The sequence below is a fragment of the Mirounga leonina genome, unplaced genomic scaffold (assembly GCF_011800145.1).
Source record: "Mirounga leonina isolate KUSES-001 unplaced genomic scaffold, KU_Mleo_1.0 Mir_128, whole genome shotgun sequence".
Classification (NCBI taxonomy): Eukaryota; Metazoa; Chordata; class Mammalia; order Carnivora; family Phocidae; genus Mirounga; species Mirounga leonina.
The window spans coordinates 26,614,385-26,758,563 of record NW_023270320.1 but is presented as its reverse complement, the minus strand read 5'-3'; the positions used below and the strand labels follow the sequence as shown (position 1 = coordinate 26,758,563).

Below are 144,179 nucleotides of genomic sequence, written 5' to 3'. Positions count from 1 at the left end.
CTAGACTCAGCTCTGAGGCTGACAGGGGAGATGTGCTGGGAGTCTCAGGCTGCAGAGAGACGCAGGGTCTGAATTGGGCTCTTCCAGAAGCAATGACTCATGATCTATAAAGGACACTTTGGGGTTCATTTGCAAACATAACCTCAACCAATTTTTGCAGGGTCGCGTAGCTTACCTGCCAGTAATCATTTTCACAAATGATGTTATTTCATCGCCTGAAGATTAGTACTTAGACTACTGGCTGTCGTAGCAATGGGAACAACGGAATAGCCACCATTCTGATCCCCAGGTGGATGGCATCAGCTGCTGCATGAAAGCAATGTGGTGAGAGACTGCCTGGACCAATTTGAAGGACTTATGAATAAAATATAATAGCCTAGGAGACAGAGGCAAGGCTGGGGGCAGCACCGCGCCCCTCAGACCCAGGCAACGGATGCCCTGGAAACTCAAGCGTTCTCTTTCTATGCTTGTCCTGCTAATGACATGGTGACACAAAGCTGTCATGTCTGTTTACTCCCCTGTAAATGCAGATGGTGTGATGATCGTCAGCACGGCGGACTGAAGTAATGTATGTAAGAGTGCCTGAAATCTGGCAGGCGTTCTATAAACCATTAATGGGATCGGAGAAGAGCTCCGCGAGTCCAATTCGGTTCATGCCGAACGCCAGTAAGGCGTTCTCTATTTTACAAAATCATTTCTAAGTCCTAATTATGGCAAGAGCTTTCAACGGAACAGTTTCTGTACAACCCATCCTTGAGAGAGACCCGTGAACGTCACTAGATGATGGTATGTATAGGACGGTGGGTTCAAATCAATGTGGTACTAGGGATACAGAGTAAACAATGCAGACACAATTCCTGTTCTCTAGAAGCTTCTAGTCTCATGGGAGGTCAGTGTTACCCCTACTATGTATGAGTTCTGGGCAAATATTTTTTTGCAAGTCCCTTGTCTATATAAACAATTTGATTGAAAGAATGTCTTTAAAAATTGAGGGAGCCACCTGAGGTACAGTGATTTGTTAATAAAAAATTAGAATAATGGTTAGGGAGGAGATATGGAAGCCTGTGTTCATTGTCCAATCAGTGCATGTAAGGATTCATCTTGGTGTTCATGCACCATCTCTTTTTGTTCATGCCCATGAATCATCTCTTTGTGTTATCGTCGATGCCCCGTTCCTGACTACACTGACTTCTCCCATCATGAGAAGAGGTAGCAGCACTGTTTACATGTGCAAAGCCATGGTTCGTCAGACCTTGTATGTGTATTGAAACAATGTAGATCTTGTCTCTGCAATTCCCCACGTCATTTATTTAATGCTGGTTGCATGGTTATTCACGACGCTGTATCATTCCCTGGGCTGCCCACAAACACTGGCTTCCAGGAACTCAAAGGTTGGTACCATGCTTCCTTGACCATGACCACAAATGCAAGTCTTACGCAAACTATGCAGGAAACTGTGAACAATAATTTCTTTTCTGGTCAGGTAAGCTTTTCTATTTGGAATGTTATGACTTAAACACAGAACAACCCATCATCCAACTATGTCTTCTCTTCATTCTTTAGACTGCAATCCCTGCACCGTTAGAATGTGATCTCTTTGAATGTTGTCACACCCTTATCTTCCAGAAGCTGCCACCCCAGCAGGGAGGATAGAGGGGTATGAGTAGGAAGAGAAGAGCGGTCCAATTCGTGTAAGGAATGCCACTCCTTTATCTGGCAAAACAGGCTGCATATTGATTGGAAGCGTGAGAGGGCATCGATCAGAAGGGTTCATGGAGGGCGCCTGGGTGGCTCAGTTGGTTAAGCGACTGCCTTCAGCTCAGGTCATGATCCTGGAGTCCCGGGATCGAGTCCCGCATCGGGCTCCCTGCTCGGCAGGGAGTCTGCTTCTCCCTCTGACCCTCCCCCCTCTCATGCTCTCTCTCTCTATCTCATTCTCTCTCTCAAATAAATAAATAAAATCTTAAAAAAAAAAAAAAAAGAAGGGTTCATGGATTGGAAGGGCTCCTTGGCATTGCAGAGTAATAGTTCTGAAAGCCTGTGGAAGAGAGAGGCACAGCCATTTCTGGGGGGGAAGACCGCCTGACGTGTGTCAGGCAGGAACCTATGGAGAAGGAGGGGTGACGGTCCTAAGCAACAACCAGGGTGAGAGGGGGAGCCGAGGTACACTGGGCCAAGGATGCCTGCACCATCCCCAGTGGCCCTTGGGTGCTGTTGATGGGACGTGGCGCTCCACTGGGACACGGGCAAGGGCAAGTGAAAGCCAGGGCTGGCTTCCCGAGCTTGTGACTTGGTTTCATAGGAATGAAATCACATGACAAGTGGTCTTTCGTGACTGGTTTCTTTCATGTAGCATGGGTGGTTTCACGCTCTGCTGTCCCCATCTTGAAATTCTTCATCATTTTATTTGTGAATTTGGGTCTTGTAAGTGAAGTCCTACGGGACAATGGAGTATGCATGTGAGCAGCAGAAATATGCCAGGGCCCAGATGCCGAGTTTTTATGTGATGGCCAGGTACACACACGCGTATGCCTTGGGGACAGTCGGGGCGCTGTGGGGGTCTCCAGGGGGCCAGGCCCTGGGCCTTGATCGGTAGTGATAATACTAGGAGCAGCTGCAGTCATGGGAGAAGAGTGTCTCCGTGTGGGGGTCGTGCCAGGCCCTCTGTCTCCAGAGCCCATCCCTGCAGTGTGTGCACAAATATTAACTCTCCAGCCTGAGCACCAGGACAGGAACTGCGGGTGCTTGGGCAGTAATGTCGGTAAATTACTACCAAAGAAAAGCATAAACATGGGAATTGCAATAAAGCCTATCAGGAAGTTACTAGAATTCTCAAAGAGTTTCGGATCTCCCATTTATAAAACTGTTGGAACACTGCAAAGCAGAGCAAATATCCCGCAGGCTTGGAGATTAAATTTAAAGGTCATTGCTTTCAACCAAAAAGAACACTACTTTCATAAGAAGCTTCAAATGAACGAGTTCTTAATGAGGGAGAAAATGTTTAAATTAAATTTTCCTTGTAATTGAAGATACAATTATTGAGTGCATAAACAAGTGTTTTAAGTTGTATAAAAATCATGAAGCCAATTTCAAACACCTCCACAAGTTAGAGGAAATGCCAGAGAAAACCTTTAAATGCCAGTGTGTAAATTTAATATTTAAGACTGAATCCAGATTTATACAAAATAGATTTGTATGAAGAATTAAGTCTTTTTTAGAAAAAATATTCCATGAGAATCATCTCTAGATGTGCTAAACTTTATATGTCAAAATAATTTGTCGGAAAGTTATCCCAACACTGTTTACAGACTGTAAACGCTCTTAAGAGCTCTCAAAATTAAAAATTACCAAAAACTGTGTGATCTTGCATTTGCCAAGAGCACCTGATGCTGCCTTTTCGATTATATCGATTGAAAGTGAAATTGCTACAAGTATAATTTCTGATGATTCCATCAGAGGATATACAGAAAAGCACGCGAGAAAAATCTTACGTTATGTCAAGATTTGGCGTATTACATAAAATTACGTCAGACAACGCAATGTTACTCAGCAGTGAAAATAAATGAGCCATTAAGCCATGAAAAGACATTGAGGAAACTTAAATGCATATTTACTAAGTGAAAGAGGCCGATCTGAGAGGCTGCATACATCCTGTGAACCTGAAACTGCCTAAAAAATAAAGTCTCTTTAAAAGAGGGGAAAATGGGCAGGGGTGCCTGGGTGGCTCAGTGGGTTAAGCATCTGCCTTCGGCTCAGGTCATGATCCCAGGGTCCTGGGATCGAGCCCCGCATCGGGCTCCCTGATCTGCGGGGAGCCTGCTTCTCCCTCTCCCTCTCCCCACTCCCCACCCCCGCTCGTTCTCTCTCTCTCTCTCTCTAATAAATAAATAAACAATCTTTAAAATATATAAAAGAGGGGAAAATGGGCAAAAGATCTGAACACTTCACGGAAGACCTACAGATAGTGAATAAGCCTATGGAAAGATAACCCTCATCAGGGCACCTGCCTCATCAGGGAGATGCAAAATAAAACAGTGCTGAGATCCCAGCGCCGGCCCATCAGAACGGTGACAGCCCAGAAGCCAGCAGGGACGTGGGGCACCAGGACCTCTCAGTCACTGCTGGTGCTGGGGCAAAATGGTACAGCCACTCTGGAGACACTTTGGCAGTTTCTCACAAAGCAGGCCACCCTCTTACCCCGGGATCCAGCAGTCACGTTCCTTGGGATATATATACTCCAAGGACCTGAAGACGTCCGTCCACCCACAGATCTGCACTCGGATGTGCATGCAGCTTTATTCGTAATTATTCAGAGTCACCCATGGCCCTCTAGGTTTTTCTCATAGGATCTTCTAGAAGTTTATAGTTGTACATTTTACATGTAGGTCTTGCTCCATTTTGAATTTTTTGCGAAGGGTGTAAGGTCTGTGTCTAGACTCGTTTTTTGGCATGTGGGTGTCTCCTTGTTCCCTCACTGTTTGTTGAAAGATACTCTGACAACTTTCACTGGTTGTCTCATTGCTTTTATAAAAGAAATCATTTTCAGAGGTCTCGCTTTGTTGTCTTTCTGAGGTCAACGCCCCGTAAAGAAGCACTGTTTTAGACATCATCATATTCGCCCCTCGTTCATGTTCGTGTCAGTGGTTTTAACATTTTGCAGTAAGACCGTTCTGCTTTCCGGAAGCTTCCGTGGAGACCTCGAGCCCTGTGCCTCTAGTAACGCAGTTCAGCACACTCGCCACACTCATCTGTGAGCAAGCTCTTCGGGTTTCTTTTGGAATCGTAGTTCTCAGTGCCGTAAAGCATCTCGGGGACAGCAGTCTGTCTTTAAGGGACCAAAACAAATCAATAAAAAAGCAAAATGATCTCTCAGCAGCTTTAATTTTGTTTCATTAGTTCTGCACTGTTCATGCTCCTTCCTTTCACGTAATTATTTGCAAATTATAGTCACAACAGCTTCTTAATTTGTAGTAATTTTATCACTCAGAGGATAATTATTAATTATTTTCCCTATGATTATCAAGGAAGAAAAGCAAGACTTCTAAAAACTGTGAAATTAAATTGGATGAGACTTTCAAACAGGCACATTCCCCTTTGCTCTGACATCCCAGATGGTGTCTGCGGTTTGTATTCATAGTTATGCAAAATGACAGATGTCAGGAGCAAATATTTTCAGCATATTAATAAGTGCAATGCAATGGCCCCTTCTGTATTTTTTTTTTTTTAAGATTTTATTTATTTGACAGAGAGAGACACAGCGAGAGAGGGAACACAAGCAGGGGGAGTGGGGGAGGGAGAAGCAGGCTTCCCGCCGAGCAGGGAGCCCGATGCGGGACTCGATCCCGGGACTCCAGGATCATGACCTGAGCCGAAGGCAGACGCTTAACGACTGAGCCACCCAGGCGCCCCGGCCCCTTCTGTATTAGTAGGTACGGCACTGATAAAGAATGCAGAGGGGGACCTGGGAGACTCAATTGGTTAGGCATCTGACTCTTGATCTCAACTCAGGTCTTGATCTCAAGGTCGTGAGTTTAGGCCCCGCATTGGGCTTCACGCTGGGCTTGGAGCCTACTTAAAGGGAAAAAAAAAAGGTTGTGGAGAACTCTCAGATACAGCAGGGAAAAAAAGGCTCATGCACCGTCTTTAACTTAGTGCCTGGATCAGTAAATGGACAATCAAAAAATTGAGGCAATGACCTCTACCCCCCAAATATTTCCTGTGTGACTCTGGCTATGTTCCTTTTGGAATGAGAGAGGGTTTTGAATTAATAAGTGGACCAGTAAGTCTAATAATAAGCAGATAGTAACAACTTGTTGTTACATTCAGCATTATAATCAGGGAATGAGATAGTGCACGTACTTTCCCAAATAACTGAAGTTTATTTCTTTAAGTTCTGAAACGTTGATTGTATCAATTTTTAAGGAAATTCCAGGAAAGCTTATGGTGCAGGTGAGGTCTGAAGGCAGTTTGCTGGATAATTCTCTCACTCGGGAGAAGGTTGATCTTTTTGCTCTATCCAGACTTCAAGTGATTGGACAAGGCCCACCCACATTGTGGGGGCAATCTGCTTTGTTCTATCAATTAATATGTTATTCTCATCCAGAAACACCCTTGCAGAAACACCCAGAATAATGTTTGCCCCAATATCTGGGTACCCCATGGCCCAGCCAATTGACATAAAATTAACCATCACAAAAATATATGAAACAGATGGGACAAATAGAAAGGTAGATTTAACCCCCGATATATCAGGAATTACATTACCCATAAATGGACTCTATGTTGTAGTGAAAGGAGATCCAGGTGGCCTGGAACTCCCTTCCTCACCTGACCACTTCCGAGGAGGCCTGCAAATGTTGGAGGTGGTAAACATGCACAGAGTCCTCCGGCCCCCTTATCTCCCCCAGGATGAGATTCAGTAGGAAGAGTCGGAGTGCTGTTCCCGCAAGTCCCTTCCAGAATGTGCTGTGCATGAGTTAGGCTCTCTCAACACACAAAAGCGATGCTTCAGCTCCAGCACCTTGTTTTAACTACTGTGACTCCCCTGCTCCTGTTTCTGGTAGAATGGAAAACACATGATTGGTTTTCACGTATTTTGTGCCTCGGAAGCATTGGACAATAGCATCAGTCTCAGTTTGTTCAGTTTAGCTCCCTCTGCTGTTTCAGCAACATAGATCATTAAAAAAAGAAAATAACACACACACACACACACACCACATACACACACACAAAACCTAAGAACTCTTACGGAGAGGAAAGGAACAGAAATGGATTTGGGGACTGCTTTGGTCTGAATGTGCCCTCCCCTCACATCCATATGTTTGAATCCGAACCCCCAAGGTGATGATACTCGGAGGTGGGCCTTTGCGAGTGGTCAGGTCATGCGGGCAGGTGACCTCTGTTCTCATGATGGGATTAGCGCCTTTATAAAAGAGGCCCAAGAGAGACCCCTCACCCCTTCCACCAGGTGAAGACATAGCAGATCCTCACCAGATACCCAGATTGGCTGGAACCATGATCTTGGACTTCCAGCCTCCAGAACTATGAGAAAGTAAATTTCTGTCGTCTATAAGCCCCTCAGCCTGTGGGGTGTTTTTTTTTTTTATAGCCATCTGGACAGACGAAGACAGGGATGGTAAGGAATATCCCTTAGATTTAAATTTTATTTTATTTTTTATTTTTATTTTTTTAAAGATTTTATTTATTTATTTGACAGAGAGAGACACAGCGAGAAAGGGAACACAAGCAGGGGGAGTGGGAGAGGGAGAAGCAGGCTCCCAGATGAGCAGGGAGCCCGGTGCGGGGCTCGATCCCAGGACCCCGGGATCATGACCTGAGCCAAAAGCAGACGCTTAACCACTGAGCCACCCAGGTGGCCCTCTTAGATTTAGATTTTAAAAAGAAGCAATCTTCGGGCGCCTGGGTGGCTCAGCTGGTTAAGCGACTGCCTTCAGCTCAGGTCATGATCCTGGAGTCCCGGGATCGAGTCCCGCATCGGGCTTCCTGCTCGGCAGGGAGTCTGCTTCTCCCTCTGACCCTCCCCCCTCTCATGTGCTCTCTCTCATTCTCTCTCTCTCAAATAAATAAATAAAATCTTTAAAAAAAAAAAAGAAGCAATCTTCATGTGAAAAAGTAAACAAAAAGTTACAGAATGTACTTTTTTCCCCCTTTCCTAATAATTTTTATTTGTCCGTATTTTCCTCAAAAGAAAATAAAGGCAAGTGGGTTGTAAAAATAGATAGTTGGCTCTGTTAAGGTAGAAACTATTGTTTTTTTAATTTAATTTAATTTAATTTTATTATGTTATGTTAGTCACCATACATTACATCATTAGTTTTTGATGTAGTGTTCCATGATTCAATGTTTGCGTAATGTACTTTTTAAAAATAGCTACTTTTTTCTCCCACTACTTCTTCCTTTTCATCATAACTAAAAATTTTGTTAGGAGCAATCAATATTGCCAATTTGGCCATCTTAATTTGTGGCTTGGAGTTATTTATTCTTCAATAAATATCACTGAATTCCCATTAGGCACGTGGTGCTGGCTGCCGAGGAAACAGCGGTGAGGAAGAGAGTTGTTTGTATCATGCTCTTTTATCTTCTAAATCTTCAAGGCTTTGTTCCTAATACCTCTCATTGTCATACCCATTCCCTGGATAATATAGGAAATCATTAATGAATATTAATGCCATTTACTGGATTTAGTTTTAAAACTAAGGCCCTCTAAAAGTCTTGTCTCCATCTGATCTTCAAACCCATCCTTATGGGCAGTAGTGAGCAGCTTAAGAGCCCAGTTTTGGGCAAGGGACTTAAACTTTCTGTGCCTCAGTTTCCCCACAGTGTAATTGAGGTGATGATAAGCGTAACACTACTTCAAATAGGATTGTTGGAAATAGTAAATGAGTTCATATAAATAAAGCCCTTAGCACAGTGCCTGGTGTATAGAAAACACAAAATAAATGTGAGCTATTATTTTCATCTGTGTGCAAGTTACCTGAGCACCTACCATGCATGTCTTTGTTTCCCTATGAGCAAACATACAAACAAAGGCTTTATACTTTGCTGATAACTTATTGTTTCCATCCTGTAGGAGTGCTGACTCCATCTTTGGCCTGCCATCTTGATCCTGTCTGCGAGGTGACCCCCCCTCAGGGCTACTATATGTTGCGCGCCCCTTGGGGGTTAATGCATGCCCTGACAGGAATGCGGGAAGGCCTGTTCTGATCTTTCCTAAAGTTGTTTACATAACGAATAGAGATAACATCTTTTCTACCCCCACCACTGCGGGGCACACATGGCGCCATGAGGTCTGTTAAATATTAGACCCTTTGTCCTCACCACAGTGACCTCTGCTCATCCCCTCGCTCTGTAAAATCTGTGGACTAAGGTCCTGCTCTGTTTTTTGGTCTCAAAGTGCTTCTCAGTTTGGAGGGTACTTTACTGCTGTCCCTCTTCTACCTTTTAACACTATACCCCTTTCTCATTCTTTTCCACAGCAAACCATCTGAAAGACAAGTCTTCCCAGCATTGCCGTCTCTATTCCCTCACTGGTGGTCACACCCGAATCCCCCGCACTGTGGATCTTGACTCTGGTTCTCTTCAGATTTGTACTTCTGAAAGTCACTAATATCCCTGAAGTCCAGTAAAAGATTTCCATGGAGCTTCTCCTTCTTGAAGTCTTGGAGGCATCTGGCCCCTGCTGTGTGTTGTTCCTGTGATTTCTCTGACCCTGTGGTGCAGAGTTCTCCAATCTCTTTGACCTTTTCTCTGTCTCCTTCGCCCTTTGTTTAGTCCCAAGTATGAAGATTCTTCAAAGTTCTGTACTTAACTAACTTCTCTTCTTCTTTATCTCTTCCTTGGGAGATGTCAGCCATTTTCCCAGGGTCAACCATGACCGCTGGGAGAGGGGTAAGAGAAGCTGAGAGCACCAACAACCCATTCTCTAGACACCAACCGGGGGTCCAACAATTCAATTCAAGCTGGACACTAACTACCTGGAGTTAGTACCAGATTCACAGATTTAAGGATTCAGTCCTACAAGACTGCTCTCACCTTAGTTGCCAGTCATAGCTCCCGGCTACCCATACTTCTGACCAACCACTATAAACCAGGGGTTCCTGTGACTCCCTTTTTGGGTTCAACAATTTGTTATAATAGTTCACAGAACTCAGAAAAACGCTTCACTTAGGTCTACTGCTTTATTATAAAGGATATAACTCAGAACAGCAGACGAAAGACATGCAGAAGGCAAGGTGTGGGGGTTGGGGGCCCAGAGTTTCTGGGCCACCTCTGGGCCACCACCCTCCCAGCATCAACCAGGAAGCATAACAAACCTTGTTATTTAAGAGTTTTTATAGACCTTAGTCTCTAGCCACCCTTCCCTTCCTAGAGAGGTGGGTGGATGGGACCCAAAGTTCCAACTTTCTATTAACTTGTTCTTTCTGGTGATCGGCCCCACCTGAGGCTCTGTAGGGGCTCTACCCTAAGTCGCCTCATTAGCATAAACTCAGATGTGGTCAAAAGAGGTTCATGATGAGTAACAAAAGACATCCCTATCACTCCGGAAATTCCAAGGGTTTTAGGAGCTCTGCGCCAGGAACCAGGGACAAAGGCCAAATATATTTCTTATGACACCACATCTTTAGAGCCAGACTGCCTGGGTTGAACCCAGGCACCATGATTTATGAGCTATGTGACTTGGATGCATTAAGTAATCTCCACTTTGTTCATTTGTTTTGTGGGGATCATCATAATAGAACCTAGCTCGTGGATTCATTGTGAGGTTTAAATGAATTAACAAAAGCACTTAGAACAGTAGCTGATGCCCAGGAAGCAATCTGAAAGTGTCCAACCGCTATTCACTCCCAGGCTCACCCTGTGGTAAGATCAAATTTTAAGTCCTCTGTTACCTACAGGTTAGATTCCAAAGGGCATTCAAGGCTACCTATTTTGTAAAAGCATCAACGCTGTATTATCCACAGCACATAGTTTTAGTAAGCGGTGAGTTTGGTTAGCAGTGTCCTTTATTCTAAATGGGGACCTTGGGGAGTGTTGCCTTGCTTGTGTGTGTGTGTGTGTGTGTGTGTTTATGCAAGTGCACGAGTGACATTTAGAGAACTCCACCCTCTGGAATGCAAATATTTAGAAAAAGTACATCCAAGATTTCAGTTTCACCTATCAGATAAGTTTCAAACCACTGCTCTTGATAAGAATGAAGCCAAAATATCTTTCCAAAGCAGAAGGTGAGGAGTGATTTTTGACTAAGATATTTTTAAAAATTATGGAAGAATGTCAGTTATTTCTGTTATAAAATGTTGATTCAAATCCAGGTACTACAGGGTGGCGCTCACTGTGTTGCATTAAAACCTTTGAATTCAAGGGTGCACGTGCCCTGATTCCTCCCAGGGATATTACACAATTTTCATTAAAACATGGATGAAAGGGGCTGATTCACTAAACCAATCATGAAATGACAGCATACAATAAATTCAATGACAAATCCATATGGCAAAGTCAGGTTGCAAAGCCAACTTACTCACCCATTTATCTTTCCTTTGCAGCTATTTCTGGGTGCACACTGCAGTTTAATCTATGAGGACTCATAGAATCTTTAAAAATCTGCTTGGAATTCACTCTTTTGTGCCAACAAAATTGTATGCCTCCTCCAAGACCAGTTCAAGTCACACCTATGACAAACCTTCTCCAACAACTTTATTTAGCACAGCCCCACTATTCCTACTGGTTCATCACCATAATCACCTAATGACTTTTTTGGGGAAAAAAAAGCCCCAGGCCATACTTGTTGAGATTCCCATTGGGTAAATTTGGGGTGGGGCCCAGCAATCTACAATTTTATAAGTTTCCTAGGGGATTATGATGATCAGACAGAATTAGAAGCCACGGGTCTATCTCAATGACCTGCTACTTGACCGAAGTGCAGTAGATGAGGTTTGGAATATCCAGGCTCCTTGAAACCTCCCCTTTGTGAGAACTTTCCCCTTTCCACAAGGGGTGAGTCCGGACAGTGCCTGGCTTTCTCCTAAGCCATAGTGATCTGACCGAGGGAAGGCATCTGGCATCAACCGGCCAGATTGTTTTTCTCTCGCTTTATTTCAACTGAGAGACACTGAGAATGCCAGAGATGAAGCTGCAGGGCACAGAGGAGCACGATATTGAAGGTCCACACACTTGCAGCCAAGTCCCTGGGGCTTCCCCAGTTCCCACCTTTCCTGAGGCCCACAGTGTTCGTTGAACTTCTTGAATTCTGCAGAACACTCTGTATTCGTTTCCTAGGACTGCCATCATAAACTACCACCAACTGGGGGGCTTCGAAGGAGAGAAGTCTATTCTCTCACAGTTCTGAAGGCCAGAAGTCGAAAATCAGGTGTCAGCAGGGTTGGTGTCTTCTGGAGGCTCTGAGGGAGAAACCATCCCCGGCGTCTCCTTGCTTCTGGTGGCTGCTGGCGATCCTTGGTGCTCCCTGGCACGTAGATGTGTTGTTCCGGTGTCTGCCTCCATCTCGACACTGCCTTCTCCGTTTCTCTGTGTCTTCTCCTCTTCCTATTAGGACACTGACCACTGGATTTAGGGCCCACCCCAAATCCAGGGGGATTTCATCTCAAGAGTTTTAACCAGTTGTACCTGCAAAGACCCTACTTCCAATTAAGGTTGCATTCTGAGGTTCCGGGTGGACATGAATTTGGGGGTAGAAGGGACACTATTCAACTCGTGGCACAACTCATTTGCCAAGAAGCCAACGACAATATGCTCACAGTCCCGAAGAAGAGAGAGGACCTGTCTTCCTCAGCATTTATATCAGCGCCATAGAAGTGCTCAGGAGTCAGCTTAGGTCACATGACCTCTCCTGGACGAGTCACTGGGTCAAGGAAGGTGGGCATTCTGATTGGCCAGCCTGGGCCACACACCTGCCTGCACTGGAGAAAGAGGGTCCACGTGATTGACAGCCTCACACTCGGGTGGAGTCCACACACTCGGAATGGAAGGAAAGGTCCCAACAAAGAGAGACGCCGGATAGATTATATATCTGCCATGTAACTCCAGCCACTCAACATCACTACTGTCCTTTGTGAGGGCGCCTGGGTGGCTCAGTTGGTTAAGCGACTGCCTTCGGCTCAGGTCATGATCCTGGAGTCCCGGGATCGAGCCCCGCATCGGGCTCCCTGCTCGGCAGGGAGTCTGCTTCTCCCTCTCCCACTCCCCGTTTGTGTTCCCTCTCTCGCTGTGTCTTTCTCTGTCAAATAAATAAATAAAATCTTAAAAAAAAACAAAAACAAAAAAAACCTACTGTCCTTTGTGGTTCCAAATTTGAAAGAAAAATAAAAATTTAAATCAACGTTTCCATAGTTCATAAAATTTAGAGCCGAGTGGCTCCGAAAGCTCTCTCTTTCCAGAGACTTAGCAAGTTTTACTTAGAGGTTCCACTGCCTATTAATTAAAGATAAAAAATGATCAGGTAGGTGATATAAACCTTAGTTTCCCAATTGCAATGTTATTTTATTCATAAAACAACTGTCTCTATCCAAAGAACGGTAGTTATTTGCATTTACATGGCACTTTGCACATTGATATATATTATCAAAATTAATAAGCACAATCATTCTGGGATGTAGGCATGTATTATTAACCCCATCTCAAGGATTTGGAAAACTGAGGGGAAGAACACTGGAGCAATTTGCTGGAGGTCACATGATCAGTTAGTGGCAGAACCAGAATTAGAATCCAGATGTACCTGATTCCTGATCCAGCGGTTTCTTTACTTATTATAATGGTCCAATTCTGGTGTCCCCTTGAAAGCTAGGACAGTGCTCTGGCAAACATTACACCTTCCCTTCAACCAGCCTCTCCATGATATATAATTACTTTTCTGCTGGGACGCTCTCTATTACACACTTTTAAGCTCACAAATGCATTTTTTTTCTTCCCCAGAGGCATGTATTTTCATTCAGAAGAAATGTAAAGCTCAGAGGTTGGTGGAGAGATCAATCTTTGTTCTCTCCTCTGGAAAAGGAAAAATAGAAAGCTTTGATATTTTCTTTTCTTTCTTTCTTTCTTTCTTTTTTTTTTTTATTTATTTGACAGAGAGAGAGAGAGCGAGAGCAGGAACACAAGCAGGGGGAGTGGGAGAGGGAGAAGCAGGCTTCCCGCCGAGCAGGGAGCCCGATGTGGGACTCGATCCCAGGACCCTAGGATCATGACCTGAGCCGAAGGCAGATGCTTAATGACTGAAGCCACCCAAGCGCCCTCTTTTCTTCTTTTTAAAAAAAGATTTATTTATTTGAGAGAGAGAGAGAGAGTGCAGGGGGAGGGGCAGAAGGAGAAGGTAAGAGAGAATCTCAAGCAGACTCCATGCTGAGCGTGGAGCCCGATGTGGGGCTGGATCTCACGACCCTGAGAACATGACCTGAACTGAAATCAAGAGTCAGATGCTTAACCGACTGAGCCACCCAGGCGCCCCTCTTTTCTTCTTGTAATAAGAACCACCACAACAAAATAAAAATGGCCCCTTTCTCCTTTGGAAGTGTGAGAACTGAGGCTTGAGGGTGACAGAGGGATTTGTCAGGAATCTGAACAGCATCTGAGTGTAGACTGCCCTACTGGGCATATGGAATGAAGTAATAATGTTAATTTTTTCACAACATGATGGGTTCCTAATGCTTAGGCTAATGCCGGTTTTCCTCATACCCAGGCAATGATGACCGAAACCAAATGGGATTTCTTCACTGCCCGGAACCACAGGAAATCCAGCCCTCCTCATCATCCCAGACCTCCTGACCAGCTGAGGAAGAACTCAGGAGAAAGCTGGATATGATGGTTGGTTTTACGTGTCAACTTCGCTAGGTCACGGTATTCAGATATTCAAAAACTGGTCTAGATGTCACTGTGAAGGTATTTTTTAGATGACATTAACATTTAACTCAGTAGGGGCTCCTGAGTGGTTCAGTTGGTTAAGTGTCTGACTCTTGATCTCAGCTCGGGTCTTGATTCTAGGGTCTTGGGAGCTCACATCAGGCTCCACGCTGGGTATGGAACCTACTTAAAAACAAAACAAAACAAAAAATATTTAACTCAGTAGATTTTGAGTAAAGCACATTAACTCTCCACAATGTGGTGGGCCTTGTCCAATCAGTTGAAGGCTTTAGGAGTAAACAGACTGAGATCCCCTAAAGAAGAAAGAATTCTGCCAGCAGTCTACCTACCTCTGGACTGGAGCTGCAACATCAACTCTACTCTGGGTCTCCAGACTGCTGGGCTATCCTTGATTCTCCACAATAGGGTGAATCAAGTCCTTGAAGTAAATCTGTTTGTATCTATCTCTCTGCACATGCTGTTGGTTCTGTTTCCCTGGAGAGCCTGACGAATGCAGTGAGGGTGGGGTGGCCTCAGTTTCCTACTGCAGGCACTTGCACACAGTCTTCTGGTAGCTCCCCCACCCTGTTCCTCACAACTGCTTCTGCTTTTGTTTCTCCTACCCCTCCCTGTACCCCTGAGATGCATGGGGCCCACAGTGCTTCTCCATCCCTGTGTGGGCTGGGCCTGCGAGACATACAGGTCACTCTTGCATGTCTCTCTGTCCTCTGCTCTGATATGTTCTGCCCCTGGACCTGCGTCCCTTGTCCTGACCACCACCCAGCCGTGCTGACTTACCCTAGTCTTTTAGGGACTTTGGCATCATAGCCCCATCGGGGTTCCTGTCTCCTCTTCCAGGGCTTTGGAACACATTTCTAGGCGAAGCCGTTGTTTCTAACTACTTTCAGAGGTATCAGAAAGATCTCCTTTTTGAAAAAAAAAATGGTGCATTTATATATTCAAATAAATTCCCTAAGATGCAGATATGAAGACTCCATGGTGTAAATTCTCCTCAAGTCATTTCCTGAACACCTGGCTTTCAGTCATGTACCTTAGTTTTAATTTTTGATATTCTAATCCTGATGTCAAATTCAACATCATTTGTAAATTTAAGCAGTGAATCCTCTATCAGCAGCCCAGGGATGTTCACATTTAATTAAAAACGACTGCAGAAGACATTTCTTTAATAACTTATTAGTCTATTATTAGCCACTTAAACATATAGGAGTGCTAGCCTTCAGGAATAAATGACTTTTATCTTCCCTCTTTTCTGAAAAATCCACAAATTTTCATTAGCTCTTCTTGGTATTTGAACTACTTTCCTTTGGTGGCGGGTGGAGGACATTCTATTCTTTTACTCCTCGACTTGAAAGCTTACCCTTGACAATGACCCCAGAGACCGGTGGGAAATGCAGAACGAGCTTCCTCTGCAGAGAACACAGTTACTACTTGTCTTTATCTTCCCTCCCTCTCTCCTAAAATCCAATTGAAATGATACATAATATATTTCTTAAAAGAATAAATCTATAACCGAGCTGGAAAAGAATCAGAATGTTTAGCGGTGGGGGGGGTGCGGGTTCTGGAATATTGAAAGCAAAGGGCATCAGATTTAGGAAGAAGGCAGAGATACACCACTCAACACAGGTGCATGAGAGGACTGTTGGCAAGGAAGCTGTTCTCCCAAGGGAGCCCCACAGAAACGCTAAGCTTAGGATCCACAGTAACAAATGCAGACATCAGCTTAAAGACTGCAGGGCAAAAAGACTGTAGATTGTCCTATCTCTCTGCCATTTAACACATAAAACCCTCCTGCATAGGGGTGCCTGGGTGGCTCAGTTGATTAAGCATCTGCCTTCCGCTCTGGTCAGGATCCTGGGGGGAGGGGGGATCCTGGGATCGAGCCCCGCATCTGGCTCCCTGCTCAGCGAGGAGCCTGCTTCTCCCTCTGCCTCTCTCCCCTGCTCATGCTCTCTCTCAAATAAATAAATAAAATCTTAAAAAAATAAAAACCACCTCCTGCATATCAACAGGAAGAGGATACAAATCAAGTAAAAATATGTGCAAAAGGATATAATACTCAAAAGAAATACAAATGGCCTTGAACTACATGAAGAGGTGCTCAAATTCACTAGGAGTCTGGTAAATGCAGACTCATTTAAAATTACTCATTTAAAAGCTGACACTTCTGCTTATGTAAGTGCGTGGGTGAATGGGTTCTGAACTCTGTTGGAAGGACTTTGAAGGTACAGTCTTGGGATAGCAATTTGTCGTCATCTAACAAAATGCCCCCCCCCACACACACACAGTACAGAAATTCCTCTTCTAGGGCTCTCTTACAGAAATATTGACACATGGGGGAAGATATACTATGAGATTATACCAGGCAATATCACTTGCAAGGGCTAATAATTAGAAACGATCAATAGGGGAGTGGATCAGTTGTGGTTTCTTCATACCCTGAAATACTCTGTTTACCAGAACTGACATGGAAAGATCCTTAAGACATATTATTAAATAAAAAATTTTAAAAAGCAATATGCAGAACAATATGCATACTATGATCCATTTATCTTTTTAAAACCCACATGTGGGGCGCCTGGGTGGCTCAGATGGTTAAGTGTCTGCCTTCGGCTCAGGTCATGATCTCAGGGTCTTGGGATCGAGTCCCGCATTGGGCTCCCTGCTCCTTGGGAGCCTGCTTCTCCCTCTGCCTCTCTCTCTCTCTCTATCTCTCATGAATAAATAAATAAAATTTAAAAAAATAAAATAAAATAAAATAAAAATAAAACCCACATGTGTATAAATACATATATAAATGCATAGGAATGCCTCAGCTGCAAATAACTAGAAACTTGGCCACAGAGGCTGCAACCGAAAGGGGCTTATAGTTCTCACATGGCAGGCGCACAGAGGCGGGTGGTCCAGAGCTGGTGGGGCCGTTCAGTGTGGCCATCGGGAGGGACCCCATAGTTGTCCTCTGTCGCCCTGGAGTGTTGGCTTTCATCCTCATTGCCTCATCCTCACAAGAGGAAGGCTACTCTACCAACCTCATTTCCACCACTCAGGCTGGAAGAAAAGTAAGGGTAACAGTTGGAGGTGTCACTTGTCAAGAAAGCAAAAGCTTTCCCACAAACTGTCAGCTTCCATCTGATTGCCCAGAACCCAGTACCCTGCCGCAGAGGAGCCTGGGCTAGGTAAACCCAGCCAGGGTTCTGTTGGGAAGAAAGAGCAGGGAAACAAACACGGCTGGGGGGTGAGCGGGTGGGGGAGCGTGTTATCTCCGGGGCAGGGAGTCCATTGCCCTCTTATTTGACATACTTCTTCTGTTGTTGATTTTGAAATAATTTCAAACATATGGAAACGTTTCAAGAATAGAAGATACTGTCCTGAACCATTTGAGAGTAAGTTGCTGCCCTGAGCTCTTCAGTTTGTAATTCCTACAAACGAGGACCTCCTGCCTAAGCAAAACGAGCACCATCAACATCAGGAAGTTAACAATGAAATCTTCTTAGCATGTAATCCACAGTGATCTCAAAAGTGATTTTCTTTATGATAATACATTGAGTTCTCATGGATGATTTTCCGTGGTGTCAGCTATTTGGGAGAAAATATAGATTGTTTTTATTAAAACTGTGACCTTCGAAGGGCTTGAGCAAACAACGGTGAGAGTCAGGGCAGAACAGCACGGAAAAGCAGAGGCTGAACAGGCGCACCGAGTCCGATCTCCGCACCGTGTGGGTGGACCCGCGGGGCGAGGCCGCGGGGATTAATGCGGATCCGGACTCCGAAAGGACTCAGTCCCCCTCCCCCACTCAGTTGCTTTCCCTTTTTAAAGAGTAAGCATGACAGTGGCCCTGCCAACTGGGACACGATGTCTGCTGGGGCATCAGGCACTCTGAGGTTGGGTGGAAGCTGACCAGGGCGTCAGCTGTCGCGAGCACCTGTTGGCCTTGCAAGAAGTTGCCTTTGGGCACAGCCCCTCCTGCAGGGAGAGGAGGCTCTGGGCTCATCAGATTGTTGCCAGGCAACCGAAGTCTTCAGGGTCAGGCAACCCTGTTTGTCTTTCCACAAAGTATATATACAATTCATAAATAAAGCATACCTAAGGAAAATTTAGACTGTTGAGGAAACAGAAAAGAAGACTTCTTTTTTTTTTTTTACCTCCCTCCTTCCATCAGTACCCCCCACCCCCCCTCCCCCAGATACTACTGATTTGAAGGAACTTTTTGATGATGTGGATGCACGGTCTCTATACGAAAGAACACGGGCACAAATATCCCATAGGCAGATGCTTTGATGATTTGTCACAAATTAGGAGTTGCCTCAGTAGAGCATCGTGATTTTACAATCTACAATTTAAATAATGCATAAATACAACTGTTCTCAAGTTCTGAGTTCAATACCTCCAGAAAATTCTTTAATTGTTTAATCATTTAGTGCTGTGTTTTATCATTCTCCTCTAGTATATATATGTGTGTATATTTATGTGTGTGTGTGTATATATATATAGTTTAAAGATTTTATTTATTTATTTGAGAGAGAGACACAGAGAGAGCGCAAGCATGAGCGAAGGGTGGGGGAGGAGAGGAGCAGAGGGAGAGGGCGAAGCAGACTCCCTGTTGAGCAGGGAGCACAACACGGGGCTTGATCCCAGGACTCCAGGATCCTGATCTGAGCGGAAGGCAGAAGCTTAACCGACTGAGCCACCCAGGCGCCCCTTTCCTCTAGTATATTTAAATCCATCCTCTATCAATGCCATAGGAAACCTTCCCTCTAGACTTGTGTCCAATATGGTAGCCACTAGCCACATGTGGTTATATAAATTAAAATTACAATGAACTGATTTTTTTTTATTTTAAAAGATTTTTTTAACTTTACTTTTTATTTATTTTATTTTTTATGTTATATGTATTTTATTTTATTTTTTATTTAAATTCAATTAATTAACATAGAGTGTATTATTAGTTTCAGAGGTTGAGGTCAGTGATTCCTCAGTCTTAAATAATACTCAGTGCTCATTCCATCACATGCCCTCCTTAATGTCCATCACCCAGCTACCCCATCCCACCCACCCCCCTCCCCTCCAGCAACCCTGTTTTTTACTATGCTTAAGAGACTCTTATGGTTTGTCTCCCTTTCTGATTTCATCTTGTTTTATTTTTTCCTCTCTTCCCCTACGATCCTGTTTTGTTTCTTAAATTCCACATATGAGTGGAGATCATATGATAATTGTCTTCTCTCTGACTGACTTATTTCGCTTAGCATAATACCCTCTAGTTCCATTCACGTCGTTGCAAATGGCAAGATTTCATGTTTTTGATGGTTGAGTTGTATTCCATTGTATATATATACCACATCTTCTTTATCCATTCATCTGTCGATGGACATCTGGGCTCTTCCCATAGTTTGGTTATTGTGGACATACACAATGAACAGATTTAAATGAAGAATTTAGTTTCTCGGTCACACTAGCCACATTTCAAGGCTCAGTAGCCATACATGGCTAGTGGCTACCTTCTTGGATAATGCAGATATGGGACATTTCCATCACTGCAGAAAGTTATATTGGACAGTGCTGCTGACCTTTGCCAGAAAACAAAATCTTGGATTGTCTGATGTCCAAGTCTTACCAAAAGCCAGTTTAGAAGAAGCAGTATTTATAGGAGATGGGTGGTGGAGTGCCCATTCCTCTGGTTTCTTTGAGTTTTAGCCTGGAATCAAGCAAGACCATCAATAACGTTTTTGGATCACAGCAGCTTGGCTCTGTACAGAACTGCTTTCATTGAGCCACATTTTGGGATTTTGTCCAAGAACTCATTAAGAAATAACCTCATGAATATCGCTATGCCAGAAAATGAAGAATTGCTGGAGGATAATGGGGACCTGTCAAAAGGAGAGAGGTGCCAGTTTGGTGGGGTGTTCCCTGGGCAAATCTGAGAGTAATTGAGTAGTACAATAAATAACGATAAAATGGATTACAGAATAAATCCAGTATGGAAATGAGTCGGTGCTGATGTAAGTTAATGTGTGCAGGAGAATGCTGGGCCGTTAGAATGCCAACACAGAAATGCAGAAGGCGTGATACAATTTGAACATCACCACTGGGACTTCTCCACAGTCAGTTATTTCGAGCAAGAATCAGCAATAGGATCTCTGGGTAAAACCTGGATATGGGACAAACCACTTGCACAATATCAAAGTATCTCCTTACAAAATTTTTGTGAATTATAAAGGTAAAAAAAGTCATAACTTCACAGTGGAGAAACCTGGCAGACACTACCTTCGCCCAGTGTTCAAAGTTGACGTCACCAGGCACGAGGAGAGTAGCCGGCATGTGCCTCCTGATGGGACACACTGAGAACACAATATTATTCCTGAGACATTCTTGCCAAAACACGTGACCGGAGGCTAATCATGAGGAAACTCTGGACAACCCCAGATTGAGGGACATCGTACAAATCTCTGGCCCACACTGTTACAAAAAATGTCAAGGTCTTGCAAGGCAAAAAAAAAAAAAAAAAAAAAGACTACGGAAGCGTTCCAGATTAAAGAGCAAAGAGACATGACAACAAAGTGCAAGTGTAATTCTAGACTGGATCCTGGAAGAGAAAAAAAGGTTTTTGTTTTGGTTTGTTTTTTTGTTTTGGCATTGGTTTGGTTTTGCTTTAAAGGACATTTGAGAAAAATGATAAAATCTGAAAGGAGATTAATTAGCATGTAGAAGTATATAATAAGAAAGAGAGAATTTTAGCAAATTTTAGCAAAACAAAGGGTAGTTTCCCTGAAATTTTTATAGAAATAGTTCAAACTGGAATGCCTGGGTGGCTCAGTTGGTTAAACGTCTGCCTTTTGGGTCAGGTCATGATCCTGGTGTCCTGGGACCGAGTTCTGCATCAGGATCCTTGCTCAGCAGGGAGTCTGCTTCTCCCTCTGCCTGCCGCTCCCCCTGCTTGGGGTCTCTCTCTCTCTGTCTCTCTGTCTCTGACAAATAAATAAAATCTTTTTTAAAAAAAGAAATATTTCAGACCAATTAGATTCATTTTTTTTAAAAAAAGATTTTATTTACTTGAGAGAGAGAGAGAGCACAGAGAGGGAGGAAGAAGCAGACCCCCGCTGAGCAGGGAGTCTGAGGCAGGGCTTGATCCCAGGACCCTGGGATCCTGACCTGAGCCACACAGGGGCCCCACCAATTACATTCATTGATGATACTTTCCTGTATGAGGTTAGAGAAGAACTAGAAGGCTAGAAAAAAATTGCTAGAGAGTCACCAGTATGTCAACATATGTCACCGTGGGAGAAGGGGTGGTCTGAAATTTTTAGCCCTTATTGTTGTTTGGAAGGAAAAAAGACTGATGACTATCTATCTGTAAGGCGAGAGGCTAAGGAGAGAAATGTGGTCTTTGGGCCAACCATTAGTACCTGCCAATGATAATTGAAAACGCAGATGTATTTACTAGCCCCAGGCTATCCTACAGAGGAAGCTGCCTTCCCAGAACAAGGGTTGGTTGGGTGATCCAAGGACTGCCTAATGTACCTGGTTCTCTCTTCCAGGAATGCGGTTTCCCCACTGCCTGTCACCAAACTAGAGCGGGTCCCCCAAGGTCAACCTATCTCATAAAACCCTGTTTTTTTTCCCTTCATAAGAGTTACTGTAAAAGTACTTCCATGTAACTTTCAACGTAAAAGTTGCACAGATGTAAATCAAGCTATGCTCAGAACCCCAGAAAATAACACCACGAGCAGAGACTAGGTACCGTCACATAGAAGGCCACCAACGTGTGACTCTTCGGTTCTATCGCTGAAGGTCCCGCGCCGGGAAGCCCTGCGGCAGCTTTACCATGATGCTGTTCATCTCTGCTGCACGTTCCCTGTTGGGACAAAGGGGTACTTCATGCAAATTAGGAAAGGGCACTCTTCCTTTAGGCAGACCAAGCAGGAAAGGCTTTGCCTTCTTCCCACTGAGGCGGTCTCCCGCCTGGGCATGCAGCTTGGTGAGTCATGTGTGACACGGATTTTAGTCTACACTCGAGGCCCCTGTGCAAGGCACAAACACACATGATGGCCATACTTCTCTGGGGGCACAAACTCATGACCCAGGGGCCTAGTCCACGGCTAGGTTTATTTGGCCTATTGGTTTTTTTTTTTAAGATTTTATTTATTTATTAGATTGAGAGAGAGAGAGAGAGAGCACAAGCAGGGGCAGAGGGAGAGGGAGAAGCATGCTCCCCGCTGAGTGGAACCCCAACGTGGGGCTCGATCCCAGGGTCCTGGGATCATGACCTGAGCCGAAGGCAGACGCCTAACCGACTGAGCCACCCAGGCGTCCCTGAAGAGAGGCATTTAATCAGAGGCATGAACATGAGTTTTCATGGGGGCAGGGGACATGGAAGTTGGATATGGTCGAGAGGGCCACTGGGGAAGAGGATGGGGCCAGGAAGTGGCCACTTTGGGGTTTCATGACAGCGTGTGGACTCCGTGTCTGTGGAACAGAAGAGGGGAGAACGGGAGAGAGGAACACCAAGCAGAGAGGTGGGAAATGCAGTTCTCGCTCTGGTGGTCTCACTGAGGCTGTCTATGGCAGTGCTCCACGGTTTCAGCAAATGAAGGTTCACCAGGATCTTTTCCCTAAGTGCCAACAAATTGCCTCTTCCTGATAGAAATTAGAAATCCTTGCAGGTACCAAATTCTGTCGAGTTAATTAATGAAGATCCAAAAAGTGTAGTACTCCAAAGAGACACCCAGATGGCCAACGGGTCCATGAAAAGTGCTCAAATCACTCATTATCAGGGAAATGCAAGTTAAAACAACACGGAGCTATCACCTCGCCCCGGTGAGCCTGGCTTTCATCCAGGAGACAAGAGATAAGAGTCATCAAGGGTGTGGGAAAGGGAAGTCTGTGCACTCTGAGTGAGGATGTCCATTGGTGGAGCCACTGTAGGAAACAGTACAAAAGTTCCTCAGAAATTAAAAAATTAAACCACCATAAGACCCAGCAATCCCGCTTCTGGGATCTATCCAAAGGAAATTAAAATAGGGTATCAAGAATAGGATACCTGTCCTCCCATGTCTATTGTAGCATTATTCACAATAGCCAGGATATGGAAACAACATAAATGTCTGTCAATGGGTGAGTGGATAAAGAAGATGGTGTGTGGGGGTACATATATATATATATATATATGAATATTTTTCAGCCATGAGAAAGATCCGATCTTGCCGTTGTGACAACATGAATGGATATTGAGGACATTATGCTTAGTGAGATAAGCCAGACAGAGAAAAACAAATAGAGTATGATATTACTTACATATGGAGTCTAAAAAAAGCCAGGGGCACCTGGGTGGCTCAGTCGTTAAGCATCTGCCTTCTGCTCAGGTCATGATCCCGGGGTCCTGGGATCAAGCCCTGTATCCGGCTCCTGGCTCAGTGGGGAGTCTGCTCTTTCTCCCACTCCCCCTGCTTGTGTTCCCTCTCTCGCTATGTCTCTGTCAAATAAATAAATAAAAATAAAAATAAAAAAATTTTGAAAAAAGCCAAACTGGTAGAGACAGAGTAGAACGGTGGTTACCAGGGGCTGGGGGAAATGGGGAGATGCTGTTAAAGAGTACAAACTTGCAACCAGAAAATGAATACGTTTTGGAAATCTAACACACGGCAGGGTGATTATAGTCAACCATACTGCATTCCATACTTCAAAACTGCTAATAAGAGACTAGACCTTGGGGCGCCTGGGTGGCTCAGTTGGTTAAGCGTCTGCCTTCTGTTCAGGTCATGATCCCGGGGTCCCGGGATCGAGTCCCGCTTTGGGCTTCCTGCTCAGCGGGGAGCCTGCTTCTCCCTCTGCCCCTCCCCCTGCTTGTGCTCTCTGGCTCTCTCTCAAGTAAATAAAATCTTAACGAGAGAGAGGGAAATGATAATTGTATGGCAATGATGGAGGTGTTAGCTGACACGACGGTGGTGTCATATATATTCCTGTATATAAATTTGTCAAATCAGCACTTTAAAACCTGTGCAATGTTATATGTCAATTATATCTCAATAAACATTTTTTTAAAGCTCTAATAATTTTTTAAAAAGAAAAAAAGTTGAGTACTCACCAGGGAGAGCGGTAAGGAAATTGCTAGGGAAGGGGCCTTGGCCCAATGGCCTCAGCAAGGGGCGGGCGGGAGTCTGTGGGGCCAGGTGCGGACACAGGTTCAAGTGCTTTGCAGCCAGACCCGGGCCCACCGTCTACGTGGAGATGCCCGACAGGTCTTTCCTACTAAGACACTGTCACTCAGCATTTCTTTCAATAATAAATAAAGCCACTGAATATAGAAAAGGGAACTTAGGTAAGGATGAAGTGGAGAAAGATGGAGAAAGAACTTTTAAGCTAATTATCAATCACTTCAGAAGGATATTCTCCTCGTGCTGAAAGAATCACAACGTAGGTGTCAAAATTGGAGTATTTTTCCGTTTTAAATCACTGACTCAGCACAGTAGTAAAGTAGAAATCTTGCCATAAAGCATGATCTGTTAGCATGACTCACAGGTATAGCTCAGGTGGGAAATAAACTAGTTCTGCAGCTTATAAAAAAAATGGGAGGTTTAAGGAAAATGCATGATTCTGCTCTAAATTAGTAGAAAACTAAAATTTTTTTTTTAAAGATTTTATTTGACAGAGAGAGACACAGCGAGAGAGGGAACACAAGCAGGGGGAGTGGGAGAGGGAGAAGCAGGCTTCCCGCGGAGCAGGGAGCTCGATGCGGGGCTCGATCCCAGGACCCCGGAATCATGACCTGAGCCGAAGGCAGACGCTCAACGACTGAGCCACCCAGGCGCCCTGAAAACTAAAATTTTTAAAGCAAGAATCCATTTGCTGACAATAAATGTGTAGATTTTGTTTCTTGCAGTCTCTCCAAGTGAACTCCAGAGTGCTCAACATGTTAGATGGGCTGGTGTCAGGGATAATCCGTTCTGGACGCTCTCTGGTTGGCTGGCTTTTAGAATTCACTCCTACTGACTTCCTGGCATCTTTGGTCCCATCAAAGGGCTTGTTCTGGTTACATACAAGATCAATTTGATCTGATTCCACGGAAACCCTCACAAATGTTCAAGCCAAGCAGTAGTTTAGAATTTAGAAAAGGAGTTTTCAATTTTCTAAAAAAAAAAAATAGAACACAGTCCCTTTGATACCTCACCTGCGTATGTAAACACACTGGTTCTAACAAACAAGCTGAAAACACTTCACAGGATGGTATCTACTCTGGAACTTATATTGTATTCTGATCTCTTATTCTACTCTGTTCATTTTTTCAAAAATGCCGCTAAAAACCCACTAAATTGAATTTATATTCACTAATAGGTTACAAACCAGTTTGAAAAACACAGGTTTAGAAAATGTATCTTTCTCTAGTTATTTATAGTGGAATGATAGATAGTCAGGATTATAAACTAAAAAGCAGTTGCTGTTTGATATTCAGGGACATCTGATTTGAGGAACAAAGGTGACAAAGAAATTTATTTAAAAAATAGTCACTACCGGGGGCCTGGGTGGCTCAGTTGGTTGAGCAACTGCCTTCAGCTCAGGTCATGATCCTGGAGTCCTGGGATCGAGTCCCACATCGGGCTCCCTGCTCAGTGGGGAGTCTGCTTCTCCCTCTGACCCTCCCCCCTCTCATGCTCTCTCTCTCTCATTCTCTCTCTCAGATAAATAAATAAAATCTTTAAAAAAAAAAGTCACTACCAGTTACTTCTTGCTCTGTACCCATTATAGCATTAAGCGCTTCACAAACATATTCTCTCATTTTCCTAACAACCTGGTGATTCAAGGTACTATTATTCTTTTTTTAAAAAAATATTTTTTTTATTTAGAGAGTGAGCGTGTGCAGTGTGGGGAGGGGCAGAGGGAGAGGGAGAGGGAGAGAGAATCTTGAGCAGACTCCGCACTGAGCACTGAGCCCTACACGGGGCTCGATCTCATGACCCTGAGATCATGACCTGAGCTGAAATCAACAGTCAGATGCTTCGCTGACTGAGCCACCCAGGCGCCCCTCAAGGTACTGTCATTCTTGCCAAGGGAAGAGCCCCAACCTCACAGAGGATGGCGAGAAGTAACAACACCCTGGAAGAGATGACCATGCAAGTGAGTTAATCAACCTGCCATGTTCTGTTGTTGCAGGAAGTAACCAAGACTGAATGGAATGGGCCAGAGTGACACCATTTGTTCCTCTCAGAGCCTCAAATGGAAGCAGCTCAACTTTCCCTGAGCCCACGTCCCATGGGCTGGGCTGGATGGCCCCTGGGTCCATGCTGGGTTGTGTGGTAGCTGAGGAACCCGGGCCAAGGGCTCAGTGCCCTTCATAGCAGGATCCTTCTGCTGGGGGCACAGCAGTCCTTAAGTGTTGAATTTCCTTAAATTTGCACAAACAATGCCGAAGGGTATACATTCGAACACATCTGCCCTATTCCGATACAGAGGCTCTTTTCACTCTCCCACACAGCCTCTGACTGAGTCCAGACCCACCCTGCTGCCTTGCACTCAGGGAACATCTAAAGATATTGATACTGGCTGGGGGTGAGTAATAATACAGGACATTATCCCTGCACACGGGTCCTTTTGCACACGGACAAGTCTAGGAGTGGGAACAAGTTCTAGAAGCGGAATTTCTGCGCCAAAGGCTTTTGTGATTTTGACAGATGTTGCTGAATTGTCTTCCTTAAAGGTTGTATCAATGTACTCAAAAGAAGGTTGGAAGAGAGAACCTGTTTCCTCACACCTTCAGAAACGGTGTTACCAAACGTTTTGGTCTTTGCCAACCTCATGCAAGAATAGAATCTCACTGCAGTTTTAATGTCTCTTATTCTAGACTTCATATCTTTTTCACAGTCACTGATAGGTCCTTTTCTCAAACTGTCATATTCTTTGCTCGTTTTTCTGTTATTTTTCTTTTGATAACTTCTAACAGCTTTTGATACATATGTATGTATATTGAAAGTAATCTCTTTTGAAAATTAAACTTTCTTTCAAAAGAAAGATGAAGTTGTCTTTTTTTTTTTTTTTAAAGGCTTATATATTTGTCAGAGAGAGAGACTGACCACAAGCAGGGGGAGCTGCAGAGGCAGAGGGAGAAGCAGGCTCCCCACTGAGCAGGGAGCCCGATGAGGGGCTCGATCCCAGGACCCTGAGATCATGACCTGAGCTGAAGGCAGACGCTTAACCGACTGAGCCACCCAGGTGCCCCAAAGTTAGTTATCTTCTTTATGGGAATTTTTCCATGCAGAACATTTTCACTTTTATGTCATCACACTTAGCATTTTCTTATGACTTCGGAGTTTTGTGTCCTACTTAAGGAACGTCATCTCATCCTGAAATGATGCATTCAAGAATCTCCAACATTTTCTTTTCTCTTGATGTATCTGGAAGTTACTAAGATGTAAAATGTGAGATAGGAATGCTTTTCCTTTTCTTCCCTATTGTTGGTTGTCTAGTTGTCCTCATGCCATCTATTGAAGAAATTACATTTTCTACAGACCTGTCATATATTGAATTCTTCTACATGTGTAGGTCTATTTCTGGAGTCTGTTTTATGTCACTGACAGAAGCAGGTGGTGCCAGTTCCTTACCACTTTAATTCCTGTTGTTTGAAAGATATTTTACTAACTGGTAGAACTAATCTCACTTTATTACCCTTCTTTTTCAGTATTTCTTCTGACTACCCTAGTATGTTAGTTTTCTGTAAGGACTTCACAATAAGCTTGTTTCTTTCTTTTAAAAATCCAGTTGCAATATCACTGAGATTACCTTAAATTTACAGAATTTAAGGAGAATTAACATCCGTATCAATGGATTTTTTTGCAACTGCTCAGGCCAAAAACTTAGAGGACTCATGTTTGGTGCACGTCTATCTCTCCAGCAAATCCTGGTAGCAGTTCCTTCAATATATATCCAGAAACTGACCACTTCTCACCCACACACCCCCTAGTTCATGCGACCACCATTTTCCACCCACATTTCTGTGATAGTTTCCAAACTGGTCTCTCCGCCTTCCCTCTTGCTTCAGTCTATTCTCAACCCAGAAGCCAGAACAAACCATTCAAACCTAAGGCAGATCACCCCAATCCTCTGCTCCAAACCCTCGACACAATGGAATACTATTCACCATGAAAAAGGAAATCCTGCTGTTTGGGACAACAGGAATTGACCCGGAGGGCATTATGCTAAGTGAGATAAGTCAGACAAAGAAAAGCAAATACTGTGTGATCTCACTTGTATATAGACTCTGAGAGAGCTGACCTCACAGAAAGAAGCAGATTGGTGGTTGCCAGGGGCTTCGGGTGGGGGTGGGGGGATGCAGAGCTGCTGGTCAAAGGACACAAACTTCCAGCTATACGATGAGTGGGTTCTGGGGACCCGACGTACAGCCTCGTGACTATGGTTAACAATACTGTATTATATACTTGAACGTTGCTAAGTGAGTAGATCCTAAATATTCCCACCACACACACACACAAATAATGACGTGAGTTGGTGGAGGTGTTAACTGATCATATTGCGGTAATCATTTTGCAGTAGATAAGTGTCTCAAATCGTCATGTTGTGCACTTAAAACTTCCACAATGTTATATGTCAATTATATCTCAGTAAGGCTAGGGCTGGTGGTGGGGGGACCCTCTAGAGGCTTTCTACTTCACTCAAAGCAAAACAAACAAACAACAACAAAAAAACAGACTTGGACCACAGATTTGAAGGTGAATGAGTTAACCACGTAACTATTTGAGGGAGAGAGTCCCAGGCAGAGGCAAGGGCCAGAGCAGGGGTTCCAAGGCAGGAATATGGCGGACAGTCTTGGAGCTGAGGTTACAGAGAGCAGGAGACCACCGACTGGGGTCCTGTGGGCCAGTTTAAGCTAAAAATTATTGAAAGCAGTTACTTACAGGGGGTGGGAATTGGGATAGCTGGGGTGTGGCAGGGAGAATTACCTTTTACATTAAAAGCCTTGTGGAACTATTTGACTTGAAGTATATGTATGACTTTGATAAAAATAAAGAATTAATAAAGAATTTTAAAACACTGACATACAAAAGAAAAATATAGAAACTAAGGGAAAATCTTAACAGATGGGATTTGTCAGCATGTAGTGGGAGTTATACTTTTCTTTTAGCAGATGGATGGACATTCTTATAACCAAACTCTGTGATTTCTCAGTTATCATGATTCTAAATAACACCCATCGATTTAAATTTTTATCTTTGAGCAGCCCCTGGAAGGTAAGGAATATTTAGTCAGTGTATTCGGTATTCAGCAAGTGAAATGGCAATCTGACAAATTCTAGATTTTGTGATCTTCAGAGACATAGAAACGGAAAGGGGGAGAAAGGTTTCAACAGCATTTCATTTCTTGCACTTTCGTGTTTAAAAAAATCATATTATTGGGTAGAAGTGGAAAAAGTGTAATTTTATTTTATTTTATTTATTTGAGAGAGAGAGAATGAGGAGGGGAGGGTCAGAGGGAGGAGCAGACTCCCCGCTGAGCAGGGAGCCTGATACGGGACTCGATCCCCGAACCCTGGGATCATGACCTGAGCCGAAGGCAGATGCTTAACCCACTGAGCCACCCAGCCACCCAACTAGTGTGATTTTTAAGAATACAAAAACAGACCGTGAAAAGAATGTAGGAATTGATGAAGTGTTTGCTTCCACTGAAACCTCAGAGGGATTTACATCTCCCAGGACCCGGAGTCCAAGCCCGAGAATTTTCCTTCACAAACGGGGTGGGTTGTCAAGTGACTCAGAAGAGCACCGTCCTCGGGAGAAACACAGAGTCTCACCTTGCATGCAATTCCATGCGTTAAATGCAAACCTCTCTCCTCACCTTTCTGTACTTGAAAAACTATCATCATAGGATGATGTTCAAGGTTAATTTCTAGCCACTTAATTACGAAGCAAAAAATGTTTTCATGTGCATTTTTTCCCCTGTGTGAAGTTTCCTTTTCCAAATTGCATTCTTTTTTTTTTTTTTAAGATTTTATTTATTTATTTGAAACAGAGAGAATGAGAGAGAGAGAGCACATGAAAGGGGGGAGGGTCAGAGGGAGAAGCAGACTCCCTGCCGAGCAGGGAGCCCGATGTGGGACTCGATCCCGGGACTCCAGGATCATGACCTGAGCCGAAGGCAGTCGCTTAACCAACTGAGCCACCCAGGCGCTCACATTCTCTTTTGTTAATGAAAGGACAGAAGTGGACACGGAGATGGCTTGTTACCTAAAATACCAAGAATAGTGTCCCAACAGGCCAAAGCTTTGTGGGAGCCACGGAAAGAAACGCTCCAGAAGGCCAGAGAGAGACACGGGAGGTTACTTCCAACTTCCCAGGTGCCGCCAGCCAAAATAGGGGAGAACGGGCGAGGGTGCCAGTGTTTCCCGTCTGTTTTCTTACCACCATCAGCCCATGACAACAATTTATTTTAGTGACTAGATTTATACAGGAAGCCTGGGAAGAAAATGATTCTTCCTCGAGAAATGGTGGGAGAATAGGACGCATTTTCTTACGTTGGGTTCTTATGAGTAAGAAGCTAAAACTGTTAAAGTTATTTACCATTGATTCAGGCATTAGGACTTGGAGTTCCTCATGCAAGGTGCTCAGTTCAAAAGCTGTCATGCAGATGGCAGGTGTCTTTGTGGTGAGCCCGCACGGCACGCAGGAGGATCACCATGCTGACCGCCTGGAAATAATGTCACATTGTGTGTCCACCTGGATGCAGAGTTTTAAAAAAATTATTAAAATTTTTCAAAAAAAAATTTTTTTAAGATTTTATTTATTTGAGCGAGAGAAATAGAGAGAGAGGGAGAACACAGAGGGAGAGTGAGAAGGAGAAGCAGACTCCCCGTGGAGCAGAGAGACCGATGTGGGACTCGATCCCAGGACCTTGAGATCATGACCTGAGCCAAAGGCAGACGCTTAACCAACTGAGCCACCCAGGCAGGGAAGCTGTTAGAACTCTCTCAGGGTTGGAGGGACTGGCACGCACCATAATAAATATATTTTTGAATCTGAAACTAATTTTAGACTTTAAAAAAAAATGTGCTGATATTATAGGTAAGTCCTACATACTTCTCACCCAGTTTCCCCTACTGTTAACATCTTAACTTTATTATAATACATTTATCAAAACTAAGAAAGCAGAAAGCAGTATTGATACATTACTATTACCTAAAAACAAAAAAACAACCCCGTCATGCAAGAATTTTCATTATTATAAATTTACAAAGTCGGGGCTCCTGGGTGGCTCAGTCGTTAAGCGTCTGCCTTCGGCTCAGGTCATGATCCCAGGGTCCTGGGATCGAGTCCCGCATCGGGCTCCCTGCTCAGCGGGAAGCCTTCTTCTCCCTCTCCCCCTCCCCCTGCTTGTGTTCCCTCTCTCGCTGTGTCTCTCTCTGCCAAATAAATAAATAAAATCTTAAAAAAAAAAATTTACAAAGTCATTCAAAGATCCTACCCTAAATTAACATTTTGCTCCTCTCGTATTATACTATGCAATGCAGCTTTACGTCATCGGTCTTTTTTTTTTTTTTTTAAATAATGCAAAATCAATGATAAATGTGTTTAGCACTTTGAGAGGCACATTTTAAAATTTTATTTATTTATTTATTAGACAGAGAGAGAGCGTGCACGAGAGAGAGCACAAGCATGGGGAGGGGCGGAGGGAGAGAGAGAGGCAGACTCCCTGCAGAGCAGGGAGCCCGATGCGGGGTTCGATTCCAGGACCCTGGGATCATGACCTGAGCCGAAGGCAGACGCTGAACAGACTGAGCCACCCAGGCACCCCCATTTTGTGCTTTTAAAAATGAAATCTTTATATGTAAAATTTGTCCCACATTTTGTATGCTCTGATCAGTGCCTTTCAGACTTTTTCGCCGTGATGCACTTTAAGAAATAAATTTTATACAGTATCTGCACATACATACCCCAAACCAAAACAACAGTCACACGCACTCAAAGACCCTTACAACATGTGATATACACTGGTATTTTCTGTTGAATTCTGTTCTCTTCTATTCCATTAGGAAAATTGCTGGTAAAGACCTTCGATGAGTTTCTTCATTAATGGATCACACACACAAAAACACTTCAGATCATTGATCAATTCCTGATTATTTTGTCACATAATGGAAACACAGAAATTTAGAATCATAGATTACCAGATAATTCCTACCAGGTAATGCCTTTTGTTCTGTTCTTATTCTGTGGACTATCCAATGACAAAACCTTAGTATAGAGCGTAATTTCTAAATTTATTCTTTTTAAAGTTATCACAGATAACCCTCTGGAAACACTGGCCAAATCCTTGTCCTAACTGGTCTCTTCTGAAACAAGGTCCGGGGAGGTACACGTGCAGTCATCAAGCAGAACTTTTGGAAAGCTCAAATCATCCAGCTGACCTAAAATGGTGGGGCCTGTGAAGAAATATTGCAGAAAGATTCTAAGGTTGGGGTGCCTGGATGGCTTGGTGGGTTGAGCATCTGCCTTCGGCTCAGGTCGTGATCCCAGGGTCCTGGGATCGAGCCCCGCATCTGGCTCCCTGCTCTGCGGGGAGTCTGCCTCTCTCTCTCCCTCCGCCCCTCCGCGTGCTTGTGCTCTCTCTCGTGCGCTCTCTCTCTTAAATAATCTAAAAAAAAAAGAAAGAAAGATTCTAAGGTTACAATCGAAAAGAGAGAAAATCCCAAAGTGCAAATTTAGTTCCGCCTTCATTCCACGGGATATTTATACTTCAGATTTGCCAAAGCACACGTGTCTTCATCTGTAACTCTAATTTCAATTATTTTACTTTTCGAGTTCTATTTGGTTCTTTTCCAAATCTGCTTGATGCATCTTAATAATTTCTTGTTCCTTACTCAATTTCTCTTAACATCTAAGAGTCTGTGTCATAAGAATACATCCTTGAAGTGCTTCTTCCCCTAAGCTTCCCTGCAGGAGGCTGTCACAAGGTCCCGCTTCCGTGGACCGTGGCTTTGACCGTGAGTGCACATTCCGAGCACTCTACGTGTGGGGCTTTCTTTGGAGGTCTGGCTTGAAGGTGGGTTCTTCCAGGGTCGATATGTGGTCATTTCTACTAGTTGCCCAGAGATTCTACCCGGTTGGCACCACTTTTTAATTTTTATTTTATTTTTAAAATACTCTGTACACCCAACCTGGGACTTGAATTCACAATCCCTGAGATCAAGAGTCACCTGCTCCACCAACTGAGCCAGCCAGGTGCCCAGATGATACCACTTTGAACTAAAATCCTGGCTTGAGGGGTTGTTGTTTTTTAAGATCACTCATATGGGGAAGAATTTGGGCTGAAATCCAAGTGTGAGGAACCCTGTTTTAAGTCATCAGGAGAGTCCATGTCCGTCTGTTTACATTTTGCCCTTCCACGGAGAACCCAAGTTTAAGACAGGAATTTTCCCTCAGGGCCCCCCCGGGGGATAGGTCTCAGCCTCATGCATGCTCTGTGTACCTGTGTGTGACTCCTTAACCTGGGTTGATCCCAGACTTCATCTGTCTTCTGGGCCCCTTGACACTGTAAAAACTGAAGCTGTCCTTAACCTCAAGCTTCCAACTTTTGTTTAAATGTTTTAGACTCTGGGGGATGCCTGGGTGGCTCAGTTGGTTAAGCGTCTGCCTTCGGCTCAGGTCAGAATCCCAGGGTCCTGGGATCGAGCCCCGCATGGGGCTCCTTGCTCAGCAGGGAGTCTGCTTCTCCCTCTGCCTCCCCCAGCTTGTGCTGGTGCTCTCTCTCTTTCACTTTTAAACAGTTTCTAGTAGGAGGGTACATCTTACACCCTAAGTCTGTGCAAATTTGTAAAATCAACAATTCTCTCTCCATCGACTTGAAATAAAACACAGAGAAAACCACTGTGTGCAATTCTGGTTTTATTGCTTATTAAGGATGTCATTCCATACAGTTTCAGGTAGACAGACTTTGAGCAAATGTACGGGGGGTGTTGAACAGCTGATGGCAATCCGGACGAGAATGTTTCAGTGTTTTACAGAAGGTGGTCAGAGGCGCCACGGCCACCATGACCCCCTACATGTGTACATTTCATATAAAAAGAGTAAAAACAGCTCATTGGCATTTAACTAGCATTATTCTTTGTCATCTCTGAACCACAAGAAGCCTGAACAATTTCAGAATCTTCAGAGCGAAACAGTTTGTTCCACGAGCAGATGTTGTAGTTCCAGTTTCCTTAAAAACAAGCAAACAAATCAACACAACGAAAACCATGTACACACAACCCCCAGGACAAAAGTTGGCCGCAATCCGGTGGTCTTGAATTTTAATGATTCTGTTCTATTAGTTCAAGATATCAAATGTGATTCAGCTTTTGAAAATCAGATTACACTTCTTCACCATAATTGTATTTACTGTGTAATCAAAATGATTTAACTGAGCCTAATGTTAGCCCAGTAAAAGCCACGGACATAATTTAAACTGCTCGTATGCTAAGGACGTGTCTTTACAAGTTCATTATTCTTTAAAAACTCAGACCCGAGCTGCACAGGTGTAACTGGAGGAACAACAGCCTCCCCTTCTAGAAATATTTATTTGTAGAAGGTTTTTCTAGGGTTTTCCAGCCGGGAAGCAAATGCAGTCACTGGAACTCACACAGACACATCAGTAACTTCCTGGTTACACGACACTAATAGGTACCCTACTCGTGATTAAAAAAAATAATCAAGCCTGTACTATGATTCAGCATTTGAAACACTTCTATGTCTATAACTAGGAAGATGCTCAGGCTGAGAAATCCACGTGGATACTTGAAAAGAAACAAGACTTGAGAGGTGGTTTTATGTTAAACCATTTAGGAGACCTGTTACCACACAACCAAAACCACACGGTAGCAGGTAAACAGGAATTTATTAAAACCACTGTCTCCAACAATACAAAAATTAAATATTAAGGCATCTTTTACTCCCATCTTGGTATATGCAGCAAAGAGAAATGTTTTCAGTGGGAACCAGCACTTCTATTCAAATGCTTTTGAATGTATTTGGCAGATTTATTTTTATATTCTCCTATTCCACATACGGCTGAAAACTCTCATGGTCAAGTATCATGACCCAAAGGAAGAGTATGAACAGATACTCATTTACTAAAAAGAAGCGGTTCACCCTTGAAAAATAAAAAGGAACTACAAAGAATATTATGTAAAAGTTCAAATATTAGTATTTAAATTTCTCTGGAGCAATTTATGCTTCAGTAATTAAGAGAAAGAAGAGATGAGGACTTTATTAAGACGAGAAGTCTATTAATATGGATCATGCCACAGAGTAACTGTTTACTCAGTATTCTGATCCACTGGGATGAGAGTTTCAAAAGGGCTTCCTACTCCTTTAAAAAATATCACATCCACTAGAACAATATCATATAAATTCACATTGATTATTTATTATTTCCCATTTTGTCCATTTACAAAGCTCAACCATCTTCATAAAGTATACTAAACAGTAACATTTCACCTTTTATTAAGGCAAGTTTGTGAAAATAATTTAATACAACCAGATCTCTTCATGAACTTTCAGCTTAAAACGTTTTTTACATAAGAAACATACAAAAAAATTCTGTTTTATAAAAAGCCACCTCAATACCAGAAAAGAGTAATGAAGGATTTTGAACCCAGTTTACTTCTTAAAGGATGTTCTTCCCTTGTCTTCAATTCCAAGTACTATTCATCATCTTTAGAGCCAGTTTTGCTTAACTATAAAAGACAAAAAAGGACATCATCAACAAGATTAAGCTATCACATTACTTGAGTTCACTGTTTTCATTTATTACCAGAAATAAATATTTATAATTGATAGAACAACAGACAACAAGGTTCATGTAATTTAATACCAGCTACAGCGTTCAACGTATTTAACTACTTTTCAACTTCAGGCTCAGCTACTTTAAACATGATTCTTTAAAAATACAACCTCAATAGAGAAGGGGGGAAAAAAATCCCTTGAGGCTTTCCAAGAAATAAATTGGAACCAAGAACATACAAAAGGTGCCACTTATAAAATGAATGACATTCTTCTATTATTTTCACAATAAAGACTTCAAAAATTTTAAACATTGTGGTTAAAAAAACCACATAAATTAAGTACAGTTTTAAAAATACGATAAAAATCTTAAATTGCAAGTCTTTTCTGATAAAAACCTATAGAATTTAGCAAATGGGGGAGAGGGTGGGGAGTTCCCAAAGAATACACAGACAATTCTGACCAGAATAAAGAAATCCCCGGTGAACCCAAACCCTGAGAACCCCAGAGAATGTGGGAAGCTGTGAAAAGCAGAAACCGTTAAGGGTAGCAGTTCTCAAACATTCTGGCCCCAGCTCCTCTTCCCACTTTGAGGATCTTAAAAGAGCTTTCTTTTAAATGTATATTAAACCTACAGTATTTGAAATTAAAACTGAGGAATTGAGTTCATGTAAAAGTAACAACAGACTCACTCCATGATCACCGAATAACATTTCTTAAATGAAAAGCTGTGTCTTTTAAAACAAATAAAACTTAATGCGAAGAATAGTGTTGTTTTACATTTTTGTGAATTTCTTTATTACTGAGCTCAACAGAAGACAGCTGGGTTTTCACAAATCTGCTTCCACAGTAAGGCAGGTAAAATAGAAAACAGTGAACAGAAACACAGTACAAATAACTAAGAACAAACTGAGTTTTTGTTTTGTTTTGTTTGTTTTTTTCAAGATTTTATTTATTTATTTGAGAGAGAGAAGGAGAAACAGTGAGAGAGCACAAGCGGGGAGGAGAGGGAGAAGCAGGCTTCCCGCTGAGCAGGGAGCCCAATGCGGGGCTCGATGCCAGGACCCCGGGATCATGACCTGAGCTGAAGGCAGATGCTTAGCCAACTGAGCCACCCAGGCACCCGAACAAACTGAGTTAATATAAAAATGCACGTACTTAGATTCTAAACCTACTCACCACCTTAGAAAATTCTGGAAAACACAAGAATATAAAAGCACACATTCTATTAGTGCTCTAATAGAAGAGTATTAGTGATGGCATCATTACACTTCAGGAGCCCCTGGTAAACACCACTGTCCACTTGTGAGAGAACGAGGAAAAAAGACAAACAACACCTTAACATTAGGATGTAAATAGTTTTGACCTTGCAGATGCCCAGAGGCCTCCAGGACCTCCCAGGGATCCCAAGATCATATTTGGAAACTACTAGCTTCGGGTAACAGATTCTGAGGCCAGACCCGCCTACGTGGTAACCTCCCTCCTAAAAATATCTTCGCCTATCTCCCAAGATTACTGGATTATTTCAATCTTCATTTTCTTTATATGTGCTGAAATTCTAATTTATATTAATAAGGACTCTGAAAAACAAGCAGGAAACTAAATTTCTGGAGCTAGGCAAGGAGGAGCACTACCACCTTTGGATTAATCAGATTACTTTTTGAGCCCAATTTCTGCTGACGGCTACTGTCTGGGAAGGATGCACTCTCATTCTGAAGCCTGAAGCATTTTAAGGAGGGAAACGACTTAGCTGGTGAGGTACATACAAGCACACCTAGGACAACACAGAGTATTCATCAGGCATCAGTGGAGGGGTGCCTGGCTAAATGAGAGAACGCGGAGAAGCCGCACCCACACAGACATCTTGTGTGCGGGTCAGCCCCTTGCTCAGGAAGCGGACAAGAAAGACTGCTGCTTTCTTCCGACTGCAGCTCACCTACTCCCAGGTAGTATTTCTGTACCAGGCACAAAGATTATTTTAAACAGTTTCTATAGCAAAGGTACCCCATGGCCCAAACCGCTGACTTGACCTCTAAGAATATACTGTTTATAAATTACCCGTATTTGTAGGTGCCCACTAAAATCCTAATCTTTAACTACCCTTGGATCATATTCATTACTTCTCACAGCAGTAGGGGCACTAATTGGCATGCAAAACTCATCTCATGAAGTCCTACAAAGAGGATTAACTAGGGGCGCCTGGGTGGCTCAGTCGGTTAAGCGACTGCCTTCGGCTCAGGTCATGATCCCGGGATCCTGGGATCCAGCCCCGCATTGGGCTCCCTGCTCAGCGGGAAGCCTGCTTCTCCCTCTCCCACTCCCCCTGCTTGTGTTCCCTCTCTCACTGTGTCTCTCTCTGTCAAATAAATACATAAAATCTTAAAAAAAAAAAGGATTAACTAAGCATCACTTTAATATATTGGAACCTACCAATAAGAAAAATATTGAGAGAAGGTGGCAAAAAACTTCAAGGTGAAAAGTAAACAATTTTAAATAAGAAAAACAGAAAATCCTTCTTGACAATGATGGGAAACTCCATCTAGGGTTTGCCCTCAAAAAATAGATATGAATTTCTACTAAGAAATCAAAGCATTCCTTTCGATGCCTTGTTTCTTATTTCCACTCTACCGCTAATCCAGAGTCATAGCTAGGCATGTTCGTTCTTCAGATGTACTTACATAAACAGTCATACTTCACTGTACTTACAGCTTAGTTCTACAGATTTTCCATTATTTAAATAAAGAAAATCTAAAACTGAAGGTGTAGGAAAGAAAAGAATGTGAAAGATATTTCAAAAATACTTACATGCTGAAGCAAAAAGGGAAACAGCCATTCCAGTAAAATTCAAAGGTTGAGGGGGGGAAAAATGAAGATATAAATTTCATTATTTGATGGCAGATTGATAACAATATTTTAAAGCCCAGAATATAAGTATTATATACCTTCACCACATCAACCCAGTTCCATCCTCGAGGCAGTTCTCCTTTGTGATCTAGAGGATAAAAATAGTAACTTTATGTCTAAGACCAAGCAGTAATTTTTAAAGCAATTAATACTCTAACAATAAGCTTTTGTATACCATTCTACACAATAGATTAAATACACAATAATAGATAGATCTACACAGTAACAGATTAAAATTTTAAATCATGTATTATATTAAGCTGGAAAACCAGTTTATCATCATTGTGAACTGAAAGCACCGTTCTCCTCAGGATACTTGCAAAGTAACTCAGACACACTCCCTTTCACATTTACCCTATTTCCATTCAAGACAAAACCATGATATTAAGACAAAAACATGGAGGTGAGTTGGAAACTCCAGGAAGAGGAATGAATCAATTTATTAGTTTCATGCACTTGTACAATTCTACCCTTTTTTATAAGGTTACGGCTTTTTTAAGTGAGATGGTTGTGCTACTTTACTGCTTCATGAGGCTTTTTAAACTACGAAGCTAGGCTCAAGACAAGAGTCCTTATAAATCAATGTCTGGCCTCGAAACTCAGAGGAGGCCTGGTCAACTTATTTATTAACTTTCGTGGTCTGATAAAATATTCATTATTTAGCCTAACATTGTTTAATCTGACAGGTCTTTAATCTGTTGGGAGTGCTTGAAAACAAGCTGAAACTTTATTTAAAAAAATTATAGTTTACAAAGCGACTTCATTCTTGTAATAGAATATTCAAACTTGAAGAACAGTTTAATAAATATAAGCGTTTTAGTATAAAAAGGTGTGATTTCCTTTATGCTTGATATTATCTCTATACATCTCATTTTATGAAATCATCAAAATCTGCATTTAAAACCAATACATTAATTTTACACAAGGGAAACAGAAACCAACCTCATGATTCTTACAGGACAGAAGCAGCATCACTGGACCTCAATCTTAGATGCTAATGGCTCTTTTCTACTTTATGCCAATAAGAATCTTATCCCACTGTTTATTGGTTGTCAGGGGTGTGGGGGCAGATCACCAATTTTGTTAACTAAAACTTACCCACGGTCCTTTTAAAGTTTTATTTAGAAAGCAAGCTTCAAGTCACAAACTCCTAGACCGTTAAGTACAGAAAGATGGTGCCTCTTAGGTGGGCATCATCAAAACGATGGAGGTGGGGAAACCATAATGAAAGGGAATGATCATAGGTCATTATGTATGAAAGCAACAGGTAATGAACTGACAGAGATGCTACAGCATTAAAAAAGAGATTAACCAAAATTCTAGAAAACAGATTGCAATGACTAATAATTCACTGCTTTGGTTGTTCATGCTTTAATATTAGGTATAATGGATTCCCACATTTGTTATTTCACAAACTATTGTGACTTCAAGAATGTCTTTTGAGGGCCAACAAAGGGCTGCAATCTTTTCATTCTGCCACACAGGACGTTAAACAAAACATAAGCAAAAAACCTGCCATCCCTTTATAAAAGGGCATTATTTTAAACTTCCTCACCAAAGTAAAAGGGTCAGTTCTTTTCAATAAAGGGCAGCTTGTAACCTTATACCAAGAACACACACACGTACAGACGTAAGTATACGTGGACACACTTGTGTATATGTATATAAATATATACATTTCCTTAACTGGAAAGAAAGTTTACAGACTGATACCAATTTGCGAATTTTCAGGTTAAATAAAGAGATCAAATATTATTGGTGATATGCAGTGGAATTTATAATTCTCTTCTAAAGGTCCATAAAATGACTCTGGTTTAGGAGACACAGAAATTCTATTCTTAAATCTTATTCTAATTATATAAATAAATCAACTACAGACAAAAACATTATATTATTATTTTTTAAATTTTTTTTTAAGATTTTATTTATTTGACAGAGAGAGAATGAGAGAGAGAGCACATGAGAGGGGGGAGGGTCAGAGGGAGAAGCAGACTCCCTGCCGAGCAGGGAGCCCGATGCGGGACTCTATCCTGAGACCCTGGGATCATGACCTGAGCCGAAGGCAGTCGCTTAACCAACTGAGCCACCCAGGCGCCCCTATATTATTTTTTTTAAAACATTATATTATTTATTGTGCTAAGATCTAATGGTATACCAGACTTCATTTCAAATGAAAGCTACAGTTCAAAAAATATTTAGGCAGATACACATATCTGCCAGAAAGGTAAACAAATAGGAAAATCCCAAACATGTCAGAAAGGGTACAAGTAGGATACACTTTTGTATGCTATTCTGTTTCTCAACCTCGAGACTCATTTATAGTTATTTTGCCACTTACTTACCTTCCCCTCAAACGGTGATCTCTTGTGGTAAAGTAATAAATATTTTCAATATACGTCTGTGACCCAAGACAGCATCTGATCCCAATGTTCCAAGGATGAAGAAGAGAGAACTACTCTTCTGAATCAAAATACACTTATTAAGCACTCATATCACCCTAAAAAGCAACCTATCTGCGTTATAAAAAAATAAATAAATAAACACAAACCTGTTTTATCTGCCAGCTTACGCTTCTGTGCTTTTGAAAGCTGTTCTTTTTTTTCTTTTTTCTTACTTGATGGGGCTGTATTAGGAGTTTCAACGGAGATGATGCTGCTTATGGGTATCTAGAAGAAAAACAGATAATTCCTATACTAATGCCTTAAAACTTACGGAGTTACACTAAATATGGCTACATCCTCAAACGAGTTGACAATTTTTAGATCTGTGAAGTAAAAAACTCCCGTATTATGCTCTCCGTTTATTAGAGACCATTAGCTATAATGTGCCATTAGCACATTGCTTTCATTCTTCTAAAAATTCCCATAGAGGGACTTACATAATGTTAGTTCCATTGTTATTAACCAGGTCTCTGAAAAAGAAGACCTGATACCAACATTCTGTTGAAGCGCTGAAGTTCTTTTTTTTTTTTTTTTTAAAGATTTTATTTGTTTATTTGACAGAGAGAGACACAGCGAGAGAGGAAACCACAAGCAGGGGGAGTGGGAGAGGGAGAAGCAGGCTTCCCACCGAGCAGGGAGCCCGATGCGGGGCTCGATCCCAGGACCCCGGGATCACGACCCGAGCCGAAGGCAGACGCTCAACCGACTGAGCCACCCAGGCGCCCTGAAGCGCCGAAGTTCTAAGATAATTTTATAATTTGGGTAATTTGCTTGATTTGGAAATTTAAATATGTCTTTAAGAAAAGTCACACGTGCCTACCTAGAAAACCCTGATTCCCTGAAGAAATGAAGAAAATCTTCATGAATGAAGAAAGATATTTTAAGGGTGCCTGGGTGGCTCAGTCAGTTAAGAGTCTGACTGCTGATTTTGGCTCAGGGCATGATCCCAGGGTTGTGAGATTGAGCCCTGCGTTGGGCTCCGTGCTCAGCGCAGTCTGCTTGAGATTCTCTCTCCCTCTCCCTCTGCTCCTCCCCCCGCTCTCTCTCTCAATAAATAAATAAAATCTTCAAAAAAAAAAAAAAAGAAAGAAAAATATTTTAATTTGGATTCATGTAATCAGAGTGTGATAGGCAAAATTTAAAATGCTTACTACGTGCCAAGCATTGCTGTAAATGTTGTTCATATACTACTCATTTGATCCTTACTACAATCTTTTGAGGTAGATACTATTATAATCCCTGTTTTACAAAAGAAAAACTGAGCACAGTGAGATTAAGACATTGGGCCCCTTTCCCCCACCAAAAAAAGTCACATGGTGAGTGGTGCAGTGAGGATCTTCAGGGCCCCCTGGTGTGGCCCATAGTCCACCAGCTCTGCTACCACCTTCTACCACTAGAGAGCTGCCCTCAGTGTTCTTCTGTGTTCTGTTAGGCATGTGGAAGGCAGACCTGCTCAAGGGGAAGACAACAGGGCCGCTGCTCTCAGAAAGCCACTGGCCTGGTTCACAGAACTCAACAGACTCTGACCACGGAAAGCCTTTTAGCACATGACTGGGTGCAGCTCTAAAAAGAGACGCCTGCGGTCATAAAAGGTGATGATGTCCTAAAATACTGTTAGAAATAAAATAATTTTTTTTCCTATTAATAAAGTCTCTTCAAGCTTGCACCAAGTTCAAAGTGAACTGGGGCAAGACTATTGACAACTAAAGAAGGCTCATGAAGAAAGTAATTTCAAATGTATTTTAGCACCACATCAGAAATCCTCAATCTGAGCTTTATGAAGACATTAAATACATTTAAACAAATATTTGGTTCAACACCACCTTAGTTTTTGGTGGGTACATGAAGTATTCTGGTCTTATATGAAGGGTAAGATCTAAAGGATATGATTTCATTTTTCAAGTTAAATAGACACTAAGAAACTTAAAATTTACTATTCTTATTTAACTCAGATGTAACTTATTTTATTTATTTTTTTAAAGATTTTATTTATTTATTTGAGAGAGCGAGAGAGAGCACGAGCTGGGGGAGAGGCAGAGGGAGAGGGAGAGGCAGAGTCCCCATTGAGCAGGGAGCCCGATGGGGGTGCTCCATCCAAGGACCCTGGGATCATGACCTGAGCTGAAGGCAGGCAGTTAACTAAGCCACGCCACGCCCCTAACTATTTTCAATCTAACACAAAACCTCCTTCCAATTAAAAAAAAATAATAACTAGCAAAGATGAATTAGTAGCAGAGTGAAACCAAAACGAAGCACGAGCTTACTGTAGAATTCACGGGCTGGTGATTCTCCATGAACTGCTCCTTATTGTCCTTGGCATATTCAAACAATGTGTAGGTCATGGCGGTCCCGAGATTGACCTCCACTGCTTCCTGTAACTTGGCTAATATGCTCTGCTTTACAGCCGATGATCTATAATGCACAAGAAACATATTGCTGAGAGAAAAGTAAGAGACAGCATTACAAAAAAACAATGAAAACGGAACACTACTCACATGGTGTTGTTAAAAAAAGCGTTCATAGATATAATTGGAGGTGTTTGGGGATATGTTTCTGTCCAGGAAATCTCTATTAAGAAGGCTTTGGGATCACCATTTTCACCTATCTGAAGAAAAGGGAAATCTTAGGCTTGTAAAAAGTGATACAAACACAGAATATTTAATTATGACTTTTAAAATGATGAATTACTGCCGATGCTCATGATCAGATCAGAAACGTAGTATTCTGAAAAGTTCAGGGGTACAGGCTGAGACTTGGCAGGGGGTGACGGCCATATTAACAGAACCTGACTTGATGTCCATGGCCTGTCTCTCCAACCAGCCCTCCAGCTTTTTCTAGTATCAAGACTGTCTTACCTAAATTTTTGTTTTCATCAGAGCTTTCTGGGGACAAAGATAAGACATCAACTGCGGGGGACAGGAAGAGAATGGACAAAAATAATAATCCACCAACTTGAAAGACCTAATCTTTGCCCTAAGTTTTCTAATTGCCAAATCAGACGAGGCGTTAAAAACAAGTGATTGATATGCATTAGCACAATACCAAGACCAGAAAAAGAAATGTAAAATTTAGAGAAAAAAGGAAAAGGTAAAGAGATAAGGTTTAGGAATGCCTTAGGCTGGGTGAGAACTTTCAAGATCTACTGGCTAAGCAACCTTCAAATATGCGATACAATGTTACTAACTATAGTCACCATGCTGTGCATTACATCCCTAATTTTTTTTTATAACCCGAAGTTTGTAACTTTTGACTCCCTTCACCTGGATAATTTAAAGATGTCTTTTCTGTTTCTTTTTCTCTCCCCAACTTTGTATTTGAAACATTTTAATCTCATAGAGAAACTGGAATAGGACAATGAACACTCACTGACATGTATCTTATTCACCAAATACCTTTGCCTCCTTCCACTTCTCTTTCTATTACAGAATCGCCCCCTCCCTCAATGAGGGTAACTTTTTTTTTTCCCTTTGGTTTTTGTTGAACTATTTGAAAGTAAGTTGCAGCAGACATGATGAAACATCCTTAAAGATTTACAGGGTAAAGTACCCTAAGAATAAGGACATTCTCCTCTAGAACTACACTACCATTGTCACACCCAAGAAATTCAACATTGACACAGAGATATTATCTAATTCGTACTCCATCTAAAAAATTTCCCATTCATATCCAAAGTGTCCTTTAATAAACCACCTTCTCAACCCACAAATCCATAATCCACTGAGGATCATGGATTACATTTGGTTGTCAAATTTCTTTATTCTGCTTTTATTTAGAACAGTCCCCAGCCACCCTGCCTGCCTTTTAAATATCTTTCATGACAAAAAGAATTGAAGGCCAGTTTTCTTGTATAATGTCCCCAGATCAGGACTGTCTGTTTCCTGCATCCAATTCAGATTAAATATTCTGGTAGGGATACTACACAGGTGATGTGGCATATTCCCATAGCATCATATAAGGAGGCACATAAGATCTTCTGGAATCATCACTGGTGATACTAAGCTTGATCAGTTCGGTTAAGGTGATATTCTTCAAATCTCTTCAGTGTAAAGGTACCTTTTCGATTTTGTAATTAACAAGTAATCTGTGGAGTGACACTACAAAACCAGGTGAATATACTGCTTCTCAACAACTTTTCAGTCCAAGGTTTTAGCATCCATTAATGAGCCTTGCCTGAAATGATCATCATGTTGGTGGTTGCAAAATGGTGATTTTTCTAATAAAACTATGGGATGATTCATGAGTCAGCATCTCATCCTTGCGTAGGGCTATGCTGATCTCCTCTGTAATATTTTTAGTGTATGTGCTGCTTTTTAAAAAATATTTATTTTTAGACAACAGCAATAGATTTAAAATTTTTTCACCCCAAACTGTCACTTGATTCACCTTTACTCTCTGACCACTGATTTTTTATTCCCTTCCCCTCACCCTCAATCACAAGACACACCAATATAAGGTGAGGCTTAGACATTATGTCAGATAGGGGCGCCTGGGTGGCTCAGTTGGTTAAGCGGCTGCCTTCGGCTCAGGTCATGATCCTGGGGTCCTGGGATCAAGCCCCACGTCCAGCTCCCTGCTCAGCGGAGAGCCTGCTTCTCCCTCTCCCTCTGCCCGCCACTCTGCCTACTTGTGCTCTCTCTCCATCCATCTGTTGAATAAATAAATAAAATCTTAAAAAAAAAAATTATGTCAGATAAACTTAGGGACCTGCTGATATACGCCTATGTAAGTTGATGACATCACTGGTTTATGCTTGTGTTTCAAATGCAGAGATAGTGAAAAAGTGGTAAAAGTTACTTGCTCTATGCAATTACTAAGTCCTTACTCAAGGTGTGGGTAGGAACAAGGTGCCATGTGTCTCCTACAGTCCTAGGTACAGAAAATACAAAAATAGAGGTAAGATCATTCCTGTCTTCAAGGGAGCAGACATTTAGGTAACTCACGAAACCGCAGCACGATTAAAAGTTTACAAGAGACAGAACAAAGTATGAAGAAATAGGGAATGGTCAATTCTGCTTTGAAGTCAAGGGAAAGCTAGGAGACAAGGCCCAAATACAGAGGAGCTTGAGTTAGGCTTTAAAGGAGAAGTAGGCTGGATGAGGGACGTGAGGTGAGGGCAACAGCAAATGGCATGTCCACAGGCACCGTATTAAAAAAATGCAGGGAGGGGCGCCTGGGTGGCTCGGTCGTTAAGCGTCTGCCTTCAGCTCAGGTCATGATCCCGGGGTCCTGGGATCGAGTCCCACATCGGGCTCCCTGCTCAGCGGGGAGCCTGCTTCTCCCTCTCCCTCCCACTCCCCCTGCTTGTGTTCCCCCTCTTGCTGTCGCTCTCTGTGTGTCAAATAAATAAAATCTTAAAAAAATGCAGGGAAATGTTCCACAGGCTACTGTGTCTCATGAATGGTAGTGGCTGGGAAAGTCTGGAGAGGCAATCTGAATCAAACAGAAGGGCCTTGAGTGTCAAGCTAAGGAATTTAATCCCTATTCTATAGGCAGGAGAAACCCATGGGGAAACCCTTCTAAACGAAGGAATGGGGTAACTAATTATGTGTTTCAGAGAACCACCTAGACGTCTGCAGGAGGACTACCGGTGAGGTGTGGGGGGAAGCTTCCGACCGAACTGAAAGGGGAGAATCGTTCAGGAGGTTACGAAACCAGTCTGCTAAAGAGGAACTGAGGGGTCTGACCAGGACCCAGGCAGACCTGTACCCTAGGTCCTCTGGCTCTCAACACAAACAAGCTTTCCAAACCTCACGTTTTATACCCTTGAAATCCATCCTGCAGTCACAGCAGAGTATCCCTCCTGTAGGACTTAGTTCTCAATCTCCCACTTGGTAAGGGGTAAGTGGCAGTGTTTGGGGAAGTCTGGGGAGGCAGCTGGATTCAAATCAAAGGGCCTAGGACTTAACCCCAGTGTTAACCTTGGCCATTAAGTTTTTTTATTGTTCTATCCATGGAGTAGTGTAAAGACTGTTGAGCTTGAAAGGGAACTGAGAGGAGCTAAATAGAGAAGAGAGTCTCTAAAGAAAGTAATGATAAAGAATTCATCTTCTGTAACAGTCTATAATAATGACACATAAGGATCACTTATCACATAATTTATTTTAAATGATGATGTAAATAACTAAGTCTCATACAAAAAACCTTTCTCACACCACTACTACTTATAATCATCTGGAAAAATGCTTTATGTTATTTATTTACAAAACAAGATACTGGTACTGTTTCATGTTGAGAACAGTTATGAGCAAACTCCCTTTTAAAGAATATGTAAAAAATATTAACACATATTGATTATATGGAATTAGGAAAATACCAACTTTTCTTGACTATATCATGGTGGTGGGGGGGAATAATACTAGACTTGGAATAGAGACCTGGATTTTAATTCTAGTATTTATCAGCATCAGCTGGGAAAGCTTGGGACGTTATGACTGAGAGACGCTATCTTTAAAGTTAGAAGGCAAGACCATATAATTTCTAAGGTTTCTTCCACTTCTAACATTTGATAATTCTGACACAATAAAAACAAGTTTATCTTAGTTTTTCAAAGTTTCTGAATTGTTTTCAAAAGCTAAAAATAACTGATGTCACGGTGATGAGCTTTCGTGCAAAGGCTTCAGAAAATCCAAAGACGTAACAAATTTAAACCGTTAAATTGATAAAACAAAATCATTTAAAAAATGAAAGCATCTTTAGCAACCTTCAATCTTTTCTAGCAAAGTGGCAAGGGCTCCTAGTCATGTCACATCTTACCCTGTATTGAAATGACACTGGACTTAATTCCCGGAAGCTTTCATCTCCTTCATAAATAGAACGTAGAGCTTCCAGTTCCATCTGAAAAAAGAATGATTCAAATGAGTTTTGTTTAGTGGTATAAGTGGATTAGAAATAGAGGGTCTTTAGTGTCTGATTCAAGCCCACTCAACTATGTAAAACTTAGCTACTCTAGATGGCCTTTGATGTTTGTAATATGTGTATATAACATATATATGTGAGTACAGCAACACAGTATTAATACTAATACTTACTTTAAAATTACGTGCCAGGCACTCCTAAGCATTTTACAGTGCACTATCTCACTAATTCTCACATTAATCCTGAGAAGAATATCTTATTTTCTCCTTTCTAGTAAGGAGGAAAATAAGTCAGTTTAAAGCAACTCCAGAGCATGTGTCCTAGGCTGGGGTAGAGAGCGCGTCATACTTGGAGATGAGAAATACAAAGCACAATAATTCCCCACTGTATACATGTATTATTTGTATTTGTAATCCTTCCCACAGAATGATATGAAACTTGAAAAACCACTTACAGATAATAAAAAGAACTTAAAAAAAAAAAAAAAGATGGTTAGAAAAAGGTTTGACAAGGATCTATCCAAGATGGAAAAAAGGACTGCAAGAGAAAATGTAACTAATAATCCTTGCCTGGAAATATTTCTTAGAACACTGTGGGCTGACAAATGAGAAGACTCAATCACCGTTGTGATTACTGATGAACAGGTGAAGAAGAGAAGCAAAGAAAGACAGTACTTTGGTACATTTTTTAGTTTTCAAAAAGATGCATGTCATGGGGGCGCCTGGGTGGCTCAGTCGGTAAGCGTCTGCCTTCGGCTCAGGTCATGATCCCAGGGTCCTGGGATCGAGCCCCACTTCAGGCTGCCTGTTCAGCGGGAAGCCTGCTTCTAGCTCTCCCCCTCCCTCTGCTTGTGTTCCCTCTCTTGCTGTGTCTCTCTCTGTCAAATAAATAAAAAAAATCTTTATAAAAAAAAAAAGATGGATGTCATGAAAGCTACAAACTAAAGACAGATAAAATTTTAGAATAGATTATTAAAGAAATAGTTTGTGGGGGCCTAGGGGACTAAAGAGTAGCAGTCTGTAAGCCTTGGCAAGCATACGAAAAACAAGATAAATGTAAGCAACCCTTATTAGAGAGGATAACTTGATTGGTACATCAAGGAAAGGCACAGAACAGTCTACCTGGGTTTCTCTTTCTACCTTCACGTGAAAAAAATACAGGAGTTCAACTGGATTTAAGAACAACCAAGATTAGATTAGAAAGAACCACCTTACTCAAAATATAGTGCTACTCCTCCTGCCCTTAATCCTTTCCTGTATTTTAACTAACGAGTAGGTCAGGAACAAAAATTGAAGGCAGCCTTATGAAATTGATGAATGACAATTTGATGGAACAGTGAATCATGCTGGTGGCTGAATATGAATTCAAAATGCCCTTGAAAAACCATCTAACGAGATGAAATTTTATAGGTAAGTGGAAGAACTTGTCTTTAGATCCCTAAACATACAAGTAGAGGATGAAAGACAAATTGCTTTGTACAGAAACTCAAAGGGTTGTAATTGAGAGTAACTAACTGTAGAAAACTGTGATGTCACAACTTTAAAACAGGACATTAGTAAACTTAATCTGTCCACAGACACACAATTTCAAGACAATGAAGGAACAAAAAGAATGGACATATGGAAAAAAGCTAAAAGGAATCATTTAGTATAAGAAGAGGACATCTGAAAAACGGGGCAGAAAACTGATTTCAAAGATCTGAAAATCAGTCATGTGGAAGAAGAATGGAATTCTATTGTTAAAATGGAGATCCTTGGGCCCCCCAGGAATTCCAATTCAGTAAATCTGAAATACAGTGGCAGGCACCTGTTTTTCTAGCAACCACCCCGATGATTCTAAGGCAGTGCTCCATGGGCCAAACTTCGAGAAATATGTGATAGGCTCCATGCTTCACGGTAAGAATCTGTTGGTGCCTCGACTTAGAAACTCACTTGGCAAGAACAGTTTAGAAGGGATTTCACCAGCTTGTTGGACTTTGGGTCCTTTTAAGGTAACTTCCATTCCAGGGATTCTGTCACATTTATCTTGTAAAAGTGCTAACTTTTGACAAATATATTTTAAATGAAGAGTGAATTACTTATCTAAGAGACTCGGATTCTAGTTCTGATTCTACCCACATGTTCACTGTGCAGCCCTGGGGCATCCACTTTACCTTTGCAAACTCTTCTCCTCATCTGGACACATTACACAATTAGACGGCTCCCCTAGAGATGACCTGTTATCATTCCCTGATCGTATGATTCAATGTCAAAGTGGCATTTCATGAGAAAACAGCTGAGCATGAACTCTACGATTCAGGTGGTACGTGCATGCACAAAATAGCCTTAATTTCCATTGGACAACTACCAGATGGATAAATGCTTCCACCAAACAGAAAGGCCAGAAATCGGAGACAGTGTCATTATTTTCCTCCACCGGAAATTTAACTAACTCAATTAAGTCTCTCCCTACCAGCCAAGAAATTTAAAAATTTTAAGGTAATCAGATTCCAAACAGCTTAACTCCGTACACAAGCGCTGAACAAGAACACCGGGGATTTAAGGCGAGGCAAGAGCACTGGGTCGCCTACCAAGGACACGCATCCTTATCATTAAGGAGGCGTGGGGCCACTCCCGGGCTTGCAAAACTGAAAACTACAGCGGGAGCGGAGGCAGAGGCGGACCTGTCCCGTTCCCGTGTGCTTGGCCTCTCCTCGCAGGACACCCGTAAACTTGGGGCACCCTAGCCGGGCTGTCCGCTGTAGGCGCGAAGGCACGTGCGGGGCCGCTCGTCCCGGCGCCGGGTCCCAGCAGGGCCCCGGGGGCTCAGCCGCCGTCCCTCGGAGCCGAGGCACCGCGCCGGCGCGGGGAAGGGGCGTCCAGCCAGGGGGACTCACCTCTTGGTCCTCGTTGGCACTCATCGCGCCGGCTGCGGGACGCCCCCCGGGAGGGCGTCTGCGACAACGCGAAAGGAGAGCAGTGGCCCCGAGCCCGGGGCGTCCCCCTTCAGAGCCCTGGGCCGCGGGAGGCACACCCCTCGCCCCGCGGACGAGAGTCACGCGCGCCCCCGGCCTCCGGGCAGCGCGAAGCTGCCTGCGGGAGGTCTGTGGGCGGGGAGCCCGAGGCCGCCGAGGGTGGGGCGCCGGGGCGACTAGGGAGACGCTGCAGGGCGGTAGCGGCAGAGGCTCCGCCTCCTCCTCCTTCCCGCTTTTCCTATTGGCTCCTTTTCTCCCCACCCCTATTTCCTACGGAAATGGAGCGTCTTCCTACGTTTTGTGGAGCCGCGTTAAGTTTCGGGACAGCGGTTGGCGTAGAGCGCTGTCACTCAGGTGCCCAAAGTGCTTCCTGTGCCTGCGCCGGCGAGTGCCGGGAAGTCTCGCTTGCGGGCCCCGGGCTCTGGGGCGGTGGCGGTAGGGACGGCCCCCGGCGTTCTGTGGCACCCTACCTGCTTCCCCGCGCCGTCCCCCGGCTTGCGGCGACCGGCCACAGCTGCAGCGGGCCCGGGGCGTGCGGCCTGGGTGAGTCCGGCCCCGGAGACCCGCGGGGCCCGGCGAGGCCGCCGAGGGAGAGCGCTAGCTCTGAACAGTGCTGGTTTTGAGGGGGAGGGGGCTGCGTTTTCCTTCGGCGTCTGCGGCTGCAGCCCTGGCATTTCTCTTCCAGCCCCTAGGGCCTTCAGGCTTTAAGGGGAGGGAGAGGAGAGGGGGAAGATCGCGTCTGCCTTGAGGGCTGCGGCGTTATTTCTCCCTTTCCTCACTGGATCTCCCTGGGCAGAATGCTGAGACCCTGGGGATGGTGTCTTTCTAAGTAAAGTGGGTGCTTCGCGTTCTCAACATCTGTTCCCCGCCCCACCCCCGCTCCATCCCGGCCCCAGATTGTCATTCCCCTTAGAATCGTCTTGCAGTCCTTAGTAGCCTTGTGTACTACACCCTGAACCTGCATGAATTAAAAAATAGTGACCACGTTGTGTTTTTTAACCTGCCACTTTGATTAGGTCGCCTTTCTTTGCAGTATGTTATCCTTTTCAAGAACCTTCCTTAGTATTTTCCACGCCAGCTTCCAGAGTACTTCCCCTTGCGTTACATGATCTCCCTTCCAGCGTGTTCACTTATGACTTTTGCACCTCCTTGCATGTCCTACTTTGTTAGTTGCTTCATTGGCTTCTAGGAGATCTGGAAATTTCTGCAGACTGTCATTAAGATCCACACAACCTCTGCACCTGTCCTTTGCCGGTGTTTTTCCCATTCCCATCCCTTTGCTGTAGAATAAGCAGTACTGTCTCAGGTGCCAAAAGCTTTTAATAGTGTGTGGCAAGAATTTCTGATACAGTTTTCATACGTTAATTTTTGGGGACAGAATGACAATAATTTAAGCTGGGCTGTCCATTATGATAGCCAGTAGCCGTATGTGGCTGTTGAGCATGTGAAATTGGCTAGCCTGAATTGAGATGTGCTGTGAATGTACAATGCACATCAGATAATGAAGACTTGATACAGAAAAGTGAAATATCTCAGTAACTTATATTTGTGTCGAAGTATTAACATTTTGGACACATTGGTTAAATAGAATATTAAAATTCCACCTGTTTTTATTTTTTAATATGACTAGAAAATTTTAAATTATGTGGCTCATATTATATTTCTTTTGGACAGCACTGTGATTTAAAGCTTTGTAAGTCATTTCTAGATCCCTTATTTCCACTCCATATTCAAAGATCACAGCTAATTCTCATGAGCCTCTGGGGTTTTTAAATGAAGAAATGGACCTTTAGGGCTCTAATCTAGATTCTTTGGTATAAAGCAAAGGCCCCTGTATAATGTGTTTTGACCATCTCTTCTTAATTTTCAACCCCAAATTCCCTAGAACTAGAGTTTTTCTTTCTCTGAACTGGTGATCCTTTGCCCTCATAGCTTAATCCTGTCTGGAAAATATCTGCTTAAATAATTCTAAAACTTCTATGTCTTATAGAAATTTATCATTTCTGGTAAGCTTTCCAAATCATTTATTCAATACCCATTATTCTTTTGGTACTTAAGTGTGAGAAGCCTAATGATCTTTTTTAAATTAACTTTTCAGCTAAAAATATTTGGTTATCAAGTAGTGGTACAGTGCTTTTCACTTTTCACAAAAATTGCATTTGAGGTCTGTAAGATATACTGGTGAAGATCACCTTTGAAAAGGAATCTTGATACATGATTTTGGAAATGAGAAATGGTCTTTAAAATATAATGGCAATTTTCTTTGGAATAAATACAGTTTTATATAATTGCTTTTCTATAATTAGCGTGTGGTAGGATTTATTATAGGTTGATTGTCAGCTGAAGGACACAGTGGAAACTTGTACCTCCTAGACATTTTCATTGTTAGTTTATCTCTTCTAGATTTTCCTTTAAATAGTACACTTTACATTAATTATGGAGAAGTGAGAAATCATAGCTATTTAAATAAGTAGTATATTATTTTAATAATTTCCCAGGAATTCAGAAATTAGATGTTAGCAATTACGAAGAAATTAGATAGTTGTATTTATTATATGTAAGTCAGCAGTTATTTTTCTTTATGTCAGAAATGAGTCATGAGACCTATTTTAACTTGATCACCTTCCTGCAGACGCTCGAAAAGATTCAGTCTCTTGCCTTTTTGTAATGTTTTATAAATGGTGGAGGCTCATAGATGAGATATGGATATGGGCTTTTAAGACATTTTGAATGTATTTACATTTGTATTTCAGATTTTTCCTGACACCTTGAACATGAGCCCCACACAGTGGGACTTCCCTGTGGAATTATGTTGTCGGCCTATGGCTTTTGTTACCCTTACGGGCCTGGATGTGGTTTATAATGCTGTCCATCGAGCTGTCTGGGACGCTTTCTGTGCCAATCGGAGGGCTGATCGGGTACCAATATCTTTCAAGGTGCTCCCAGGTGACCATGAGTATCCCAAATGTAGGCCTAAGGTAATGACATGATTGCATGGGGCCTTTTCCTTCTCTCCCTCTCTTCCTCTTTATGCGTGTATACCTTTTTTGTTCCTAATGTCTGTGCTGGAAAACCCCTGAGTTTATCAAAGCCATGGTTATAGTGATTCATTAAGAAAACCCAAGGCTTTTTCATGTATGTAATACACTATAGGTATGTTTAATGATAGCTATTTTTTTTTTTTTAACCCCAGAGGAATAATTACTTTATAATTATTAAGCTTTCTATCCTGGGTTTTCTTTTTTTGCATTTGCTTAAAGCCCTCTCTAAAAGGAAGTCTCAGGGCGCCTGGGTGGCTCAGTTGTTAAGCATCTGCGTTTGGCTCAGGTCATGATCCCAGGGTGCTGGGATCGAGCCCCGCATCGGGCTCCCTGTTTGGCGGGAAGCCTGCTTCTCCCTCTTCCACTCCCCCCACTTGTGTTCCCTCTCTTGCTGTGTCTCTCTCTGTCAAATAAATAAATAAAAGAAAAAAGAAGTAAAGGGAAGGTCTCACATTCCCCATTTATCATTACCCAGTATCATTATAGAATCCACGGTCTTTGCAGTTTGGTTCAATTTCCCACAAACCTTTTGAGCACTTGCTTTTTTGGGTTAGGTCCTAGGAAGTATGCAATAGGCTGGTGATAGAAATTTAAATAAGATAAGCTCTCTGTCCCTGGGGAATTGTACATAAACTAAAACAGTTTATTTAGTGTGGAGGGAGGAAAGTTCAAAACTGACTTTTAGGTTGAACATAGAAGAGACGGATTTACCTACAAAAATCAGAGAATGATGTTAATAATAGCAGCTAATAAATAAAAAGTGCTTACTTTGCTTTTTAAAGAAAATCATGTATATTGATTTGTTGTTTATCATAATCTTATGAGTTGGTCTGAAAGTCGGTTAACAAGACACACTGATCAGAATAGGCCACCTGCTCTTTTTTTTAATTTTATTTTTATTTTTTGCCCTGGAGCAATGTTTCTGACAGACCAGTCTTTGGACCAAGGATATCATCATCACTGGTGATGTTTATGAAAAATGTAAACGCAAGGCCTTCTCAGTGAAACTCTGGAAGGGTAGGACCTGTGGATTTGGTGGCTGGCTGATCCTTCTGCTCATGTGGGGCAGACCAGTAGAGATGTGGTTTCATATCCCTGGTTGTCAAAGCTGCGTGCTCTCTCTGAACTGTGCAAGGGAGAGTACCCTGGCCGTTACGTGTTTGTTCTTAGTGTGGAGGTTGTGTCTAGGAGGTCCAGTGCCCAGCACAGCCCTCCGCCTTTTGTCCTGGATCCATTCTGCAGCGCGGGAGCTCTTCATGTGCCCATTCCTTATTCTTTCCTGAGTCCCTGGGTTTTTTGTGTCTGATTGCCTTACCGTCCTTATTGTCTTTCCTCACTTGAAGAGACTGTTGGGAGTTGTCTGAGTTGGGACCAGCGCTTTGGAAGCGATTTGAGGTTTCAGCGAGTTTCTTCAGGGCTAACATTCACACCAACCCCTGTCCCTCCCACGGTGTGGCACTTAGCTGCTTAGTGCTGACCCCCGAGTGACTGCTACCGCACTTCTGTACTTAAGAGTTGTCCTTCATTTTTTTCCTCCATCCACAAGTAAGGTAAAATGCCATCCTGGCAACGTGTCTTTGAAACAAATGAAGCCATATTGGGTTTTAGATCATATTTTATTTGAGCTGCTCTGACAAGAACGGAAACTGGAACGGTGAGGAATAGAATTCACCTGGAAAGGGGCTAATGATTTCCAGGATATTTGAGAGCCTGGACATTTTTAGAAGTGCTTTGGCTTTGATTATTCTTTCCTTTTTCTTTTTAAAGATTTTATTCATTTGAGAGAGAGACAGAGAGAGCACAAGCAGGGGGAGAGGCAGAGGCAGAGGGAGAAGCAGACTCCCTGCTGAGCTGGGAGCCTGAAGCAGGGCTCGATCCCAGGACCCTGGGATCATGACCTGAGCTGAAGGCAGACGCTTAACTGCCTAACCGACTGAGCCCCCCAGGCGCCCCCGGTTATTCTTTCAATGGAAACTGTAGCAGACTCACTGTTGTGATTCTGTCTCCAATACTTGTTAGCTCTTGTGTGATCTCTGTAGGCCTGAATTTCCTCATCTTAAAAATGTGTCGTGTGTATGTGGAATGAGATGAATGCACAGGAAGTGCGTCCCACTCAGTAATAGGTGGCTTCTGCTGTTACCAAATCAGTGTCTTCTGCTTTTGCCAATGTTCGCAGAGAACTTCCTATGAATGGTACATTCCTAAGGGGATCTTGAAGACCGGCTGGATGAATAAACATCTAAATCTGGTGCCGGCCCTGGTGGTTGTGTTCTATGAACTGGACTGGGATGAGCCCCAGTGGAAAGAAAAGCAGTCCGAGTGCGCTACCAGAGTGGAAATCGTCAGGTACAGTCTTCTCCGTGTATCGGACGGACCACGGGAGGTTGTACAATTTCCCAACATTTATTCAAGGCAGCCAAGTGCTGTTGAGACTGCAGCGCTCATTCGGGGATCGCTGACCTCCAGTGACACTTGTCTGGTTCCTGACAGGTAGCTTAACGTGAATGCTTAACTTCACCAATGCTAAGGTGTGTGAAGAAATGTAGAAGACACATTAGCCTGAATTTCCAAATGGTTTTTTTCCTTGCCTTTATAAATTGGGGGAGAAGTATAGTAATTTGCTATTTAGTCTCATAAGACACTTGTTTTATCACCATTCCGGTTGCAAAATAATTCTTTTGGATGACCAGTATGTAATGTATCACCATCAAGAAATAAGTTGCCTTATAACTTCTACATGAAATTACATATTTAAAGCAGATTTTTGTCAGGATTAGAAGCTTGATATGAGAGTATACTTTTAAAACTGAAATCACTGTAGCATACAAGTTTCTTTGGATGCAGGAAGATTTCCTCTAATCTTGGGGGTTTTTAGTTGAAATTTTTCTTTCTTCAGTTGAATCATCAAGCTTGTACTTTATGTAAATTCTTTTTTTTTCTTTTAAAGATTTTATTCATCTGTTAGCACGAGCGGAGGTGGGGGGGGACAGAGGGAGAGGGAGAAGCTGACTCCCCACAGAGCAGGGAGCCCAACGTGGGGCTCAATCACAAGACCCCGATATCATGACCTGAGCTAAAGGCAGGTGCTTAACTCACTTGGCCACCCAGGTGCCCCTATGTAGAGTCTTGAATACATTTTTTAAAAGTCAAAACAATTTAGGTATATTTAATTAATTTTATTATTTTTCCATTGCAGGCAAAGTTTGCAAGGGAGAAACACAAAAGTTGCAGTGGTTCTGATTCAGAAGAAAACTCCTTTGCCACCAGGTATCACAAGGTTAATTGATAATGAATTAATTGCTTTATACTTCTCATTCTTATTATCAGGAGGTATAGTTTTTGATGTTAAAATCTTTTATGCATTCAATTATAGGAAAGATGGTGTGTTCACTTTAAAAAGTACTGATAATGCATGATTAAGTGCCTATCGTAAAAAATAAAATGCTAAAATTAAAATATTAATAAAAATTAATATTAAAATACTCTTCCCTCCCAGTTCCACTTACCTCACTATATAGGCATACATAAATTGACAAAACATTTCATCACTTGATTTTTTTTTTTTTTTTTAATTCATGAGAGACAGAGAGAGAGGCAGAGGGAGAAGCAGGCTCCCAAGGAGCAGGGAGCCCGATGCGGGGCTCGATCCCAGGACCCTGGGATTATGACCTGAGCCAAAGGCAGACGCTTAACCATCTGAGCCACCCAGGCGCCCCTCATCACTTGATTTTTTAAAAAAGAATGTTATTTACTTATCTGAAGTCAGTTTGAAATGCTTTCTGTGATTTTTTTTTCTTAATTTGCTATAGGACAAAGAGAAGTGCAATAGGATTTCTAGTTTCTTATAAGAAAATGTCTTAGCTTCAAATGCTTATTTCTCCTACATTCTAAGACTTTGAGAGGCCAAAATGTTTTTTTTTGTTTCTCTTTAGAAACTAGTGGGATCCGAGTTTTAGAAACCACTGGATTATTGCTTCTGTTTTTAGTTACAGTTTTGAAACAGTTATGTGGCATATCTATTGGCATTACTTGGCCTGTCTATCTTGGCTCAGTAGAAAATTCCACAGGGTTTTCCTAACAGATATGTACTGTGGGACTTCTGAGAACTGACCCCTTCCCCCCCCCCCCCCAGACCCCTCAAGGATCCCAGGAGGCCTTCTGCTGACATGGTGAAAGGGGGTTTGGTTTTTCTTCCTAATTATATTGTTTAGATTTGGGGAACCATTCATTTAGAAAAATACATAAATCGTTTTATTTCTCTCTTCACCTTTATGGGATTTGTCAACAGGAGAAGATGTTACTGCATCAGAAAGAGCCGCAGCTTTATGTAATGCCTGTGAACTCTCAGGAAAATCTTTGTTTGTACTGCCCCATACTGACCACCTGGTGGGTTATATTATAAGGTAAATAAAGATCTTAAACATTTTTTTTCTTTAGATTATTCAGAGGCACTAGAAAATTGGTTGCTTAGACTCATTTAATTAAAAAAAATACATGTTCATGGGAAAAAATTCAAAGGGTATAGAGACTAGGAGGTGAAAACACAAGGCCCCCTTTTCAGCTCCTTAACCTTCTCCAGTCCCTTATTGGAACCACTATCAATAATTTCTTAAGTTTCTGTCCAAATATTTCTTTTAATGTAAAAATGGATGTAATCATACAACACATGCTGAACTGCCACATAGCATTACCTCATTGACACCAAATATATATCTAAGTCAACTTCCATTTTTAAAAAAAATATTTACCTGTTTTTCCATTGTATTTTTCAGTAAGCACCATATGTCCTTTCATGACCTGTTTGTCCTTTCATATGATAGTGTCTTCATTTCTGGCCTTCATTGCTTCATTTTCGTTAGGGTGATGTATTATTTAAGTAATTTTTAAGAAGGGTCTGAGGCCGATCGTATCTTAAGTATCTTTATAAAGCCCTTATATATGAAAGGCATCTGACTTGGGACACAACCATATCTCACAAAATATGTGACCACAGTCCCTTGTTTTCTAGCATTTAGTGTTGCAGAGAAGAAGTTTATTTTTTTAAAGATTTTATTCATTTATTCATTCATCCGAGAGAAAGAGAGAGTGAGAGCAGAGGGAGAGGGACAAGCAGACTCCATGCTGACTGTGGAGCCGGCCTTTGACCACCTCTTGAGGCCCTTGATTTTGCGCTGCATCATTTCCCCGTTCATGGTGTGGCTTCCTGTCAGTGTGCTTTCCTTCCAGCTCCCCTTTCTGGGCTCTCTGGCTCAACTTTTAAGGCTGAGTTCACATGCAGCCTTCTTTTTAGCCATTGTCCTCCATCCAGTCCCTGAATCCAGTGGTTCTTAACTGTGGTGACTTGGGCCTCCAGGGAGCACTGGGTAATGCCGGAGACATTTATCATGGCCGCCGCGGAGACTTCCTTCCCAATACTGGCATCTTTTGGGGAGAGTTCAGGGATGCTGCTCTCTATCCTTCCAGGCACAGGAAAGCCCCACACAACAAAGAAACACCCGTGGGGTTGACGTTGAGAAACCCTGCCTGAAGGTCCTCTTCAGCTAAGGGAAGCAGGAATTGTGGCTTCTGCCCTTCCTGGGAATAATGCCACATTTAAATAAGGAGTACAGTGTCAAAATGGCTGATGTAAAAAGCAAGTGCTCTGGACCTAGGACCTCCAAACTCTGGATGTGAGCACCAGGGGTGAGACAGTCCACAGGAGATGAGGGAAGACAGTATTAGACCGTTTCTTCCTATTTGCGTTTTAAGAGAGAGGGTAAAGCTGAATATCAGTAAATCTTCACATTCAGTGTCTGACCTCGGGGGGAATTAGCAGAGTTGCTGGTGGCACCCTCACTCATTCGTGTGCTTTCAGAACATTTTGATGTATTTAGTTTACAGGCTACAAGACGTCAGTGATTTAGTTAATTTTTTTTTAAGTATCAAAGCAATAGAATGTGTATAAAACTTCTGTGTGTTGTGTTGAGTGATTGTGAGAATCTTTTGTGCTTTAGAGGTTCACTGATCATTTTGAGTCAAAATACTTTTAAAAGAATTGTCAAATTTGTGATGAGTTAAGGATTTTTCTTTTTTAAAAATCTGTGTTCCAAATCCCCAGACCTTTCTTCTTAGGGCAATAGACTATCAGTGTCGTGCTAACCAGCAGATTTTTTTTTTTTTAGTATCATATTTTGCCTTTCAGAACAAAGGTCACCCATTTATAAAACTTTATAGTTCAGCTTAGGTTAATATATTCTTTCAAACAGTGTATGGTTCAAAGTTAGCACCTAATTTTAATTATTTTCATGTTTTAACATTTTAGAAACTGTAGTTTTAAAAATAGAAAATCTTGGGGCACCTGGGTGGCTCAGTCGGTTGAGTGTCTATCTTCGGCTCAGGTGTCCTGGGATCGAGCCCTGTGCCGGGCTCCCTGCTCAGCAGGAGTCTGTTTCTCCCACTCCTTCTCCCTCTGCCCCTGCTCCTGTGTTCTCTCTCTGTCTGTCTCTCACTCTCTCAAATAAATAAATAAAATCTTAAAAAAAATAAAAATAGAAAATCTTACCTTAGGAAGTATATCAAATATTTAAAGTTTTTGGCTTATCCATTTTTTTTTAAGATTTTATTTATTTATTTCACAGAGAGAGACACAGTCAGAGAGGGAACACAAGCAGGGGGAGCGGGAGAGGGAGAAGCAGGCCTCCCGCCGAGCAGGGAGCCCAATGCGGGGCTCGATCCCAGGACTCTGGGACGACCATGACCTGAGCCGAAGGCAGACGCTTAACGACTGAGCCGCCCAGGCGCCCCTCCATTTTTTTTCTTAGCATTTCCTTAGATATGTCTAAACTCTTTGAATATAGTTTCAAAATTCTGTTTTATTCTGAGGAGGAAAAACCTTGAAGTCCAGCCTTATCTAACTATGAATTTAGCTTTCTTTCATGCCCCAGGCAGATATTTGTAATGCATATTTATTTTCACAAAAGGAGCTTTGAGTTGTCTGTCTATCTGTGGTCAAATTTTCTTTGTTCCTATGTTATCTCAAAGTTAGGGAGTGAAGCAGGATTTGAATCCTATAAATGCTACTTTCCTCTCACTTGCCAGTATTTTTTTTTTTTAAAGATTTTATTTATTTCCTTGATAGAGAGAGAGCACAAGTGGTGGGGGGGCGGTGGGAGAGGGAGAAGCAGACTCCCTGCTGAGCAGGGAGCCAGACACAGGGCTCGATCCCAGGATCCTGGGATCATGACCTGAGCTGAAGGCAGATGCTTAACCATCTGAGTTACGCAGGCGCCCCTCATTTGCTAGTTTTCATTTTTGGTGCTTTTTCCATTAGCTTTCTTATCCTCTAACCTTAAATATTAATAGCACAAAAAATAGTCAAATTAAGTGAATATTGGAAATCTTTTTCTTTCACACTTCTTATAAAATGAAAGGGGTGGAAGTAATCTTAGAGAACACCTAATGTCTACAAATTACAAAAAAGTTATTTTTATTAGTTATTTCTTAGACTGTAAATAAATCAAAATGGCTTTTGGGGTCTTATCTAGTACATTTTTTATTTAGAAATTTAGTATATTTTGCTTTACTTTTTGTCTTTACCATGAAGTAAGCTAGACATCATCTCTGTCAGGATTTTACTTTCAGGTCTTACAAAGGTGATTCTTGAGAACAGTTTGGTTTAAAATAACTTTAGTGTTTGAATGTTGATTTTTTTTTTTTTTAAACAGATTAGAAAATGCCTTTTATGAACATGCACAGACTTATTACTACACTGAGATCAGAAGAGTGAAATCTCATAAAGAATTTTTGAATAAAACAACACACCAGGTAAATTATTTTTCCTAAAGAAGGAACTAATAGAAGCATTCTAAGAGCAGATTATTATCATTGGTTATTTTCAAAGAGATTATTAAATATCTGTAATGCTTTGATGTTTTTAATTGGCTTCTATGCTTTTGAAGTTTTTTTTTTTTAAGCTTTTTAAAAACTAGTTTGTTTCTCTACTTTTTGCCCTTAAAGTTCTTCTAGATTTTTTAGCTTCCTTAACAATGCTTGTTGGAATAATTCTTGGTCTTTAATTTTGAGTATTTTCCTTCGTATTTTGATGTCTCCTCTTAATGTTATCCTAATTTTTACATTTTAAGAGAATGTGTGTAATAATGATAACTTTTTTCTATTCTTTTTTCAGCTTTTATTTGTTAGACATCAGTTCAAAATAGCTTTCTTCAGTGAATTGAAACAAGATACACAAAATGCTCTGAAGTAAGTTTTTAACAGTTGTCAAACTAAATTTTTCTTACTTTTGTGTTAACAGTAACATATTAAAGGCAACTTCTGAATCTCAACCAAACTTTAATTTTAAAATGCTTATGTTGGTTAGACTCAGGTATATAATATTTAATTTGTTTAGAGATGACTGGAATATAATATTTTTGAGATTTAAAAAAATTTTTCATTTTATCAGAAGTAAATTTCATAGTCATAAAGTTTTCTGGTCTAATTTAATTAAATTTCATGATCTAAAGAAACATATTGAAATTCTTCTCATCCTGTTGACTATTTGTATATTCAGTGAAATTTTTGTGTTGACTGATTTCCACAGTTAAGTGTATATTAAACATTATCTTGTCTAATGGTATGAATTTCTTAATCTGCATAGAGCATTTATTTAATTCAATTATGATTTTATTTTTAATTAAATTTGTTTAAGTTTATAATAGCGCTCAGCCTCATTTTTACTACGAAGGCTCTGCTTAGAAGCTTTGAAGAGTAGTTGTATGTGTGTTGGCAGTGGTCACGCATTTTATTCCTTTGCTTTTACTTACGAGCACAATTTAATTAAACATTTTTTTCTAGCTTTCACTCAATTTTTTGAAGATTGACAGTGGCAGTAAAAGATAGAGATAAAAAAACAGCGGTCTATCCTAAAACTGAAGAGAGGCTAAGCGTACAGGGCAGAAAAATAAGAAAAAAAAATAAAAGTAAATCTGTTGTTCAGAGGAATATTGCAGAAACGTCTTCCTCTTTTGTTATCGTGGAGGTGGTGAACACCAGATTATGTTCTCTCAATCTCAGTGACTCCATGTGATTATAACTGGCTTTAACATAGTTCGTTCCTTACCCATGGTATTAGTTAAAAACCTTCACTTCTAGTTCTGCTCAAAAATAATTCTGGAAAGAAAAATTTTACCTGAGGAAGTTGGGAGCAAGGAGTTATCTTTGGAGGAGACTGAGATTTCCTCATTGCCTTCCCTCCTCAGGGTAGGCCTCCTTCTAGCAGGCTCTCCTTTCCCATCCCACTCCCCCGTCTCCAGCCCATGCCAGAGATCAGCAGTGTCCTCTGGACTTGCAGGGGTACTGGGCCTTAAAAGCCGTTGACCTGTGCTCGGTCTTGATAGCACCTTCTTCGCTAATACAATTTCTGTTTGTTGGAGAAGCTCATAATGGTGCTTTTAAAAAAGCTTTTTTTTTTTTTAGACAGAATGCTAACTTTTTAACGTAATTCTGGACAATTGTCCACTTCCATTTTCAACTTATTTTCTGTCTGTTATCGGCAGATGTTAGCCACAGAACAACGTACGTGTGATGGTTCTGTTCTCAGTGAAACGTCATTGATTCCTCCCACATATTAATTAATCAGTAGATCATTTCTCAGGAAATCAGAGATCGAAGTGTGTAAGTTACTCCTGAGCTGTTGAGTGCTGAGAAATGTTGACTAAATATTGTCTCTTATTTCTAATAATTTGTTCTGGGGAATCTTTTCTTAAAATTAATAATTAACCATGTTCCACATGTTTATATTAGGAATTATAGGACCGCCTATAATCTTGTACATGAATTGCGAGCCCATGAAACTAATATTCTGGAAATAAAGACTATGGCAGGATTTATAAACTACAAGGTAATGGTTCTACTTCAAATAAAGGAAACTCGTCTTTAAATATTAGATTATCTTTTTGAAATTGAAAACCAAAGTTAGTTACTTGCTCTGAAAAATATTTGATTAATTATGTTCTCCTCTTTTATATCCCTTATTTCAAATAGCACCCTGGTTCTTAACAGCCTAATTGTAATGCTTCGTTTTGAGTTCATGGGTCTCAGAGTTCTCTTAGAGCAGTTTTACTTTTGTAAAACTCCTTTAGGAGGGTCTTCTGTTTTTAAGTGGGAGCAGGAGAGAGTGAGAAGAAAGCTGCTTGTGTTACTGAATTTTATAAGATGCAACAAATCGGAACTATGCAGGCCTTCATTGGTTTAATGGCACCATGATGCAAAATGTGTAGCTGATCACCTGAGAGGAAACTTTCATACCTGTTAGTTAAGCATTTGAAGATTGTACATGGTAGAAATAGATGCCCCCAGAAGGCAGGTGGGGCTTTTTGTTTTGCTTTTAATCTTTCCACACTCATCTTTAAAGATGGCTGGCACTGGGATGGTGGCCTGAGGGCACATAGACACTGGAATTCACTGTGTAAACGTAAATAGGTACAACGTCTGTAGAGAATATTTTTGTGATGACCGTACACATTTAGAGTGGGTGTTCCCTTTGATCTGGCAATTCCATTTCAGGAAATTTATCTGATATATGTGCCAAGACTTGCAAATCACATACGTACGGATATTTATTGCATCTTGTAATAGGAGAGGATTGGAAACAACCCAGCAATAAGTGACTGGTTAATATAAAGTATAACCCCAGACAATGGAATATTCTACAACCATTAAGAATGAGACAGCTCTACTTATTGATATGGAATATTAGGTGAAAAAGTAAGGTACAAAACAGCATATTTAGTGTGATGCTCTTTGTTTAAAAAGTATAGTTGATCTATAAATGCACATACGCTTGTCCGTGCATAGACTGTATCATGGAACATGCTGGGAGCTGGTTGCCTCTGGAACAGGAAATTGGATGGCTGAGGGACAGGGATGGATGAGAGACTTAACTTTTCATGTATTCCTTGTACCTAAAATATAAAACTGATGATAGCATATGGATATAAATTTAGGCTTCGTTTCTTCTGTTTGTCCTTTTACTTACGTAGATATAGATGATTACTGTTTTGAGATAGCATTCCAGATAAAAAGTTTTCAAGAATGATATGGAGGCCACTATGCTGTAATGGTGGTACAGAAAATCTTTAGCTTTCTGCCGATTCTAAAACAACGTTAATCTGTCCTGGAGGAAGTAGTATTTTATTTTCGTCCATCCTTACGTTCTTCATTGGGTATAATTTTTTGTATTCTCTTCTGTACTTTGAATAAGCTTTTCTAAGGTATACAGTAGACTCAGTACAGATATGGATAAATTTATTTCCTTTATCCAGGGGATATAACCGCTGATTTTAGCATAGCCATTATAGTAGAGAAAATCCATCCTATTACCAAGAATTTAAGAGGGGAAATGTCATAGTCTTTTTAAAGTTAGTCTCACATTTTACATATTTTTAAATGAATATGCCTTTTGACTCTCTTTTCTTCTTTATTTTGGGGTTGATTTTACATTTTGCAGATCTGTAGGCTGTGTTTTCAGCACAACACCCCCTTGGATGCAATTGCTCAGTTCCGAAAACACATTGACTTGTGTAAGAAAAAAATCGGAAGTGCAGAGTTGTCTTTTGAGCATGCTGCATGGATGTCTAAACAGTATGTTTTAAATTATACTTCTAGAATTTTTTTTCTTAAGTACTTGGGGTTTGGAGGAATGGAATTAGCGTGGACTTTGGTTCTCAATTGAGCTTTTTGTCAGTAAGTAGGCTTTTAGAGATCTAGCTAGCATAGGGTGTGTTTCCAGCAATGCTAAATATTGATTCATAGAGTTCCTTAATGGAAATCACTTAATTCCTGGTACCATCTCTTTTATTCAGCGTGTATTTATGGAGTTTCCTCCATGTGCCTAGGTACTGAGAATATAGCCAGGAATAAAACAAAATCCCTGCTGGCATGGTACTTGCTATTCAAGACTGATGTTTAAAAATTCTAAAATGAAATTGTTTCCAGAAGCATGGATGTATTTGAGGAGTGGGAACTGTGTTGACATACCCTTTGATGGTGTATTTGTAACGCTTTGTCAGTACAGAAGAGTCGACTTCAATGCAGAAGTTACCTGTAACCCGTGATTAGTGTGTGTAGTATTTACCAAGAAACCCAACAATTTACAGTTCATCAGTAGCATTATTTTAACACAGTCTGCTGAGGTTATGTTTCCAGGATGAATAATTATTAGAAGTAAGCTGCTTTTTCTTTCCTTTTTCTTTTTCATCCTTTTTTTATTTCTTGATTTTTTTTTTCTTTAAGATTCCAGGCCTTTGGAGATTTATTTGATGAAGCTATTAAGTTAGGGTTGACAGCTATTCAGACTCAGAATCCTGGTTTCTATTACCAGCAGGCAGCATACTATGCCCAGGAGCGGAAGCAGCTTGCAAAAACCCTCTGTAGCCATGAAGTAAGTTACCGACTCCAGTATTATCTAGTGCTTAGGAAATGTATTAATCTTCTCTCAAAAGAAGATCAGACTAATTAATGTTCATAGTTTTTTTCCAAGCCTTTGAATAGAATCAGTTTTTATCTTCTGTATTTTCAGGAGTTACGGTTATTTTCAGTTTTAGCCTGAGTACTGCATTTCCACCTGTGGATTAAGCAGAAGTTTTTCTGTGAAGAACTGACTTATGATTGGCAATAAGACAAGGGCAAATTACTTTAAAATAAAAGTCACAGTTTAGTCTGAGCCATGCTGTTACTCCTGTTGATCACTGCCATAGGAGTTTGAGGGACTTTGGAGGAATATGCTTTCTTTTGACCCACCAGAGAGGATAACTTCGGACTTCTTTTTCTTCCTGGGGTTTTCCTCTGTGGAAAATTCTTAAGGATCTGTTCGAGGCATAATGTTAATTGCAGTTTCTTAACTTGACATTTCATTTTGCCTTCCTCGTGGGTGATTATAGTTAGATACCAGTTTCCCCATAAGCACCTTTAAAATTTAAAGAACGTGGTATGTATACGTATAAATACATTTACATTTGTACAGTTCTATCAGTTTATTTTCCTTTAAAATCTGCAGTTTTCTTCTCTGAAGACAGGTGAACATTATCAACAGTGCTACTTGAAAAACGATTCCAAAAACAGTTTGCATGTTAGTACTTAAAAGGTTGGATTTTTTTCCCTTAAATCATGATATAACTACACTGTTTTCTACCATGTTACTTGTGTATGATTTATAACTTCATTGCATGTTTTGTATCTAAAAATTAAGCATATTAAAATTTGAGCACAGTATTTTAAAAGGTGATTAAAACTATGTTTTATAAGAATATAAGGAAATGGGATTAACAAATATCCTTAGTTGGAGTGTAAAATAATATTTCTGTCAAATAATAATTTGAGAAGCCTCAAAATCATGCATATCTTTGGACCCAGAATTCTGTTTTCAGGAAGTCTCAGGCAGATAAGAGATCCTAAGGGAGAAGTACTAAGATTTACTTATAAAGTTCTTAGGGCAGACTTATTAATCGTAAAGTAAAAAATAAATAACACGATGAACAACATAGGGAATTTGTTAAAATGTGGGACAGCAGGCAGCCATGACAAGTAATGTTTCAGAAGAATATTTAACGATGTGAAATTTACAGAATATATTTAAATGAAAAAAGCAGGTTGAAAAATTATTCTGATTGGCAACAAATATTTCCATCGAAAATCTGGAAGCCTAATGTATACACTGTTAATAGTGGTAATAGATTTATAGGTGATTTAAATTTTTATCCTTTTCCTTTTGGATGTTTTCTGTATTTCTCAACAATGTACTTGCATTATATTTTGGTTTCAGAGGGAAAAATGATGAGAAAGAAAAATAAAGCAGTGTAAATTTATAAATTCTGGTGCCAAAAATATCCCTCCCTAACGAATACCAGGACTTAATACACAAGTGATAAAGAAGGAAAATAGTGTCTTCTTTTTAAAACTCCTTATCACATTATTTTCATTTGCACAAAAAGCACTTACACATTTGGAATAAACATCAAACATAATTGTCAACATTTTTACTGGTTTATTATAGCAAAGATGAAAAGAAAATTAAGGCGTTCGTTACTATGAAATCATTTGTCAGAATCAGGGTGATTTATTCAGTTTAATTTTTGTGAAACTGCCTAGGTATTAAATGGAACTTTTTTTCATGTTTGTGAAAATTTAATGTACGTTAAAATATTCACAACTTTGATATCTGGACATATGTTTAGCATGTGTATTTATGAAAATATTTTTATTCTGTCAAAGTTTGAAGATGAGTTGGTTTGTAATAGGTTCATAAACTCTTATTTAGGGCTATGTTTTATTTTACAGGCTTCTGTAACATACCCCAATCCTGATCCATTAGAAACACAAACAGGCGTTCTTGACTTTTATGGACAAAGATCATGGCGACAAGGAATACTAAGTAAATAATTTTTCCCTCCTCCCTTTTCTCTCAACCTCAGAAGGCACAGATTGCTATCACAGTTTTTCCATTGGCTACATAGGCTGTAACAAATTATGTTGAGGTAAAAATGTGTGTTTTTTAAACATCTTTTTATTTTTTAATTAATTAATTAATTTTAATTTTTTTTTTTTTTTAAGATTTTATTTATTTGACAGAGAGAGAGACAGCCAGAAAGGGAACACAAGCAGGGGGAGTGGGAGAAGGAGAAGCAGGCTTCCCGCGGAGCAGGGAGCCTGATGTGAGGCTCGATCCCAGGGCCCCGGGATCATGACCTGAGCCGAAGGCAGACACTTAACGACTGAACCACCCAGGCACCACTAAACATCTTTTTAAAGATTCCGCAGTTCTTTAGTTTTTAGGATGTTTTGTTTGTATCACTACATCTTAGAATAACTGGTAATTAAACATGAGTGTGATTAAAACATTTGGACATCTCTTGTCTTAAATGACACAATTAACCAACCACTTTGGTCTATTTAAATATTTTAATTCCGGTTAACTTTGACAATTTATTATGTTAGATCTTTTAAAACAGTATTAACTTGTATCACCTTAGAAATTTCTCTACATCTTTTTTGGGTTTGATAAACACTTAATTTCAGCAATTTCTGTGACAATCAAACCTTAATTGTTAAGAAATTATTTACTTTAATTTCCAGAAAGTATATTCTATATTGAGAATGATGTTGGTATTATTCTTCAGGTGGTTGATGCCACTAGGCAAGAGAATGCTGAGTTCAATAATGTTCTCTTCAGAACAGAGATCACAGAGAAGTTGCCATGCCAATAAAGCAGCTCTTAGAATCTTTAAAATTCTAGAATGTTTAAGAATCTGAAATACATTATATTTAAGTAAAGGATTCAAGGAGTGCACACATCCAATGTTCATGTGAAGGATTTATGTTAAATGAGCTATCTAAAATGGGTTGCGTCTTATCTTACACAGGTTTTGATCTTTCTGATCCTGAAAAAGAGAAGGTGGGAATTCTTGCCATTCAGCTGAAGGAGAGAAGTGTTGTTCACTCTGTAAGTTTGTTGTTGTTTTTTTCCCCCAACAGAAACTATTTTTTGCAGTATTCAAGGAATACCTGAGATTATTTTTATTGGAATGTTTCACACTTTCTCTCATCTAACAGGAAATAATAATAACTCTTCTGAGCAATGCTGTTGCACAATTTAAGAAGTATAAATGTCCAAGAATGAAAAGTCATCTAAGTATGTATTTATAATATGCCACAGTTTCATGCAACTTTGAATAATTTAGAATTATGTACATAAGATCTTTTTCCCTTTACAGTGGTTCAAATGGGAGAGGAGTATTATTATGCAAAGGATTATACCAAAGCTTTGAAGTGAGTCCTGTTCCCCATTTATTTTTATAAGTAATCTGATTATCTTACAGCAAAATGAGAATAGAAATGTGTTTTGAAGGATTTATTATTTCCATACTTATTTCTGTTTCTATGAAACTCCATTTCTGCGGTATTTTTTTCAAGTACTCTCTGCTGGTACAGTCGTTCTCAAAGTCTTAGGAAACCACGTTTAGCTAAACGTGAAATTACCTGTTAAACTATTTCAGTAAGTGTTTCTGACGTGTATATAAAATGAGTCAAGCATGTTATCTCCTCCAAGAAGTCTTCAGGGCCTTTCTTGTGAAGCTGTTTGAGCGTGTCTGATGACATCTTGCCTTCTGTCAGGTTGCTGGATTACGTGATGTGTGATTATCGGAGTGAAGGATGGTGGACCCTGCTCACGTCCATATTGACTACAGCTCTGAAGTGCTCTTACCTCATGGCCCAATTAAAAGATTACATTACTTACTCCCTAGAACTCCTTGGAAGAGGTAACTTGGTGTTCTTTCAGTAAAATTCCGAATCTTTAAAATTATGTAGCATCTTTAAGCTTCTTAAAACTGAAAGAATAATTCTCGAGTCTTTGACCGTAATTTCACCCTGTGTAGATTGGTTTGCCAAGTGAAGGGACTCATACTTTCATGGAACTTACTATAGTCGAGGTGTCGTGATAGTTGAGAAGAACAAAATTCTTCTTCCTTCCTTTTTTTTTTTTTTTTTAAATATGTCATGAAATGATTTTTCCCATCAAGTTCAAATGCAAGTATCTAGAGCATTGGGGCTCACGTAGGAAGCTGTGTTGTTGTACGTTGTCTGGAATTGTGCTTAGCCGTCTTAGAAGAGGTATTTATTCTGTAGTATTTTAATACCTTCCGTGGGGGTAGTCACTTTACTGGCCCGTCTTACAGTGACAGTTTTTTTCCTACTTCCTTCATGTTAGCTTCAACTCTGAAAGATGACCAGAAATCTCGGATCGAAAAGAACCTCATAAACGTTCTGATGGTAAGTCGGAGTTCTTTCTATAAAATGCACCCTGGGGATATCTAGACCTGCATCTATGTATTTTTATTACTAGCTGAAGGAACTGTACTCTGTGTTGGTGCAGAATGAGAGTCCTGATCCGGAACCCGACTGTGATGTCTTAGCCGTGAAAACAGCTCAGAAGCTGTGGTCGGACCGAGTCTCCCTGGCCGGCAGCAATGTCTTCACGATAGGGGTGCAGGACTTCGTGCCATTCGGTGGGTAGCCAGCGCCTGTAGTGTTATTTCAGAGAAATCATCCTTTTTGCTACGAAATGAACAGACATGGAACTATAAATACAAAAGTCAAAGAAAGAATGTTCAAAATATGTCATCCTGCAGATGAAATTGTGATTTTTTTTCTTTCTCCCCATTGACTTAGAAAGATTTTCAAAATTTTAAATCCTTAGCTTATGTATTAAAATTTACTTTGTTCGTTTGTAGTTTAAGTGTGATTTGAAATACATTTGAAAAGACTGTCTTTTAAAAAGCTTATTCTGTAATGCCTAGACAGGTATTTTGAAATAAGTTAAAAATAACAAAATGATTTTTTTCCCTTTAAACTCCTATGTTAGTTACGTTTCAGGAGCAACTGTGTTTTTAGAATTAAAGGTGGTTTTGAAGTTATACTTCTTGAAATTTGTTTTGTTTTTTTTTTTGAAAATGAGCTACATTTATGTGTGTTGAAATGCTTTAAGGGCAAAATGCAGTAAGACTATCCAGGGTAGATGTTTCCTTCCTGAAGAGTGAGTGTGGATCAGAGAATCATGGGTGTGTGTCTTGAGGGTCCTGTAGTGTGTGACTCTCTTTGTTTTATTTCTAGTACAATGCAAAGCCAAGTTTCACGCCCCGAGTTTTCATGTTGATGTTCCTGTGCGGTTTGATATCTATCTGAAGGCTGACTGTCCACATCCCATTCGGTTTTCCAAGCTCTGTGTCAGCTTTAATAATCAGGTAACAGTACCTCTTACTGTGTTTTTACCATGTGTGTATCTTACTGTAGCTTGCATTAAATTAGATGAAATGAACTTAGTGAATTCTAGGTCTTAATGGTTGCATAGTAACAAATGGACTTCGGTAAAGTCTATTTGAAAATAAGTGGATCAGCTTCTGTACTAGCCATTCAAGTTTTACACTTTTCCCTCTCTGTTTTGTTTTTATTCCATTCTATGAAATGTAGGAACTTTTATTTTTTGTAATATATGACTTGAATTTCAAATGAGGTCTATCAAATATAATCTAATTTTCAGAATCATTTGTTTTACATTCTAACACTGGTATTAGTTTTTTTATGATAAAACTGTTAAATATTTGATGTTAAAGAAATTGAAGTGGAATAGATGGATATAAAATGAAAAGTGTGTGCCCTCCGATTTCATTACCTGGAAGTCATCACTATTAACTTCCTGAGCAGTTGCGACGTTTTCTGTGTATGCACATAGAAGCAGCTTTTTCTTTCTGCGGAACTGGAATTATATACATCTGTACATTTCTTTCATGTATTAGAGTGTTGTCAAGTACTTGATTACATTCCAGATATTTCAGTTACAAGCTTATTTCAGAGATAATTATCTTCTGGTCACCCAGAAAGTATATTGAGCCGTTAACCAGCAAGCATTTAACCAGCAAGTATTTTTAGCATCGTGGTGAACCTCAAAGCATTTAGCATATGTCAGAAATGGAAGCATTCTGGGGGCAGGGACCAGGACTGACCCACAAATTGCCCTAGTAGGTAGTGAGGACTAAGTTATATGATAGCTAGAAATACAGTTAGAGTAGGCATGCCAAAGAAAAGGGAGGAGGTTTCCAGGATAAAGAGGAAATGAAGATACTGTAAAGCGATGAAAAAGGAGGAACATGTTTGGCAAGAGGAAATGCCCAACGGAAGCAGAAATGTACATTCTGGGTTTGTGGGTGGCGGGGACCCAGCCTCCCAAGAGCAGAGAGGCTGCGAGCCGGGCCAGGCGGACACAAGGCTGCGTGGCTTGAAGGAGCTTGAAGAGTTCAGCAGGGATCGGCTCGTAGGAGAAGTATTTGAAGATTTATTTATCCATTCATTTATGCATGTTCTATTTATTGGATGGTGGTAAAGAAAGAGCTTTACTTATCTTAATGGTTTTTTTGGTTTTTTTTTTTTGACTCTTCACAACTGAGAAATAACCCTGGAATAGGATCGGTTGATGGACCAGGGTCACCTGAAGATCAGTGTGTTTTATTCAACTTTGAACCATTACCCAATGATTCCTTCTGATTAGTTTGAAAGTTTTAAAGCAAGAGCATGATATTTAGAATTTAAGAAACTTTACTCCAGTGATGAAATAGAGTGAAAGAAACACTCTTATGGAAACCAACCAGAGCGTCTTTATGTGAACCCAAGTACTAAAGTGTGACGATCTGCATCAGGATGGTAGGGGTGGCAATGGGAAGAAAGGGCTACGAGAGGCATTTACCAATAGAGAAGTCGGGATTGCTGAGTGTTGGCTGTAGAAGATAGAGAAGGGGGATAGGATGAATAAAGGACCGCCCCCCCTCCCCCCACCAATAACTACTTGTTTATTCTATAGTGTACCTACAACATGATGATTCGAAACATACATATATTACAAAATGGTGATCACAGTAAGGTTCCTTAATATCCATCACCTCACATACTTACCTTTTTTTTGTGGTGGGAACATGTAGGATCTACTCTCTTAGCAACTTTTGAGTATATAATACAGTTTGATTAATTATAGTTGCATGCTGCACATTAGATCCCCAGAGCTTTTTTGTCTCATGACTGCAAGTTTGTGTCCTTGGCTCGGCATCTCCCATTTTCCCCACCCCTTGGCATCCACCATTTTACTGTTTCTATGGGTTATAGATTCCACATGTAAGTGAGATCACTCAGTAGTATGACAGGGGATTTTGTACGTGATGTTACTTCTTCTTGGATTGGTCGTCCCTCTTCTTGCAATTCCTTCTCATGTTTTATGCCCTTAAAAGCCTCACTTCCTCAGGCACACCTTCCCTGCCTACCTCATCGATTTTCTTAGCCATAACCCACCATAGTACTTATCACAGCTGTGCTTTCACTTTGTATGGTTTTTTGGTAAATTATTTTCTTTATTAAAATATAAGCTCTCCTAAGACAGATAATTTTTTTTTGCTCAACTATGAAATTTTTTTTGGAAATATTTTAAATCTGGAATTAGAGGATAAATAGATTCTTTTTTTACTTTTCTTATATCCTACTATCCCATTTCTTTCTCCCCTCTTTTCTTAACAACTTCTATAATTAAAAACTAATTTAAAATGTTAATATAAAATGTAAAGCAATTAGTTTTTAAAGTTAGATTATATTCTGCATATGTGTTATTTGAAATCCAAGATACAAATCATAAGAAAAAAAGTAGTACTTAGGTTTCAGAAGCATGGAATAGAAATGAAAATTAGAGGGAAAGTATTTAACTTAACTAATGAGAATTTTCTGTGAAGGTAATTCATTTGCTAGGATAAAAGGTGGCTCTTGGAAAGTCCTTGAATGGATGAAAATGGTGATTGCCTAGATGTACACAGGAAGGATGTCTCCCTTTATTCATCTGTAAGGAATGTGCCCTTCTGGGACGGTAGATGTACATCCAGTTTGGGACATGCTAAATTTGAGTGGTCGTGGAATTCTCCTCTAGACAGTTGTGGATATGAACTTTCAGCCAAGGAAATAGGACAGAATTAGTTTTTAATGTGGGAAATATTAGCATAGAGGTGTGGAATATATAGAAATGAACAAACTTTGCAATGAAATAAACATAAAGGGAAAAGAACTGAAAGCCAAGGAATGAAGCCTGTGGAGCCTCTGAATTAAGGGGACAAGAAGAAGAAAAAAAAGCTCTTTGAGGGAAAAACAGGAAGTAGTCAGGAAGGATGATATTTTAGGGTCACAGAAACCAAGTAAAAAGAAAGCCCTTTAAGAAAAGGGGATGATAGACAGTAGCATCCAATGAAACAAAGAGTAAATCTTTGTTTCTCCCCAGGAAAGGGATGTGTAAATGTTTGCAGACATCACCTTGTACACGGTGAACTGTCTTTACCTTGTGGTAGCTCGGAGAGGATGAGCTTCCATTGGGCATAAGCTACTTCTCATTAATCACCCTTCATGAGGCTTTAGTTTTCAAGCAGTTAAACTTACCTCACTCCAAATCATTTGGTGTTCAGTGTCAGCAAAGCATACGACATTTGATGTTTATAAACTGTGACCCTTGCTCTGACCTCTTTTACAGGAGTATAACCAGTTCTGTGTAATCGAAGAAGCAACCAAAGCAAGTGAAGTTTTAGAAAATTTGACTCAGGGAAAGATGTGCTTAGTTCCTGGTAAAACAAGGAAGTTTTTATTTAAATTTGTTGCAAAAACTGAAGACGTGGGAAAGAAAATTGAGGTTAGTTATGAAATTTGTTTAAAACATACTTTAAGTGACAAAAGTATATGTGTATGTCAGAAAAAATTTCAGATAGTACACAAGTTTGTTGAGTAAAAAATTAACATCATCCACTTGGACTTTGCAAGGGCAGTCATTCATGGTTTGGTGGGTTTTCTTTTATTGAGACTAATCTATACATAATATTCTATCGTTGATTTTTTTCACTTACCAGTGGACATTAGGCATCATTTCCTGTTAGTACATAAGACCAACCTCATTTTTGATGGCTACATAATCAGTTAAAGACTTTTAAACAAAATATATCTATTAAGTACTGTAGCAATTATATTTTGTATAATATGACATAATTCAGGCTAGAGAGCTATATCATTTTGATGTTTAAACATTTCTGATTGCATTTTTTTAAAGAAAAAAATGAAAACATACATATTTTAAAGGATTCATTTAATATTCATAATTAAAATCCCTTTTAGAAATACATGGTGAAAATACTATTTTTATTGAGGATAAACTCTGAACCAAACTACATGGGTTTAAATTCCGCCTCTCCAGCTTACTAGCATGTGGCCCTGGCCAGTTACTTGACCTCTTTGTATCTCAGTTTACTCATCTGTAAAGTGGGGATAATAATGGTACCTACCTCTTAGTGTTTCGTGAGGATTAAATCAGTTAGTTGATGTAGATTGCTTGGAATAGTGATTAATACACAGTAAGCTTTCATTAAGTGCTTGTTTTCTATGGCTTGAAAACCATGGTGATATTTGGCTGATCCAAACTTAGGACCATTTCTAAGATAGAAACTTAAGACTGTACTACCAGTATTCCCATAACACTTTCTGTGAACCTGTCCATTTTATTACTAACCAAAATCCAGAATTTTTTGCTTATTCACTAAAAAAAAAATTCTTTATGATTTTGACTAAATCCCTAATTACATATTTTATTTTTGCAAGGTACCTAAGGAAGCTTACCAGATGGAAATCATAATTAATAACACTATTTTGAGTACATTTGTTAATGGATTTAGTTGAAAGGGACATTTATTCAGTTAATAATATTATAGATGTCTTCGGGAAAAGTATGTTTGGAATTAGGAATTAGGTTATGAGTATGCTAATGGTCGTCAAACCATTGATGTATTTCACTCAGCAACCACTAACTGAGCATCTGTTACGTCAGGTTCTTATCTCCATTTAAAGGTGAACCTAGTCAGTGTCACAGCTAATAGATGACCAGGACAACTGTCCCAGCAGGTGTTCTGACCTCATCACCCTGTGGGTCTCTAGAGGAACTCGACAGACCAGCAGTCACTATGTCATTTGTCGTGAGGGGATGGTGGCAAGTATGAGGTGGCATTTCTGACAGCCCTCCATCTTTCAGATTACTTCAGTAGATCTGGTTCTGGGCCACGAGACGGGAAGATGTGTGGTTTTAAATTGGCAAGGAGGAGGAGGGGACGCCGCTTCCTCCCAAGAAGCCTTGCAGGCCTCGCGTTCTTTCAAAAGACGGCCTAAGCTCCCTGACAGTGAACTTCACTGGGACAGCATAGTCATTCAGGCAAGCACGATGTACGTCCACCTCGCTAGGCAGATCGTGGAAGGCCATCTTGTTTCTTCTAAATACTTTGAATAACTTGTTTTCTTAAGAATTGGTTACTCGGCTAAGGTTTTTTTTTCCCCCAAAGGATCATCTCCAGAGTTCCAAACATTTCTGTGCATCTGCGACATGACCCTCCTGCCCTGACCAATGAAATGTATTGTTTGGTTGTGACCGTTGAGTCCCACGAGAAGACCCGAATCAGAGACGTGAAGCTCACCGCTGGTTTAAAACCCGGTAAACATTCCTTTTTAAAAACTGGTCAATGTTCATTCAACATAAAATAAATATCAGTGGTGTCAACTACAGGAAGTGTATTTAAAATATGGTTATGAAGTAGTTATGAAATGGTCTGTGCAGTATGAATTGTTAGGATAAAGTTTGAATTCTCTGTATTTAAAACACCGATATTAACACTTTTAGGACAGGATGCCAATTTAACTCAGAAAACGCACGTGTCTCTTCATGGAACAGAACTGTGTGATGAGTCCTACCCGGCTTTACTCACTGACATTCCTGTGGGAGACTTACATCCGGGGGAACAGGTGAACCTTGGTCAACTATGATGGGAGAGGAAATCAACTAGACTGCAGTTTTAAATACGTAGTGAGTCTTAGATAGTTCTAGAGCATTTTAACAGCATATCCTGAGACTAAAAATGGGATTTAACTAATGCACATTTTATACACATTTTACATATTTAAATGTGTAAAATGTTGTAAGCAGTTTTTATACGAGTGATTTTAGAGCAAATGACCCTAATACGGAGAACTAGTTGCCTTGATAAAATACCTAAATAACATTAAGTGTGTAACTTAGTGGAATAACCCCTCAGGCAGCTTTTATTTCCGAACTAAACACAAACAATCTTGGGAAGTTGCCAATGATAGTAAGAACAGGTGGAATAGTAATGATCCCACTCTTATACTGAGGCAGGAACAGCCTGTAAAAAGTGTTCAAGAATTTAGTCAGTTGGTACAATAAACTTTTAAAAGGTGGGGAACATTATCCTAGAGTATGTGTCAGGAGGAAATCTCTGAATTATTAAAGTACTTTTATTTTGTTACAGCTGGAAAAAATGTTATACGTTCGCTGTGGAACAGTGGGTTCAAGAATGTTTCTCGTGTATGTTTCTTACCTGATCAATACAACTATTGAAGACAAAGAAATTGTTTGCAAGTGTCACAAGGTAGAATTTTTCATAGCTACTTCAGGAAGGATCCTGGGTGGAGTGTTCCCTATTTTGTGTTTCTTAGTTTACCTGTAACAAGATGAGCAGCTTAGGTGCTTGTAATCTATAACAATTTTTTTTTTTAATTTACAAATTTTAAACATTTCTTGTTTTTTTTCAATCATTTATAACATTATAAATGATATACTATGGCTGTCATTGCTCAAACTTCAGAAAATTGGCCTCCATGGCTTTTCGTATGGTCAGGGGATTTGGGATCTTTTGCAAAAAGTTTGAGACTCTAAACCTATATGTTTCCTTATAAAATCACACATTGGACAACATCTGTAAGTTATACACTGAAGATTTTGGAGGATGGGAGGTCTCCCTTTATGAAATCTTTGTTCTGTTAGAAAGGACTATGGAAATTGTTGCTGCTAAGTTCAGACAGAGGGTAGGAATAAGGCCAGCGTGGTCAGAGTCGGTCACTTGGAGGCCACTGCTGTCACCTTGTTGGTGTATTTTCTTTTTTTTTTTTTTTATAAATTTTTTTTTTATTTAAAGATTTTTATTTATTTATTTGAGAGAGAGAGAATGAGAGAGAGCACATGAGAGGGGGGAGGGTCAGAGGGAGAAGCAGACTCCCTGCTGAGCAGGGAGCCCGATGCGGGACTCGATCCAGGGACTCCAGGATCATGACCTGAGCTGAAGGCAGTCGCTTAACCAACTGAGCCACCCAGGCGCCCCTGGTGTATTTTCTCTTGGTCTCTTCTCTATTTACAGCAGTTTGGGGGAGCCATGTTTTTGTCTAGATTTAACCATATTGTCTGTAATTGCTTGTATCTTCTTTTAGTAATGGGAAATCACGATATCTACTGTCTTGTTAGTTTTACCTGTGTTGTTTTGGCCTGTTCTCGGGAAGTGGGCCCTCAGCCAGCAGAGGAGAAGGCCAGTCAGTTTGGCCATTTGTAGGAAGGTTATAGCGCAGATTCTGGGCCATCGGCTGTTTCGTGAGTCCGTGAGAGGCAACCCCATCCTAAGAGAGTTAGAAGTATGTCCCAAGTGGAAGGAGGGAAGGCACTGAATATATCAAAGACTTCACCTAGCCCGATGCACTGGGATGAATCCTGGGGGGTGGAGGAGGAGGTGAGAGTGCCAGTCTCAGCGTGGCCTCCTAACCTGGTGCTCAGGCTAGCCACGGAAACCTCTGGCCTCCATTTCCTCATCTCCAAAACAAGAACAGTACTGTTCTGTGCAGCTTTAGAGTCCTCAGCCTTGGATGTCATTTCTACTTCAGATAATGAAGCTTCTAGTAGACTTGGAACATACCTTTTTATTTATTTATTTATTTATTTTTAATTTTTTTAAAAGATTTTATTTATTTATTTGAGACAGAGAGAATGAGAGAGAGAGAGAGCACATGAGAGGGGGGAGGGTCAGAGGGAGAAGCAGGCTCCCTGCCGAGCAGGGAGCCCGATGCGGGACTCGATCCAGGGACTCCAGGATCATGACCTGAGCCGAAGGCAGTCGCTTAACCAACTGAGCCACCCAGGCGCCCGGAACATACCTTTTTAAAATAATTGTCTGCTCTGTAGTAATGATCCCGGAATCACACTACAGTGGTGTGCAGTGCTCTCTTCTCCTCAGGACGTGATATTACTGAGGTGCATGCCACTTGTTCTTCTTTTTTTTTTTTTTTTGATTTTTTTTTTTATTCTTATGTTAATCCCCATACATTACATCATTAGTTCTAGATGAAGTGTTCCATGATTCATTGTTTGTGCATAACACCCAGTGCTCCATGCAGAATGTGCCCTCCTCAATACCCACCACCAGGCCAACCCATCCTCCCACCCCCCTCCCCTCTAGAACCCTCAGTTTGTTTTTCAGAGTCCGTCGTCTCTCATGGTTCGTCCACCCCTCCGATTTCCCCGCTTCATTCTTCCCCTCCTGCTACCTTCTTCTTCTTCTTTTTTTCTTAACATATATTGCATTATTTGTTTCAGAGGTACAGATCTGAGATTCAACAGTCTTGCACAATTCACAGCGCTTACCAGAGCACATACCCTCCCCAGTGTCTATCACCCAGCCACCCCATCCCTCCCACCCACCCTCCACTCCAGCAACACTCAGTTTGTTTCCTGCAATTAAGAATTCCTCATATCAGTGAGATCATATGATACATGTCTTTCTCTGTTTGACTTATTTCACTCAGCATAATCCCCTCCAGTTCCATCCACGTCGTTGCAAATGGCAAGATCTCATTCCTTTTGATGGCTGCATAATATTCCATTGTATATATATACCACCTCTTCTTTATCCTTCATCTGTCGATGGACATCTTGGCTCTTTCCACAGTTTGGCTATTGTGGACATTGCTGCTATAAACATCGGGGTGCACGTACCCCTTCGGATCCCTACTTTTGTATCTTTGGGGTAAATACCCAATAGTGCAATTGCTGGATCATATGGTAGCTCTATTTTCAACTTTTTGAGGAACCTCCATACAGTTTTCCAGAGTGGCTGCACCAGCTTGCATTCCCACCAACAGTGTAGGAGGGTTCCCCTTTCTTCGCATCCCTGCCAACATCTGTCGTTTCCTAACTTGTTAATTTTAGCCATTCTGACTTGTGTGAGGTGGTATCTCATTGAGGTTTTGATTTGGATTTCCCTGATGCTGAACGATATTGAGCACTTTTTCATGTGTCTGTTGGCCATTTGGATGTCTTCTTTGGAAAAATGTCTGTTCATGTCTTCTGCCCATTTCTTGATTGGATTCTTTGTTCTTTGGGTGTTGAGTTTGATGAGTTCTTTATAGATTTTGGATACTAGCCCTTTATCTGATATGTCATTTGCAAATATCTTCTCCCATTCTGTCGGTTGTCTTTTGGTTTTGTTGACTGTTTCCTTTGCTTTGCAAAAGCTTTTTATCTTGATGAAGTCCCAATAGTTCATTTTTGCCCTTGCTTCCCTTGCCTTTGGCGATGTTTCTAGGAAGAAGTTGCTTCGGCTGAGGTCAAAGAGGTTGTTGCCTGTGTTCTCCTTTAGGATTTTGATGGACTCCTGTCTCACATTGAGGTCTTTCAACCATTTGGAGTCTATTTTTGTGTGTGATGTAAGGAAATGGTCCAGTTTCATTCTTCTGCATGCATGCCACTTGTTCTTAATCCCCTTCCCCTATTTCTGTCATCCCCTCACCGCCCCCCTTCTGGTAACCAGCAGTATGTTCTCTATAGTTAAGAGTCTTTTGGTTTGTCTCTTCCTTTTTTCATTTGTTTTGTTTCTTAAATTCCACACATGAGTGAAATCATATGGTATTTGTCTTTCTCTGACTGACTTATTTCACCTAGCATCACACTCTCTCGCTCCATCCGTGTCATTGCAAATGGCAAGATTTCATGCTTTTTGATGACTTAATAGTGTGCCACCGTGTGGGTGTAGGTGTACCTCTCATCTTTTTTATCCATTCATCTGTTGATGGACATTTGGTTTGCTTCCACAACTTGGCTGTTGTAAATAATGCAGTAAACCTAGGGATGCATATATCCTTTTGAATTCGTGTTTTCGTATTCTTTGGGTACATACTCAATAGTGGAATTACTGGATCGCACGGTAATTCAATTTTTAATTTTTTGAGGAACCTCCATACTGTTGTCCACAGAAAATGTCATCTGCCCATTTTTTCAATTGGATTATTTGATTTTTTTTTTTGGTGTTAGGTTGTGTAAGTACTTTATATATTTTGGATACTAACCCTTTATTGGATATGTCATTTGCAGACATTTTCTCCTATTCAGTAGGTTGCCTTTTAGTTTTTTAAAGAAGCTATTTATTCTTCTATCAGCCAGTCCATTCCCAAGGTAAGCTTTTAAGGGACACTAATTCTGAGGGACAGAAATAGATGTTACACAAAAGAATGAATTGGTCAAATATGTTCGGTTAAAAGGTATTAAACAGATATTTGGACTTCAGGGCTTAGCACAGCATTGAATTTGCTAATGTGTGTTGAGAATTTCACAACAGGCTGTGTTGGTTATCTTTCAAAATCATTTTACTAAGAAGCGCTTTTCTCATGGAATGTCTGTCTTACAGGTCCTAGTGTTACTTGCAAGACATTTTGGAAATTTAAATGTAATTTCTTTTCCCTTCACTGGATTAAATCTCATTTTTACCTGCATGTGTGTCTGCTTCGTAGGCCATGTGGAAATTTAAAGTAGGCCACATTGAAGCTACTCACTGAGTTGCTTCTTCATTTCCATATATCTTTTCGGTGGGGGAATATTGAGGCCCTAGGCTTTACATCATGGAACCCCTGCATCCGTTTTCAACCATCAATATCCTACTTACTGCACGTTCTTAAAAAGTTAGCTTGATGGTATTGAGAGGAAGTATTTGAAGCATATAATAATAATAAACATGGTTTAGGCATTCCACTGGTCCTGCATATGCATCGTCTCACTTCATTGTCAACAGCCCTGTGAGGATCATGGAGCTGAGACTCAGAGATCATGTCCCCTCCCCACGGTCACCTCACTGTGCCCAGAGTCCTCAGGGTTATAAGTATGTGTCCTCAAGGATTAAAACCCACATCTACCTGGCATTTGTACAGCCTTGAGTTTTTAATCAACGTGACTTTTTTTTTTTTAAAGGGTTCTCACCAATGGGATGGGTGGTTTGGTTCCAAAGCCATAGTAACCCCATTGTTTAGTGAATAGACTCAGGGAAGAGACGTAGCACGTTGGTTAAGAGTACAAGCTTAAGGGTGAAATCTGCCTTTGTCACTTACTAGCTATGTATGACCACTTCATCTTAAAATGATGAGTATAGGGGCGCCTGGGTGGCTCAGTCAGTTAAGCGTCTGCCTTCGGCTCAGGTCGTGATCTCAGGGTCCTGGGATCGAGTCTCGTGTCGGGCTCCCTGCTCAGCGGGGAGTCTGCTTCTCCTTCTCCCTCTGCCCTGTCCCCCCCGACCACTGCGTGTGTGCGCATGCCCGTGTGCGCGCCCCTGCACACGCGTGCGAGCTCTCTTTTCCTCTCTCTCAAATAAATAAATGAAGTCTTAAATCCTTAAAAAAAATGGCAAGTATAATGGCATCTTTCCTTGAGTTATTACGAACATTACATAATGCTTGTATAGTGATTACAGCACTGTCATATTTTATTATTGTTACTATCATTATTATTAGTCATCTTGTGTTGAGTCAAGGCAAAGAATTTAGACAAAAAGAAGACTCAGATTCTAGGCTTTGCGCCGCTAGCTTTGTGGGCTGAGGCCAATCATTTAACCTTCCTTAACCTCTGGTTCCTCTTCTGTAAAATGGTGACAGTGCCTGTCTTGCTCACTTTTACTAGATCCTGAGATAATTAATGTGTTAGAAAGCACTTTGCCATGTGAACTGTTATAAAACCATAAGATAATTTATTAGAAATAGCGGTCTGGTCTCTCTACATAGGTTTTTACAAATACTATCTGAGGGGAAGATCCTAGTTTCTTAATATATAAATTGAGATTATTTATTATCAGTTACAGATTGTGTCTTATACACCTTCTATTTTTAAAACTATTTTTAAGTTTAGAAAAGCCATTGAATGTGCCCTTTAAATTTTCTTGCAGGATGAAACTGTAACTATAGAAACTGTCTTTCCATTTGATGTTGCGGTTAAATTTGTCTCTACAAAGGTATGTTCCTGTGAAGCATTTTGGAAATCATTTCAGTTATAGAAATTAACAGAAAAAGAAAATGGATTACTGTAGTTCCAGACAGACCTTTTGTCTTCATTTGTGACAGTTTGAGCACCTGGAAAGGGTCTATGCAGACATCCCCTTTCTATTGATGACCGACCTTTTAAGTGCCTCACCTTGGGCCCTCACTATTGTCTCCAGTGAGCTCCAGCTTGCTCCTTCTATGGCTCCTGTGGATCAGCTAGAGTCCCAAGTGGACAAAGGTGAGAATGTGGATCATCCCACTTAATTAGAAGACAATGTGTGTGTGTGTGTGTGTAGGTTACCAGTGTAAGAGTTAGCTTTTTGCTAAGGGACGGTAATTGAGACTGACACTCACTAAAGTGAATAAATTTAGAATTAAGGTAGAATTAGTATCACTTACAGTTTGCTTGAGTATACCTTATTTTAAAAGATAAGATTTTTGCTACTATAAGGAAGTTACTCTTTGAAAAATGTACTTGACAATAAAATATTTTTTCATACTTGGATTTTTTATAGATTATTTTTTTCTTATTAATTTTTAATTATTTACTATTATGTATAACTTGAAATGGTAAAAGATGATTATTGAAAAAACTTGGGGGAAATATAAAAGAGTAGACAATACGTTTTCTAAATCAGCTAAAACAGTACAGAGAAGAGATTTAAACCCAGGATATTACTTTTCTGGTGCATCATACTTTGGGCTTGTATACTTCTTGAGCTGTTAGGGAGAAAAAAAATGAGTTTGAATGTTAACCCAAGCAAAATTGTGCTCAGCTATATTATAAGGGTAAATATTATATGCAAAAAAATCATGATATACTCTTAAAACCAAATATAAATGAGTCATTTGCTCTATTTGTTTATCTATCTACTACTGGACATCAGTGTTACAAGTCATATAGTTGATTTGGAATACAGATTAAAATTAGCTGAGTAGTTTTAGAATTCCAGTGTATTTTTTTGCATCTGGCCTATAAATAAGTTTTAATATCTATCAATAAATAATCAACAGATATTTATCAAGTTCACTGTATGGCACCATGCTAGGTTCTCAAGACACCAAAAGAGCAAGCAGGCTTTATAGTCACTTATGTGCATTTTAGGAAAGTCATCATAAAGGAGGATAGGTAAAATAGGTAGGCAAACAGACAGACAGATAGATAAAATCAAACATGTCCCTAAACCTCTCTGTTTAAATGCTACAAATAGGTCCCACAGTCTGTGAAGTAATAATAATAAAAAACCCATTTCTGCTTTCAGAATGCCTTCATAAGTTTTGTTTTTCTGTCTTTGGAAACTTGGTTTTCTCCTGTGGTTTTGGAAGTCATTGCCTCTGGTTCTACTTTGTTTCTGTGTCCTCTTCCTTTACTCCTCCCTGTGCCAACTTGGAACAATCACGAGATTTAGAGTCACACTGAACGAGATTCAGTTCTTAGTCCTACTGCTTGCTCTTTTGTTATGTTGGACTGTTCATTGGGTTTTATCATTTCTCAGAGTTAAAGAAGATCACGTGTATGAGATAGTCTGGATGAGATAATCTATATGAAAATCTCAGCCCAGTGCTTACCTCCTTACAGCTCAACACAAGCTAGTTATTTGTCCATTCTTTGCTGACTCCTTTTCTTGCCCCTTCAATGTTGGTCATTTCCAGGATCCTGACTTTGGCTCCCTTACTTTTTCTACAAGTCCTCACCTGCCACGCAACCTTGGGCCGCCTGCATTCTGCGGTCCAGCTAGAGGAATCTGTGCGCGCTTGTTTCCAGCGAGGGCCCACGGACACAAACTAGATGCCCTCCATGCGTGCACATCCAGCCCAGCCCCACGTTCTGCCTTCTCCATGTGTCTTGAATCCAGAGACTGTCACCATCTCTCCTCTGGCCTTCAGGAATACCTCCTTAGCTGGTTTCCTCTTTGCCATTCTCTCCCCTACTCTGCCTTTCCTATTGCTGCCAGAGTTTGATTTCTCAAGAAACTATTCTGAGCTTGTTATTCCCACTTAAAAAGCTTCATGACATTCCAGATCTTTCCCAGCGCAGCTTCCCTTTCCAGCTTCTGCACCACCCTCTCTTCTTCCCCTTCCTCTTTCCCAGACTTCGACCAAGCCAAACTTTACAGTCAGCAAACATCGCCTCCCTCTGGTTTTGAACATGGTAGTACCTTGGCCCAAAACCCTTTCCTTTTTCTTTCAAGCTGTCAAACTCTTGTGTGCTCTTCAGGACTCCTGTAAGCTTTGACTTTTTGATCTTCCCAAGCAGGGCTAGGTCGTCTTCCTTCTTTACTCGCCGAGTATCTTGTACATGTGATAATACTTAACCGTTCTATCGTAATTATTTATTTGCAGTTATGGCACCTCCACTATGCTGTGTGCTCTTGAAGAGCTGGAGCCATGACGTCATCCTCTTTGTGTTGCCAGCCTCATAGTAGTTGGCATTTAATAAGTGTTTATTAAATTAATGAATAATGTCCACCTTGAATTTCCCATTACTAGTTTTCTCTTGCTGCTGTAACAAATTACCAAGTTAGTGGCTTAAAACAACACAGATTTATCTGAAAGTTCTAGAGGTCAGAGGTCCTAAAATCAAGGTGTTGGCAGGGCTGCATTCCTTCTGGGCTCTAGGGAAAATCCTTGCCTTTGCCCTTTCCAGCTTGCAGAGGCCAGTTGGATTCCTTGGCTCCCAGCTCCCTCCTCCGTCTTCAAAACCAGCAGTGTAGCATCTTCTCATGTTTCTTTTCTCGCCCCCGCTTCCATTGTCCTCTTTTTCTCAGACTCCCTCTTGCCTCCCTCTTTCCCTCATAACCCTCGTGATTACATTGGACCCAACTGGGTAATCCAGTAAAATCTTCCTATTTTAAGATCCTTATCTTAATCACAGCCGTAAAGTCCTCTCTGCCAGGTTAGGCAACATTCTGGGAACTATGATGTGAATATCTTCGGGGAAGGGGGTAGCATGGCATTATTCTGTCTCCCACCTCTAAGAACACCGGAACTCATGCATTACAAAATTTATGTTTGACATATTAAAAATAACAACTTTACTAGGTCATAAAGTTGACCCTGATGTTAATTGTTAATAAAGGTTATATCATTTTGGTTAACTTCCTAGAATTAAGGAGGACTTGGTGGAGCAAGGTGGGGCGAGGGGGAGGCAATATGAATGTCCCAGGTTCTAAAAAAAAAAGGTATCTTAAGAGGTTTGAATTAGGGCGCCTGGGTGGCTCAGTTGGTTAAGCGACTGCCTTCGGCTCAGGTCATGATCCTGGAGTCCCGGGATCGAGTCCCGCATCGGGCTCCCTGCTCGGCAGGGAGTCTGCTTCTCCCTCTGACCCTCCCCCCTCTCATGTGCTCTCTCTCATTCTCTCTGTCTCAAATAAATAAATAAAATCTTTAAAAAAAAAAAAAGGTTTGAATTAATGTGTGTGGTTTTTTTTTTTTTTAAAGATTTTATTTATTTATTTGACAGACAGTGAGAGCATGAACACAAGTAGGGGGAGTGGGAGAAGGAGAAGCAGGCTTCCCGCTGAGCAGGGAGTCAGATGCGGGGCTCGATCCTAGGACCCTGGGATCATGACCTAAGCCGAAGGCAGAGGCTTAACGACTGAGCCACCCAGGCGCCCCTAATGTGTGTTTTATTTATTGGGCTACAGTATCATTTCCTAGGCCTTAAAAATTATTTAAAAGTAGTTAATTAAAGTAGAAATTGGCCCAGCTTTTTTCCCTTTCTACTCACAACATAACTATTAATTTCTCACAGCCTTCTTCATTGGAGAACCATAAAAACAATTAGTTAATATTTAAAGACTTTGTTATTATCGTTTGAAAGTTTTACTCACAGATGTGCTAACATCGGCCCTCCATGGGCCCTGTTGCTGGCTTGCATTAAAAGAGGGGCCCCCCCCCAGGCTGCGAAGGGCTGACAGGCAGGGAGACCTCAGGTCAGATGAGCTTTTGTCTTGTCATCGGGAGTTTAGGCTAAATTTGGCAAGAGGACAGCATCCTTGTGTAAGAGGTAAATAACCAAATTAGGCAATAACGAGGCACCATGTAAGGTGTTTCCATTTGATGGTGTCAGTAATGTGCATATGTCAGAGAAAGCCCGAGTTGGCTGGCATGACATTTTGAGTACCTTAAGGGTTGACTAAAAATTTCTTTTTCCCTACCGTGAAATGTTTTCTTTGGAGACATGAAATAATGGGGAGAAAGAAAAATAATCACCAAATAGTATTATCCTGACTCTAGACTTTACCTTTTCATTAGTTCCCATAGGAACTTGTCACAGACCTACAGCTGCTTCGCCTCTTTTTATTATAACGGAATATTGAGGACCTGGACAGGGACTTTGTGACCTTGAAAAAGTCATTTAACATCTCTGAGCCTTAGCATTTAAGTCTCTATAAATAATGTATAACTGATAAAGTATTCTTTTTTTGTTCCACTACCGGAGGTAAAACTCTCCTTTCATAGGGAAAATCCTTACATAAGGATTATAAAAACTATTTCTTGTAGTTGTTTTACAGACTGGAGAGAGTGCTAGTGAATGCTTTTGTCTTCGGTGCCCATCTGTTGGAAATGTTGAAGGTGGAGTAGCAACTGGGCATTATATTATCTCCTGGAAGAGGTAAGTTATATCAGCCCTGTCTTTTTTTCCTTGTATGTGCTATTCTCATGTCTTTATTATTTGTCATTGTCATTTAATATTTGAAAGCTTCTTTCAGTCCTAGGGTGAAGACTAGAAGTCACGTGCTATCACTAACCATTTGTCAAAAACACAAAGATTAAAAAGGATCATTAAACTTTCATTTGTATTTGTCACAATTTGTGACCTTATATACTGATGAAATTTTAGCCAAATTAATTCTTATAACAGGACCATTAAAAACATTAGGAAAAACTTCTCTTACTTGCAGTCAGTAGGATTGTTTACATAGAAAACCCAAGTGAATCAACAAATTATTTGCATTATTAAGAGTTCCAGCAAGGTTGCTGGATATAACATTCAATATACAAAATCCAGTTGGCTTTCTATATCAGTAATAAACCTCCAGCGATGTACTTTTAAAATAGGTATCATTCAGATGACAACAATAATTATAAGGTAAGTAAGAGTATATCAGATAGAAAACATGTGTCACCATTAGGGAGAAAATTATAAAACTTCTAAAACATTAAAGGAAGTTCTTAAATAAATGGGGAAATATACAAAATGGTCTCGGGTAGGATTTGGATAGGTCTAATATTGTTTGTTCTATAGAACCAGTGCAGTTTCCTTCAAAATCCCAAAAGCTTATTTTGGTTTGTTTTTGTAGAATCTGACACTCTTGATCATAAAGTTTCTATGGAAAGGCGAAACCTCAGAAATAGTCAAGATACTCCAGAAGAAAAGCTAGGCAAGGGTACTTGCTCTTCTAAATTCGCAGACTTACTGTAAAGCTACAGTAGTCGTTGCTATGGTATTGGCTTGGGGATTTGTAAATAAGCCAGTGGAAGAGAAGAGGGAGTCTAGAAATAGATCCACAGATCCACACATATGGAAATTATATTTTAGAGAGGTAACATTACAGAGCAGTGGGGAAATGATGAACTGTTTTACAAGTAGTGGTGAACAATTGGGTGTCCATTTGGGAAAAAATTGGATCTCTACAATGTATATAAAAATCACTTCCAGGTATCCTAAAGTTCTAATTGTGGAAAGCAAAACTTTATTACTTTTAGTACAAAATAAGAGAATTGTTTAAGACTTTGGAATAGGGAGAGTTCCTTTAAACAAGACATAAATGTATAAGCCACTAAAATTGATGAATTTGATTTGTTACAATTAAATTTCTTAGTTCATTTAAAAATGCCATGTAGAAAGTGAAAAGACAAAATACAAATTGGGAAAAGCTATTTACAATATGTAAAACTGACAGTGTATTAGAATTCATATCAAGAACTTCTAAAATCTTTAAAAAAAAAAAAAAAGAACCTCTACAAATCATAAGAAAAACAAGTCTCCTAACAGAAAGTTGTTGAGCAAAATCTTGAGTATGCAGTGTAAGGGAAAGAGAAGAAGCCAATGGCTAGTAAACATAGAGAGAGAAGCATGACCTCACTAGGAATCTGAGATTCCGATGTGCTCCCACTAATTTGGAAAAATAAAAAGATTTAACAATGCATGGTTTGTCAAAAGTTACTTTGGAAGACAATGCAGCAGGACCAGGTAAAATTGAAGATGTCTATACCCTCTAGTCATAGAAAAGTCTTAAACATGCACACAAAGGATGTATGTAAGAACGTTCATTGCACCTCTGATTATCATAGTCAGCAGTTAGAAACTAAATATCCATCAACAGGAAAATGGATAAATCGTGGCACAGTCATACAATGGAATGTTGTATTACCAGTGAAAATGAATTAACCAGAGCTATACCTGGTAACTTAATAGTGAGTGAACAAAGCAACTGCAGATATTCAGAATATGAACAAATTGCATGTATATAATGTTGGAAAACATGTGAAACACTGTGTACTTCTTAGGGCTACATACATAATTTGGAAAAGTGTAAAGAAACGCATAGCAATGATAGATACCAAATTCAGGATAGTAGTTACTTCTGGGGAGTGCAAGCAGGAAGGGGTACATGGGAAGATTCAGCTATATTGTTATGTTTTCTTAGGCTGGGAAGTAGATACGTGATATTTTATGTGTTATTTTCTTAGCATGACTCCGTTTTTTTTTTCTCATAAATTTTAGAACAGTGGGTAAGATAATATTAAAAATGAGAACGGAAAAATAATGTAGTTTTGTTTTTAAAAAACTTTCTTTTCCCCACTTCTGAATTTACTAAACATTGAAGTTCAGTTTAATTTATGTTTCTAGGAATTAAAGTGGTATTGTGAAGGCGCTGCTTAATTATCCCCTCATGCCACTGTAGTACCAGAGAGACGTATTTCTTAGTGATAAAGGGTTAGATGGGTTTTCCTGTTGCTTCTGCTGTACGATAACTTGCACAGAGTGTTGGCTCTTCTGCCTCTAGTTACAGACTCTCCCTAGGGGCTCTCCTTGGTCAGGTAGCAGCCAGCTGGCCCTGTAGTTCCCATTCTAACTGTAACCGAGGGGAAGATACTGACAGTTTCCTAAGGGTGCGCCCTTTTTCTCTGTTAGTGCTGGAATGGCACTGTGTTGGTTAATTCTAACGTATTTTTAGTTCCTCGGTTTCTACTGTGTGCTTCTAGAGTCGTTGTAGTGGTCCGCTTGCAAGTGGTCCCGGCTCAGCTGTGAGCCGGCTGCAGGGTGAGAAGGAGGTCTCTGTCACAGTGTCGGTCACCGCGCAGCCACCCACACTGAGAGCCTTTTGCTACCAAACACTGGGTTCGGTGGTGCGCCCCCTGGCGTGCTCGGTTCGCCCTCCGCCACTGGGGCCAAGCAGCAGCCGTGGGTCATGGCATTTGTGCGTTGGAAACGTTCAAACCACAAGCAGGATTCCAAAAGCTTTTCACGAAACAGTTTCCGTTAGTAAAGTTCTAGAAAATGTAGAAGTAATTTCTGTTTCCTTTGGAACACGCCGGTGCACATACACATTTCCTGTTTTTAACTTTTCGCGGGAAGCCTGGGTTTGAAAGCTGCCCTTTTCTGCCGCAGGACCTCAGCCGTGGGGAATGTCCCTGTCATCAGTACTGCCATCACTCTGCCACACGTGATCGTAGAAAACATTCCTCTCCACGTGAACGCAGGTAACGCAGGCATCAGATTGTACTTGAGGAAGAGAATCCAGGAAGAATACCTATTTTAGCTTCTAAGGTTTAAAAAATTCTATTGTAAAAAATGCCCAGCATTTACAGAAGTAGATTCTGACCAGTCCTGTTTCATCTGTACCTCTGCATACGCCTCCGACTCCCCTTATTTTAAAGCAGATCCCAGCTATTATTTCATCTATAAATATTTCTGTCTGCATCTTTAATGTTAGTGGTTATTTTTCTAAACATAACACAATTCTGTTATCATCACTGACCCTCTCCCCTCTCATACTGTTTCTCTCTCGCGCTCTCAAATAACTAAATACATACATAAATAAAATCTTTAAAAATTAGGAATAATTTCTTAATATTATCAAATTCCAGTGTCGCAATTTCCCTGGTCGACTCTGAAGGTTCTTTAGATTGTTTTAAGGTCTCGCGTTGCAGCTGATGGATGTCTCGTACTTTTGAAATCTATGCTCGGGAAGACCCCCCCTCTCTACTCCATCACGTCCTTCACCACCACTGCCTGCCCCTCTTCCCTGCTGTTCATCTGTTAAAGAAATGGAGTCGGGTGTCCTATAGAGCTTCCCATAGTCTGGATTTTGCTGATTGCGTTGTAATCATTTTTGAGGGTCCCTGGGAGTTGGTGGTGAGATCTATAGTCTTGATCAGATTCAGGTTCAAGTGTTTGGCAAGAATACTTCATAGCTAATGGTGTGTGCTCCCATCAGGAGGCACGTGATGCCTATCATTCCTTCTTGAACTGTGATGGATATTTAGGGAAATGTTTTATAGACTTGAAAAGTTCCTAAAATATAATTCACCTCCTGATAGCCACGACTCTTTCTAGGCCAATCAGCTTTAGAAGGAGACTTGATTCTTTTGGGCCTGTTTTATCATAGTCCCATGGGCTGTTGTCCAATCAAAGAATTTTCTTATTTAGCGAGAGTGAGTATTATCACTAATTTAAATAATCCTATGTCTACGGAATGAGATTCATTTACAAAAAGAACTCATAAATGGTGAACTATTTTTTTAACCAAAAGAAATGTGGCCTCTTTCTCTGCAGATCTGCCATCATTTGGGCGTGTCAGAGAATCCTTACCTGTCAAGTATCACCTACAGAACAAGACTAACTTAGTTCAAGATGTAGAGATTTCTGTGGAGCCCAGTGATGCCTTCATGTTCTCAGGTCTTAAACAGGTATAGGTCATATCTCATTGGGTTGCTTATGTAGATAGAGAAGTGTGGCCAGGAAATGGAGAGCTATATATAAGTTTTTACAAACGAACTGATAAGGCTGATTGTGGTCCCTATTATTTTGATAGGAAATTTTTAGCCACTTTTAGTATATGTGCTGCCAAAGTGAGCACTTTTAGCCACTTTTAAAGATTAAGTATAATTCATATAGAGGTGGATTAAGTGGGTAACCCTTTTCACATTGAGATCATACGTGTAAGTTCTTTCTTTTTATAAAACAAGAATTTACAAATCCTTGGACTGTAATAGGATTCCTGAAAATTTTAGATTTCCCTTTTATTACTACTGAGTGTATGTGTGTGTGTGAGTGTGTGTATTTGTGTCTTTTAACTGGAGGCCTAGAGGCCTTACTACCCATATTAAAAGCCTGATTCTCTGGGGCGCCTGGCTGGGTCAGTCGGAAGAGCATGCATCTCTTGATCTTGGGGTCATGAGTTCAAGCCCCATGTTGGGTGTGGAGCCTACTTAGAAAAAAAAAAAAAAGCCTGATTTCTCTTCTGAACGATCAGTGAACCTTTTTAGAGATTTTTGATCTTGCACAGAATTTACTCATCTTTGGCACAGTTAGACACGATTTTATATTTAAAATAAAAAATCGTTCAGGTGTTTTGATTCACTCATTCAAATCAGAGGTGGAAAAGTTCCTCATGTTTTTGAATGGAACATACACTTTCGGGCAAAACCGTATTTCAGTGAGAATTCTGTCTTCTACTGTCAAAGTGGGTAACAGACACCACTCAATAGTCAGTGAATACTTTTCATCAACGAGGACATAACTAGAAGAACAAATGTGTCCTAATACTCAGAAGTGTCTACCTGGACTAGTCATCTGTGCTGTACATATTCTGAATGCTATGTTTGTTGTTAAATGTAAAATAGAATTATATATGAAACATACTGTAAGTCCATTCACTAATTTAAGTTTATAACATAGAATACATATCATATTAGCTCTTATATATTGGTACACGACATACTATCTTTGACACATGAACATACTATATGTACTCATTTGCAAATGAGGAAGCTTCTCTAGAGTGTCCTGATCTTTTTCACATATTGATTTATAAAAATATATGATGACAAACATCCTTTTTTCCCCTGACATCATTTACCTCGCCACAAAGATCCCCTAAAAGAAAACACCGGAAACAACTAGTTTGTCTTACGTTGACGTAATGTATACAAAGATACCTTTCTACCAGTTATCTCATAACATACTGTGACTGTAAAAAATCTACCTGGTCTCAGACACAAAATCTTGATCCACGTCGTGTTCCCCTTTTTAAGCTGGTGCAAGTTGCTGTTTAGATCTTGGTAGAAATCACACACATTTTTTTAATGCATTTATTATCTGTGTAGTCCCCATGTCATCCTGATTCAGCCCTGTATTTTAGAATCTGTCTGGAAGGTGGAATAAGGAGAGAGAGAACATTTCACCAGAAAGATTTGGGTGTCCACTCACTTGTGAATAATTAAGGGGTGACACCGTGAGGATGCTGTAAGCGTGTACATTTGATTGTCTTTCTCTACAACTTGTTATGCTATAGATTCGATTACGGATCCTCCCTGGCACCGAACAGGAAATGTTATATAATTTCTACCCTCTGATGGCTGGATACCAGCAACTGCCATCTCTCAACGTCAACCTGCTTAGATTTCCTCACTTCACAAATCAACTGCTCAGGCGTTTTATACCTACCAGTATTTTTGTAAAGGTAAGGCTTAGAAATTGTCTGCTTTTTAAGTCTCCTGTCTTGAAAACAAACCAGAGGTATTTCTTTCACATAAGCTTCACTAAACAGTATTTTGGGACTGATAGCTTTGATTGTTCTGATATGAGTTTGGCGGTATTGCTGTTCCATTTCTGTAAAGTTGCTATTATTTCACAGAATCTAATTTCAAAGGTTTTCATTCCCTTAGGTGGATAATGATTTACCTTCGCAGGATCCTTTGACGTGTTTTTTCTTTGGCTTAGTAAAGTATGTTTTTACATTGTAGTTAGTTTGTAACTAGCTTTTAGTCAAAATGGATCCGCTTTCTAAACATGATCCTTGAATGTTCCTAATTCTCTGTGTAATACTGGACTGGGGCCTTTTCTGAAAATGATCCTGTGTCAGAAGCTGTACTCGGGTTGAATATTTTGATGTTTTACACGGGGACCATGTCCAGGTTCCTGGGGTAAAGGAATGTGTAGGATGGTCATGGTCGGTGTGGGGGAGAGCGAACCAGGCTGCGCGGGAGGTTCATTCAGCACAGCGCTCACCTCCACTGAAGCTGTTCTCACTGCCTAACATTAAGGCTTCCCTCCAGCTGGTTGTGGCTTCCTCTAACTCCGGTATACATGGATATATACGCGTCCTGTGCACCGTCTTCTGTTTTAACTTTATACTCACTTTTGGAAGGACATGTCACATTGCTTCTTCTTGCCTCTTTTGTGTCTGTCTTATTCAAGTTTGGAGGAACTGTCCCTTCTTTACATAATCTGGGATGGGGTAAATGATAAATTAGTCTGTGTTAATGTATCCTTTATAATCTTCCTAGCTTTTTTTATCTTTCCATCTGCAAAACAATAATTTATTAACGTTTCCAAGCACCATACTTGTAAATTGTAAAAGAAAAATCTCATACTTACAGATCTCCTGTGTTTAAACAGTGGCTTTTTAAAAAGACTTACTGTTTTTTTAGAGCAGTTTTAAGTTCATAGTAAAATTGAGAGGAAAGTACAGAGATGTCCCACATAACCTCTGCCCACGCCAACAGCAGTTTATTTTTATTTTTTAATATTTTTAATTTTTAATTTTTATTTTTTTTAAAGATTTTATTTATTTATTTGAGAGAGAGAATGAGAAAGAGAGAGCATGAGAGAGGGGAGGGTCAGAGGGAGAAGCAGACTCCCTGCCGAGCAGGGAGCCCCATGCGGGACTCGATCCTGGGACTCCAGGATCATGACCTGAGCCGAAGGCAGTCGCTTAACCAACTGAGCCACCCAGGCGCCCAATATTTTTAATTTTTAATTTAATTTAATTTTTTAAATTTTTTAAAAAGATTCTATTTGTTAGAGAGAGAGTGTGTGCACACAAGCAGGGGGTGGGAGAAGGGCCAGAGGGAGAAGCAGACTCCCCGCTGAGCAGGGAGCCCAACTTGGGGCTCGATCCTGGGATCATGACCTGAGCCGAAGGCAGACGCTTAACCCACTGAGCCACCCAGGCGCCCCAGCTGTGGCTTTTTAAACATTTCCACCTGTTCACATTCACAGGCCACGTCTGTTGCTGTTCCTCCTGTCATGTCTGAGGTCACCCTGCAGGGGAAAGGTCTTAAGACCCGGGTGGGGAGCAGTGGCGGCATGAGTGACCTCCTGAAGTGTGCTATTCCCAAATTCAGAAGTACAGCTTTAGTTACGTGGGAGTAGGTGTCCACATAGACAGAGCTGCACAAACATCGCCTGTTTGAGATGTGAGAGTTGATCATTTTGGAGAATCAGGATTTCGGGTCCACCGATGAATCTCATTCCTTTCCCTGTAGGGCTCGGTACACCCAACCTAATCCCAGCTCATGCTAGTTCAGTCTTCTGACGTTCTTCCACAGTAAACCTCTTCTGGGTAGTGCTTAAATCCATTAGGAAAGGTTCCAGGAAAATAAACATTTGTAAGTTTTAGCATAGCTTGCATGCCCTTTCCTAACTGCCATGCTCTTTTTTCTAAATACAAGTACTACCTTCTAGTAACTTGACTGCTGCCGAAAAAGTTGGCTGGGATCCTCAGAGCCGGCTCCTTTATCAGCTGGGAAATCTTAGAGTGACAGTTGTTTGACCTGTCACGCTAAGGACAGTGACTGAGGATTACCCTTTTCCCACTTAGTGAAGTCTTACTGACTCAAGTTGTACATCCCTTCACACTTTTACTAAACTCGAGAGCTGTGCTATTCCAGTACGGTAGCCACTACTCATGTGAGCCCTACTGAGATGTAAATGACAATTAGTTAGAATTGAATTTAAGAGTGAGTTAGTTGCACTAGCCGCACTTGAAGTGCCCAGTAATCAGTGTGACAGGTGGCTCCCATGTTGGACAGCACTAACTAGCGCTTTTCCCTCATCACGGAAAGTTCTCTTGGACAGTGCTGCCCTACTTCAAGGCCGGATTAATATTTTTATTCCTTTGAAAAGTAGATTCCAGTTTTCTGATTGCATGATGTTCTTGTCTTCTGTCCCTGTTGGTAAAGCTGTGTTTGGTAAGGATATAACCAGGTTGAGCCATTACTCCGTTTCTTTTTTTTTTTTTTTAAGATTTTATTTTATTTATTAGAGAGAGAGAGAGCACAAGCAGGGAGAGGGGCAGAGGAAGAGGGAGAAGCAGACTCCCCGCTGAGCAGGGAGCCAGACGCGGGGCTCGGTCTCAGGACCCGGGGATCATGACCTGAGCCGAAGGCAGACGCTGAACCGACTGAGCCACGCAGGTGCCCCCATTATTCCGTTTCTGAAACTGAACATCCTCTATCAGTACTAAAGATTATGTGAAGTACGAAAGACCAAGCACCTGTTCTTTAGTTCATTCCGTTCCTGCCTTGAATGTCAGAGGCCTAACTTACACACGTATGCATGCATACACACACACACGTATACGTATGTACACACACATACACACTCACACACATACATGCGTAAAACATACTGAAAGCAGGAGTGCTCCCTCCCTGTCTCAGGGAGTCTCACCCGAACCATTCTGCTTCAAGCCCAGCCAGTGGCTTTTGGTGATGATGTTGTAACACTGTTCTATTTCATGTCCTGAATACCATCTCATGCTTTTCCCACAAAGGTCTGCTAATGTACATCTGCTTAGTAAGATTATTTGCAAGAATTTCATTTTTTCAGGGCATCTGGGTGGCTCAGTTGTTAAGCAACTGCCTTCGGCTCAGGTCATGGTCCCAGGGTCCTGGGATCGAGTCCCATATCGGGCTCTCTCCTCTGCGGGAAGCCTGCTTCTCCCTCTCCCACTCCCCCTGCTTGTGTTCCCTCTCTCACTGTGTCTCTCTCTGTCAAATAAATAAAATCTTAAAAAAAAAAAAAAGAATTTCATTTTTTCAGTTCCTTGATGACTCCCTGAGGTATTGCTAACCTGTCAGAAGTTTTACCCCTAAGCACAGTCACGATAACTTTTATTCATTCGTAGCCTTTACTCTTGTGATATGATGTTTTAAGTTTTTTTTCAGTGACCTTAGGGAAAGGGAAATTTTTGTTTTTATCTGCTGCTTCCATCCTTATAGTGTTCATTGTTAGATATTCTAGTTCATTGTGAATTGCTCTTTCTTACAAACAGGAGATTGGGAGGCCTTGAATCCCCAAGGAACTTGTCTATTAGCTCAGGTTTGTGGCCTTCTTCAAGCGTGGGATGCAGGAGGGCCCTGAGCAAGAGAGAAAATAAAACTATCCCTGAAGCAGGGATGGCAAATGGGTTCCCTTTCACACGCTCCCGGCGCGCGATCAGTAGCTGCTTGGACCCAGGGTGGAGAGAATTAGTGACTAGTTAAATGAGGCGGATTCAGCCAGTGGAGGTATGCGGTCGTCTGGCAGTGTCGGTGTCTGGGGGCAGAGGGGACAGGGGCAGCACCTTGGCCCTGCAGCTTGCCCCCCCACCCCCCAGGTTCAAGTGAAGCGAGAAGGTGGGATGAAAGAAGGAGAGAAACAACTGTGATTTTGATACTTGCACCCGTTTATTCCATTTTTATGAAACAGTTTCAAGAATTTCGAGATCTTTTCAATTAATAGAGCTTTTGTTGTTACTGTCCTATAAACCCATCTTGTTTCCCCTCTTTCAAGCCACAGGGCCGGCTCGCGGATGATACCTCTATTGCTGCCGCGTGAAGTTCAAGACTGGCCCTCGGCTGTTCTTACAGAGAAGGTGGACGGAGCTGTAGAAGCTTTTCATTGTGAACTGTAGCTTTGATCATGGTAAAAGTTAATCTTTTCTATTTTTTAATGGATGTTATACCAACTCTTCAGAGGAACTCATGCTTAAAATATTAGGAAAATCTATCCTCTCTTGTAGTTTCACTAATAAATATTTGAAATCGCTCAGTGTGACATGGTAGGATGTCTGACCATTGTTATTGTTGGAAGTCGTTTTATGAATAGTAGGTTCTTAAAGTAAGTGATTCACATGTGCAGTATCAGAGGAAAAGGGAGCCTCCCAAACAGGACTGGCCATGGGGAGGAAAGTGCACCTAAGCTGCCCCAGGGAAGTTCCGGATCCCAGTGCGTCGCTTTCAGAGTTGGCTGAACCGGAGATCAGCCCATCCTCGTACATTGAATTGAGTGCTCAGAATCCATGCATCCCGACTCGTAAGCAGTTGTGTGACTGATCCAGAAGATTTCCAGAAAGTTTTAATCAAAGCAATTTAATGTGTCTAAAAAAATCTCTGCTTAGTGTCAAAACATGTGAAAGAGGTGCCGTTTGCAGCCAAAACGTGGATCATTTATGAAGCAGGTTTGTATTTGTAAGTGTGTTGACAGATCTTCGTCTCTAAGAATCCAAGCTACAGGGAGGTGATTATAAGCTTAATTTCTTAAACTAAAAGTTTTGGGAAAGGATGCAAGTTCTAAATGAGAGCTTTTAGTTATATTGTGCTGTTTCAAAAGGACTATTTAAAACTCTTGGAAATTCATGTAAATAAAAATCATATTGTGATCATTTTCTTCTGTTAAAATATCTTAATTTAAAGCTTACCGGATTTCATGGAAAATTTTATTATTTAAAAGTGTAGGAGTTGTAAAAAGGAAATAGTGATGTAAATAAATACGTTCTCTTTCAAGGACACTTATGTGTATCTTTCATTTATTTTGAACTTGTTTGATTTCAGCTTCACAAAGCCGCTTTTACTAAGAATACTGTTGTATGAGGTCTAGGGAGAGCATAGGACTGGAAATTGGGAGATCTGCGTTCAAGAACAGGCTCTCCTAGCCTTCGGGGAGACTTGGACAATGGAACGGGCTCTCTGTCTCAGGAGGACACAGGTTCCCTTCATTCTCGGCTTTTCAGGTAGAGACCACAGGAGCTTGTCTCCACAGTCAGATTGTCCAGGATCAGATCCCAGCTCTGCTGCTTGCTGGGGACGTGCTGTTCAAGTTACCCACCCTCTGCATATCTCAGTCTTCTTGTCTGTAAGGTATAGATGATGGTAATACCCGTCTCCTAGCCTTATTAGGAGGATAATAACAATACAGGAGAAGAGCTTGGGAACAGCGGCTGACCCCCAGTAGTGCTCAACCAGGGACATCTGTATTATTATTATTATTATTTTTAATGGGAAGGCTGAAAAGAATATGCCTGCGTCTACTGGAAGGTCTGTGTTACCAGAATGTGTCAGTGTTTGTATAGTTGAGTACATACATGAGTACAGATATGTGTATATGTGTAAATGTCTAAAACTGAAACAAGATCATGAAATACTTACATATGCTCATATGCTCATATATTTTATATCCTCTTCTGTTTTGTTACAAAACATCCCTAGTGTAACCTACCAAACTGACTTCCTGACCCACTAATGGGATATAATCTGCAGCTTGAAAAATTCACAGGTTCCTTTGAATGTGAAGATGGTCTGGTGCAGGGCTTATGTAATAAAGATCTCAGATGTTCACACTGCCATCGTCAAACACGAAGTAGGTGTTAGAATGAATCAATCACCGGCATGCACCTTAAAATTATTAGCATTGACGTCCGTGTGGTCTGTGTAACTCTGCTACTCTAAATACACCAAATAAACAGCTCTGTGCTTTCCCTCGATCGTCCTCAGAGTTGGCAATAGAACATCCCTTTCCCAACTGGGACTTCTCCCATATCATGAATTCTACTGTGAATATATTCTGTTTTCTTATTTTTAAATTGAAAATTTTAATTCAAAAACACATGAAATCGGGCGCCTGGGTGGCTCAGTCGTTAAGCGTCTGCCTTCGGCTCAGGTCATGATCTCAGGGTCCTGGGATCGAGTCCCACATCGGGCTCCTTGCTCGGCAGGAAGCCTGCTTCTCCCTCTCCCGCTCCCCCTGCTTGTGTTCCTACTCTCGCTATCTCTCTCTGTCAAATAAATAAATAAAAATCTTTAAAAAAAAACCCAAAAAACAAAAATACATGAAATCATCATCTTCCCTGGGTCCAACAAATCAAAACTCACCGTGTTGCAGGAGCTGTTAATGAACTCAAGTTACAGGTGTTGGGGAGAAGCTCCTGGCCTTTCCCTTCCTGCCTCCGGGCCATCAGCCACCATCATTGTCCGCATGAAAGTCTCTTACCTTCTGTATTTTACTGCATGCCATCTGGTTCTCAATATTGCTCTCTACCAGCCTAACACACCAGTCGGGGATACGTTTTTAATAAAGCATTATAAATTTGGGGGAGGGATACACTGAAGTTTGACCTCCAGTATCATGAAGGTAAGCACTCGATAATCAGAGATGAGATTATCGAGTGTCAAGTGTGAGGAAGAGGAGGATGATAATATCTGGGGGAGAAAAAATTCTTAATTTGCCTAATTTTGTATTTTACGGTCCTAAAAGTTATATTTGCCATTTCAACTCCGTTTTCTTCATAAAGTCTTATGTTCCTTATCCTTGAATTCTTTAAAACGTTTTATGGAGCATGACTCCTAGAGTGGATTTTTTAAAAAATGTTTTCCATGTTACTTGAAGGAGGGATTCTTTTGTTTTAATTCAGTCCTTTCTCTCATGGCCCATATTATATCTCCACCCAGAATATAAAACGTCTTCCAGTCGATACTGTCCCTGATAATAGCTGTTAAGGATTCTGAGTTGGGGGGCGCCTGGGTGGCTCAGTCGGTTAAGCGACTGCCTTCAGCTCAGGTCATGATCCTGGAGTCCCCGGATCGAGTCCCGCATCGGGCTCCCCCGCTCAGTGGGGAGCCTGCTTCTCCCTCTGACCCTCTCCCCTCTCATGCTCTCTCTCACTCTCTCTCTCTCAAATAAATAAATAAAATCTTAAAAAAAAAAAAAAGAATTCTGAGTTGGGATTCCCACGTTGGCACTGTAATGAGTGTGACAGGCCGCTTTTCAGTGGAAAAGTCAGGCTTACCCTTCTAATGGGGAGGGCTCATGTCCCAGCAAATACCTTTCTGAAGCTCCCCCTCTTGACCTAAAACCCCTGAAAAAGCACCTTAAGTGTCCCAACTCCTAGTGTAGACAATACTTAGGGATGAGTTGTATTAATGGTACAGTAAATACATAGCTGTGACTATAATTTTCAAGAAGCAGTGATGTGTAGCATTAGTGATGAGAGTGTTAAATGAGTACGTGACACCAGATAGGGATGTGCACTTTCTCCTGCCCCCTCCCCTTTTTCTCATGCTGTAAATCCTCTCTAACGGAAGTGTTATGAATGGATGCTAAGTTAAAAATCATGGACCCTGTGCATTAAGATATATAAGAAAACAAATTCACATTTTATTTTATTATCCTGGCATTTCAGATGCCTTTTTTTTCCATGCATATGGATTTGTTTTGAAACATGTTTCACAAATGATATTCATGCCATCCTTTGGTGAGCTCCCAAAATATCTTCCTTTTATTTTAGCAAACAATGCCATTCTCAGACACATCTGAGCCCCAGAAGACTCCCTAAATGAGTATAAAATCCCATGTTTTCGTGAAAAATAAATTCATTGCGTAATCATACTCAGGTTTTCTCCAAAGATCCCATTTGTGAGAAACTTTCTCTTCCACTCAATTTCCTCATGCCTGTGTCTGCTTTCTGAAGCATGTTTTACCAGACAGGGAAGTAGAAGCGAAGTCAAAGCATTTTTAAAAAATTCTGTTTTCTCTCCAATTACTGAAAGAACTCGTAGCAACGTAGTTTATTTTTTATTTATGTAATTGCAACCCTTATTCAAGGTATCAGCATGCGTGGCAAATGGGATCTTGCAAATATTATCTTTATTAGGTTGGGCAAGATTTCTAAACTATGTGTGTTTCCCAAGTGATGATTGCCTACATTTATTCAGTGCTGTCACGTGCCAGCGATGTTCTTACCTTACCTCTTTAATACCCCCAATAGCCTAATGTGTAGGAAACATTTTAAAGATGTGTAAACTGAGGCACAGAGAGCCAGTGGTCTGGTTTTCTCTTGCTGCAGAACAGATCACTCCAATAGTTGATGGTTTAAAACAACAGTCATGATCTTCCACGGTCATAGTGGGTCAGGGATTCGGGAGGGGCGTGGCTGTGCAGTTCTGGCTTGGGGTCACTCAGGCGATTGTGGTCCGACCATAACCGGTTAGAATAGGCGGGAATGGAACCAGGAGCTGAAGCGGGCGGGGGCTAGCTGGGAGTCTGTGCTCATCGAGTCTCGGGACCTTTCCAGGGGTCTGGGGGCTCCAGCGGGAGGGCCCCAGGCAGCAAGGTGGAAACCACCCCGCCTTTTGTGACCTCACCTGGGCTACCACGTAACAGCACTTCCACCGTGGCCACAAGCCCACCTAGCTTCAAGAAGAGGGAACATAAACTCCACCTCCAGATGGCGAAATGGGAAGAACACTGTGGGACAGGAGAAACTGCCACCGGCTCCGGAACATACAGTCTGTCATACCAGCGACACCGCAAGTGGGGGCAGAGCTGGCATTCAAGTCCAGGCACTGCACGCGGCCACCATTCTAACGCTGCAGGTGCTTGGTCCTAAATAATGAATCTTGGGCTGAGCATGTTTTTGATGACTGAGGCATTGTGCATTCTGTGAGTTAAGACCTATGTTCTTTTTTTTTTTTTTTTAAGATTTTATTCATTTATTTGACAGCACAAGCAGGGGGAGCAGGAGAGGGAGAAGCAGGCTCCCCCCTGAGCAGGGAGGCCAACACGGGGCTTGATCCCAGGACCCCAGGAGCATGACCCAAGCCAAAGACAGACGCTTAACCCATTGAGCCACCCAGGTGCCCCAAGACCTATGTTCTTAAGTCTATGGCAATAAAGCAGCTGCCCTGACTCACACATTTGAATTCCAAGTGTTTCCTGACCACGTACCATGGGCCAGTTTCCGTGCTGGTTGCTAAAGCCATAAAGGACACCCCATTCTTGCAGACCAACGGGGGAAAATGCCATTGCAAATAAATTCCACTACAAGGTGATAAATGCAGAAGTGGGTGTAAGACTGGTGAACTGATGGATGTCTGGGATTTGTTTTAAAGTGTTCCGGGGGCGGGGGGGTGGTGGTGGTGGAAAGAAACAAACTAGGTCAGAGAGAAATGGATGAAATAAGATTTGAAAAGTGTTGGTAATTGCTAAAGGTGGGTAAATGGGTGCCTGGGGGGCCCATTTCTTTCTATTTTTGGATATGTCTGAAAATGCACGCGATTAAAGAAATACTAAAAAAACAAGGGAGAAAGGAACCACAGTGGAGGTGAGCATAAGGTGGAGGTGAGGAAGCTGCAGGGAGGCCAGGGCTCCTCCAGGAGCAACATCGGAGTTGCTTTCATATTTGTAATAAAATGATTGTGCTTCTCTTGTATGGAAATGCATTTTCATTATCCTTGAACAGATACTGTTAGGTGAGTGAGTTTGGGAGGACATATAAAAGTTGGTAAAATAAAGCAGGGAAGAGCTTTGCGGGTGATGAAGGGTATGCTGGCTGGCATCCACTTCTTCCAGCACCGTGGCATGCCAAGTGCTTTGAGCGTAGGCTTGTCAGCTATTGAGTCAGCTAGCATGTTTTCCTACCTGCGAGGTTCACATTCGGTGATAAGAGAATCGGAGGGGAGAGAATGAAACTCACCACTGCTCCTGGGGAACAGGGCTTTTTCCATGGGCATTCAAGGACTTCGGGGATGAAGCTTGTCTTCTTTTCAGTTTTAAAATGCTCATCAGATTGAAGAACTGTATCGTTTGAAAACTGATCTTGGGTGATCATCAACAACCATTGCCTCAGCAAAGGACTGAATCTCAAGTGCCAAATTTAACTGGAAGGAATAAGCAGCTCTATCTTCAAGATGAAATATGGAATAATTTAAATACAAGATGGGAGGAGCTCTGTGATAGCCCATGTTTATCAGAGGTGATCAGGAACCCCAGGTACTCAGACGACATTTACAATATTTTCTTCACTTCTGATTACCCTCCCTTTATTTCATCTTCTTTATCATGAAAATAACCAAACAGGGCGCCTGGGTGGCTCAGTTGGTAAGCGACTGCCTTCAGCTCAGGTCATGATCCCGGATCATGTCCCACAGATCGAGTCCCACATCAGGCTCCCTGCTCAGCGGGGAGTCTGCTTCTCCCTCTGACCCTCTCTCCTCTCCTGCTCTCTCTTAAATAAAAATCTTAAAAAAAAAAAAAAGAAAAGAACCAAACATCCACAAAAATAGAGGCTATAACACACTTCCATGCTTGTACTCAGCTTCAATCCCTATCAATACTTGGCTATGTACTTTTAATTCTCTTAGATAATTTCACCCAGAAATAAAAAGACTTTTTTAAAAAACCGCAATGCGTTATTACATCTAAAAAATTACCAAAAATTCCCTATGATTGTCTAATACACAATACGTATGCAATTTTCCCTGACTGACCAAGAAGTCTTTTTATAGTTAAATCAGCATCCTAACGAGGTCCTCCATTATGTTACATCTCTTCACTGACCTATAATGTTATTCAAGAACTTTGGTTTTGTTTTGGTTTGTCCTCTCCTTCCCCCTCTATTCTATGTAAAGATCTTCTAAATGGAAAGCTGGAAGACAGGAATGTCAGGTTGGTGTGATGGCTTTATGACATTTTTGGTAGCAGCTGTCATCTTCTCTAAAGGAGACCCAGCACCCTCCATCTGAACAGAGGGATATTTGTGCCTATGTTCACCTGTTTAAAGCTTCTGCTTTGAAGAATAAAGTTTACAAGGAATCTTCAGCTGTATGGATAAAATCAGTGAGATAACTTCAAACTGATACTGATATCAGACATTCGTTCCTGAGAACCTTTTTCAACCATACACTTAAAATCAGCATTATAGATGTTCTAAATGATTACCTTGGGAAATTAGCGTGTGAGCCTGACACGGAAGAAATGGTTTAATGAATGTATTTCATACTGATTATTTAAAAACAAGTAATCATCTTAAAAAAAATAAAAATAAAAAATAAAAACAAGTAATCATTACATGATGGATCTTTCACCACACACACCCACACATGCACACACATACCATCAGAAACTGCTAAAAAATTATTCAGAACATTTTTTTTTTTTTTTATTCATGAGAGAGCGAGAGAGAAAGGCAGAGGGAGAAGCAGGCTCCCAAGGAGCAGGGAGCCCGATGCGGGACTCTATCCCAGGACCCTGAGATCATGACCTGAGCCGAAGGCAGACGCTTAACCATCTGAGCCACCCAGGCGCCCCAGAACACTTGTTAAATAAAGACAGCAAGGCAGCCTTTATTCAAGAGGGGCTACTGCAATGGGGCTTTGTAGGGGAAAGGGGTTGGACTCAAGGAAGTTGGACTCTAATAAGGACAAATGGGGATGTACGGGCAAGGCACAGGGTGGGGGGTCAGTGGATGGAAAATCGCCAAGAAGTAAGGGTGAGGGGGATTCTTGCTAGACCAACTCCACAGAATTCTGCAGGCAGCCCAGGGGATCAGATACCAGGGTGGAGGATTTCCCCTAAACTGATTTTAGCAGCATTCTTGCTCAAACAGGATTCTCCAAGGTCAGAGAGAAGCCCAGGGGCAGACCTAGAGTGCTCACAAGAGCCAGAAGAAAGTTTGGCCAGAGCACAGTCTTTGTCGATGCACACGTGCTTGCGACTACTTCCCACCAAATGTTAATTTCAGGTTACGAATACCCCCACCCGTCCAACAGTGAAGTGTTTACTGTTCTTAAAGGTTGAGCGCACTGGGTAAGCAGAACCCTTCTTTTCAAGCGCTGCTTCCCCCGCCTCACAGAAAATTAAACCAGGGTTGCCCCTTCCCAGAGAGGTTCGCCGGGTAAAGCTCTTGCATTAATAAGCCTGTGACCCGTGGGACCACTCCTTCCAAGTTCCGCGGAGCATAAAGAAACTTCCAAAGTGGTCAGACAGGCTGGGTGACTTCAGGACAATGAGCCTTTCTGCTCTAAAATCGGAGCCCAGCTGCGACGAACGCAGGTTTCCGGGCACTTAGCGGACCCGAGCTGCGGACTCCGTGCAGGCGGACCGCATCCCTGGGCCGCGGGTGCAGTCGTTCCCGCCCGCTCCTCGCCGCGCACGCGCACGCACCGCCCCCCGCCGCCGCGCACGCACCGCCCCCCGCCGCCGCGCACGCGCACGCGCACGCGCGGTCCAGGTGTGGCCTTCACGTTCCCGCCGCGGATGCCCGCTTCCGTCCGAGAGACGGTGCAGCAACTGGCCGCGAGCGCAGCAAGCCCCCCGCCCGCCGCTGCGATTCCAAAGCATAGCGCAGAATGCCTTCTAAGGATTTTGCAAAGCCCACCGAGGAGGTGAAGCGGTGTTAAGTCGACCTTTTCTTTGCAGGGGGCGGCGGGGTCCGGAAAGAGAAAGGACGCGTCCGGCTTAGACTGCCCCCCCCCCCCGCCCCCGGGCACACACCCCCCGCCTCGCCCGCCCCGGGTGCTCACCCCCACCCCAGAAGTCCAGTGGAAGAAAAGTGGAGAAACTCCGCTTTCCAGGGCCCAGCGACTAGTGTCTGAAAGGGAGGCCTGGGGATGAGCGCAGCAAGGCGGCCGCAAGGCCTCCGGGGCTGACTCGGGTGGGTGCTTCGGGGATTTCTGCTCCTCGCTGCCCAGGCCAAGCGCTGCCCCCCAGGCCTCCTTCATCCTTCCCGTCTGTTTGGTTTGGCAGATGTGCGGGAACCCCCGTGACCCCGGGCGCCCAGCCCAGCGCGGCCGGAGCCTCGACAGACAAATCCTTCTTTGTGAGAAGGGCCCGCCTCCCCGGTGAAACCACCTGTACTCCGGATATATAGGTCTGGTCCTAGAGAAACAGTTAATCGGGAAATGGCCACTCGATATTGTCGAGGAAGAAAGCAGGTTACGAAACAGCACGTGTGATACGATCTTGCTTGAGAGGACGAAACCAACACTAGGCACACATCCCCTGAGGTTTCGAAATGACCAGAAGTTTACACCCCAGACTATATTTTTGGATTACTGGATTATAGGTGATTTTCATTTTCTTTATTTTATTAATCTGTTTCAAGTGTTTTCAACAGTAAATGGCTTTTTCTTCTAACGAGAATAAATGATAAATGTTATTTTTAAAAGGAAAGTATCACAGCCACCAGTGGGAAGAGAGTCAGTGGACGGATCCTGGGCATGACCTTGCTCCTTAGTGACTCATGACAGTCACCCTGGAGGTAAGGTGTGTGAAGGCTGTGTAATATTCTAGGATGAGGATATGATTAAGCAGTTTATATCCCCACCCAGAACTCTCTCTTCCTATTTGAGAAGTTCTGCTCACAGGAGTAGTAGGTGGATCTTTGGCAATATGATCTGAGAGAAGGTAAAAGGCTCTACGTGTCTCAGTGTAACCCCGAAATTCCCTTTGGGTGAAAGAATTGTTAGGTGTCTGAGACAAGGAACCTTCTACTCAACTCTGAGGCACAGATATGTCTGCTTGTGAACCGTGACTGCAGACACCCACCTGAGAAGCATCCTGCCCAGAGGCACAGGCCTGGCTATAGGAGCTCCGAGGGGGCAGAGCACGAAGGGAGGGAGACCAGCGAGGTAAAGACACAAAGATACATTTTTGAGGGGTCATTCTTCTCCCCCTCAAAGGCCAGACCTGGAATGTTCACACAGACATTCCAGTGGCCAGAGGAAGTAAGGAAATGCCATCTCCCTAGGTGCCCAGGAAGTGGAAATGGTAGACAGAGCATCATCTCTGCCACAGGAACCCTTCAGCTGTATCACTACCTCCTCCACAAGGGTCCTTCCATAGCCCTCCAGAATCCTCTAGCATTTCCTGTGCATACTGCCCATCATCTTGTGACTTTTTATTTTATTTATTTTTTTTTTTAAAGATTTTTTTTTTATTTATTTGACAGAGAGACACAGTGAGAGAGGGGAACACAAGCAGGGGGAGTGGGAGAGGGAGAAGCAGGCTCCCGGCCGAGCAGGGAGCCCGATGTGGGGCTCGATCCCAGGACCCCGGAATCATGACCTGAGCCGAAGGCAGACACCCAACGACTGAGCCACCCAGGCGCCCCACCTTGTGACTTTTTAGAGGATGCATTCTGTCCCCTGACTGGACAGGAGCTCCTTATTTTTCACCTCTTTGCTCTCCAGTGCCTGGTAGAGGGCTCCAGAGGGAGTAGGACACCACCGTAAATGGCCAGGAGGTGACTGAGGTGCTCAGAAGTGTGTCACCTCTGCTGTCCTAGTGCATTACTGAGAACAGTCATGTGGATGGAATACCAAAGTTAACAACCAGTTGCTCTCTACTCGGTTACTGAACTGGACAGAGAAGAGAGAGAATCCAAAACTGAGGTCAGCTGCCTTATTGATTTAGTCAAGAGGGAGAAAGTTCTCCCAGCCAGAGCACCCAGGAGGTCCAGCTGGCTGCCTTCAGAAACTTACGTCCTGGGAAGCAATGGGTCAGCAAACACCTAGCGTTACTTGAAGTTGAACGAGGATTTATTTACTGATCAGACAGCATTTTTTTTTATGTATATTTCCTGCTAAGAATGGAATTAAAAGGCAGCTAATCCTGGCAGAAATTGCTGATTCCATGTCTGAAGACAAGAACTGTAAAGATGAGTTCAGAACGCTTTGTCATACCAGCAAGCAGGGACTAAATAACCCAATATTGCTAGCGTCATGCCAGAGTGACCTTGGAGCCAAGCTGGAGAGGCTCCCAGTGGATCTATAAATTCACAGTAGCACTCAAAAGAAACAAACTTCGTAGGCCATGTTGGAAGGTGTTAAAGAACCGTCTTATTTTGAGAACTGACAAAGAAAAAAAGTTGTGTATTTTTCTGTTCCTAAATGAACTGTCCTTTAGAGTAACCAAATAGCTGATGGAATAATTTTTCTTCATGGGAGTATTCCAGCCAATAATAACTCTTGGTAATGATTACCGACAGCTTGTGATATCACAAAAAGAGACAAGGTGACACTGTATGCCTCCTGATGGAAATACACGGTCCCATGAAATCATGTTGCCCCAAATTTGAACGTGATTCTGATCGTGCTTCTAGATGTAACTAGCAATTTTCGGAAAATACAGTGAAGTATTAAGTGGCACTGTAAGGACCTAAGCAGCAAAATCCAAGCTATAGGGGACAAAAACTCTTCTGACAAATAAATTTTAAAGAACAAAGCGAGTGGTAGGAGAAGAGGGAACCTATACATTGAAAGGTACTTGAGATATGTATTATTTAATTCCAGGGGATCTAGTTGGTTCTTTTTTGAAGTCTCCTTGCAGCCCCTGGACTATAACCTCCGTAAAGGCAGGGCATTTTGCCATTTTGTACACTGCTTTATTCCTCTTCCCTAGAACTGGAATAATATTTGTTCACGGACAAATACATGACTTCATCTCCCTGCTGTAGCTAATGAGATAAGGAATAAATGGCTGACTTAGTTAAGACTCTTTGGGAGCAAATGAGAGCTGACGGTTCTTCTGTTCCCTCCAATGTTTGATGATCTCAAAGTCTGCTGATTCTTCCCCTGAAAATCTATCTTTAGGACAGTTACTGACTGCTTTAGTTTGGGTTCCAAAGAGGCAGACCCTGAGAACCCTGAGAAAAGTATTCAAGTGCAAGGAGTTTGTTTATTTTGGAAAGGATCCCAAGAAACATCTATGGGTAAGTTGGGAACTGAGAGAGGAACAGAATGGCAGCCAATACAGGGTGTATTATAAAGCACATCTCTTTGTGGACATCTGGAGCTTAATGCCAGTGGGGAGTTCTGGGAGTCAGTGTAGGGTTATCCCACCTTAGGGGCGAGGGAGCTTTGGTCTTTGTACACCACTTGCATCAGTCATTGAATGAGGACTGCTGGGCTTGGGGTGAGGGGTTTATTCAGTTCAGAGCCACAGGTGGGGCACCTTCATCAGGTACTACCCTGATAAACTTATTGACTCTGACAGTATATATCTGATAAGACAAGTACTTAATACAGTGCTAGGCTCACATAGATAGTAGCCTGGGGTAGTAGATAAATCAGATTCTGGAGTCAACCCAACTTGGGTTCAGCAATAATTTCTTCTATTTACCTGCTTTGTGACCCTGAAAAAAATCACTCAGCGTCTCTGCGCTTCTGTTCCCTTGTGTATAAAAAGGGTCTGAGGCATAAGATTGATATGGAGAATAAATAAGATCGTACCAGGCAAACAGCACTGGAAAAGAAATTTACATCTTTTCCCTTCTCTTGGATTTAAGCCAAAACAATAAATTATGAAATTTCAGGCATCAGCGAACCAGGAGAAATCTGCTTGGAGAGGCCGAGGAAAAGGGAAGACAACTTTCTGGTATTCCTGAGTTACAATATGGAGGAAACACTGCCACACTGCTTCCTAGTTTGGAGCTTGAGTGTCCACGAGAGTGCAATACCACTGACAGAAATGGAGATGATGGGAGACAGAGGTGGTTTCAGTGTGAGGATGACTAACGAAGCCATTCAGGCAAATACTTGGACCTTTAGTCCCTGAGAGCTCAGAGATCTGAATGCCATCCTAGACTTTGACAACCTACTAGCTCAACTTAAGCATATTTAGCAAATGTATATACACTTTGATATAGATCACTTGATTTGAGTTAGAAAACACCGTCTAGAGTTTTCACTGGGGCAAGGGACATAGAAACACAACTTGGTGAGAGACAGAAGGATTGGGGCAAAGGGAGAGAAGGTCCGTTGGCCTGTGGTGCCTACAGTGTCTGAGAAGACTTTTCATTCTCATGTGTGGAAAAAAACCATTGTGATCACTAATGCACATGACTGTATGTCCCAGTCTCTCTCAAATTTATATGGAGCTGGAAATGAAAAGGGCACAGTTGGAATCGTTTGGGTTTTGGTGTTTCCTCCTAAATGCGTCAAGACTTTGTTGTGAAGCTTCCAGGGATCATACCTGCTTGTGGTTTGTGGTTCCAGTTGTCATTCAGATGGGCCAATTTTTTAATGAATGACTAGAATGGTAGTAGGCAAATGAGAAATGGGCAGGGGTGGGGTGAGGGAGGAGTTCTCAAGTATAGATGTAAAAATGAGAAAGAATGAGGAGGAGGAGGGGAGGGAGAAAGGACAAGAAATAAGAAAGAACAGGAAGAAGAACTCCAAAGACTGGGATATAAAAATTTCCAAAGAGTAATTCTGTAGTTTACCCATATATATGCGATAAACGTTTGCCAGTCCCTTCTAATGGGTCAGGGATGGTTCTAGGAGCTGGAGACACATCAGTGAATCAAACATGCCTTTCTGGCACTTACTTTCTAGTGGTCCTGCTGGAGGGCCCATTTAGGAAGTTGTGGCAAGACTGAAGTCCAGTTTAGTTAAGACTTTGTAGCTCTTTGGGTCCCTTGGCATCATCCCTTCGGTCAGATCTAAATCGAGATCTGCCTTTTACAATCTAAAAGCCGAGACACAGCAGAGTGTCTGCTGTGAGAATTCTCCCTGGCCAGATAGGATTGGAAATTGCAAGAGAACCGACTCAGTGAGAATGTTGCCAAGCAACAGATCAGAGTCACCAAATCCTCGGACACCTTCTGGGTAAGAGAAAAGCAGCATGGTCGTAATTACAGTGGTGGTTCATCTGCCTCTTCCTTGAGTAGCCGTGGGGCAGGAGCAGATGTTTATCTTCAGCGGGGCAGAATCTCTCCACATGGAATCCCCATGGGGTGCTGCCAGTTGACATTGGCATCCTGGTTACTAGGCCTTCCTTTGCAGAGCAGAGTATGCCCCAGAAGTTTTGTAACAATCATCTAGAAATCACCAGATGAGTAGATGAGTAGCTAGCAAAGAGCAGAGAGCTGACACACTACCTTCTTGCCCCCAAACATTTCCAAGTGGGCAGCAAGATATATACTAAAATGCGCTGATAGTTCCAAGACAACCAACAATCCCACACAGAAAGCTGCATTCGTAGATGGCAATAGGACACCAAGAGACCCAAGGGGAGGAGTCGTGCAGTAAGCAGGAGATCGATGGTAAGGTGTGAAAAATGGGTTCTCACCTGGCTCTGCCGCTGACTAGCTGTGTGATCTCGGACAGGTCACTTCAGTTCTGCCCAGAATCTGATTCCTTCTCACCATCCTGCGGCTACTACTCTCCAGCCACCGGGATCATCGCAACATCTGCTGCGTATCTTCACACCCCAATGGTCTAGAATCGACACAGCAGCCAGAACAAGCCTGGAAAAGCTCTCAGATCTTGTCACTCTTTTGCTCCCTCTCCCCAGTGGTTCCTCTTTCCTTCAGAGGAAAAGCCAAGTCCATGCAATGACCTGGAAGGTTCTACAAGATCAGACCGCCTACTACTGATCTCCTCTCCTCCTACTCGAGCCCCTCTTCACCCTGCTCCCCATGTTGTCTTGACAGTCCTTAAACCTGCCGTGTACTGCTAGTGCAGAATATTGGAATTAGCTCTTCTATTCTCTGTGCCTGGAGCCCTGTCTCTCCAGCTAGCTCAAATCCAACCTCCTCTTCTACCCCAACTCTGCTTACATGCTGCTTTCTCAGTGAGCTCCATTCTGACTTCCTATTTGAAACTGCAGCCCCTTAGTCACTTAACCTGCTTTATTTCTTTTTCTAGAGCATTTATTACCTTCTAAAATACTCATAATATACTTCTTGATTATCTTTATAGTTGATTATCTGCATTCCTCTAAGACCCATGAGGATAGGCATCTTGCTATATTTTTTCACCGATGTACCTGAACCTGGCTTAAAAGAACACCTGACACATAGTTAGTGTTCAACAAATATCTGTTAAATGAACAACTCAGTACAATGAAAATCTCCATTCACAGGCAGATGGGACTCGAGGCTGAGATGACTGGACTATCCAGCAGGTTTCTTGCTTTGTTGTCTTCCCAAGGGGTGGGAGGGGATACTTGGGTAGAAACACTACCCTGTCGACTTCCAGGGAAGTAAAGAGTGGTTCTTTCTTTTTTTTTTTTTTTTTAAAGATTTTATTTATTTATTTGACAGAGAGAGATACAGCGAGAGAGGGAATACAAGCAGGGGGAGTGGGAGAGGGAGAAGCAGGCTTCCCGCGGAGCAGGGAGCCCGATGTGGGGCTCGATCCCAGGGCCCTGGGATCATGACCTGAGCCGAAGGCAGACGCTTAACGACTGAGCCACCCAGGCGCCCCAAGAGTGGTTCTTTCTTGGGCTTCTTCTACCAGCTTGCTCCACCAAGTTCCTACCTATCCCCATGGGATTTGTGCTTGACTCAGAGATGAAGGACCAGACTGCTGTCTATCACAGTGTCTAAACTAGAAGGGATCCCCTCCCTCTTACACACAGTTCGGAGGCATTCATTTCTGCCATGCCCCTTGTATTGAAAGGAATCCAGTGCAGGGTTGTGCAGAAGACAGGATCCACTACTAAGTGGCCAGATGGTTTTCTTATCATTGGCTGAATGAAGTACCCTTACACATTAAGCTGTGTTGAGGTCCGGGACCCCTGCCAAATCATGTTACAAATAGAAAAAGGCAAGTCAAGTCCTGACTGTCTCCTGGTAGGAGGTTAAGTTCCTTCTAGGTAGCACACTCTACAGAATTGTGACCAATGTTACCCCAGCATATTCATCCTGGGCAGAGTAGAATGAGGGGTAATAAAATAATCTCTTTCAAGGAGGCCCTCCCCCCTGCCCCCCAGGGACAACAGGTAGCAAAATGCAAAAATAGAAGAGAAATTAATTGTGATTATTTTACTGTTTATAGAAATCACTAAGAGTTTAGCTGCCCTTTTTACACTAAAAATATTTTACCAAAAAATCAAAATAACACTGCAGTGTCTCTGTGCCCATCGTGCAACTTCAGTGACTCGTTCAAAGCCAACCGTATTTCATTTACCACTCACCAAATAGCAAATACGCTATTTCAAAATAAGGCCATATTTCCAGAGTCTGGGTGGACAAGAATTTTGGGGAAGACGCTATTCAACCGAGTATAGACCTCAACCGTCCACATCTCTTGACAACTTGCTGGAGATAGTCAAGTTTCTATTTTTCTTGAACCCCTTTGGACAAAATATTTTAAAACTCCCTTTGCTTACTTTTCAACATTTTAAGTCAAATGTACAGATTCCAATTGTGCTTTTTTTGGTAGACTTCGGCTATCAAATGTGCATCACAGGGGTCTGTGATGAGGTTTGAAGTCTCCTGTGCTCTCTGGTACTTGGGTTGGCACTAGAGAGTTTGTCTTTTTTTCTTTCCTTCTATAGTTATTACCTGCCACTTCTTGCTGATGTTAGCATTTGTGTTTGGGTAAATAGATCCTCTGTCATTTCTAATTTCTGTCAGTTAGAAAGCCACAACTCTAAGTTTGCTGTAACTGTCCAATTTAGCCTTAAATAGTCTTAATAACAGGCCGAGGAGCTTCCCTTGACTAGAATAAAGTGTATTGAATGCAAATGTCACATGCAGCACACACAGAAATAAGCCAGAATTCTAGAGGTTTACTCACTTGGAACTTGTCGAGAAAGCTTGACCTCAATGAGATAATATTATAGCTCATTTAGACAGGAATATAAACAATTCTAGGCGTTGATATTGATTTCCTCTTCCTTGTAATTAGAGGTCAGCTGATAACATTTTGGCCTCACAGCCAAGGGCAAGGGACCCTGTCCCAGCCATCCAGAGCACCTGTCCTCTTTGCAATGTCCCTGTGTATGGCTCTTCTTTTCTGTGTTGAGTCCCTCCTTTTTTTCACCCCCCCCCAGGCTTGCATCACTAATCATGGATCAGTGCACTTGTTCAAAGCAAAGTTTTGAAGCATGCAAGTTTCATTAATTGATTTCTTTAGAAGACTTTGCTTCCCTCCAATATACTCTACAAAATGTGGGTTAATAGAACAGCTGCAGAGTGCTCTGTCAGTCCGTCTGTTTGTCTCTCTCTCTCTCTACCCCAGGCATTGTTTTCTGATGCCCGTAATTTCCACCCCATCATGAGGCCCTCTTCTGCTTTCCTGGCTCCCACTGATGCATTTGCTATATAGTTGGATTGTCGATGCGTGGGGTGTGACTGTACTTACTCAGTCTGATAACGTGTAGAAGCTCAAGTGATAATGGAACATACAGTTCTTGTATCACTGAGCCTTGGATTCCTAAGCGCATTAACCTCTGGCCCCTTTTCTGCCAGGATTCGACAAAGAAGTCAAAAGTTTAACTCCAGGGTAGGAGAAAATTGACTGTGTAAATGCAGATTTTTCTAGGCATTAAAATGAAAGCTCAAATACTGACCCTATGGTCTCCTGCAATCGTTTCTTCTGAGAAAAGGGTCAGTAGACTGTTTTCAGTGAGCGTATTTTTAGATGGTTTGCCATTAAATCCAGTTTTGTAGGTATACAGCTGGCTCTGGGTAAAACATGGCCAACTTTGACTTTGCTCCCCCTGCAGCTCCTGTCTGAGTCCTCCTCCTGTCTGATAGTCCCTTCTCTGCCCCAGGTCCCCCACTGCATCTCCCTCCCTTAGGCAGCACCCTATGCTCCAGAACATCCCATTTCTAAAAGCATAGTCCTGTCCTGGGGTCTGTTTCCTCAGGGTTCAGCTAGATACTGACTAACGCAGCATGGAATCCTGGAATTTCAAGCTAAAAGAACTCTAGAGGTAAATTAGATGGATTAATTTTAGTAAAGAGCTGGAAAAAGGGTATATGCATATGCATACATATATGTGTGTGGGTGTGTGTGTGGGTGTAGGTAGGTGTATGTGTATACATGTGTATATATATATACCCACACAGATACAAAAGAAGTATACTGTCTTACTGGGGTGCTGTGGGGGGAGTCCTCCCACTTACTCCACAACCAAGGTTTATTCCCCCAAATGACCTGCCCAGTAAATGACACACAGCTGAAATGATCTTCTCGCTTTTGTTCACTGAGCCACGTAAGACATAGTGTTACACCAAGTAGGAGACATTGGTGAGCCATTATCTTCCTGGGGAATTGCTGCTCTGAGAGTTCACTCTTTATTTACGAGGACACAAGTTTCTTTAAAAATCTTGAAATTCAGTAATTTTTTTTTTAATTAGAATTTTTATTTTGCTATAATGAGCGAATCATGTTCAGTTGCAAGAAATGCATTTGGTACTTTCCGTTTAGGGAACAATTTCATAATGCCTTACATACTGTAGGCATGTTCAGTATGTAATGCTTGATGGAGAGATGGATAAAATAACTATAATTCATGCCTCACAGAGGTCTCTTGAGGGAGATATGTTCAGAAGTTACTGGGCCCAAGGCTAGAAAATGAATCTCTTAGATCATTTGGTGGCTCTGTGTTTTGTTTTCTTATACATCTCTCATTTGTAACGTAGTTTTATTTAGTTTTTACACACGCAGTATGCACTTAGTCGCATCATGTTTTGCTGTTGTTAATTGGCAAACATGATGAAATCTAACTTGTGAAATGCTAGTCTTTTCTCCACTGAGCTGGTCAGGGGTGAGAAGTAAGCTGAGGAGAACAGCGGCTGGGGAGAGCCGAGAACTGGATGGCATCTTTCTGAAGGCTCCGGGCTTCTCTGGTTATGTGCCTCCGAGGAGCAGCATGGCTCACAGGTCACTTTCCCACAGCACAAAAGGAACATCATTTCCTTTAGACCAAACTCACCCACAGTGGCTTCTACTTATCATTCTTCCATCTCCCTCTAGAATCCTGACAGACAAGAATGCTGCCTCAGGCCTGCCTGCCGTGCTGCAAAGTATGACAGCCTGTTCTCAGGGAACCATACATATTTGGAATTTGAAGTGGATTGGGGACTTAAAAAAAAAAAACAAAATAACAAAACGCCTTAAGAAACTGAAGTTTGAGAACAAGTTAGCCAAACCCTGGATTCCTTGAAATGCATTTGATAAGCATTGCATTAAAGCTGACCTTTTTGCAAGAGTTTCTGGAGAATGATGTTTAGTGGGTTTTTTTTTTTCTTTTAATGTGATAAAAATTCACTCTGCCAGCTGAGCATGCGCTACGGGGCGAGAGCAGGTTGCTTTCTCTGCGGGGGAGAGAAGTGTTCGAGTGAGGCCCTTTGGGCTACTTCTGGATGCTGGCTACAGCTTTGATGAAGGTTTAAGCTGAAAGATACATCAAGTTTGAAATACATATTTTACAAGGGGAAGGCGTGGGACGGTGTCCTGGATTCCATCAGGCATGCACAGAGCCTCCTGTCACGCAAGGCAGAGAAGGGGGTTGAGCTTGCTGCTCAAATCCCTGAGGAGATGAGGTCCTCTTACTCACCCTCAGGAACAGTCATATAACTTCTCCGGAGACCTGTCTAAACGAAGAAAATACAGTTCTCTAATTCTGAGGAAGGCCAAGAGTAACATTGCACAGAGAAAGAACAAAACAGAGTAATCATCTGGTTAAGTTGTTTGGTGAAATTTTAATGCTTCCTCCTCTGTAGTCCTAGTAGGAATATCTTGGAGATAGTGGTTTACCGCGCATAGACTAGAGTTCTCGAGGCCATGAACGCAATGGACTATCAGGGTCAAAGGCAGGGCCTGCATCTTAAATCACCATGTACTTGCTGGTAGCTATCATAGGCAGTGGCAGGAATCAGGGCTGGGGGGGGTTGGGACTGGAATCTGGGAGGTGCGGGGAGAGCAGTGTCGGCAGATATGAATTCGGGCCCTTCAGACTTGCACAGTAGGACTGTTTTCAAATCATATCCCTCCTCCTACCCCAAGACCACTCACTTTCCCTGGCAGGGCTAGCCCGACCTTCAGCTTGTGGGTTAACCCCCTTGTGTTATTTATCCTTCTTCTCAAATCTCACAAAGGGAGAATCTGGTGACAACCATCATCAAGGGGAGAGCTAAACAGAAAGAAGGACAGAAGGCCTCATCAAAGGCCCAGAGGTGTGGAAGGCAGACACCCAGCTCTGACCTCCCCCCACCTTGTATTTGTGTGATGACCAGCTCAGGCCCTTTTGACCACCAATAGAGCACTAGCTCCTTCTCCATCCTATACCTCAGACCCCTGGCAACTTCTCCACCAACTGCCCCAATCCTGTTACTTTGAGCCTAGTTCTTTCTGACCCCAGGTCTCCAAATCCAGAATGGCAAATTCTGAGAGTTCAAAGGAGACGTGAGAATTTGATAGAGTATCTCCAGGGATCAGTTTGGATAGGAGTCTGGTAGTAAAGAATAGTTTTTCACCTTATCCTAGGCAAAATGGTTCTATTCCATATTGCCTTAGAATTAATGTTGCCAGATTAAGAAATAAAAATACAGATGCATTGATAATATGCCACAACGTGGATGGACCTTGAAATCAGGCTAAGTGAAAGAAGCTAGGCACAGAAGACCACATATTGTGCGAGTCCATATAGGTCAAATGTTGCAAATGGGCAAATCTATAAAGATAGAAAGTAAATTCATGGTTGCCTAGGGCTGCCGAATAAGGGGGGCCCTGGGATGGGGAGTGCCTGATAATGGCTACAGGGTTTCTTTCTGGGATGATACCATGTTTTAAAATCAGATGGTGATAATGGCTGTACAACTCTGTGAATAAACTAAAATCCATTGCCTTATATACTTAAAGTGGTGGATTTTTATGATACATGAATATCTTAATAAAGCTTAATAAGGTTTTTAGTAATATAGGACGGTAATTTAGATTTGAATTTCAGATTAACTATGAAAATAAATTTAGGGTAAGTATATGCTATGCAATATTTGGGACATATTTCTACTGAAAACATTTTCATTATTTATTTGAAATTCACATTTAACTGGATGTCCTGTATTTTATCTGGCAACCCTACTTAGGATTCAATTAAATGTCTCAGAAAGCACCAATCAACAGCAAGAGTAAGAAGAACTAGTTCATGAGATGTCATTTACAAGAGATTTATGGGGACCCCCTACATTCTTTTGGGCATCAAAATTCTTAACAATTAATCAAGACCAAGAACTTCTTAATATAATGATAATCATTTTTTAAAAATCGAATTGTAGCTGCCATGGCAGAGAAATCCACGAAGAAAAGAAATAGCACTGAAATTCTTTATTAAAAATGTCCAAAAATTATAGAAAATGTCTAGGAGTGAGAAGAACTGGATATTTTATAAGAACCTACTAATCTTGGGGCACCTGGGTGGCTCAGTCGGCTAAGCGTCTGCCTTCGGCTCAGGTCATAATCCCAGGGTCCTGGGATCGAGCCCCGCATCGGGCTCCTTGCTCAGCGGGGAGCCTGCTCCTCCTTCGCCCTCTGTCCTTTCCCCGACTCTTGCTCTCTCTTTATCTCTCTCTCTCTCTTAAATAAATAAAATCTTAAAAAAAAAGAACTTACTAATCTTTACATTTCATGAATCTTACCATTGAATTAGACACATTTTAGGGGAAGTTCAGGAGTGTGGATCTAAAAATTTTTGACTCGTTCACTTCGATGAAAAATTATTTTAACCTATTTACTATATATAGTGAGATTTGCTATAAAGTAAATATTGTCATGCTTATGGAAGAACATGAAGGCAGCACCCGTGAGGAAAGGTGATACATATGTATGTGTCATACACACACACTCACCCTCGCTCAACATATATACATTCTTTGGATGTTTCATATTTGTTTTAAGGGGATGTCTCAGGTTGCAAATTCTAGTAAGCAGAATTGTTTAAGTTCGCACTTGCATAATGGTCATCTTTAAAAAATGATTATACCGGGCGCCTGGGTGGCTCAGTTGGTTAGGCGACTGCCTTCGGCTCAGGTCATGATCCTGGAGTCCCGGGATCGAGTCCCGCATCGGGCTCCCTGCTCGGCGGGGAGTCTGCTTCCCCCTCTGCCCTCTTCCCTCTCGTGCTCTGTGTCTCTCATTCTCTCTCTCAAATAAATAAATAAAATCTTTAAAAAAAATAAATAAAAAATAAAAAAAAATAAAAAATGATTATACCCCTGCTTTGATACTGGAAAATCTAGCATAAAATTGTTACAGTGATATAAATCAAAAGAGCAATTATTAGCTAGTTGTGCCTGCAAAACTCTGTTCAGGCTCTTAGGCAGTGGTAACAGTAGACAATATTATTTTTCTTATCTTACAACTGGGAAAACATAAAACTGCAATACGTTTCTCTTAATTTAATAATTTCATAAATTGAAATTCAAATGTGTTGGGGTTACATGGTACAGCATTTAACCAAATCTTAGATTTTTGATGACGTATTTTGAATGAATGATAGGTGTTGAGCTAACCATTACACTGCAATAGCTCAACTTTCCTGCTGGTATTGGTGCAGTAAAGAATAAAGTTTTCTAAACAAAAATTTAAATTATAGATTAAGATATATTAAAATTAAATTAAATTGGTAGGTTCCACATAAGTTCAGAGAAAGAGACCAGTCTTGCCCCTTGAATAATTTCAAGAAGCATAAGTGGTAATCAACATACGTGGATATTATACGTGATCTCAACAGTGGGCAATGATTTTCCGAACACTTTTCCTCTTCCTACTTACACCCAGAGTTTTAAAAAATCATTCATTTAGGTCACACATTGGGATTTAGATTACTAAGAGGCCACTGCATAATTGTTTTCTTGTTAAAATTTTCCTTTTAAGGGCTAAGGTCTTTATATAAGAAAGAGGTTTTTTTGTTTTTTGGTTTTTTTTTTAAAAAGTGTTTTTTTGTTTTGTTTTTTCCAAAATAAGAAGCAGAATACAAAGAGTATTTGGGGATTGAATCTGCTTAAAAGAAGAAGAATCCAGGCAGCTAACTTTATTCCTTAGATTCAGGAGGGTTCTTTCTGCTGAAACTCTTCAGGACTGGAGTATTTCTGGGGGCAGGAGCAGAGTGAGTGCAGAAATAGGTTAAGTATTTTGCCCTAGGTCCTATAGCTCATAAGTACCAGATCCAAGTTCTGGACCAGGGCAGTTGGCAACAAAGCTCACAGCAGTAACTACAACTCTGTTTTATTTATTCTGCGTAAAGCCTTCCCCAGACACTCAAACTGCACACGTCTTTTAGGTCATATCACAGATTTTATTTTATTTGTTTATTTATTTTTATTTATATTTTTATTCTTTTTAAAGATTTTATTTATTTATTTGACAGAGAGAGGCACAGCGAGAGAGGGAACACTAGCAGGGGGAGTGGGAGAGGGAGAAGCAGGCTTCCCGCCGAGCAGGGAGCCCGATGCGGGGCTCGATCCCAGGACCCTGGGATCATGACCTGAGCCGAAGGCAGACGCTTAACGACTGAGCCACCCGGCGCCCCCATATTACAGATTTTAGCAGTTTATTGCATTCATACTGTTTTGTCCTGTAACTCATTGATAATGATCTGCAGCTGGACATCAAATTGCTATGTGCCATGAATTTTATTTTTGCACGCTGGCTCAGCTGCTCATAGCGTGCGTTCAGCCGGCACCTATAACTTCTTCTTGGCCTTGACATAACACCTCTGCTGGTAAGAGCAAGGTGTGTGAACCTGTGGCCTGAGCCACACCAAATCGGAAAGAAATCTTTTCTCAATCGCTTTTGTCAATTCTTTGAAATGTGCCAAAGAAAAGAGAAAACGGTCGGGCTCCTTCAGGGATTCCCCCATGTGCTGCTCTTATGATAATCACATAATCCGGACAAGTCGGGGCAAGAAAACAGTCAGGGAAGAATGAGGGGGTCACTGCTGAAGCTGGTCAGGTGCTGCTCTGGGCTTCCATCTTCTCTGAACAAGGATCATTCCACAGGATTATTAAACGAATTCCTGTAGCTCACTCAGCCGACGGAAGGTCTCAGAGACTTGAAACTTCAGGACCAGGCCCTGCATTTTTGTATGTCCCAGAATGAAAAGGACCTTTGTTGACTTTCATTTGATTTATTTAACAGTCGGCCTACAGAGAACGGAAGGCCGCATGTGACATTGAGGGGAAAGAGGCCCCCACCCACCTCCCATCATTTGGGCATCGGCTGTTATTGGCTGTTATCCGTGAAAACATTGGAAGGGAATTTGTTTTGTGGTTGGGTTTCCTTTTTAACATCATTACAGTTATATCTGCAGTATTTCCTCAAATATGTAAGGGGAAGGGAGCGGTGACTTCCTAAAGGAAAGTATTTATATTTTTGGGCTGAAATATGCTTTTACAAAGCTTCTCCCAAAAAACACATAAAAAAAAAAAAAGAGCTTTGAACAACCAGAAAAACACGGCTTCAGCTGCAGCCAAGGCAGCGTGGCTTATGAAATACAGTCTAATGTAATGAGAAAGAGATGAGCAGTTTTGTTTTATTTTAAAGGGTGACCAAAAAAGAAAATACTTCTGGACTGTGGAGTTTCTGCCTCGACTCCACCTTCTTCTGAGTTCTCTTGCTTGAGGCTCACAGGTCAGCAGAGTTGGGAGAGCCATTCCCTGTGGGCTGATAAGATCCAGCTCCAGGGTGTGAGTTGGGGGGCGGGCAGGAGAGGAGGCGTGGGAGAGACGCTCTCTCATGAGGACACAGGCCACCCTGTTTCGTCATAAACGTCATTGTGTTGTAGCTCAAGAGAGTTGTGCAGGGCACCCAGGGCAGTGTTTCGTACGCTGTTGACCCTGGAGGGGGCCCCGGCATCCCCATGCTTTAATGAGCAGCCCAGGGGAGCTAGTCCTGTACCCAGCTGGTGCAATGGCCTTATTTTTCAAATGAGCAGTCGGTGCTCTAGAGGGCTAAGGGAACTCAGCACAGCATCCAATTTAAAGCCAATTTAAATCAGAACCCACTTGAGACATGTGGCTTTAAGAACGTTACTGTGCCGTGCAGGCGTGGGTGTAGACGGGCTATAGGCGTGGGTGTAGACCGGCGGACATATCCTCGACGGTATGCGTTAAGGGGCTCTGAGAAGACAGCCTCCCTGGCCCTCCAATCCTCTCTCATGCACTCATCCTGAAATCCTTTAAAGAACACACAAAACCTTTATGTCACAGTTAGAGATAACACGGGAATGCTCTTTAAAAAAATAAGAACTTAGCATAAGTATGCACGAAGCGAAGGAGAGGTGATAATGGGTAACTATCCATTTCTGAGCAGATTTTGATATGGGAGGAAGGGGTGGGTACGAAATTGCTTGGGAGGAGGAGGGGTGCCCTGAACTGAGGGAAAGTCACAGGTCACAGACGGAAGGCAGCTGGAAGGTAGGAATTTTGTTTGCTAAATTTTTGTTATGAAAGTTTCAAACATTCAGAAAAATTAAAAGAATAGCATAGTGATCGTCCAGAAACCTACAATTTGTATTAAAAAATGTAAACATGGGCGCCTGGGTGGCTGAGATGGTTAAGCGGCTGCCTTCGGCTCAGGTCATGATCCCAGGGTCCTGGAATCGAGTCCCGCATTGGGCTCCCTGCTCCGCCGGAAGCCTGCTTCTCCTTCTGCCTCTCTCCCTCTCTCTCTCTCTGTCTGTCTCTCATGAATAAAATTAAATAAATAAATAAAATTTAAAAAATGTAAACATACCCCCACATTTGTATCACCTATCCATGCATATACGTGTGTGTGTGTCTGTGTGTGTGTGCACGTGTGCTTGGGGATGAGCATGTGTCTAAGAATACGGAGTGTAAGACACAGGAAAATGCCAACATGCACTGCAGGGACATTCAGCATTTAGTCTGGGGCACAGAGTCAGAGGAAGGAACTAGACCTAAGGTTCCTGGGATCTCAGCCTCTGCTCTTTCCTCTACAAAACATCCTATTATTAATCATGATGATTCATACCCACCCTTTTGATCTCATTTTAGAGCCTTCAAGTTGCTTTCTCATAATGCATATTCTGCTCAGTGCCCCTGAACCTAATGCTAAGGAAGGAGGAAAATAGGAGGGGAAGGGGGACGACACAGGGTGTGGAACGTCCTGAAAGCCTGGTCTCTCCAAGGAGTGACAGCTCAAAAGATGAGGCGCTGTTTTTCTCGTATTGGTTCTCTTGAAGTTTTGAAGAGGAAAAGTAGGAAAAACTAACTGAGGGCTGTCAACCCGTAAGAAAGAGGTCTGGCTTTGTAGGAAACAGATGAGGCGGTGACTGTGGGATTTGGGGGACACGCACCTGCTTACTTCGGGTGTCAGCATCTGTCTCTGCTGTAAGCTTCTCTCCTGAGGCTTCCTCCTTCTGGGATGCCCTCCTGCCCATCTCTTCAACTGGGTTGGGTGAGGGGCCCCAGCCCTCCCTCCCACCCGGTGCTTACTCCCATGGTTGCATTTTCACCCTGGGCTGTCATTTCCTGTTTATTTATTTGTTTCCCGCGCTGAGCCACAGGTCACAATGACTGAAATCGTCCTCCTTGCCCTTGTCAAGCTCCATCCCTGGCACTCGCGACCATACAGTAACATTCATTGAACGATGGGCCGGAGACCATCAGCTTGCAAAGATCTGAACTTTAACTCCGTGGAGTAAGGTTTAACTGCACGTGGAACAAAGTGGAGCGGGGTTTGTTTTTACTTCATTTTACGATTTGTTTTTCAAGAGGGAGAGCGTTTGGCAAGCATCGGAGGAAGAGAGGAAACAGACTTCAATGCAGTTAGGATAGAGGCTTAAGCAGCTTGGAACGTAGCCCAAGGGAATATTTGAGGAGCTAATGACCCATTCCTAGGGACAGAAAATATGGATTTTTTTTTTCCAAAGAGTTTATCGAGCCCGTGCTGGAGTCAGCAGGGATGGAGGCTGCAAGCCGGCAGGTGGAGGAAAACCCTGGGGCCAAGAGAAGAACGTGGGCATGGTGGGCAGCTGGCCCTGGCGAGCAGCCCCTGCGTGGCTGGGTTTTAACGAAGGGCAAAGGTGATCAGCTCAAGGTGAGCTCAGACTCTGTGGACAGCCTGAGCAGGTCTTTTCTAGTCTCCAAAGGAAGAGGTTTAAGTTTCCAGAAAAACTTTAAAATGTATATTTCCATTTAAAACATACATAATAGGGACGCCTGGCTGTGGAGTTTGGGAAGATGACGAAAGTTCTGGAGCTAAATGGCGGTGTTGGCTGCCCAACACTGTGAATGAACTTAACGCCATCGAACTGTGTGCCTTCAGGTGATGAAAATGGTAATTTTTTTTTTTAAAGATTTTATTTATGTATTTGAGAGGGAGAGAATGAGAGAGAGAGAGAGCACATGAGAAGGGGGAGGGTCAGAGGGAGAAGCAGACTCCCTGCCGAGCAGGGAGCCCGATGCGGGACTCGATCCCGGGACTCCAGGATCATGACCTGAGCCGAAGGCAGTCGCTTAACCAACTGAGCCACCCAGGCGCCCCAAAATAATACATTTTATATTATGTATATTTTATTTTATTTTTTAAAAAGATTTTATTTATTTATTTGAGAGAGAGAGAGCACGACGGGGGCTCAGGGGCAGAGGCAGAGGGAGAAGCAGACTCTCTGCGGAGCAAGGATCCCGATGCGGGACTTGATCCCAGGACCCTGAGATCAGGGCCTTCGCTGAAATCACGAGTTGGACGCTTAACCTAATGAGCCACCCAGGCACCCCTAAATCTATTCATTTTCAAATCAGGTTGTCGTTATTGTTTAATTGTAGGGGTTCTTTATATTCTCTACGTTAAGTTTACAGAAGTTTTAACCAGTGTCCTCTTAGAATTGGCCAAGGGTTGATCTTGATCAGATGTACTCATTTCTGCTTTTTGTGTGAGGACAAGTCTAGGCTCATCAGAGGGAGAGATTAGGCCCCCCATGCACACTCCAGTTACACCAGCTCCCCACAGATTTCCAAATATGCCTGCATTTTCATTTCTCCAAGACTCTGGAGGGCAGTCCTCTACCCGGACATCCCTTCCCTAACACATCCACCCTGCAATATTCAACTTGCTTTTCAAGGTCCATTTCACACGCAAGTCTTCTTTTAGTTTCTGGAGTAGTTGGCCTTCAAACTTTTTGGTCGATACCCCCTAAAAAGATTTTGGAAGATCACTTAACCCTTGTAGATGATCAGTTTGGTGATACTCCCCATTTTTTAAATCATAAGTTGAAATACATTTAAATGAGATTTAATTTCCAGAGTCTTATAAAACTAATAGTTTAAAATACAATTATTGTATGTCTCTTTTCAATGGATCCCGGGGTGGTGCAGTATTTCCTCCAGAGGCTTTTTTCTGTGCTGACAAGGTCCTGGGGCATCCCGCATGTGTGCAGACCTCCTGCTCCTCTCAGCATTGCCATTTGACCTCCACAAGTTTTTTTCTTGGTAAGAGTAGAATGGAAGTGATAGAAGGCAGTAAGAGTGGCGATGTTGGTGGGTTCCAGGAGGACGAGCCCAGCATCCGCTTCTCCGATCATGGTTTGGGCAGCCGCAAAACCACGCACAGGTTTGCGTGTCCGAGAGCGGAGAGAGTGTGTGTTCCCCGCCCTCCTCGGGCCCCGGGAGGCCACCGGATCCTGGAGAAGAGGTGGCTGTGGGATGGATTAGACACCCTGCCCCTCCTCACGTCCCAGAAACAGCAGGACCCCAGGATTCAGGGAGAGGACCCTCAAAACTTGAAAGAGCAAGTGGCTTGAAAGGCATCTATCTCTGTGATCACATCCGTAGACCAAATACCAAGGACCGGGCACATAATGGGTGTCCAAGTGGACTGAGGACAGTGAGGGCCTGGCTGACTCTTCTCCCCTTCTGGACACCTTGGCATGACATACGACCCCTGCTACCACCACCCAAAACCTAGATACAACCCCAGGTAAAGGGTTGGATGAGATTTAGTTTCTACCACTCTGATGAAATGTAACGGTGTATTGGTGGCTTGAAAGATAAAATGGTATGAGTTAAAGAAAAGTAGGGCGCCTGGGTGGCTCAGTTGGTTAGGCGACTGCCTTTGGCTCAGGTCATGATCCTGGAGTCCCGGGATCGAGTCCCGCATTGGGCTCCCTGCTCAGCGGGGAGCCTGCTTCTCCCTCTGACCCTCCCCCCTCTCATGCTCACTCTCTCTCTCATTCTCGCTCTCTCAAATAAATAAATAAATCTTAAAAAAAAAAAAAAGAAAAGTAGAGCTATAATTCTTACACATCTGGGGGTGCAAGAAAAATACACTGAGACATAGAGGAGCCACAAACATATAGAACATATTATTCTTTTATTTATTTATTTTTAAAGATTTTATTTATTTGAGAGAGAGAGAATGAGAGACAGAGAGCATGAGAAGGAGGAGGGTCAGAGGGAGAAGCAGACTCCCTGCTGAGCAGGGAGCCTGATGTGGGACTCGATCCCGGGACTCCAGGATCATGACCTGAGCCGAAGGCAGTCGCTTAACCAACTGAGCCACCCAGGCGCCCCAGAACATACTATTCTTGCTCCTCTAAATATACGGTCTGAAAATGGGGATTGTATTTGCTTTACATTTAGCGTTGGCATACTTGTGCTTCTGGAACGTGTGTGTGTGTGTGTGTGTGTGTGTGTGTGTGTGGTCATGGCAACTGTGGTCTATGAGGAAGAACCATCGTGATTCCAAACAACTCAACCAATATTTCCACCATTCGATTTGATTGATTTATGCCTTTTTTGGTCTCATTTTGGAAGCACAAAATCTCTCATGAGTGTTGGGAAGTAAGCATTTTCACCAAGGACAAAAGAACTTAGAAAGCAAAAGCAAATTAAAACTGGAAATTGGAGAAGGTAGAAAAGTCCTAACGAGAATGAAGGAAATTGCGAGAAGAGTTTCTCCCTGTAGGGGAACCAGAAAGAAGCAATAGGTCAGCTCAAGTTCATTGGACCATCACATAGCAGCCCAGAGGCGCCTCCAACTAAGCACAGGATGGGAGTCTAAGGTTCTCAGATTTAAATCCATTTCATCAATGGGCCTTCAAATCCAGTTAAATGGGGCCAGAGTAATAATAGCTTCAATTAAGTTGTTAGCTGAAATCTGAGGCTGGGAAGTTGACTTACTCCTGTACTTTTGATCAAAGCAACAAATAGTTGGCTAGACAAAGCAAAAGCAATAATAAAGCAATTTTATGTCTTTAGAATTGGTGAGCAGATGAGCTTGCTGTTTACAACACACGAACCTTGGTGTGAAATAAGGTCTTGGATTAATAAGGTGCCTTGTGTTGGAAAGGTGCCTGGGCTTGATGTTAGCATGTCAATGGGGAAGAGATGCTGATTTAGAGTTTCCTCCACTGGGGCAGGCAGGCGAGGTACTTAAAAGATATAAATGGTGCTTCTGCAAATGTTTGAATGGAAAGCATGTTACAAAAAAGAGGTACCCTTCTGTGCATGCGCCTGCTTGTATTTAATTACCAATGTAACACCTACTCATTTTTAAATATATAAAATATTACAGAGCAGGATAAAATAAAATGTTAAATGGTTTATCAGTTCCTCCTAATTCTACTCACCAATGGTAACTCTTATTAACTGCTTGGATTATGGCGGGAAACAGACAACACTCTCAAAAGCGGGGATTGAAGAAAGTTTTATGAAGGGAATATTAACAAAGGAGTGGGTAGGGTTATGGGAATCTAACAAGGGGTAGTGAAGCATCCTTGGGCTAGCTGCAGCAGGGACTCTTTGCTACTCTCCTAGGCCTGAGGAGCAAGCTAAGGAAGTGGTTGCCAGCCCTGCAAGACCCGCCATTATAGAACAGGGCCCTGGAGAGGAACTATTAGTCTTGGGTAGAGGACCACCTATGGCCAACCCGGGTGTCTGACCAGGGACAGCTGGGAAATAAATACCCCATTGTCTCTCTCCCCCTGGCCCCCCACGTCTTGCCAATTTCTGTTCATTGGCCAGATCTAACTGGAAGTAAGAGGGTAAGAGAGCCCCGTTGGTGCAATCCATGGCAGCTCATGTCTCCTGGTGGAGAGTAGGAGAGAGGAAGATGGAGAAGGAGTCTGAAAGGGAAATGGAAAAAATCCAGCAGGTAGCTTGCCCACAGCCTCAGTGACTCCCAGTCCCTAAAAGTCCACAGCCCGTGAATGGAGATTTCCCTGGGTTTCCCCTTGGGGCGGAGGCAACCTCTGTGGAGGATGATCTCTTAAAGAGGAGGGCTATTGGGGTGGGTAAGAGCCTGGGGACCTGAGCCTCCCAAATGGTGATGTTTTAATATTTAGAGTCTGACTCATCAAATCCAGGTGGTAATCATTTAGATCCTTGGGCCACCAAGCAAAGATTTATGAAAGAGTACTTAGCTCTTAATTAATGCATAACAAAGCATAGAAGCATTTTCCCTTTCTGGGAATACAACGCCAGGGCTTGTCTGACCACAGCATCATTGCTTTTGTTTAGCGGCAATATGTTCTCTGGCTTGCACTCTGGTGTGATAGTAGACGGTAGGCAATTCTGTATAGATGCCGAATTATATCAAAATTAGGACTAAGTTTATTTTTATTTTCAATATATTGTTCTTTAATTTACCCATGGAATTGATTAGGAGAGACTTAAAGGGGTTAAGGATATATAAAATGGACCATAAGTTGAGTTGTAGGAGTTAGGAGCTGTGACTAGAGGAACGTGTCCATGAGCTTCACCGAACAACATGCGTTGAAGTCTGTGCAAGGAGAGGAACAGTGATGGGAGCTATCTGGAGGAAATTGGGAAGCAAACTGTAATTTGTTCTCAGCTCAGAGTCTGTACTTTCCCCTGCACAGTGACTAGCAGAACCGCGGAGTGAAAGAGAACCTTAAGCACTTTGAAGGAGTAAGGTATAAGGCAGCTTCCGTCCTCACGACTAGAACTTTCTAAATCCCCACGGATTTTCCGCACTCTCTTTGGCATGGTCCTCAAGCTAGTCACCCATTTCTTGGGGCTTGGTTCCTAATGTGAATGCAGCACTGGGTGCCTCGTCTCACTAGTGTGACTAACACAAATCGAGATCCACCTACCACATGTTTAAATAGTCCACAGTTTTAAGTCAAGCTCACAAACTATATGTTCTGAGAATGTGCTGTATTTGATTAGTTGATTAATTTTACTTTGTTTTTAAATTTTAATTGCTTTACTGAGATACAGTTTACATACAGCATAACATTCATCTGTGTTAGGTGTACCATTCAAAGAATTTCAGTATATTTATGGAGATGAATCCTTATTACCACAATCTGATTTTAGAACATTTCCATCACCCCTAAAAAGAAACTTCCTGCCCATTAGCAGTCACTCCCCACATCTGCTCCAGCCCTAGGGAACTACTACCAGTCTACTTTTTTGCCTCTATGATGTTCTTTTTTTCGGACATTTCATGCAAATAAAAATGTGCAGTCAGTGGTATTTTGTGTCTGGCTTGCTTCACTGAGCATCATGGTTTTGAGGTTCTCCCACTTTTTCGCATGGCTTAGTACCTCATTCCTTTTTGTTGTCAAGTAGTGTTCCATTGCATGGATACACAACATTTTGTTCTCCATTTATCAGTTCTTGGACACTTGGGTTGTTTCCACTCTTTGGCTACTATGAATAATGCTGCTATGACCACTGTGTACAAGTCTTTGGGTGGGTATATGTTTTCCTTTCTTTTGGGTAGAGAGCTAGAAGTGGACTTGCCAGTCACATGAAAGTCTGTATTTCATTTTTTGAAACACTGCTAAACTGCTTCCCAAAGTGGCTACACCATTTGACATTCCCACCAGCCCTGTATGAGGGCTCGGATCTGTCCACATCCTCAACATGCTGCTGTCTGCCTTTCCCATCAGAACCATCCGAGTAAGTAAGAAATGGTATCTCACTGTGGTTTTGTCATTTTGACAGTGTGCATTTTCCTAATGACTAATGATGTTGAGCATCTTTTCATGTGCCTATTGGCCCTTTGTACATCTTCTTGGGAAAAATATCTATTAAAATCATTTGCCTTGGGGCGCCTGGGTGGCTCAGTCGGTTAAATGTCTGCCTTTGGCTCAGGTCATGATCCCAGGGTCCTGGGATCGAGCCCAGCATTGGACTCCTTGCTCAGCGGGGAGCCTGCTTCTCCCTATGCCCCTCCCCCTGCTCGTATGCGTGCTCTCGCTCTCTCTCTCACAAACAGGCGTGCTCTCTCTCTTTCTCAAATAAATACATAAAATCTTAAAAAAATCATTTGCCTTTTTAAAGAATTGAGGTATAATTGACATCCAACATTATATTGGTTTCAGGTGTACTATATACTTTTGTCTTTTTTTAGCAGAAATTTTTATTGAGGTAATAATAGTAGCTTCATAGGCTTGTGTAAGAAAAGAGCCTTTGTACACTTGCCCAGTTTCTCCCAAAGGTAACATTTTGTAGAATATCACAACCAGGATGTTAACATTGATACAATCTACCAATCTGACTCAGATTTCTTATTTTATTTGTACCTGTATGTGTGTGTGTGTGCGCGTGCACGCGTGTGTGTGTGTACTTAGTTCTATGCACTTTTATCACCTGTGCAGGTTTGGGGACCCACCAGCACAGTCAAAATCTGAATGGTTTCATCCCTGCAAGGATGTCTAGTGTGGTTCCTTATAACCATATCCAGCTACCTGCCCCCACCTTTCCTAACCTCTGGCGATTGCTAATCTGCACTCCATTTCCATAATTTTGTTATTTCAAGAGTGTTACATAATGGAATCACGGAGTATGTGACCTTTGGAGATTGGCCTTTTTTCACTTAATGTAATTCTCTGGAAGATCATCCAAGCTGCTGCATGGATCAATGGTCCATGTGTTTTTATTCCTGATTAGTAGCCCGTGGTACAGATGTATTATAGTTAGTTTAGCCATTCTCCTGGTGAAGGGCATTGAGCTGTTTTGTCTTTGACTGTTGTGAAGAAAGCCTCTATGAACATTTATGTACAGATATTTGTGTGACTTGAGTTTTCATTGCTCCAACATAAATGCCCAAGAGTGCAGTTGCTGGGCCATTGGTAACTGCATATTTACTTTTGTAAGAAACTGCCAAACTGTTTCCCAGTGTGGCTGTACCATTTTATTCCCACCGGCAGTGTATGAGTGCTACGATTTCTCTGCATCTTCACCAGCATTTGGTGTTGTCATTATTTTTAATTTTAGGCATTCTGATAGGTTTATAAGGATAGCTCATTGTGGTTTTAATTTGCATTTTCCTGATAGTTAATGATGTTGAACATCTTTTCATGTGCTTTCTTGAAACCTGTATATCCTCTTCAGTGAAATATCACTTTCAGGGGCTCCTGGGTGGCTCAGTCGTTAAGCATCTGCCTTCGGCTCAGGTCAAGATCCCAGGGTCCTGGTATCGAGCCCTGCATTGGGCTCCCTGTTCTTTGGGAAGCCTGCTTCTCCCTCTCCCACTCCCCCTGCTTGTGTTCTCTCTCTCGCTGTGTCTCTCTCTGTCAAATAAATAAATAAAATCTTAAAAAAAGAAATCACTTCATGTCTTTTGCTGATTTTCTAATTGGGCTACTTATCTTTTTGCCATTAAGTTTTGAAGGTTATTTATATACTCTGGATAAAAGTTCCTTATCAGTTACATGATTTGCAAATATTTTCTCCCGGCATATGGGTTGTCTTTTCATTTTCTCGATAGTATCTTTTGATGTACAAAAGGTTTTAATTATGATTAAGTCAAATTTATCAGTTTTTTAACATTGCATATGTTTCTGGTGTCATATGTAAGAAATCATTGCCTAACCCAAGATCATGAAGATTTATTCCCATTCCTTCTAGGATTTTTATTTATTTATTTATTTATTTTTAAGATTTTATTTATTTGTTTGACAGAGAGAGAGCAAGAAAGGGAACACAAGCAGGGGGAGTGGGAGAGGGAGAAGCAGGCTTCCCGTGGAGCAGAGAGCCCAGTGCAGGGCTCGATCCCAGGACCCTGGGATCCTGACCTGAGCTGAAGGCAGACACTTAATGACTGAGCCTCCTAGGCACCCCCTTTCTAAAAGGATTTTTATAGTTTTAGCTCTTACATGTTGTTCTATGATAATTTTGAGTGAATGTTTTTTGTAGGGTGTGAGGTGTTTTTTATTTGTGAATATCCAGTTGTCCCAGCACTATTTGTTGGAAAGGTTATTTCTTTCTTACAGCATTTTGTTGGCACACTTATTGAAAACCAGTTGACCATAAATGTAAGCATTTATTTCTGGGCTCTCAATTCTTTTTCATTGATCCACATGTCTGTCCATATGCTAGTACCATACCATCTTGATTACCATAGTATATCTTCTTATTTTGGTAACTACACAGTTACAATCCCCTATAAATTCAGGTTCTAATTTAGAACTTTTTGATTCCAGGGCATTCTTGCTCCCAGCCTGTCCCTTCCCCCTTCTCTTTGCACTCCCAGCTCTGTTTCCTAGTGCTAGAAGTCTCCTGTACACATGTTCAGATGCCCCAATCCTCAGACATAGTACTGGGGTTCTGTTTCTGTGCTGCCTGTCAGCTGGGGAACACCCTCAGCTCCTAGAGGCCTCTCTCTAGTTCTCCCACATGGACTTGCACATCTTAGAGCCCACCGTGATGCACTGAAATCTCTCTGACCTTCCTTTCTGCCATATCTTTCTTTTGCCTTTCTCTTCACCTTCAGCTGGAAGAAAGCTCTGCTTGGAAGGGCTCATATGATCACACATGGTTCACCCAAATAATCTAGGATAATATTCCCATTTTGAGGTCAACTGACTAGTAACCTTAATTACATCCTCAAAGTCCCTTTTTCTATGTAATGTAACATATTCACAGCTTCTGGTGATTAGGAGGTGGACATCTTTGGAAGGCCATTATTCAGTCTACCACATGGGGGTTAGAATTATTAAGTTAGTGCTGTGGTTTTTGATTGTCTGGAAATAAGTTTAGTTCACCTTCACTTTTGAAGATTATTGTCACTGGCTATAGAACTCTAGGTCAACAGTTATTTTCGTTTTGTATTCAAAGAGGTATCATTCCATTGTCTTCTAGCTTCCATCATTTCACTGAGAAGTCAGCTGTTAATCTCATTGTTACACTTGAAGACAATGTGCTTTCTTTTCCATTGGCTTCTTTTTTAGTATTCTTTTTGCCTTTAGTTTCCAGCAGTTTTATTTTGTTATGCCTGTGTGTGATTTTCTTTGCATTTATTCTGCTTTGGCTTCTGAAATCTGTGAGATGATGTTACATATTAGTTTTGGAAAATTCTCTTTTGTTAACTCTTCAAATATTTCTTCCTTACCATTCTCACTTTCCTCTTATGGAATTTGAATTACACACATATTAAACTTTTTCAATATATCCTACATATTTCTCTGTCCCCCCCATTCTTGTTTTCCTTTGTGCTTTAAAATTTGCATGTTTCCTGTTGACCTATTTTTCAGTTCACCAATTCTTTCTTGTACTATATATTGTTCATAAACCCATGGACTGAGTTTTAATTTTGGAGATTGTACTTTCCATTTTAGAGTTTCATTTGAATTTTTTTTTTTTTTAAGATTTCTCTTCTGTGGTAAAATCCTCTATTAGTTTCTTTTTCTCCATCTTTTCCTCTATTTTCTTGAACATATTATAGTTATTTTAAAATTCTTGTCTGCTATGGGTCTGTTGCTAGTACATATATTTCTTCTTTAAGGACTCCATAGGGTTCTTTTCCTTGGCATGCCTTGTAATTTTTAAATGAATGGAGTGTGTATGTGTTTAAAGTATTATCTTCTTCCAGAGAGAATTCACCCTTTTCCTTGCTAAGTAGATACAGATAGAGGGGGGGCTGGTCACGTTAGTTCACTAAGGGGCTGAAGCAGACTGTAGTCTGGATTGAAGTTTTGGCATAGCTCAGTTTACATTTGGTTCACCCTCTTCACATGCTGATGTCCCCTAAGGCTCTCAGCTCAGAGCTTGATGTGTGTGCAAGAGCTCCTCCCCCTGGGTAAATCACGAACTCCAATCCTTGTCTAATCGTTATACTGAGGTTGCCAAAGGCTTTACTTTACTTTTCTGAGGGTTTCAGCCCATCCTTTCTTCCTCCCATCCTTTGCAGTGTCTCGAAGAGAAAATTTCCCCATTTGAGGCCTTCCAAGTATGTCACTCAAGCTGTATAAAACTGCCAAAAGTCTGTTGGTTTCTCCATCAACCAGGAGCAGTTCTCTCATCAGGCAAAGACTGGATTTTCAGCTTCTGCTCATATCCAGGAATTGGGTTAACCAATCTCCTTTGGGGAAAGTTAGGCTGCAGAAGGTCAGCTCACTGCTTCATGGGTCTTCCCTCTGAAATTTTATTACTTTCTTTCCCTCTTGCTTCAGCAACTACGTGATGCCTTTAAATGGACAATGTTTATGTTTTACATAGCTTTTCTAGGTTCCTGGCAAAATCATTGGTTAACAACTCCATCCTACTTAGAAGCATAACATCAGTGCTGGAGGCGGTATTTTTGATATACATCATTTTAAATGCTTGTACTGAGAAATTTTTGGGATATGTAGTGTGCTCTGTTGCCAGAAATGGAAGGCCTAAATGCACTTTTTTCTTGATAATTGATATGTTTTCTATTAAAATATCTTGTCTCTATTGTATGTATATATTTAATTCTGATATGAAATACAATATTTAGACATGGAGCACTTATCTAATTACTTTTCCAAATTATATTTATACCTTTTAAAATATTTAAGTACAATAAATAGAACAAATTGAAAGTGATGAGCTGAAAAGACACCAGGATTTGCAATAACTGTCACAGATGGTAGACAATTCTTGTCAATGTGCCACTTACTTTGCACTTCTAAGTTATCAAAACAATCCCCATTGAGAGTATAAAGGAAATGTGAACAAATTGCAAATAAAACTACAATTTTTTTTTGCAAGAGAAGCTATCTATATTTTTTTCATCTACAATAAATGGGATAAATGTTAAGAAGTTCATAACTTTATCTTGAATCATTAAGAGTAGCCAACTACATTTAACATTTTTCTAAATGCTTTGGTTAGTCACATTCCTAACATAATTAAGTATAAAACAGCATAAGAATCTAATTCCATTTATAATTGAATGCCCGAAACAGATGATTTTGGAATTCCACTTTTGGACAAATACAACATGAATTAGATCATTAAGCTTTCTCTTGTGAATGACTGTGTTTCTGCCTTTTAAAATGTTTTGATATCTGCATGTTTCAGATAGCAGTTATCTGATTAACCTTAGCATTTTCCTAAAACTGTCTATTTTTAGCTGGTCCTTGTCTTGCCGTTGGAGATCTGCCATGTGCAGTGATATCGGCGGGGGTGGGGGGGGTGGGGGCGGGGGAGGGGGGGGGGGGGGACGGGGAAGGGGGCTGTTTACTGGAGAACACGTACTTTGGGCAAGATGGCAGGATCCTGACAGGTTGTAATTTCCACTGTTGGAGATCTCAGACACTGAGCACTCACTTCCTTATTTGGAGGACACATAATCAAGGCTAGAACTTGGCAATTATATTAAAAAAAACAAACCCAACAGATAAGGAACTGGTTCCATTCCAGTGAGTAGGAGAAAATATACAAAAATTGTGTTTGCCTTATCATGTTGCCTTGTTATTAATATTGGCCATTTTTATTTCAATGCAATAGCGACAAGGTGTTATATATGTTCATCTATATACTTATAAAATTAATAACGTATAGTATGTATTAGAGTAGCACTTTGCCATGTTTTTTTGTTTGTTTCCTCCCACACCAGAGCTTTTATGGGGAATACCATTTACATGAGGGATATGGCCCCTTGGGAATGCTAGTGAAATGCATAAATCCCAGCAAAGTAGGTTTTTTTTTTTTTTGTAGTTTTTAATTTTATTATATTATGTTAGTCACCATACAATACATCATTAGTTTTTGATGTAGTGATCCATGATCTATTGTTTTTGTATAACACCCAGTGCTCCATGCAGTACGTGCCCTCCTTAATACCCATCACCGGGCTAACCCATCCCCCCACCCCCCTCCCCTCTAGAACCCTGTTTGTTTCTCAGGTCCATAGTTTCTCATGGTTCATCTCTCCCTCCAATCCCCCCCCCATTTTCCCCTTCCTTCTCCTAATGTCCTCCATGTTATTCCTTATGTTCCACAAATAAGTGAAACCATATGATAATTGACTTTCTCTGCTTGACTTATTTCGCTTAGCATAATCTCCTCCAGTCCCATCCATGTTGATGTAAAAGTTGGGTATTCATCTTTTCTGATGGCTGAGTAATATCCCATTGTCTATATGGACCACATCTTCTTTATCCATTCATCTGTTGAAGGGCATCTCGGCTCTTTCCACAATTTGGCTACTGTGGACATTGCTGCTATGAACATTGGGGTGCATATGGCCCTTCTTTCCACTACATCTGAAAAGTTTTAACTCCACCCTTTTCTTTCCTTATCTAAAAAGCCTTGTAGTTTGCAGAGGAATGAGAGTAAACTTATTGTTGAAGGAGCTTTGAATCTACCCTAATTTAAAAATAAATAGAACGGAATCAATCCCAAACTGATACTCTATCGTTAATAACCAGTTCTCTGACACACTTCCCAGTGGGATGGATACTTGCTTGTGGGTCATATCCTTTAGTTTGGAAAGAGCTGTATGGAATACATGAATATCATACAATAAATACGTACCTTCCAAGTGTTAGTTCAATATTACCTACTGTCTGAAGTCTTTTTTTTTTTTTAAGATTTTATTTATTTATTTATTTGAGAGAGAGAATGAGATAGAGAGAGAGAGCATGAGAGGGGGGAGGGTTAGAGGGAGAAGCAGACTCCCCGCCGAGCAGGGAGCCTGATGTGGGACTTGATCCCGGGACTCGATCCCGGGACTCCAGGATCATGACCTGAGCCGAAGGCAGTCGCTTAACCAACTGAGCCACCCAGGCGCCCGACTGTCTGAAGTCTTATCTCATTCTCGATGTCACCCAATTAATGAACTACTCCATCGTTTTATCCCCCGCCCTCTTTTCTGCTCCTGCGTGATACACACATGCTTCTGCCATTGCACCAAAAGGCATAATTTCATTTCAGGGAGGTTATTGGTCTGTCTCCTCTTACAAACTGTGAGCGCCCCCAAAATAAAGACGAGGTCATATTTATTTTTCTGTGTCTAGAACTCAGCACACTGCCTAGAATACAGTAGTTGTCTGCCATATGATTATTAATGAATGGGAACAAGATTTAGTAACTCTTGATCACTCAGAGTTAAAGCCTGAGGCTTGCATGCTAATGTTGTGGACATCCAGTATTATAAAACATTTCATGAAAAAACAAAAAAGCCCGCACTCATCTGGTGTGGCTGGTGGAATTTTTGTTCAAATAAAAATGATTTTAGCATGAAATTTAGGGTGTATTGAATTGGGTTTACAATAACAGGCAGGAAAACTGTTAAATATTTTAATGGGGGAGAAAGTATTACTCTAGACTGGTTTCTACCCTTAACTGCTGCTAGGCGCAACTCTAGGAATTGAACATGAATGAACCACGAATAGAATATAAGGCAAAGAAAAATATATTTTGTACTCTGCTCTTTGAAAACTGGTTTTGACTCGGTTGGGCTTCAGCCACTGTAATTGAGATGCCAAGACTGGTACCATACGCCAGCCAGAGTACAGGGAGGGGTCATGCCTGGGTGATTGTCAACAAAGATATTATTCAGAAGCATCTCAAGAAACATCTACATGAACCATCTTAATATTTAGGCTCTATGAGTCTCTCGGTTATGGTGGCAATCTTACATTTTGTCCTAGAAAAGATTAATTCTTTGGGGGAAACCTGAGTGAGGAATCAGAGTAGCATCTAGGAGCACTCTGAGCCACTTTGAAAAGTGTCTCAGGTAATAAAAAAGTCTTCCATGTAAGGAAGATCAATATAGGTCTTGACGAGGTAAGAATCTTCAGTAGGTTGTTGGGAGAGGTGAAGCATGTGATATACTTTTGCAGTCTTTTCAGTATCAATGTCAAATTAATTCTAAACCACAAAATATAGCCAAGATCCTCAAGCAAGTGATTCACACATGTTGGCTATGATAATAAGATGATCACCGACTCTTTGAAGAAGAGTAGAGGGGTCTTATAGTATAGTTGTCAAGAGCACAGACTGTGTGGATTTGAATCCTGGCGACTTAACAGCTGAGCCCCTGAGCATGTTGCTTAACATCTCTGTGGATCAGTTTCTCATCTGTAAATATAGAATAACAACAGTATCTACCGCATAGCGTTGTCATGTGGAATAAATGAATGAATTAGCATGGGATGCAATACCTAGGAAGCACCATATAAATGTTAGTTATTTTTATTATTAATCTAGGATAAGCAGTTACAGACAAGGAATTCAGGTCATCAATAATCAATTCTTTTCAGATAGTAGGTAAGCACGTAGTCGTAAGGGTCAAACAAAATCATTAATACTGTATAAGTGGTGTGACCCAATTAAGGGTGTGGATTATCCTTGAAATAACTTTTTAAGAGGCTTTTTTAAAAAAGTCTATTTATTTATTTTTTTTAGTAATCTCTACACCTAACATAAGGCTTGAACTCATGACCCCAAGGTCAAGAGTCACATGCTCTACCGATTGAGCCAACCAGGTGCCCCCCCTTTTAAAGTTTGTTTGTTTGTTTGTTTGTTTATGAGGCTTTTAATTGGACCCAGTGGTCACCCCATGGTTATAGAAGCTCGGTGGAAATTCTGGACTCCTACTGCAGCAAGATTTTATTAAGTGGTTTGTGCAGATGCCGTTGTTCCTGACACATTAATTGGTGCCTTCAACTTATTAGTCTAAATCCAACAACACTGGTGATATAAAAATAACATAGCAGCGGGGCGCCTGGGTGGCTCAGTTGGTTAAGCGACTGCCTTCGGCTCAGGTCATGATCCTGGAGTCCCGGGATCGAGTCCCGCATCAGGCTCCCTGCTCGGCAGGGAGTCTGCTTCTCCCTCTGACCCTCCTCCCTCTCATGCTCTCTCTCTCTCATTCTCTCTGTCTCAAATAAATAAATAAAATCTTAAAAAAAAAATAACATAGCAGCATTTCCTTTTTCTCTGTATGAGTTGACTTTCCATTGGTACCACACTCAGGACGTCACTGAAATACGGTTTCCGGCCTGGATTCTTACATGTTGGAATTCATAAGAAGCATGCAGGTACTGCGAGAGCCAATAGTGGTCCACTTACCTATTGCTTTGTAACCAATCACCCCAAAACTCTGTGATGAAAAATGGCTGCCACTTCATTTTATTTTTTTAGTTTTTGTAAATTTTTTTTTTAAGATTTTATTTATTTGTGAGAGAGAGAGAGAGAGAGCACAAGCAGGGGGGAGCGGCAGGCAGGGGGAGATGGAGGCTCCCCGCTAATCAGGGAGCCCCATACGGGGCTCAATCCCAGGACCCCGGGATCATGACCTGAGCCCAAGGCAGACGGTTGCTGACTGAGCCACCCAGGCGTCCCTGGCTGCCACTTTATTATGCTCACCATTCTGTGGGTCAGGCAATCAGGTAGGGCTCGGGGGATGGCTCACCTCTGTCTGCTACACTAAGTTGGAAGTTTCGGCTGAAGTGACTTAAAGACCCGGAGACGTCCTGATTGGAGTTCAGTCTGGGGACCCGGTTCTTCTATATTTGGTGTCAGCTGGGGCTAGAATGTCTCCTTTACTCACACGAGTAAAGTGTCTGGTTCCTGGGACTGGGATGGCAAGCATGACTGGGAGTTGGCTGGCACTGCCCCCTCTCTCTCTGTACCCTCTTCATGTGGCTAGCTCAAGCGTCCTCACAGCATGACGATCTCAGAAGAGTTGCACTTGTTACATGGTGGCTGGTTTCCAAGAGGCGGAAGTGAGAACTATGAAGCCATATGAAGCCAGTAAGGTCTATGCCCAGAGCGGGTACAGCATCAATTCAGCTCTGTTCTCTTGGGCCAATCAATCACAGGGCCTGGCCAGAGTCAAGGAAGTAGATAGAGGGAGAGAGAGAGAGAGAGAGAGAGAGAGACTACCTCTTGATGAGGGAGTGGCAAAGCAGTGTTTAGAAAACACTGTTGGCCACCAACAGAAATTCCAAAGTGAAGGCCCTTGGGCTGGAATGCACCGCCCTGAGTGATGATTGTCTGAGCTTCTGTTATATCCCAGTGGACAATCAGCAATTGATAAGCCTGGGCAAGAGAAAGTTTAGCAACACCCTCTTTCCCCACAAGAATGGCAGGCAGTTGACTGCAGGCAATGGGGAGAAATGCTGACAAAGAGGTTCATTCACAGTACTTTTTCATCCTGCACCAAATCCCACTCGATCCCAAACTTCAGGATTGAGACAACTGAGGCAAGTGTTCTCCCCAGGGTGTTGGAGTCGGGTTTGGGGGTTCCTTATTTGATTAATACTCAAATAGTCCTTCATTGTTTTTCCCGAGTGTTTTCAAGGAAATTGGTGCAAGCATTTCTTCTGAATGAAGTAACATTAAGTCTATCTTGTGGGTTCTTAGTTCCCTTGGAGGCTGCAGTGAATGCTGAACAAGCATTAAGCATGGGTTTTGGAGTCATAGGTCCCATTGAAATTTTGGGTTGATTGGCTATTAGTTGTTTGACCTTGGGCAAATTAACTTCTGTGAACTTCAGTTTTCTCAATGGGAAAATTGAAATAATAATTGTTCCTCCTTATTGAATTTTGCAAGAACGAGCATTTGATAAATGTTGAACATCCTTCCTTGGAAAATAACCAGGAAATCTTCATGCTACTTGGGTCAACATAAAGGTCCTGAATACTGAATCTAGGGAAGGAAATAGTTCCTTGCCGAGTAATGTTTGCACCTTCGATCGGGGCTGGGGAAGGGGGCAAAGAGAGAGGAAGATAGAGGAAGAAAAGAAAGCTAAATTCATGGACAGATTTTGGCAAACTGACGTGAAGCAGAAACAACTGAGTTCATGGATAACTGGGAAATGAGGGTTACTGAAAATGAAAATGTGTTAGGCTACTTATCTCAAAGGTATTATTGCCATTATGTTTATCCTCTGGAAAAAACCATAATATCACCATATATAAAAAGTTCTTAGCACATTGCCTGGCATTTCATGAGTAATCATAAACAGCCCTAATGATGCTAATGAGGTTGATTATGCAGGTGATGACAGTGGTAAGAATCGATTAAGTAGCTCCTCATATTAATTGCACTGAGTTCTGATGATATAGACTCTCACATGGCCCTACCTGTTCAGAGGATCAGTAGTGTTTTGTGTGTATGTAAGTGTGTGAAGAGCTTGCTATCTGTATGTGAGAGGGAGCATTTATATTAGAAGGTGCCCTTTTAATTTGTCACATTATCGCAAACATTGTAAAAATGGAACCTTTTCATTGGTTCATTTTAAATGTTGTGGTAGATAGCTTCTAGAATAACCTCACATGATCCCTACCTCCTGGTCCTTATACCTTTGTGTAATTCTCTCCCTTTGAGTTTGGATTTGGCTTTAGTGAATCACTTCTAGCAAACAGAATGCAGCGGAGGTGATAGGATGGCACCTCCAAGATTAGATTGTGATTTCCGAACTGGGTGATCTGAGGGAACCCATCTAGCATGTTGTGAGCTACCTTATGTAGATGTTCATATTGTTAGGAACAGACTGGGTCTTCGGAGAGGGAGGAACTAAGGCCCTCAATCCAACCACGCTCAAGGAACTGAATCCTGCCAACAACAATGTGAGGGAGCTTGGCAGAGGATCCACACCGAGCCGAGCCTTCAGATGAGACCAGAGCCCTGGCTTGACTGCAACTTTATGAGAGACTTTGAGCTAGAGGCATCCGGTTGGACTGTGCCTGGATTCCTGACTCACAGAAAGTGTGAGATGATCAGTGTTTGTTGTTTTAAGCTGCTAAGTTTGGGGGTGATTTGTTACGCCGCAATAGATACCTACTACAAATGTCAAATATCATTTATTCAAGAGGCACCGTCGAAGGACTTTTTTTGAAAATTTTATCTGCCAGTTGTTGGTCGGTTAAATGGAACAGATGTGAAAGCACACAGGTTGAGCCTTGGAGACAAACTGTCTAGGTTTAGATTACAGTTCTACCACTTCATGACTGGGAAACTAGGTAGACAAATTACTTACATTATTTTAAATTTAACTTATTTATTTGTCAGAGAGCGCAAGCGAGTGCACAAGCAGGCGGAGCGGCAGGCAGAGGGAGAAGCAGGATCCCCGCTGAGCAAGGAGTCCGATGCGGGACTCGATCCCAGGACCCTGGGATCATGACCTGAGCCGAAGGCAGACGCTTAACCT

General features: G+C 41.7%; 2 protein-coding genes, 1 long non-coding RNA gene and 1 pseudogene across 6 annotated transcripts; 2 read left to right on the top strand and 2 right to left on the bottom strand.

Annotated features, from left to right (window-relative positions):
* Positions 1-34,246: 34,246 nt before the first annotated feature.
* On the bottom strand, positions 34,247-51,450 carry RWDD4 (RWD domain containing 4). 3 transcript variants are annotated; one of them, XM_035004275.1, is made up of 8 exons: positions 51,214-51,450; positions 48,237-48,317; positions 43,979-44,088; positions 43,748-43,895; positions 41,591-41,708; positions 39,081-39,130; positions 38,944-38,946; positions 34,247-36,092 (listed from the first exon to the last, which is right to left on the bottom strand). In XM_035004275.1, exons 1-8 carry the CDS (start codon positions 51,235-51,237, stop codon positions 36,060-36,062), a joined length of 567 nt encoding a protein of 188 aa, XP_034860166.1. In that variant the 5' UTR covers positions 51,238-51,450; the 3' UTR covers positions 34,247-36,059. The 3 variants fall into 3 exon arrangements, with proteins under 3 accessions (XP_034860166.1, XP_034860167.1, XP_034860168.1); XM_035004276.1 differs by lacking the exon at positions 38,944-38,946; XM_035004277.1 differs by lacking the exon at positions 51,214-51,450 and having other exon boundaries at positions 43,979-44,084; positions 48,237-48,318.
* On the bottom strand, positions 45,702-45,802 carry LOC118010152 (annotated as a pseudogene).
* A 263-nt stretch (positions 51,451-51,713) lies between the features above and the next one.
* Positions 51,714-99,835, top strand: TRAPPC11 (trafficking protein particle complex 11). The gene is made up of 30 exons (XM_035004274.1): positions 51,714-51,834; positions 54,045-54,269; positions 56,509-56,678; positions 57,529-57,599; positions 58,621-58,735; positions 62,036-62,135; positions 62,497-62,570; positions 64,113-64,209; positions 65,818-65,951; positions 66,603-66,750; positions 68,646-68,739; positions 69,728-69,807; positions 69,918-69,996; positions 70,079-70,133; positions 70,479-70,624; positions 71,074-71,135; positions 71,239-71,371; positions 71,976-72,106; positions 75,412-75,567; positions 76,951-77,138; positions 77,255-77,403; positions 77,590-77,711; positions 78,236-78,355; positions 83,951-84,016; positions 84,126-84,282; positions 88,551-88,662; positions 91,666-91,757; positions 92,833-92,966; positions 94,574-94,741; positions 98,839-99,835. Exons 2-30 carry the CDS (start codon positions 54,066-54,068, stop codon positions 98,881-98,883), a joined length of 3,402 nt encoding a protein of 1,133 aa, XP_034860165.1. The 5' UTR covers positions 51,714-51,834; positions 54,045-54,065; the 3' UTR covers positions 98,884-99,835.
* Positions 99,836-107,337: 7,502 nt separating this feature from the next.
* On the top strand, positions 107,338-109,055 carry LOC118010079. 2 transcript variants are annotated; one of them, XR_004679114.1, is made up of 3 exons: positions 107,338-107,483; positions 107,845-108,163; positions 108,267-109,055. It is a non-coding gene; the product is annotated as an uncharacterized LOC118010079 (long non-coding RNA). The 2 variants fall into 2 exon arrangements; XR_004679113.1 differs by lacking the exon at positions 108,267-109,055 and having other exon boundaries at positions 107,845-108,240.
* Positions 109,056-144,179: the final 35,124 nt, after the last annotated feature.

Coding starts and splice junctions, on each gene's coding strand:
- RWDD4 (XM_035004275.1), bottom strand. CDS start 51,237: ATGAGTGCCAACGAGGACCAAGAG. Junction 44,089..48,236: donor CAGTGTCATTTCAATACAGG/GTAAGATGTGAC, acceptor CCTTTTCTTCAG/ATAGGTGAAAATGGTGATCC. Junction 39,131..41,590: donor TAAGCTGGCAGATAAAACAG/GTTTGTGTTTAT, acceptor TTTATCCTCTAG/ATCACAAAGGAGAACTGCCT.
- TRAPPC11 (XM_035004274.1), top strand. CDS start 54,066: ATGAGCCCCACACAGTGGGACTTCCCTGTGGAATTATGTTGTCGGCCT. Junction 56,679..57,528: donor ACCAGAGTGGAAATCGTCAG/GTACAGTCTTCT, acceptor TTTCCATTGCAG/GCAAAGTTTGCAAGGGAGAA. Junction 70,625..71,073: donor CCTAGAACTCCTTGGAAGAG/GTAACTTGGTGT, acceptor CCTTCATGTTAG/CTTCAACTCTGAAAGATGAC.